This window comes from Lygodium microphyllum, chromosome 13 (genome assembly GCF_053477565.2).
Source record: "Lygodium microphyllum isolate KBCC chromosome 13, Lygodium_microphyllum_v1.1.10, whole genome shotgun sequence".
In the NCBI taxonomy this organism is placed as follows: domain Eukaryota; kingdom Viridiplantae; phylum Streptophyta; class Polypodiopsida; order Schizaeales; family Lygodiaceae; genus Lygodium; species Lygodium microphyllum.
The window spans coordinates 2,239,360-2,383,538 of record NC_141147.1 but is presented as its reverse complement, the minus strand read 5'-3'; positions in this window follow the sequence as shown (position 1 = coordinate 2,383,538).

The window sequence follows — 144,179 nt, the reverse complement described above, 5'->3', positions numbered from 1 at the left end:
GCAACTGCTGTTGAAATTGCAGCTGTTGTTGTTGGCTCTCTTGCATTAGATGAACCAACTGTTGCAAAGCATCTCCTTTCGAGCTTGATGATTCTCCCATTGGACTTCTTCTTCTGCTGCGGACCTTCACGTCGGGTTCACCGCTGTTGTCGCATTAAGAGTTGAAGGTCTACCACCAGGGCTTTTAGTGCAGAAGAAGAGTTTCGGATTCAAGATTCAGAAAGGAAAAATGGATTGGGTTTTAATAAGATTCGGGGTTTAGAAATGATTTAGGTACGGAAGGGAAATTCAAGTCTTCTCACTTTGTGCTTAGCATACATGAACAGAAGGATTAAGACTAACTTGAATACATCAAATGCTTCAGGATACATACATCATTTCATAAAGGATATTTTCAGATTTCCAATTCATTTATGAATGTCAAATGCAAGCTCTAATGGCATTTATTACATGTACAAAGATGGATTTCAGTCCTTTGGGTCAAGTATATTGATGCTAGAATCAAATACATCCAAGATTTGGGCCAAAGATGCATGAAATGGATTGAAAAAGAAAATTTTTAGCTTCAGCCCTGTTTTAAAATAGAAAATTCCAGCCCATAAACAAATTCAAAATGAGGGCATAAAATCAAGAAGAAGCACTTTTGATCATCTATGAACAATGTCTTGAAGAAAAGAGGTCATTTTCCTCTATTACAACCATGAAAAACCCATGTTTGCTCATAAAAATAGATCAAAATAGTGGGCTGCCCTGTTTAGGACTGGTTATTCCATCCCATAACAGTCCATAAGTCTTCAATATCCTCACCCTTTGCTTGCCCCAAAGTCACTCAAGTACTTGGGCACAAGTCGGGCTTCATTGGACCAAGAATAAGATAGAGAAGATGAGAGAAGTCGTGCATAAGAGCAGGCTGAATACTCTTCTCTCAGATTTCCCCTCTTTTATAGACAGTTTCAGCATGCATTTTTGTCAGACCAAAGAGGCAGAGAAGTGGAGCTCTCACCAAGTTATCATCTTCAATTGTTGGCGTGTTAATCTTCAGTTTGCATGCTCCATTCCATGCATCTCAGCTCTAGCTTTCTCCCAGTTTCCCTCAGGCAGAGCAGCCCGCATTTTGCGCCGAAAAATGTGGGCTGCTCTCTGCTCTAACCCTGGTCACTTTTTGACCAGCCTAGGTCACTTGCTGGTCACCTTAGTCAGTTACTTTGGGTCCCATGTGGACCTAGTGGACTTTTGACAGTTTTTTTGGCAACATTTTTGGGTTTTGTCAAAATTTTTGTACCTGAATTAATGTGATTTATCTAGGAGACTGTCAATTACTTCCAGATGTCCAAGTTTTAGGTTCCCATAGACTTATTTTTCATAAATGTACATGGTATATCTGCAAATTATATGCTAAATACAAAAGAACTTGTATAACTAAGGTAGATATTGGATAATAATGCCTGAATTTTGTATGCAAATATCTCATACAATCTTCCAGTGAAACTCTTCTGTGTTTATAAAAATCCCATGATTTATATCATGGACAGTAAACTCTTTGACACCGCAAGAATGTCATCTTCTTCCTCCTCATTCATCATCCCATCTTTGTTCTCATAGAGTGCCTGAGATAACATGTCTGCCACTGGGTTATCTCTTCCTGCAATATGTTGAAATTCAGGGTAAAAAGATTTGATGTATGCAGTCCACCGGAGCATAGCAATATCCGAGGTAGCACAACTAGAGCATTTTCAGTCACTTTCTTCTCTTTTCCACATGCTATCCATTGATTAGTAGCATCCTACATAGATAGTCGAGTACTTAATTTGTACTCATATTTAGCCTGAATAACTAACAAACCAATTTCCTCTTCCAATTGTAGCAATGCACTAGTGGTATCACTAAGAAACTGACGCTTCCTCTTAATTATGTCAATGATCTCATCATAAAATTCTCACTTGGCGATGCCAAGCACCTCTCCCAAGGTGAATTCCACCCGACTGTTTAGGATCCATTCTTCAAGAGCCTTCTTAAGATCTGTGGATATCTCAATGTTAGACTGCAACTGCTATTGTTATGAAAGATAACCCCAGTGACTCGTTTATTATCCTGTTTTTGCTCCTGACTAACCTCTTCCATAAGATGCTTAGGAGGTGGCTGATTTGTAGCTTTAGGTTAATCCACACTTCTTTTTGTCACTCTTTTAGATGTCCCTACCTTATCTTCATCTCTCTTTTTCTTCTCTTCCACAAGTGCATCCATGTTTTATACCTTTGCTAAATATGCATACACTGAATGTGTATCTAAGGTGATTTCCAACCAATTATGTCACAAATGTCTTGCCCTGCATGAGACATTTCACTATCATTAACTTTTTTTTTTCAGCTACATCCAAAGCATGTGTCCATATTGTAGCCTTTGGACCAACCATCACTTGGCCATGCATTCTATCCAACTGTAGACCAAAAGTAGAAGCATGTACCGCCGCATAAGCATTTCGGACAGCCAAGACTTCCAACAACTTCTGCATACCTCCCTTTCCAAAATTCAAAGCAAGAGGAAATCCTGTTTCTTGTGCATGGATCTTGCCATCTTTCCAAAAGATGAGTTGTCATGCCAAGGCCTCTTGATAGGCAGCACAAGCCTTTCTCTCATGTTGCAAAATATCACACCACATACATATTTTTCTTGGCTAAGGGGCTGCTACTTGTGCCATTTCCTCTTGTCCTTTTTCATCCAATTTTGCAATCTTCAATTGAAGATCCCGCATGTCTTTGACCAATTCATCTAATACATCTTTTCTAATAGCCGGAATAGTAGATATAGCCATAGGTTTAGCCACAGAAGTGGGTGGCTTACTAGATACATCAACTTTTTTCCCATTGTCATAGTGGGCAAGCTAGAGAAATGCAATCTTTCTCTTCTTCTATGCTTTTTCACAAGTGCAGTAACAGCTTCCTTGACATGTCTCCATTCTGTTTTAAGACTTGTCTTTGTAGTCTTATCCTCTAGAAAATCATCAAGCTTCTCTTGAAGCTTAGGATCTGTTGCTTGTAGAAACAATTCAATTTTCTAACTTACAAGAGCTTGTTGTTATGCAAGATCCAATTTCTCAAATCGACTTTCAAATTCTCTTAACAATTCTGTAGCCACAATACCCTTATTGGGTTGTAAAACCCATTCCTGAAAAGTCTTATGCGTAATCAAACTAGTATCTTCAATGTAAAATTATTCCTTGAGTGTCTTCTTAAAAGCTGCCCAATCAACATCCTGCATGTATAATTCAGTAATTCACGCTTTCAATTCATGTACAGTAATACGTGCAAAATACCAGCTCCATTCAAGTTGAGCAACCTTAAAGAATTCCATATTTTGAGCATAGGTATGTACATATGTAGATACATTCCTGCCATTGAATAACTTTATCCACGCTCAACTGCTTGCAGAGGATTCATCACAACACTTTCTGTTTGAGCAAAACCCTGCATCACCTATTGTTGTTGTTGAACCTGCATAAGCATATTCATATTTTGCACCAACTGTTGCAAAACATCATTGGAAATTATACTCAAAGGTTTTCCCATCACATCTTTCCTTGTGACGACCTTTCACTTCAGGTTCACCAATGTCAGAGGGGTTTTTGTTGAAAGGTCATATCCACCAGGGATCAAAGATAGAAGAAAGTAGAGATAGGAGATGGAAGAGAAGAAAAAGAATAGACAAGAGGTAAACAAAATAAAGACAAAGCATAATGAATTGAACCAATATGTATTGATAGAACCTAGAATCCCTTTTTTGGCTCTACTCAAAAGTAGTCTCTAAGCATTAGATATCCTGGAGCTCCCTCGTAGACCAAAAACATGGATCAAAACAACGGCTTCCTCTCTGCTGCTTGGAACCCAAATCTGATGGCTTCGTTGGCTTTGAAAGGGGGGTAAAACCCTAGGACACCTGCTCTAGGATCTCCTAGTTTACTCCTCCTTCTTCCAATTCAAAGTGCTGTTTTATGGCTATCAACTATGATCGTGACGTGGCAATTTTGCCAATCTTTTCTTTTTTATGAAAAATCCCAAAACTGGATGAAAAATCAACTTGCTTTTTGCATGCCATCCTAATGTAGAAGCTTTGTTAACTTTTTAAAATATTTACAATGAATAATTTAAAAAATAGGCTAAAATTGTCCAAAAATCTAGTATTTTTGGACTATCCATGCCACATGGACACTAGTACTAATGACTCAGATCACATTGACTTTCTACATCAATAAGAAAGCCGGATGATGATGCACTCAAATTTTTCACACTGTGGTCGCGTAGTGCCACGAAAACATGCATATACAAAAAAGAGGTGGAATAATTGACATAAGAAGCAGCCTCGGGATAGGAAGAGCAACAGAAACTAAGAGGAGAAATGGAAGATCAAGAATAGAGGATGACAATGCTAGCTCAAAGGCAGGGGGAAAGCCTCGAGGACATGAAGAGAAGAGTGAAAGAATGGGCCAATCAGAATGAAAGAAGAGTTAAAACTTTAGCACACCGTCTAGCTTAGGTGGAGAAAGACAAAGAATTGGCTGAAAGTAGAGTGATAGTTTTCCACATGAGGTTTGAGGCTCAGCAATGTGTCTTCCTCAATACACTACTCGATGTCACTCAGACAGAGGAAAGGGAGGCCGTTAAGACAATTAAGAAGAAGTTTGGAATTGCATGCAGTGCCTTGAAGGCAGGGCCTGTAGATGCCAGCACAACCAGTGGGAGTTTGCCTAAGCTTCGAAGAACGAAGAAAGTATCTATTGCAAGCAGGTTTGACCCCATAAGAGGTGGATGCATTAGGGTTTGCTGAAGGGGTGCATCAGGAAGCCCAACAAGAGAAAGAGGCTGGAGTGAACTTCAAGATGGAGGAATTATTCTCACCACCTCCTTCACCCTTAGAAGACTAGCAACCAATGGACATCTCTGCCGAGAGGAGAGCAGCACTGAAAGAAAAAAGGAAACAGATGGTGGAGAAAGCCATGAGAATATTGAATGCTAGACCAATAATAGGGCCGACTGCACCCATTTCAACAACCTCAAATGAACTCCCAACCAGCTTCCACTTAGATCTCATTGTTTGGAAGCAACAGGAAAGTGCACGGAAGCCTTTTGATCTTAACTTCCACTTCCCCACCAACTTGCACTGAGTCCTCCCCATTATGGTGACGGAAGAGGTGATTGCCATTGGAAGCAGGCTAGGAGATAGATGGTTGAAGGAGAGAATGGAACCCCACCCTCTGGGGCATGGAGGGTGTAGAATTTTGATAGGACAAGGCTTTTGAGGTCCTGAGATCAGTGCCAGGCTACAAGTGCCAGCCTACATGGAGAAGGCACCTTTGTGACATAAACATGGATATTTGGGTGGCGTTCTACAACACCCTCCCATTTGAATGCAATAACCCGATATTCATTCCATACCCTCGAAGAATGGGAGTGGATTTTGACCCCAATCTCCACAGCCAGGTACGACTTCCCCGTAATCTACAATGAAAATTGCACCACTCCGGAGGAAGCCCTTATCTTTACCCCAAAAAATCTGGGTGACTATCGTTCATTTTGTGGATGATTTCTCCTCGTGCCCCGACCATGCATTCATTACTACCTGTAATTACCTTAGGCTACTTAGGATACTACTTAGGCAAAATCCCACCCCACAGTAATGCAATCTTCTACTCCTTTTCTTTGAAGCCATGGATAGCTATGCCATGGCTCGATTAATGATGTGCACCACTTTTCTCCCCTCGTTTTGTTTATCCCTTCTAGAGGATATGAATGATAGCTGCTTTACGCGTTGCAATCATCCATTCCTCTCTACTACCACTCTACAAGTTTGGTTGAACCTCAAAGGGTAATTGTAGAGTTGGCAATTCCTCAATAAATCTCTTAGACTCCCTTCTCCACCTCATCATGGCTCTGAGGTCAAAGCTTAGCTTTTGTCATAACTATGAAAATCTAGAACAAAAAAATCCAAAAAAAAGAGTAAAGAAGAGAAAACAAAGGAAAAGAAAAGAGAAAGAGAGAGAAAGAAAAGGAAAAAACAAATATGAATGAAAGAGAAGAAAATTCAAGAAAAGCACGTAACTCTACATCGGCCATAGCCATTGCACCTAGGGGTTCTCAAGTTGGGTGCTCTCGTGGCTTCGGTTTGCTAGCTTTGTTCCTAACTCCCTAGCCTCCTTTTTGATTCCCCACTTCTTGCTTAGGGCACATCAAGGGCAGGACATACCTAGGGAGGTAACACTCACCTATGGTTACACCTTTCACCCCAAGCTACACGCATCGCACCTCCCTTATTCTCAAATTAGGTCCTCAAGTGTGGGGCAATGCCTAGGCTTTGACCCACCTTCTAGTTTCACTATCCCAAGCACAATGCACCACACGGCAAAGCAGACACATCCCAAAGTAGTGCATCTTCTTTCCTTTTAGGTACAAACAAGGCTCCAACCACCAACATCGGAGGCCCCATCATCCATGCAATGCACTCGTGGCCTCCACCACCTTAGCAGGTTGATCAGCTTCTTCCCCGAACCAATAGTCTTGAGACCCCATCATCATCGACTCACACAACCGCCCTTTTAATTCAATGAACCTTCATCAACTCCAAAATGCGTGTCTTGGCACTAGCACCCATCTAAGAGGGGGGTCCTCTTACACGACATGTAATCATGCAAACAAAACACAGAAAATGCAGACCAAGGAAGCCCCAGTCAAAAAGTGAATGAAGAAGCTCATTTGGAAGAGCACAAGACAAGGCAAATTCAAAAAAAGAGGGAGCTCCATCTACTGGAGATGAGGTCCTCTCAAAGATGATGGAGGCCCTGTCTAGGATGAAGCATGCTCTCTTAAGGATGATGGTAAGCACCAAATATTCTAGCAAGGTTCTCTCAAGAATGAAGGAGAGCCTCTTGAGGCCCTCACAAGGAAAGTGTGAGGCGCAATGTAATTCATTTTATGAGGAATATAGGTTTCCTCCTATGTGAATGGTAAACTCTGAACAGACATAGGTGAAGAGATAAGGAAACTTGAAGGGGATCAGGAAAAGCCAAGTTCCACTTGTGCCTCAGCTCTGTTGTGGCGAGAGGGAGATCTGCCATCCAATGCCATATTCAAGGGACATATCCACTCCATCTTAGCGGCAGGGAAGGACCCACATCAACTATATCTTAAATTTCAAGGCCAGTCCCATACAAGACCATTCCCCTGAAGGTCTTGTATACAAGCTCAAAAAATCCATCTGGCTACATCCCCCCCACCTTCCAACTACTACCCGTTAGTGCCATGGGACTGGCACTTAGCTAGGAGGAGGGTAATGTTAACCTCAGCACAAAAAGAAAGTGGAAAAGTGCAAGCTAAGTCAAAGTTAGAAACACATTCTTAAACACAATGCACCCCTAATTTTTTTTGTAAAAATGCACCACACTCCCTCCTGTGCAAATTGTAAAGGTAGATGGGTAGTAGAAAGGAAGGAAAATACAAGGCACATAGGAGGAGATGGAAAAATGACCTTCCCATAACGGCGGGTCATGTAAAAAAGGGGAGAAGGGGATGACTACCCAAAAGGGATTTAGGGTTTTGTAAATAAAGTTGAAAAGTGAATGAAGAGCTCATTCTTTGGTGTGTGGCAAAGTGGACTTTTCTCCTTCTCACCTTCTCTTATCTTGCTTGATTGCTTGTGAGTGCTTGAGGGAGGGAGTGTGAGTAAGTGAGGGAGTGAGAGTGTGAGAGTGTGAGGGTGAGGGATCTTGGAGGTGAAGCCCTCCACCATATCCTATCTTCTTCTTCTCTTGTCTTGTCTTCTCTTCTCTCATCTCATGCATGGCTATGGAGGATGGAGCTTGGAGGAAGAGGTTTGAGCTTGCATCATAAATCATGGAGCTATCAGAGTGCTTGAGAGAGGAAGTAACTCAATTGGACATCAAGGTAATCTCACTACACTTGTAGAGAGGGATAGCGTGTCGGCTATGTGAGAGATAGCCATTAGTGCTCCCTTGAAACATTTGAAGGAATAAGTGGTCCATGGGTCTTGGTGGTTGAGTGAGAGCTCCCTTTACAACCAAATCAATAGATAATATGCTCAAGCAGGAAGCTAGAAATCTCCTTTACATCATCCTTCTTCTTTGCTCATTCTTTTGACCACTTCATAAAATAGTCAGTTGTGCCACTATGATATATCTCTTCTGTGTAGAAGACGACAGGGTAATACGACCCAAAAAATTGATGCCCCACTTCTCGAATGGTAGTATAGCCATAATAGGAGTCAGTGGATGCTTCCTATTCTCTCTACTATCATGCCTTTGACATATATCACATCTCTTGATATACTCAAATGAATCTTAGAAAATGGATGGCCACCAATATCTAGCTCTTAAAGATTTTTGTGCAGTCAACCACCCATCAAAGTGCCCTCCACAAGTTGAGTCATGGCACTCTTCCAAGATAAACGGAACCTCATCAGGCATAATACATCGGCGGTAAACATCATCAACCCCCTACTCCAATATAATGTTCCTGTTATCAAGGAAAAATTCAAATCATTCTGTCCAATTTTTCTCTTCTCTAATTTTGATAAAGTGGCTCCAGTCTCTCTTGTGGATAAATAATGCATTATAGTAGCATACCAAGATGGAATGGAGGCCGTATCAATTTTAAACAGTCCCTCAATATCACTAACTTCAGCCAAGATTTTCTTTGGTTTCCCAAAATCCATAAGACATTCAATGATGCCTTGCAACTTCGGTGGCTTACTCCTAATTTCATAATCAAACTCTTGTAAAGTAATTAGCCATTTTGCTAGATGATCAGGCAACTGTAACTTGTTTAGCAATAATCTAAGTCCTTCTGCCTTCGTATAAAATACTACCTTTTCATAGAGAATCTAGTACTTTAATGTTTTGGTCGCAAACACTATCCTAAGGCACAATTTCTCCATTGTAGGTGTAATTAAGTTCAGATATCCCCAATTTATGACTATCAAATGCTATTGGATGATACCATTTCTCCTCCTAGATTTGGGCTAAACAATATGTTGAGATATCGAGCTCCACTCGTGATACGCCAGGGTGACCGTTGTATATTTATGTCACCGACTTGTCAGTTGCAGACGCCGTTGGTACACCGCCCATGAATAATAGCTACATGATAGCTATCCTTATCTACTCTAGTTCGTGGCTCAGTTAGTATGCCACCTTAGTTAGTTGAGTTTGGTTTAAGACCCATATATAGGGTTCTTCTATTTCTTTGTATGAGAGTTCTTTTGGCTTACACAACTAAGAAGAGGAAAACTGTTTTCAGCCTCCACCCTTGTGTGTCTTCCCCCATTGTGCAAGCAAGAAAGCTTCAAGCGAGACTCCTTCCTTCTCTCCCACAATCTTGACATGGTATCAGAGCCTTGTTCGTGGTAAGGAGCTCAAGAAAGCAAGCCAAGCTCGCGGTGGTCTGGTTGAGACGCCCTTTGCGGTGAAGCAAGAGAGCAGTATATGCTGCGGGAAAGGGCTTTAGCCCTTGGCGTCCTTGTTTTTTTGATTTGAGGCCATTTCGGGGCCTGTTTTGCAGACGGAAGTTTTCTGCACGCACTTAAGAAAAGGCTCAGTTTTATGCTGTGCGACCACTGTTCTACAGGTCGGTGAAAAGTTACTATAGAAATTGCATCGTATGCTTGTGCGCAGAGACATTGGGAGTTTCAGAATCATCCTTGGTTCCTGTTTATGCAAAATCGTCACTAGGAAGTGACTGTGTGGTCAAATACCACTTTCGCCAGTTTTGCAGATTTGCCCTTGTGAGGGTGAAGCTGTGTTTTTTGCAGTGACAGAATTTCTTGCAGTATTCTGTAATGGCGTCTGATTCTCTTTCACAGATTGTCACTGAAAAGCTTGACAAGAACAACTTCCAGGCATGGAAGTTTAGAATGACGAATTTCCTTATGGGAAAAGGATATTGGGAATTTGTTGCAGGAAATGAAGAAGAACCAGTTCTTCCTGATGTTCCCAATCAACAACAAATGCAGGCATTTAAAACATGGCATGAGAGAGCCAGGAAAGTTATGTATTGGCTGTCTATCAGTATTTCAGACTCTATGATTGTGCATATTTAGGATGCAAGTACGCCAAAGGAGGCATGGGATACTTTGTCAAAAATGTACAGTACAAATACGCAAGCCAGGAAAATGCAGCTCAAGCAAGAGTTGCATAATGTGCAAAGAGAAAGTATGAGCATCAACGACTACCACATGAAGGTGAAGAAGTTTGCAGATGCACTTGCTTCCATTGGGTCGCCAGTGGAAGATGATGATTTAGTTTCCGTGACCTTGAATGGTCTAGGAAAGGATTATGCACAGTTTCGGACATCCATTTCAGTTCGTGAAAGATTTCCTGATTTTGAGGAGTTGATTGCTCTTCTAATTTCTGAGGAACAGAGAAATGGTGGTGCATCTTCTTCAGGAGGAACTTCAAAAGAAGCTGTCTTCTACTCAAATGCTGGAAGAGGTAGAGGCAGAGGTAGAGGAGGCCGATTTGGAGGCCGTGGTAGAAATCAGAATATGCAGCAAACTCAAGAAAACCAGTCCTATGGAGGAGGACGTGGTAACTCTAGAGGCAGGGGGAGCCAAAGAGGTCGTGGTGGATGGCAAAGAGGTCAAAATGCAAACAGTAATGTTGAATGCTACTATTGTGGTAAAATGGGTCATATGGCTAAAGACTGCTACAAAAAGCAGAATGACATCATGAATGGAAAACTGCAACAAGGAAATTATACATCTTCTAGTAGACAGGGTGATGACAGAAATGAGCATCTGTTTATGGTGCAGCACATGAACAATTCTGTGACAAGTGCAGAAGAAAGCAACGATGTATGGTATGTTGACTCAGGTGCATCAAACCACATGACAGGTCATGCAGAATGGATGGAGGATGCAAGGGAAATGGAAAAACCAGGATTTGTGGAGACTGGTGATGATACTGCACATCCTATTGTGCAGATTGGAAAAATTCCCTTGTCTATGCAGGATGGGAAAAAGAAATACCTGTCTGATGTATTTCATGTCCCGAATATCACCAAGAATCTGGTTTCTGTTGGTCAAATGGTTGAACAGGGCTTGCAGGTCAGATTTAATCCTCATGGATGCTTTGTTGAGGATATGAAAAATAAAGGTCGCTTGATAGCAAAAGGAAAGAAGAAGGGCAGAATGTTTACATTGGATGCAGACATGTCTGAATTGAGTGCAGCAATGTTTGCACATGGGACCGGTGTAGTTGCAGATATTGATATCTGGCATAAACGCATTGGTCATGTTAATGTACAGCGACTTAAATCAATGCAGGCCCAAAATATTGTTGCAGGATTGCCCAAATTCAAGGTTGCAGAAATGCATAAGGTATGTGAAGCCTGTCAGTTTGGAAAACAGGCAAGGAAACCATTTCCTAGACATGTTCAAGAGAGTGAGAAGCCATTGGAATTAATTCACTCTGATGTGTGGACAACTAAAGCTGCATCTCTTGGAGGCTGTCATTATTTTGTCAGTTTTATTGATGACTATAGCAGAAAAGTTTGGGTGTATTTTATGAAAAAGAAAAGTGAAGTTTTTGGGCATTTCAAAACTCTTAAAGCTATGGTTGAAAAAGAAACAGGCTTGCAGATAAAATGCCTAAGGTCAGATGGAGGGGGAGAGTACCTCTCAAATGAGTTTGCAAAGTTCTTGCAGGATCATGGCATAAAGCAGCAATATTCATGCAGTTATACCCCACAACAAAATGGAATTGCAGAAAGGAAAAACAGGCATATTGGAGAGGTATCTCGTGCCATGCTCAATGAAAAAGACTTGCCAGATTTTTATTGGGCTGAAGCAGTTGCTACAGCAGTCTACATAATGAACAGGACGCCCACTGCAGCAATACATGGAATGACTCCAGAGGAGAGGTATACTGGTAGGAAACCAGATATTTCTCATTTGAAAATTTTTGGTTGCATTGCCTATGTACATGTGCCAGATGAGCTGAGATCCAAGTTGGATCCAAAAGCTGAGAAGTGCATCTTTATTGGTTACTCTCTGCAGCAAAAAGGGTATAGATGCTATAACCCTTCTACTCGTAAGTTTACAGTGAGCAGAGATGTTGTTTTTGATGAGATGAGTAGCTGGTATAAACCAGTAAATGTGATTGATGATGAAGATGCACAAAATGGTAATGCTACACAGAATTCACAGCAGCAGTCACAAAATATTAGTGGACCTGGAGCGTCCTCTAGCAGTGGTTCACATTCTTCGCCATGGACAGGCAGATTGAGATCAGGAGAATCTTCTCAAAGCAATGCAGATAGTGGTATGCAGGTATCACGAAAAGGAAAAGAGAAGGTTGATCAGCCCATGTTTGATGTGAATGCAGGTCACTCTTATGTGGATGGTGAATCCAGTGGCTCAGAACAGAGCATTGATGATGAGTTGGGTATTCCTTCTATTGTTACACCTGGAGTAAGGAAGACCAGGGATGTTTTGAGAGCACCTGGGAGTGAACCTACTTTGCGCAGGTCTACAAGAGCTAGGTATCCTGTGGATAGGCTGAAATATGATGGATTTACAGCCATTCACTATGCATATATGGTCAAAGTGATACAGGAACCAGAACCCACATCTTTTGAGCAAGCCATGGGAAAAGAAAAATGGGAGAAAGCCATGGATGAAGAAATGGATGCCTTGGAAGCAAATGCTACATGGGAGTTAGTACCTTTGCCTAAAGGTAAGAATGCAATTGGCTGTAAGTGGGTTTATAAGGTGAAGCACAATGCTGATGGTTCTGTGAACAGATACAAGGCAAGATTAGTAGTCAAGGGGTATGCACAAACATATGGCATTGACTATGAAGAAACATTTAGTCCGGTTGCAAGGATGGCAACCGTAAGAGCAGTCATTGCTATGGCTGCATCAAAGGGATGGTCTTTACATCAGATGGATGTAAAGAATGCCTTCTTGCATGGTGATTTGCAAGAAGAGGTCTATATGGAGCAGCCACCAGGTTATGTGCATGCTGTTCATCCTGAGTTTGTTTGCAGGTTGAAGAAAGCCTTGTATGGCTTGAAGCAAGCACCTAGAGCATGGTCTGACAAGATAGGACAGTATCTTGTCACTATTGGCTTTCAGATTTCCAAGGCAGATTTCTCACTTTATGTGAGAAAAACAGAGAAAGGTATTATGCTGCTTGTCATTTATGTTGATGATTTGATTATGACAGGTGACAGTGATGAAGATATCCTTCATGTGAAAATGCTATTGAAGCAGAAGTTTGAGATGAAGGATTTGGGAGAGCTGCGTTATTTCTTGGGCATTGAGGTGATTAGATCACCAAGTGGGATACAGCTCTTGCAGAGGCAGTATGGATTGGACATGCTGTCCAAATATGGGATGACAGGTTGTAAGCCTATTTCAGTTCCTTTGGAGCAAAATGTGAAGCTGAGCACAGATGCAGGTGAGCTTCTAGAAGACCCTACTATGTATAGACGCATAGTAGGAAGTTTGATTTATATGACTATTACCAGGCCAGATTTGAGCTATGCTGTTGGATTGGTAAGTCAGTTTATGCAGGCTCCAAGGAAACCACATTTGGATGCGGCTAGACGCATACTTAGGTATGTGAAGTCCACATTGCAGTATGGACTATTTTATGAGACTGGGGTTCAGATACAGTTGCATGGATACACTGATGCTGATTGGGCTGGTAGTATTTCTGATAGACGATCTACCAGTGGATATGTATTCTCTTTTGGGAGTGCTGCAGTCACTTGGAGCAGCAAGAAACAGCCTACAGTTGCCTTGTCGAGCACAGAGGCTGAGTACAGGGGTGCAGCAATGGCTGCATGTGAGGTAGCTTGGTTGCATAAGCTACTTTATGATATGCATCAGTCTACAGATGGGCCAGTTGTCATTTATTGTGACAACATGAGTAGTATACACTTGGCAAATAACCCAGTCTATCATGCTAGAACAAAGCACATTGAGGTGCATTATCACTATGTGCGAGAGAGGGTTTTACTAGGTCTTATTGATCTAGTTTATGTCAGCACAGAGGATCAGGTAGCTGACATATTCACGAAGGCATTGGGCGCAGAGAAGCTGCGCAAGTTCAGAGACCTGCTTGGTGTGCAGGAATTGGGATTGAGCTCGAGGGGGAGTGTTGAGATATCGAGCTCCACTCGTGATACGCCAGGGTGACCGTTGTATATTTATGTCACCGACTTGTCAGTTGCAGACGCGGTTGGTACACCGCCCATGAATAATAGCTACATGATAGCTATCCTTATCTACTCTAGTTCGTGGCTCAGTTAGTATGCCACCTTAGTTAGTTGAGTTTGGTTTAAGACCCATATATAGGGTTCTTCTATTTCTTTGTATGAGAGTTCTTTTGGCTTACACAACTAAGAAGAGGAAAACTGTTTTCAGCCTCCACCCTTGTGTGTCTTCCCCCATTGTGCAAGCAAGAAAGCTTCAAGCGAGACTCCTTCCTTCTCTCCCACAATCTTGACACAATAGTTAATGCTATTCATTGTGGCTGCTGTTGAAAATATATAAAAAACCTCACTCCTTTTGGGTGCTTTCAAGACTAGTGCTTTTGCCAATTCCTGCTTCACATCCTTGAAGGATACTTAACAAGGATCACTCCAAACAAACAAATAGTTAAAAGATAATAGATTCGTCAATGGCAATGTTCTTTTTACTAGTGCATTAATAAATTGTCGATAATATCCCACTCATGATAGAAATCCATGCACTTCTTTAGGAGTACATGGTGAACTCATTGCGGCAATAACCTTTATCTTTTTAGAATCAGTTGCAATACCAATTGAACTAACCACGTGACCCAATAGCAGTTGCTCTACAATCATGTTATCTAAGAGTGGCTTCGTGAGAAGCTCACTCAGCGTAAGTCAGCTTCTAGTGCTCTCTCCCTCTCCGCATTGGGTCCTATTCTATTTTAGATAGCAAGCGCTAACAGATGTTGGCGCTAGACCTCTTACATTTCTTTTTCTTGTCTTAGCCTTTGAGCTTTCTGTTCTTGATTGTAAGTGGCTATGCCTTGCAATGCTTTCCTTGCCAAATTTTCCTCTTCCTCAAGGTCAGCTATGATGTCCTAAGCTAGCCCACCATGATGCTCCATCTTGGTTTGCAAGTTGTATTGATTGATCATCTATTGGATATTGTCTAGGAAATCTTCCACCTCAAGCTCATCATTTTCATGATTGGTGCTAGGGACAAACATATCAGTTGTTTCCTAAGCCACTAAGGTGCCAATCAAGTTAATCAAGTCACACAACATTGAGTCCCTAATGGTGATATTCCTCTTTTTCTCCAAGTCTTTTGGCTCATCGAGTTTTCTTCCTGAAAGTCTAGGGTCTTCTCCCAATGGTGGGTGTCAAAACAAGGATCTAGGACATGGCAATGCGGAAGTTATGGAGGTTGAAAGATGAAGACTAAACTCATGAAGACATAGACACAGACAAGACTAACTGTCACACAAGTGAATTAGGTTCCAAGATTGAGACTTGGACTCATAAACACAATCTTGTGTGTGGACAATGACTTAGAAACTTTACTGAAAAGAAAAGAGTACTTTCATATCATTGAAAAAATCAAGCAAGTACAATGCTTTATAGGAAATTCTAGGCAGCACATCCTGCTATTGTGATTATGGGATTCTTGTCCTAAGCCCTCACAGCTCCATCTAAAGAGACGGAAGTAGGTGTGATTGCAAACATCTCAACACCCCTCCTCAATCACAACTAGAAGTACAAAGTGTGTAGAGGCTTTAGTGAGAGCACTACTTGCAAAGCGAGGGCACATCATAAACATGGAAAACACTAGAGGCTATTGCAGAAAAGCCTAACTCTGGGTACCAAAGACATGGTAGACATCCACAGGCTGTAATAGGGGCCTCAGAAAGTGTATAGAGCTACAGCAAGGTTTACATGAGGAGTTTACAAGCTTATGTCAGAAGCATTAGGGCTAGGCAATTCAAGGCTAAAAAAGTCTATTAGAATAGAAGGATTGATGAGGTTTGTCCTTCTCCTGGTGGTCTTCTTATTCTTCTTCTTCTTTTGCTTCATGGTCTTGTTCTTCTTTAAGAGCAACTAGATAGGCCTTTTGGGACCTCTTCATGGCATGACAAAACTTTTCAGTATGTCTGGTGCTTTTGTAGAAGTCACAAAATAGCTGGTCCTTTCTTCCTTTGTTCCCGTTACTGACATATACAACATTTGTTCATCTTTAGAGGTGCTTTGTTCTTCCTTTGAGTTTATCTTATTTTCCCCCTCTAACAAAGAAGCTTTAATGTCCACCAATTTAGGGTTTGGCATGTTGATTAAGGTGGTTGAAACATTATCATGTTCAGAAAGCAATTTTTTTTAGCAAAACACCCATACAAATATTTTCATCCGTTTTGAGATTTATCCCTACAAGTTGGGTTAGGAGACTTTCCATGTAGTTTAGATGAGATGCTAGGGATGTATTAGACTTCATATCAAATCGAAAGAATTCAATCAGTATACCATACTTTGAGGACTTGGAATGTGCACCAAACAATGTATCTAATCTATCCCAAGTGTCATGGGACATGTCACAAGCATCTACATGATGGATGTAGCTATTATCCAACTCCAATTTTATGATGGCATGTGCTTTGTCATCATTCTTCTACCAAGTAACTGCAAGGCTTACATCCCGAGGCTTCTTTTCTGTAGTGGTAATGGCCCATAGACCCTTCTTCATCAAGATGATTTTGATGCAGGTTTGCTAGGTGTGAAACTCGATTCCTTTGAGGCGAGCTATTGGAGAGTCTTATCCCATGTTCAATGGCTAGAGGAGCAACAAATCAACACAAAAATCCTCAGATCAGAATAGCAGATGAGCTGACTATGTCAAAGGACACAAGTGGCAAAAGTCACTGAATTAGTGTCAATAGACACTATGCTTGCATCTTCTTGGATCTTCCAAAAAATTCAAGATCTTCCAAATCCAAATCTTCCCCTCCTTGATTTGATGCTGGGAACTTCAGATTTAGTAAGCTGGAACTTAAGTTGACTGGAACAGTGAGAAACTTAAGTGAATAAAGGAGCTTGAAATGAAATGGCTATGGAGTCTTCATTAGGGTTTTTATGTTGGCTTGGTTTTCTGTTCACTGTGTATTGAAGACTTGATCATTTCCCAAACTTTTCATATGGATAGAAATCCTATGTCATCGGCTTTCAAAACCCCATGGTGGCAGCCCAGTTTGCAGTGTGTAGGAGGTGCAAGGCCCATTTCTGTACCAAGGGTTAGTTGGTAACCCACAATGAGAGGGCATTCTACCTGGTATGAATAGCCTGCACCTGTTTAGAGAATGCAACAGTGAATTCCTAAAATGTTGGAGCTATAGTTGGCTAATGTTGGGCTGTGACACGACAGGAAGCTACGCTAGGAGTAGACAAACATTTTCTTAGAAGAGAGCTTTGAAAATATTTCTTGGATGGAGAGATCCAACTCCTCCAAGTGAGCAAGGTCCTGTTTGGCTATGGGAGCCATTGAAGCTTCACTAAGGTAGAGAGAACATTGGAACCATGAGTTGACCTGAGGTTAGGAGAAGATAGAGGAGCAGAGATAAGAGCTGGGCTGAGCTAGGCCATGCCCAACTGGGTTTTGATACCATGTTGAAACATGGATCTAAGACATGGCAATGTGGAAGCTATGGAGGTTGAAAGATAAAGACCAAACTCATGAAGATATGGACACAGGCAAGACTAACTGTTACACAAGTGAATTAGGTTTCAAGATTGAGACTTGGACTCATAAACACAATCTTGTGTGTGGACAATGACTTAGACACTTTACTGAAAAGAAAAGAGTACTTTCATATCATTGAAAAAAGGAAGCAAGTACAATGCTTTAATAGGAAAGTCTAGGCAGCACATCCTCCTACTATGCTTATGGGATTCTTGTCCTGAGCCCTCATTACTCCATCCAAAGAGACGGAAGTAGGTGTCATTGCAAACATCTCAATAGTGGGTTCCTTCAGTTTATGTTATTTTGTATGAGTTCCTTGTTATTCCAAACAGTCCTCTAATTAAAGCAGCTACCTTGTGAATAGGGCTCTTGACTGTGCACCGTGTGAAATCAGGCTTTCAACTTTTCATGTGCATTTCAAGCGATTAAATATTATGATATGAAAATGAAAAAAATTCAATGCAAGTCTCACTCCCTCCCTTTGTTTGGTTTTAGCCCATTTCAGCCCAATGTGGCACTAAGGCATGGATTGTGGCCGCCCTCTTGGTCTGCTCAGGATCTCTATTGGGTACAATTAGCAGTTGCAGTCATCACTCCTAGACTATCGAGTGCCAAGTCTTTAGGATAATCCACTCTTTGTCCTATCTACTTGCATGGGAGCACATCACGGTATCCTACAGCTAGACTTTGGCCGCTATCTGGGTTTGGTCAAGTTAGAGCAGGTCAAAATTTGTGTTCTGTTCATTTGTCCAATTTTGACAGTTTCTGTCCGATTCCCAGAATCGAGTGTCCATTTCAGATTTTCAATTTCTGATTTTTGACTTTGATTGCAATTTTCAATTTTGGAGTGTCTGATCCAATTCTAACTGTCAATTTTTAATTTTTGATTTTGGTGTGGATGTCTGATCGAACAAATGGCCTAGTCTAATTCCGATTTTGAAAATTAGATGTTCCTAACCGGATCGGGCTGTTCGATTTTGGGAATAGGACCATATGATCTCGTCTACACAAATACGTAATGTTTTATAAATCAACGTGTTTGGTTTTGATTCTCAACACCAGGGTCCTGAAAACTCCAGACACAATCTTTGACATATAAGCAATTGAGGAAGCTCACTTGTAGGTGTTGTATGCACTCGAATCATGCAAATCCATGCGATCTCCACTCCCTTGGTCTCCTATAGCAACCTATTAGCTCTCTCTCTCTCTCAAACCCTGCAAGTGGAAATGAGCTCTCTCTCCCTTTCTTAGGGCCTTAACCCCCTTTCCAACACTCTTTCGATGCCCCTTTCTCTTTCTTCTCAAATTCCAATCCTGTTTTCCTCTTTTGCACCCTGATTTAGGCCTACTCTTACAAGGAAATCCTGTTTTGTTTTTCTTTTTTCTTCCCTTATTTTTTCTACCTAAATGCCTACAAATCACAAGAAAATACCAATCCTTATCAAACCAACCTATCTAAACTTCAATTTACTTGCAATGAAGATCAAATTCCCTTTCTTCCTACCTATGTACCTCAAGTATCTGTTCGGGGAAAACCCTACTCCAATGCTCGATTTGGGTATGCAAGTACTCAAGACTCAAATCCGTTGGTCTTGGCACAACAGAACCAAAATGTGGGAGCTTTTGCTTGATCGCCAAGACCCATGGACCACTTATTGCTCAAGCGTCTCGAGTCAAATGCTAATGGCCACCTTTTACATAGCCGTGCGTACCCTCTACCCTATGATTGTAGTAAGCTTACCTCCATGCCTGATCGAGTACCCTTGTCTCTTGAATGCTCTAGTAACTCCATGATATGATATGCGACCTCAAGCAGCCTCAATCCTCCACCTTCAAGTCCATGCTCCATAGCCGCGCGAGGCAAGAGATGAGAAGAAGAAGGGACAAAGAAGAAGAGAGGAGAAGATGGAGAGCTTCTCCACCACCATCCCTCACCCTCACGCACTCACTCCCTCACTCTCTCACACTCCCTCACTCACTCTCTCAAAAAGCACATGCAAGAACAAGAAGAAGAGAATAAGAGAAGAAAAAGAAGAGAGCCACTTTTTGCCACACACTAAGAACAAGCTTCTCTATTCACTTTTTTGGCTTTTATACATTACTTAGTCCCTTTTTAGCACCTATCCCATTTTTTACATGACCGACCATCTTGCCTAGATCCTGTTTTCCTATTCCCTTTTATTTACATTATCCCTTCACCTATGCCCATCTACATGTTACAAATTGCACAAGAGGGAGCCTCGTGATATTTTACAAAAATTTAGGGCACTTTTGCATTTTAAAATGCACATTTTCCCTTTTGCATTTGCCTTGAACTTTTAAGGTTGTCCTTGTGTTTTTGGCCTTTTCTCCTCTTATTCCTTCTGTCACGTCACATTTTTTTGTTTTTTTATAAAAAAAATTCTTTTGCTTATTTTTTCTCAGTCTTGCATTGGGGTTAATATACTTCCAAAATTAGATTATCTTGTTCCATAGAGTGGCTGAGAGGATAGCTAAGAATTTTGTTGATATCTTCCTGCATGCAAAAGACCTCATGTTACTTAAGGATTGAGCCCATGTGCTTGTGGATTACCACAATTCATACTAGTCATGTAGTCATCATTCCTTTATGAAGTCTTTTCTATTAAAATATATGGGATCTAGAGCATGACAGATGTGGAAGCTATGGAGGTTGAAAGAGGAAGAGGAAACTCATGAAGACATTGACCCTGACAAAGACAAATTGTCACACAAGTGAGTTAGGTTCCAAGATTGAGACTTGGACTCATAAACACAATCTTGTGTGTAGACAGTGACATGGACACTTTACTGGAAAGAAAAGAGTACTATCATTGCATTAGAAAAAGAGTGCAAGTACAATGATTTATAGGAATTGAGTGGTGGCACTTTCTCCTACTATGCATATGGAATTCAGATCATGACTCCTCACAGGTCCTTACAAAGAGACTGAAGTAGGTGTGATTGCAAATACCTCAACACCCCTCCTCAATCACAAACCAAAAGTGCAAAGCATATAGAGGCTTTAGTGAAAGCAACACCTACAAAGTGTGGGCACACCATAAACATGGAAAAACACCTGAGGCTGTCATAGAAAAGGCTAAGTGTGGGTACCACAAACATGATGGTCATCGAGAGGTTGTAGCAGGGGCCTCACAAAGTGTACAGAGGCTGTAGTACAAGGGTACTTGAGGAGTTTATAAGTTTATATCTTAAGCATTAGGGCTAGGAAATACAATGCTAAAAAAGTCTATCTGAATAGAAGTACCAATGAGGTTTGTCCTTCTCCTGGTGGTCTTCTTCTTCTTCTTCTTCTTCCTTTGCTCCGTTTTCTTCTTCTTCTTTGATTGAAACTAGATAGGCCTTTTGGGACCTTTTTCTGGCATGGCAGAACTTCTCGATGTGTCTGATCCTTTTGCAGAAGTCACAAAAGGGCTGATCCCTCTTGCTTTTGTACCTGTTGCCAACATATAATGCATGTTCATCTCTAGAGGTGCTTTGTTCTTCCTTAGTTTTTAGCTTCTTTTCCTCCTCTAATAGTGATGCTTGGATATCAATAAGTTTAGGGTTTGGCATGATGATTAGAGTTGTTGATACATTATTATATTCAGGAGGCAAACTTTTAAGTAGAACACTAATGCAAACATATTCTTCCATTTTAATGTTGATTCCTGTAAGTTGGGTTAGAAGTCCTTCCATGTAATTTAGATGTGTGGCAAGTGACGAGTTGGACTTCATTTCAAGCCTGAAAAACTCAATCAAGAGACCATACTTTGATTATTTAGATTATGCACCAAACAAAGTGTCAAGTCTCTTCCATGTATCCTATGAATTATCACAGTTATCCACATGGTGGATATAGCTGTCGTCTAGCTCCGGTTTGATAATGGCATGAGCCTTATCATTGCAACAATGTGTACAGAAAGCATGGCGCATGGTGGGTGTTGCATTTTCTAGTGCTTGAGGCCGCTCTTGTGTCATATAGTGCTTGTGGGCTGCTAATCAGATCCAAACGGCTCCTCCCCTACATTTTTTTGTAGTTTTGAAGGCTACAATTTTGCAATGTTTCCATTCCTAGATGATACTGCTTGTTGCCCTCAGTTATAGTTTAAATTGAAGGCATGCCTTGTGGGTGCTATAGTTGCGTAAGTACCTGAAGGCATGACTGGGGATGCTCCTGAGTGGGTTGATTTGAGCCTTCACTCCACTTATATTTTACTTCCTTACTGCTAGGATACTGTTTCTTAAAAGTTCTTCCTGTTAGTTGAGTTCCGACTTGTGCTTCGACTTGTGCTCGGGACCTGATTTGGCTGCTCCAGGTGGAAGCTCTTCATGCTAAAGCACTTGTGTTTTGCTCTGCTGTTGTTACTCCTTATTCATGGATGTTGTTTCCAATCATCACTTACCATTGAACCCACATTGGAGGTCTAAGAGGCTAAATCCTATGTTGAAAGCTGTTCAAATACTTGTACTTTTTCCAAGCACAATACAATTAGCATAGATGTACAACACACTTATTTTTCTTACTTTGTAGTCTTAAATTGATCCTCTGACTACTGCGCTTCCTCCAAATTCCCTATCAACATGTCTATGTATCTTAGGCTTGTCATCAATAATCCTAAGTGCAACTTGAAGATTCTATTTCTCCAATGCTTTCCAGCCAAGCAAAAGAAGCAAATGACCCATCATTATTGCCAAACCTCCAAGAGCAATAAGATTTGTGGTATCCTGAGATGCAGTCCATTACTCTCCATCTTTAACTTTAACTAGGCATCTTCTTCTCAACTCTTGTTTTGGGAACCAAGGAGAATTGAAGCTACCTTATTTGCTTATGCTTCAAGGCGGGGGACTTGGGGGCTCCTCTAAACCAATGCTTAAACATGATATGAATTGTATCACTTTGAATGATATGATGAGAGTAAGGGTTTACATGTTAGCTTTTGGGAACTGCCTTCTCACCTATTCAATGATGCATAGAGAGACATACACAACAACAACCTCATGCATTGTAGTTGCAAGATATTTCTTGTGACATGTTGAAATTCATGTTCTTACACATGGATATCCATCAAGCTCAAAAGTTGAACTAAAGAAGCTCAAAGACATAGAATCTGTCAGTAAAGTGTTTGAAATAGTTAGTTTCAACTGAGTTGAAATAGTTAGTTTCAACTGAGTTGAAATCTTAAAGAAAAGCAACAACCATAAATTAGACATTTGAAGAAGAGGACTCACTACTTGCATTCTTCTCCTTTTCTCCTCTGTTGAGAAAGTTTCTTCTGATGTTGTCACGAAGCCTTATTCTCCTTCCTTTGGCCTCACGAACACAATCTCATCTTGGGCAACTTTTCTCAAACCTATCATTCCTATGATCTTTCAAGTCCACCTAATTTTTGCAAACAAGTAGAATATCTAAGGAGAAAACATCTCAAACATGCATAAACCCTTCACATTTCTCATGAGAGTACCCAACTGCAACAACAAAAACCAATTCATATAGAGACATCTAGATATCACCTATTAATCCAACAACAACATAACAAGTCCATTATAACTCTCATAAATGCTCTCTCACCCACTCTTGGTCTTCTTAACAACTCCATAGAACAAAACTATCCATGTTAATGTTTATAATAGAGATAAAAGAAATTAAGGAACTAGTTGAAATCTAGCTTTCACAAGGATGACGTTAGAGCACAAAATTCCAAGAAAACTGGTTACCCTACTACTATCATTGACATGTTAAAGCTCTTTTTAATTTCTTCTCCATCAAAAATTAGATATGAGGCTCAAATATGAGTGCATTTCACAGCTTGATATTATTGTTTTGAGGAGCTCCACTGATCCTTGAAACCATAATCTAACACATTTTGTAGAAATGAAGAAAAGAAATGTAGAAACATTGTTTTAGCAAGTTGTTTAGATAGGTGGATGAAACATATAGATCCATCAAGCTCAAACTTCAACCAATCTAACCTTTTATTGGGCTTGCTACAACCAAAGTGGCAAGAGGTGCATCTAATGTAAGAACACAAAAGTAGCAAAAGTTGTACCTTCTATGGATTTCCTTCATAATAATACATACTTTGTGGTGGCCGTCCAGGGTTTGATATGCTTCCCTTCCTCCAAGCACCTTGCTGGCATTTCGCGTGTCTCGAAGAGCTACTACCATGACCACTCTAACTCCATAGGAAAAAGCTGTTAGATAGAACAAGCCTCTTAGTAGCAAGGTTTCAAATGTGCATATGCTTCATCTAAAATATTAAAGAAAGATTCACAAGAAAGAAGCCTTGATTTTTCTCAAATACTAGCATAGATGGTCTCAAGAGAACTCAAGAAGCCACTCCTTTAAATCAAATATGCCCAATGATTCTTATTAATTCATTAAGCTTTGAGAAGTCGATACACGAGGGATAATTTTTGAGTTTGCTTCTATTGATTCTGTGCATCATGGAATTCAACATGATCTCTATTGAATACATCTCCTACTTCTTCCACATGTCACCTTGAGCTTGCAGTCCTTAGCTTACCCATTGCTGCTAGCGATGTTTGCACTGATGATTCTACTCCCAAACATGTCTATCCACATGCTTTTTGACAGGGCCTATGATAGGGGGTGCTTCAAAGGAGAAAGGCATGCACTGTGTTGTTAATTGTTGTCCTAGACACAATTTTGATAGTGATTGTGCATCAAAATTAAGATTTTTGTTGGTGAAAGTTGGTACCTAGCAATGTAGAGATCAATAATTTCAAATGATGTGTTTATTTACTTTTTTGACTTGTGTCTAGTGCAGGTGGATCCTAATTAGGCATTACATTGGTATTGGAGCTTCTTCCTAGTCTCCAACATGTGCCATGACAACATGCAAAAACCACTAGAACTCATGGAAGTGCCATGGTCCAACCTAACAACGTCTCTCACTCCTACATAGGAGGGTGGTATGAGAGCTACTAGCAAGAGAAGAGGGAAAGAGGGGCTCATGCAATTTGGTAGTGGGAGTCAGATAATTTATTTCTATTTTTCTTTATTCACCAAGACTCTCACAAGTGAAAATGGTGTTTATGGCACAAAGGCTGGTTGCTCTCAAGGAAGATTGTCTAATACAAGGACTTATAAAAATGCTAGTGTAGTGTTTTGTAATGTTAAACCATGTGATCCCTATGTGAAAGAAGGTGATGAAATCCCAATGTCCAAGAAGGCACTTTGTCTCCTCATATGCTTTGAGTCTCATTCTAATCTCTCCCATTTAACTCTAAGAGCATGTATAGTCTCTACCATATGCAGGTTAGAATCTTTGAGATGGAAGCCTATTTCTGATTTGTAGTCCCATTGCATCTTGTTGCCTAGCTCTACCATGTAAATAATATGGAAATGAGTTCCCACTAGTTAATTGACACAGAATGTCTTACTTACATCCATCATCATTTACAAATTTACAAGAAGCAACTTCTATAGCACAATACTAATGGTATTCCAATAGAGCTTGCACATCACTTTGCCACCATAGAAGCATGACATTTCACAAGTTGTGTCTTCTGCAACTTGCAAGCATAATTTTACTGTTCCAAAGATGCACCTGTAACCAAATATAACTTTGTTTCTGACAATGTATTGCTAGTAGAGTTCATATAACACATTACCATAGTATAGAAGCATAATATTACTCAATTGCATATTCCTGGAAGCATGCATCTCAACAAAACATTTGTAGAGTAATATTTTCTACAAAAATCTACAATAGAAAATTGTCCATTCCTTCCATGGACACTATTAATGTCAATAAATATCATATTTTCATCTCTTCATAATATTACTCAATTGCATATTCCTGGAAGCATGCATCTCAACAAAACATTTGTAGAGTAATATTTTCTACAAAAATCTACAATAGAAAATTGTCCATTCCTTCCATGGACACTATTAATGTCAATAAATATCATATTTTCATCTCTTCAAAACAAGCTCTTCATTCTTGGACCAATGAGGATCATGAATAATTCTCCAGTTATTATGGACCATCTACTTTTTAAACGTTAGGGTCCAACCAAATCTCTATGTCCTATTCAACCAAATCTCTATGACATTTCATACTACCCCAACATAACTAATTACTATTGATGCTAACTTCTTCATTAAAATAAAATAAGCACTACCCCAATGCAACTAATTGCTATTGATGCTAACCTTCACTAAAGCAAAATGAAACAATGAAGCTATTAATGCTAACAAAATGAAATAATTAAGAATTTTGTACCTCTCATAATGGAGAATGCTTCTACACAACAAAACTTCATATGTGTATTTCCAAGTTCCCTCTTGATAGCATAGCAGTCAATTAGTCCAAACAATTTAGACCTCACAAAGACCAAGCTTGCACTTAGGCATAGTTCTATGGCTACATTTTCGGGTAAGGTTGGATTGGCAAGGGTCCATGGAATGCTTGCCATAGTCTCCATCAAAGAAAGGTTGCACTTACCCTACCTAACTTTATGCCCTCCTTGTGTTTATGTATTATGCTTCCTGACTTTGTGTCATATTTTCCCTAGGCACAGCTTCTTGCACTAGCATAAATCAATATGTGTCTTAATTTCTTAACATTAGCCTCTATTATGAGAATTTCTCTTTCACATTATGTGACCTTGGCATTGCACCATGGAAGGAATGGTAATAAATGGAGTGCATAAGGTCATCTCTAATAGTAGAAAACTCTCAAAAATGTTTCAGGAGGAGAAGCTTCTACCAGTGAGATTGTAGCATCAATGATGACCATGGTTAATGCACTTGCAACATAAATATGTCTATTGTGTCATGCGTGTCGAGCTTTTTGAGCTCTTTCTAGGAATTAGTAATAGAAGACATCTTTCAAGTGTCTTTCCTTTCTTCCCTTGTGTCTTTTACATATAGATGTCTTCCAAATGATACTTCTCTACACTAGCATCGATGTATTTCAATAAATCAGCATCGTCATCCCTAAGGACATTTGGTGGCTCTCCTTCCAACATCTAAGCTCCTCTTTATCCTGTTATTTCCTTGTTGCTATTGCTATTTCTTTCTACTTTACCAATATAATCCCTATCATACTTACTGTCAACATCATTGAATTACTGTGGCTCAAATACGTCTTATTTGCATGACCACTGAATTTATAAAACTCAAGAATGGAAAAGAGCAAGCTTTAGCATTGAACCCATCCTACTTGTCATACCGATCTACCATTTGTACCTTTCAAGAATCCTACAAGAAAACATGAAAACGTTGTTGTTGATGGAGAAAGCAACTTACAAAATGATGATATTAGCAACCCACACCACTACCATCTCTCTGCAAGCTAGGCAACACTGCAACATAAAGGGGTAGTCGTAGCAATAAAGAATCCAGAGTGAGAGCAACCATTGTTGAAGGCACATAAGCACAAGACAGTAAGTTCACAAATGTTTGGACACCCAATGATGTAGGAGTCAATTTGGGCAGCTTGTAAAAGACATTGATTGAGAAAGAAGTATACCTTTGAAAGAACTTTATGATTCATTTGATGTCCAACATCAAATGACTCATTTGAAAAAACCTTATGAGTGATTTGATGTTGGACATTAAAAAAATCTAAACTATAGAGGAATCAAGAGAGAGAAAGAGGACTTGTAATCATCATCGCACCATTGAAAAGTATAAATGGTCTTTAATGTCACATACTAGTAGGGTGGTAACATGTCACACCTACCAAGGTAAAGCTCAGGGTATAGGGAAATGGTAGGTTCGAAATGGAAAGAATCAATCTACACAAGCGAGCAAGCCAAGGAAACCTTGCCTACTATCTCATTGCCCCTTGACCCAAGCAATGCATTAGCTAATCAACAAGTGAGTCCATGCCACTATAGTCAATGTAAATGTATGCTTAAAAACTACTCTTTTTGGAGATAGAGTTCACATATCTTATGGTTTGGGATTTTTTTTTTTGGGATGAGACCTAATCCCAGCACACTTCTCATAATAAGAACTATGATGAACACCCTACATTTTTATTTTTAAATACCAGGTGCAGCTTCTCTCGAGAATAGAAACTGTAGGTGATGTGTGGTACCTAAGTTTCTGACCTACTCTAGGATATCAGGCATCCTATTTTGCACCGATCCTATATTTTGTCTAAACGATATTATGCAAGGTTACACCAAGTTCTTCTTTTTCATTTTGATGACAAATTTTTTGGTAGCATACCTAGATTGTTTTGAAAACATAGAGAAAGGAATTGCACTTCCTAAGTAGGGCTTCCCTCCAAAAGAAAGCTCTAAGAAGCTCCCAGTTATTGAGTCCATACTTTTCAAAGTTAAGAGATGCAGGGTGGCTTCTTGATTTGTCAAATGGCATAGATAACTCTTGTTGAACATGGTGATCCACATGATAAGAGTTGAAAGCATCTAATAACTCTTTCGTAGTGATGAACATGTAAGGCTTAGCTTTGTTAGTCCAATATTGTTCTTGATCCTTCATAGATGTAACCTGTAAGGCGCAGAATCTATGGTGAGTTCTTTGAGCTTGTCATCCCACACTAACAAGTACACATAAATAGTAAAACTACAAAGAAAATGTAATCTATAATTGAGTTATGAAGGAAAGTAACAAAGACGTTACCTCTTGTAGAAAATCAAGAGTGCTTTTTCTTTCAGGACACTTGAAACCCATACCCTCAAAGAAGTTCAAAACTGAGTCTCGAGGTCCTTGGTAGACAATGTAACCTTTTGAAAGTAGAACCACATAATAAAAGAGTTCATAGGTCTCTAGGGCAAGTTGCAAAAGTGATACCATCATTGTGCCATCAAGCAAGTGCAAAAGTGATACCATCATTGTGCCATCAAAAAAATACAAAAGTGATACCATCATTATGCCATCAAGTTTGGTAGACTGGCATGTAATGGATCCTTATGATCAACCTGCATTAACATTGCATCATTTCTCAGAACCAAGGGTGTTCAATTAAGAAACATTAAAAATCTCTGCAAAATGTGTCAGTCTTATAAGCTTTAGTATCCATGAATTAAATTAGTTCACACATCACTAGTAGTTGTGTTGAGTAACAAAGTATTTAAATTTTTTCTACCAATGCACTAGCTTGTAAGGTACTAACTATTTTTTTTAACCATGACAATCTGTCCTCTATTTCTATTCACTATGCTTTGCAAGTATAACTATCCGAAGTAAGTGATTTTGGCTTTATATTGTTCCATACCAAAATTTTGGAGTAAGTGATTTTGGCTTTATATTACTCCATACCAGATTTTCCTCTCAGCTTGCCTTCTAATACCCATCAACTAGTTTGTCAACAACCTACGAATCTTAGAAAACATTACCTAATGGGGTAACTAGTTCTCCTCTAGGTTTTAATAGTTCATGCAATGACTCCCATATCTCTAGTGTTGTTGCACCTTCAAGTATAGCATTACGCGAGATTGCAATTGGCCAACCAAGTCTTTATCATTTTCCACATGAAAAGAAAGGCTTCCTGAATCAAATAAATTTCTAGCCTTGTTTGCAGTAGCCTCTTACGTGATTAGTGATCTATCTACTACTACAGACCCCAGGTCACATTCGTCTTTGATGGATTATCAAAAATGACATCTTAATTCCATCTCTAATTGACACCCCCCAAAGCACCTTGTACAAAGCTTAATAGTTGGCATTTTTTGTCTCATGAATCCGAATCAAAGTAACTCTCCAAGAATAGCAAAATAGAAGCCATCACAACCCATTTTGTGCTCAATCTGCCCTCCTTCATACTTGGTGATATCTTGGAATAATGGTAGGCTTGTTGTTGCCTCATTGTCCTCTAATAGGCTATAGCTTGCCATCCATCATCATCTTCTGTGTGGACTCCTCTTCCTCCCATTTGTATTCTTGTCCCGTTCCCTTTGATCATGCATGTTTACTCTTCATATTTCCCAATAACTAATGCTAGTGCATATCAATGTTCTCTTCTCACACCTGAAGCAACAAATGACATCATGATATCAAACAAAAAAGTGAGCAATTTTCACTAAATTGATTGCTTATTACACATTCTCTATTTAATAAATTCATGTCATAAATTAACGACTCAATTTTCTTTAAGCGTTGATTATGATCTAGCATGGCCATGAGACCATTTAGAGACCAATATTCCTAGTGCATCACTTAATGGGGTGATCAGAGCATTGTGACGGGGATATCTAGTACAGGCAGTACAAGTTATGAAGGGGGAAAGAAGTGTCTGCCAAGTGTAAGAGTGTACACAAGAACGAAGTAGTTACACAAAAATGAAGATGGATTAAGTTCTAAGAAGAGGAAGTGCATTAGCATTGTGTACATGTATTTATGTGTGCATCCGGGGCTGCCTGGGAACATTTACTTGTGTGTAATGAGCATTGCATTCATTTGGGATCATCCTCTCCCTTACAAGTCAAGGTTTAAGGTCTTTTCTTTCATTAAGAAAGACTAGAGAGGTAATTCTCTCATTAAGAAAGACAAGAGACATGATCCTCTAGAAGTGAGGAGAGAAGTGATTTTCTCTTTCTAAGGTCTAAAAAGACAATCTTTTGTGTGAAATTCAATCTTAAGATTGAGGCCTAAGGCAATTCAATGAACTTTCCTTAAGGTGGTTGCATGGACCACAAGTGTAATGAAAGAGACCTAACTATCCTAACTAAGGGAGAGAATAGAGAGAAGGGCTACAGGAGAAGAGGGAGAGGAGAGAGAAAGACAGGGAGAAGAGAGAGAAAGAGGGGAAAGGGAAGAAGAAGAAGAAGAGGAAGAAGAAGCCATGGAAGCTTGAGAAGGTGAAAAGAGAGTTTCTTGATAATTTCTACCTCAAAATACCCTCTTACACCTTATATATCGTCAGTGTGACTGGTATGTTCCCATGCCATGTTCCGGTGATCCCCGCTCATTACAAACCATCCCGTCTCATAAAGTTTTTGTCCTAAAAAACAAGGGATGTGGTCATGTCCTGTAAGGGTGTGCTGTAGGAAATCAACCATAACTTTGTGTGGGAAACTCCGAATGGGACAATTGAGGTGTCCTTACGGAGCCCATGAGATTTACTTTCAGCCCATGTGGGTGGGATGGGGCTGCAATGAGGTCAGGACCAAAACTGTTGCAAAATAGAGGGCTGTCCAGAAGTTACTAGTGTGCTGTCCCAGATGGTATGGCTGGAGAAAAACAGCCATAACTTCCTCTAGGAAACTCCGATCAGGGAAAGTGAGGTGTTGGCGCGGAGCCCTCGAGAGGTGTACTTTAGTCCATGTATGGGGGATGGGGCTGAAAATGGACCAGGACCAAAACTGGTGCAAAACAAGTGGCTGTCCAGATGCAGACTGCAGCCCAAAATAGGTGTCATGGTTAAGTTCCAGCCAATACGGCCTCCTTGAGGTGTGGAAATTCATCCAAGATAGATGCTGGGCGCCAAGAGGCTTCCTTTGTTGGTAGGCCTTGCCATTTGATCAGGTATTCATGTATGGAACGGGTGCAAAGTTGCTTTTCACGTTGCCCAATGACCGCTTCAGGAATATACTGGATAAGGCCCTTCTCATCTATGGGGGGGGTAGCTCCTCTACATGATCTTTGGGAGTGCCAATGAAAGGTTTCAATTGGCTCACATGGAATACATTATGGATCTTAGTAGTGGGAGGGAGTTGGAGATGGTAAGCCAAGTTCCCGACCTTCTTAATGATTGTGTAGGGCCCATAGTAATGGTGTGTCAACTTGTTGCAAGAACCGTCCTTTAGTGTAGCATAACGGGACTTGGGGACCTTGAGGAGTACCAATTCACCCTCTTGAAAGTCAAGGGGTCTTCTTTTTGCATCAGCATGGAGCTTCATGTGCTCTTGAGCCCTTTTGAGGTTTACCTTGCATTCGAGGTTTACCTTGCATTGAAGATCACGGTAGGAAGGGGCACCTGATAACCATACAACGCTTCGAAGGGAGAGACTCCAATGCTCGAATGAGTGGAGTTTTTGTTAGAAAACTCAGCCAAGTGGAGCCATACATCCCAAGAATTCTGCACATCATGAAAAAAATGTCGCAAATAAGTTTCAAGCCACTTATTGACTCGCTCAGTCTGCCCATCTATTTGGGGATGATAGGATGTAGACGGAGCCAAATTGGTCCCCATGGAGCTGAAAATTGTCTGCCAAAACTGACTCATAAATTTGGTGTCCCAGTCATGTACTATGACATGGGGTAAGCCATGCAACTTAAAAACATGCTCCATAAACTGAGTGGCAACTTGAGATGCTGTAAACTAAGATTTTGTAGGGATAAAATGGGCTGCTTTAGTGAGTTAATTAACTACCACATAGATGCTATCCCAACCCTTCTTGGTTGTAGCTAAACCAGTGATGAAATCCATGGTAATGTGGGTCCATTTTCCTTCGGGGATAGGTAAGGGTTGCAACAATCCACCTGGTTTAAGAGTGCTATCTTTATTTTGTTGACAAGGCACACATCTAGACACAAAGTCTTTAACATCCCACCATAGGCCTTTCCAATGGAAGCCTTTTGAGACTCGATCATATGTTTTGAAGACCCCTAAGTGGCCAGCAATCGGTGAAGAATGCATCTCTTCAAGGATCCTTTGGGTGAAAGGAGAGGCATGGGGAATCACAATACGACCATGGATCCAAATGAGGCCATTGTGGAGCTGATATTGAGAATTGTCATCCATGACACCTTGCTGTAATTTCTAGAAAAGAGGGTTGAATTCAGCATCAAGCAAGTATGCCTCTTGGAGCTCTTCAATCCAATCATGGTGGAGTTTATGTTAGAATATCAAGCTCATTTATGTGTGTTGACCGACATGAGCTGGACACAGCTAGTCTAGCCATAGTAGTTAGGTACATTAAATAAGTCGGTGCCACTACTGGTGTGAATGGTCTTATGACCTTAGCTTGTACTTTCAATATATAGTGTTGAATGAATAATGATGTGAGTGAGAGAAAGCATGCTGCTTCACTCTGTCTGACATCTATCTGCCTCTATGAATTTGAACATGGTATCAAAGCCATGAATCGACAAAGGCTGGGTGCCTGGGAGTGTGGCATTGGACTTCAGGAGCTGAAGTCAGAGGAAAGGTCATTCTTCTTTAAACAGGCTGAAGCCATTGAACAATGGAAGGTATGCAGTGTATGGTTGAATGCTCAATGATCAAAGGCATTATCAAAGGCTTGTTTGTAGCCTTGAGAGGGATGTGTTGAGCATGTTGGAGTGCTTCATTGTCATGATTAACAAGATCGCGAGCTGTGCTGCCCCCCTGCCAGTCTGCGTTGTTGCGCCAGGTCCAGATTCAGGTCCTCCAGCTTCAAAACGAGGCATTAAGCATCTTATACATGCTCTATGAAGTGTATGCTGACCCTGGGGTGTGACCTTGAAGGTCTGACATGTCGATGGAAGCTTTGGTGATGAGGCATGGACTGTTATATAGGTATACAGGTCTGAAACTGAATGTACACTGCTGAATACAGTGATTTACATCACTGTTTTGATCCTGAAGAGCATTTGAAGCTCCCTAATATGCTGGGAAGATTGCACTGCAGACAACACAAGTCAAGAATTCATATGTACTTGATGTGAAGTACTTGAGCTGAATTTTCTCATTAAAATATTCAGATCTGAGAACTGTTTCACTGCTGAAAACTGTCATATACTGTCAGTGACAAGCATTGGATACTACTGATGCAATACAGGTCATTTTTAGAGCTCTATCACCTATGAGAGCTGTCATATACATGCTGGATGTATGGAGGCTTGAAACATGCAATGAGCATCATTGAAAACTGAAGTCTGGAGCTGAAGTAAATGCAGACATATTGTCTTGGTCAAGTATAAATGGTTCATGAAGTTTTATGCTTTGGTCAGTGAAAACAGGTTGCCTATGTATACCCAGATGCTCATGTATTGACCTTGTCATTACAAAGTAAATATATGACATGATTCGAAGACAGTTTGGGGCTGATTGGAACTTGATATGCTAAACTTTGGTTGACTACAACCTGCAACTGAATTTGTTGACACTTGTATGTGCTGGTTATGCACTGTTCTGTGACTCTATGCTCATGTCATGACTGCCAAGTGTACTAGCAGCTATCTGGGAGGTTTTGGGACATGTGTGACATGATTACCACTCAGTTTTGGACTTGAAAGTGCTGCTGATTATTTACAGTTTATAGTTTTCAGACTGCATGTATTTACCCTGGCAGTGAGTTTACCAAAGCTCAAGCTGAAGCAAACACATAGCTTATGTATTGACAGTGATATCTACAGTTGAGACCACTTGTTTGTGGGTTGTTTTGGGGTGCCAGTAGGCTGAAATACCCTGGTTTTTTTCTGCAATTTAGTGCATAAAACTTTCATAAACAGTTCCGGGCTGAAGTCGCGGACAAGCTGTCTTATTGGCTTGTAGGTAGTCAGGCAGTGTCTATAAAATGGCAAATGCTGATAGAACGGACAACATAATCCAGATTGTGGGGGAGAAGCTTGATAGCAATAATTATGCCATCTGGAAGTTTCAAATGGAGAACCTCCTAATTGGGAAAGGATATTGGGATTTAGTGACAGGTGTTGAGGCTAAACCTGAACTTCCAGAAAGGAATCGTACAGCTAATCAAAGACGAGCGCATCGAGCTTGGACGGAAAGAGCTCGCAGAGTTTTACATTGGCTATCATTATGTATCTCGGATGCTATGGTGATGCAGATCATGAACTGTAAGAGCCTAGCAGATGCATGGAACATATTGGTCAAATACTATGGCACAACCACAAGTGCCAGGAAGGTACAGTTGAAGTAAAAATTCAACAACATGGACCGAAAGAGCAGATCCATACAGGATTATGTCACAGAGGTTAAGACCATAGCAGATCAGTTGGCATCTGTTGGTTCACAGGTTGAAGATGAAGATATGGTTGCAGTGACCTTAAATGGATTGGGTCCTGAATACAAGTCTTTTGACACTTCAGTGTCTGTGTGGGCTGAAATGCCTGACTTTAATGAGCTGGTTGCATTATTGATTCATGAAGAAGTGAAGCTTGGCTTAGCTATAGGGTCAAGCGGTTCAAAGAATAAGGATGCAGTTTTTTACTCGAATCAGTGCGGCCGTGGCAGGGGTTATGGATCTGGCAGAGGAGGCCAGCAGAATGCATCCTATGGCACTCAAAATCAGCAGTCATCAAATGCAAGAGGTCGTGGAAATTTTCGAGGCAGGGGGAGATCTAACTCCCGTGGTAGAGGCTCATGGCAGCAGCAGCGTCAGTCAGACAATCCAAACAAAGACAAGGATTGTCATTACTGTGGCAAGTATGGGCATATTGCAAACAAGTGCTGGAAGAAGTAGGGGAATCAGAAGGGTAAACAGCATGGACACTATGCTACGTCCAGTCAGGCAGATGACTCTGGTGATAGACTATTTGCCATGCAATATGTCAAAGATAAGGCTGCTGAAAAATCATCTGATGATGCAGTGTGGTACATTGACTCAGGGGCATCGAATCACATGACCCCTCACGGTGATTGGTTCACTGATATGGTGACTGAAAAGCATGGCTATGTATGCACAGGTGATGACACGCAGCATAACATTGAGCATAAAGGCAAAGTGCCTCTGGTGGTTCATGATGGCAGGAAGAAAAATCTGCATGATGTCTTGCATGTCCCTTCAATTACAAATAACTTATTGTTTGTTGGTCAGATGACGGAGCAGAACTTGCCGGTTAGATTCAATAAGCATGGTTGCTTTATTGAAGAGTTTGGCAATGCCTGCAAGTTGATAGCTCGTGGTCACAGGAATGGCAGAATGTTTACTCTTGATGCTTCTTTGCCAGATCTGAATTCAGCTATGTTTGCTCATGGTTTTGGCACTGTTAGGGATTTGCAAATCTGGCACAAGAGAGTGGGGCATGTCAATTTGCAAAGGCTGCAAACTATGTAGAAGAAACAGCTGGTTACAAGTTTACCCAAATTTTGATATTCAGATATTGGTCATGTATGCGAGGCTTGCAAGTTTGGTAAGCAATCTTGATTGCCGTTTGTCCGGCATGTAAGGCAGAGTACACATCCTTTGCAGTTAGTGCACTCTGATGTTTGGGGGCCAGCTCATAATGCCTCTATGGGAGGTTCTAGATATTATGTATCTTTCATTGACGACTACAGTCGCTATACCTGGCTTTTCATATTGAAAACAAAAGATGAGGTCTTTGTTGTTTTTCAGCAGTTCAAAGCACAGGTTGAGAATGAATTTGAATGCTACATCTCTTGCTTGAGATCCGAGAGTGGTGGGGAGTATGTATCAAATGAATTTGCTGATTTCTTGGCTAAAAATGGCATTTCTAGGCAGCTAACTTGCAGCTACACTCCGCAGCAGAACGGAGTAACTGAAAGAAAGAATAGGGTTCTGATGGAGGCTGGTAGGGCCATGATGAATGAAAAACATATGCCACTTTATTATTGGGCAGAGGCTGTTACGACAGCTGTATACATTCTGAACAGGACTCCCACTGCAGGTATTCATGATATGACACCGTTTGAGAGGCTGTATGGCTACAAGCCTGATATAGGTCATATGAAAGTCTTTGGCTGTCTTGCTTATGTGCATATTCCAGATGAGAAAAGGAAAAAGCTGGATCCAAAAGCGCATAAGTGTGTTTTCATTGGGTATTCGCAGGAGAAGAAGGCATATAAATGCTATGACCCCTCTACCAGGGAGACTTTGGTGAGCAGGGATGTCATCTTTGATGAGATGGGCTCTTGGTATGTCTCACCAGTTGCAGTGCCATCCGATATGCCTTGCACTCATGTCTCTACAGTTGATTTGCAGCAGAGCACTGCTATGACAGGACCTAGCAGTCAGACAGTATCCCCATGGACAGGGAGATTGAGAAGCTCACTATCCACTGACACTAGTATGTCAGTGAGGGGGAGACATGATATCTTGGACAGCAAAGGAAAAGAAAAAGCTACTGAGGATGCATCTGGTATGATGACACCTGGCAGAATGACTTCTGGCTATGAGTCTGCTGATACTCTCGACAGCGAACTTGGTATTCTGACTGTCTATACGCCTGGCACAAGGCAGAGCAGATGAGGGCTGAAATGATGAACGGGTTGCCTCTTACCCATCCAACCTCCAATCCTCACTAAGAGAACTAAAGAGGGGCACCACCTAGCCAAAGGGAGGATGGGCTAGGACATCCATTTTCTCAAAGAGAATCAAGAGAGCCAAGACACAAATTTACAAGAGAGAATATATGTGCTAGACACCATATTGGAATATAAGAGAGAGAGATGAGAGGAGAGGGAGACAAGAGGAGAAGAGGTAGTAGAAGCTTGCCATTATGCTACATGGAATGAGAAGATGAGAAGAGATGGAGATAATAGGAGAAGAGGTAGAGGAAGCTTGCCATTATGCTACATAATAAAAGAACTCACTCATAGCTTACCTCAAAGAGATGAGGATATTCTAGAATGCTCTCATGGACTTGTCATTCTCCTTCTTCCTCTCCCCCTTCATTCTCCATGGGCTCTTTATATAGCCTCCATGAGGGATTATATTAAGCTAATCTTCTTGATTAACATAATCCTAGATGATGTATGGCATCTTTGAAAATATGGAGCATAGTGAATGGGACAAGTCCCCACCTTGGTCATCATGCAAGAAGCCAAGGGTGGTGGTAGACAACATAGAAAAATGGAGCTAGATTACAAGAGGTGGATGCCCAAAGCACATTATTATAATATATTTACAAGAAGCATAGAGTGGAAAGTTGGTGTGGTGAAAGAGAGAAGAAAATTGCATGTAGCCAGCAGTCTGCGCCTTCGTAACTTCAAATCCGTGAGGAATTTGAAAAAAGTTTCTTCTGCAACTTTGTAGACCAGGTCAAAACCGATCGGGCTACGCGAGAATTTTCTTGAAATTCGCTTTTTCTTGGGAGTTATTGAGATTATAAAAAAGGGCTTCCAAAAGCTGCTTTGACTTTAGTATCCCATATGTATATAAATACATATAAGCATGTGACAAAAGGGGTCCATGCTTGTAAGCTTTTGTGCAAGATCCAAATGACACCATGATGTGGATATTGACTTGTGTGCTAGGGTGAGGTGTCCTCTAATGATGGTGATAGATTCCAAATCTTAGTGATGCAGACGGAGCCCATGTGTAGTTGGAGGCTAGTCCTTTGAAAAATCTATGCATTCACTCAACCCCTAGGTGTAATCCATTTTCATCTTCACTAAGATAACCATCCCTTTTACCCTTTACATTGACATGCCTTCTAAGAACTTGTTCCCCCCATTTGCTAGAGTTATCGTAATTGAGAAGCAATGTAGCATACCTAGTGCTTGAAGAGTAAACCCAAAGTGATATGGTAAGCTCTTGATAGGGGCTTTGGCCAAAATTTTGTGGTAATAATCCGGGTTGTAAAAAACCCGGATCATTAGCCCTCCCCTTAGGCTAGAGGTATTCATGCCTCTAGCTTGAGAATGAAGGTCCAATAGAGCAAGGAGGACTGCGCCCCCTCATTGGTGGCTCTTCATTGAATGATTGCTCCAAAGTGTTCATATTTCTTTGAAAATAAGGCTTCAGTCGCCATCCATTTACCCTTGTCTTGTGAACCTTCCCATCCATGTCACCGAGCTTATAGCTACCATTTGAATATCTCCTTATGACCATGAATGGCCCTTCCCACTTGAACACAAGTTTAGCATCCTTTCTGTTATCAAAGAGATTATCATAACGTAGCACAAGTGATCCTTCCCTTATGTGTTTGCTAGCCAACTTCTTGTTAAAGGTCTTCCTCCTCTCTTCAGCCTGCATGGAATAGTGTTGGACTGCTGCTTCTCTATCTAACTCTAGCCTCTCCAGATCCAAGATCCTTTCCTCTAACTTCTTATCTTGATTCTTCTCTTGATTGGCTACTAAAACACGCAAACTGGCCAGTTCCACCTCTATAGGAAGCAAAGCTTCTTGGCCATAGACGAGGTGAAATGGAGTATAGCCAAGTGAGGTTCTAAATGAAGTTCTATAAGCCCAAAGAGCTGCATTCAATTTTTTATCCCAGTGCTTAAGGTGCATGTGTACCTGCTTGGTAATTATCTTACAAATCAGCCCATTCACTTTTTCGACCAAACCATTACATTGTGGATAATAGGGAGTAGAATGCCTGTGCTTGATTTTTAGCCTTTCCATTAGCTCCCCTACTAGGTTCGCCCTAAAACCAGGACCCCGATCAGAGATAATTTCCAAAGGTGTGCCAAACCTCGTCATGTAGTCTACTCCCATTATGATGCATTCCTTGCCAGATTGAGTTCGTGGGAGTGGCCCTATTGCATCAATCCCCCATTTCTCAAATGGGCCATATGTAGTTATGGGATTTTGTTCCTCATGCACTAGCTTCCTTGGTCCGGCCTTTTGGCAATTGTCACAAGTGCGGCACCAATGTTGCACATCTTGATGTAGACTAGGCCACACAAAACCGGCTTGGAGAATCTTCATGCTGGTTATTTCTTGAGCAAAATGTCCGCCACAAACCCCCTCATGGCAGCTCTTAATCACATCTATAATCTCCTTTGCTGTTGGCACCCTTCTAAGCACTGCATCATTTCCTTTGCAATACAACACATCATTTATCAAGCGGTATTTAGTGGCCTTAGTAGCCAGCCACCTTTTCTCACTTTTACTCATATGTGTAGGTGTCTCACCATGCTCAAGAAAATAAAGCACATCTCGTAGTTGAAACTTACCCTGAAACAAGGGAAGATTTACTGTAATGATGCCCACCATTACCTCTTTCAATTTTTCAGCTGCTAGAGCATCTGCGTCGCCATTTGTGTGCCTTGGCATAAAATAGATTTGGGCTTTCTGTAGCTTTCTCATGAGAGTTTTAGCTTCCCTCATTTTCACTGCTAAGTTATCATTTTTACAAGCCCAGATTCCTTTCATTTGCTTAATAATTAGCATAGAATCCCCAAAAACATTAAGTCGAGTGACACCATGTGAAAGACACCACCTCAAACCTAAAAGCAAGGCTTGATATTCTGCCTCATTATTAGAATGGACATCCTTCAAGCTAATACCTTCTCCATAAAGTTTGTCACCTTGGGGACTGAACACCACTATTCCTGCTACCGCTTTGTCTTTAATACGCTTGTAGGCTCCATCAAAGTAGAGGCCATGGGCATTCTCCACCCGCAGCGGCTCCTCAAGAGGAGGTGTCTCCTCTTTTACCTTTCCCTTCTCCTTTTCCTTCTTTTGATGGCATCTATGGGTCAACAAATAAGCTATGCAAGCTCGAGTAGAATCCTCCACCTTGAAGGTGTAGTCAAACTCTTGGAGTTGTATGACCCACTTAGTGATTCTGGCTGAAACATCCATATGCTGTAAGGCATAGGGAAAATGCTCTTCTGTCGTGATCACTGTGAATGGCCTAGGGAGAAGATAAGGACGAAACTTTCTTACAGCAAACATTAGAGACAAAACCATCAGCTCGACCATCTTGTACCCTCGTTCTGATGCTGTCATTACTCTACTAGAAAAGTAAACCGGTCTCATTAGGCCAGTTTTAGCATCCTTTTGTATTAGTACTGCCCCTAGAGCATCTTCCCCAAAACTCGGATTGACAAAAAACTCCTGATCCCAACACGGCTGTAAAATTATAGGAAGGGTGCTAAGAGCCTTCTTCACCTCGTGAAAGCACCTTTCGCTTTCGTCACTCCACAGGAGCTCCTCAGAGTGGGTTAACTGTTGCAGTGGAAATATTAATTGGGAGAGGAGATGAATGAACCGCCCCATATATCGCACCTTCTGAATGAAAGAGGTTAGTTGCTTCACAGAAGATGGTGATGGCACCGCCAATAGGGCCTTAACTTTGTTTGGATCTGCTTCAATGCCCCTCTCACTTATGACATGCCCTAACAAAGTTACACTGCTTTCGCCAATGCGACACTTCTCATGGTTTAATTGCCCCCCCATTTGTGCAAGGCGGTTGAAAGCTTCATCCACCTTTCCTAGATGTAAAGCCTTAGAACTATAAATACAAAAATCATCAATAAAGACCCTGATGGATTTTCCAAAATATGGTTGGAAGACATAATTCATGAAGCGCTGGAAGGTAGCTGGGGCATTTGTTAATCCAAATGGCATTACTTTGTAAGCAAAACAACCCCAAGGTGTAATGAAGGTGGTCTTTTGTTGATCCTCCTCAGCTATTCGGATCTGGAAATAACCTGAATACCCATCACAAACAGTGTATCTCTCATGCCCGGCCACCTCGTTGAGTATTTCATTCTGAAAGGGAAGAGGAAAGTGATCTCTCTTAGTTGCAGCATTTAGCGGCTTGTAATCCACACAAATCCTCCATTTTCCATTCTTCTTGGGTATCACCACCACAGGTGAAACCCACTCTGAGTCCCCTATTGGATAGATGAAGTCTGCCTTTAAAAGTCGTTGCACCTCAGTGAGTAGAGCGTTTTGTTGAACTACTCCCAATCGTTGTAGTCGCTGCACCACCGGCCTTGCTCCCTCTTTTAGATTAATTTGATGTTGTACTACTGTCACACCTGTGATGTGTTCATAATCAGAAATAAAAAGTGCAGAGTGTTTTATCACCACTTCCATGTAGGCTGCCTTCTCCTCAACTGATAGATCCTTAGCCAACATTTTTTCTAACCCCTCCTTCTCGACCTTTGGAAGCTGCTGCGGAATTACACTACTAGAAGGCCCTTTTAATGTAATCCCCATCAATTCTAGAGAGCTTTCTTCCTCCTCATTAGAAGACTCTCCCTCTGTCATAGATGACCAACCCTTGCTGGAACTCCATTCATCAGCGGTGGTCTCTAACACAAGATCCTCCTGTCGGCCCTCCTTCATGTTGTAGATAGTGCTCTTCCATTTTTTATGCAGCCCCTTTTGTGGCCTTAGCTCTAAAGCCCCTGTCTCCCAATCTTGTCTGGCTTTCATTCCCATTAGCCATGGTCGCCCAAGAATGAGCGGATAGCCGTCCCCCTTCACTGGCATCACATACATGTCAAGCTCCAATTGCACTCCACACACCTTTACCTTGACTTTCTTTATAACTCCCAAACAATTTACTACTACATTGTTGGCCATTTTGGCCCCAAATTTAGTAGTTTCATTTACCTCTAATCCCAAACGATGCATCAACTTTTCTGTCATGACACAAATCTCTGCACCTCCATCCACATATGTCTTTGACACTCTCTATCCATTGATTTCGGCTTCCACTAGAGGCACAATATCTTTCATCTTTTTAGCCTGGATTGCATTCACATGTCTATTCTTCATGGGTCTAATGCTTACCATCTTTGACCATTGTCGCCGCACTATTGGAGATAGATGTAGTAATTGTGGCCATGAAATTTTTGGCCCTTGATTCTTCACATCAACAAGCAAATCATAAGCTTTAATACCTTTACCCAGGGAAAAATCATCTGGCTCAATGTGTCGGCGTGAGCGAGTCCTCCTCTTTTTACTGTTGTGTGTCTTTGCAGCCATTGATGACTCTGCCTCCTCTTCCATATTTTTAACCTCCTTTGGTGGTGTAGGTTCCATTCTCTCAATTCTCCGGGCTTTCTTCACCGGCATTGCTTCAACCTCTACTACTTTGGCCTTCCCTTTGACATCACTCTCATCTAAACTAATTATCCTAACATCATGATTCTCTGGCGGTTGAACAGGCAAGGGCGGCACCTCTGCAAGTGGTCGAGGATGCTGGAGAACTTGAACTGGTGGTGGAGGCCTTGGATTCGGTGGAACAAACCTTTCCTTAGGTGGTGTCACTTGTTGTCCCCTCCTTCTTGGTTGGAACCCATTTCCTGGAAAACGCCTAGGATGAGGGCAAAAGTACATACCATGGCCAGTCTCCCCACAATTATAGCAAACATACTCTCTTTCTTGTCTCCTTGGACCTCGATTGCCTTCATTTATGAGGGGAGGGGGTCGTACTCCTTGCACCAAATTTAACGAAAGGCTTTCAAGTTGATTAGTAATGCATTGTAGGAGCTCTTGCTGTCGTATCTCCGATTCAGGTGGGGCCTCTGCTATTTCTCTAGGCCTTGGCATGGTTGGTAAAACCTGCATGGGCTCAACTCCCCCCTTCAACTGGGCTTGATACTTCAATTTTCTATCTTTCTCCCTCGCATAAGTGACTGATTCTTCATAGGATGTGGGAAACTTTCCTTTGACCTTCTCCCTTAGTAGAGGATGGAGTCCGGCTAGAAAACAATCTTTCTTAAGGCAATCAGGTACTCTTTCTCCCTCAGCTAAAGAGGCTGTCCATTTATCCCACAATTTTATAAACATGCCTTCATATGCTTGGTACTCCCCTGGTAAGGTTTGGCGAAGATCTAAGAGTTGTCTCCAAATATCTTCAGGTGGCTCTGTATCTTGGTACTTGTGCATGAATGCGGTCTTGAGATCCTCCCAATTACCCCTTGTAGCCTCCGGGAGAGCTTGATACCACACTCGAGCATCACCCTTTAGAACTAAACGAAAGGCCCGTACTTTGGTTGCTTCATCATCCCGGCCTATGACTAGGAATGCCATTTCTAAGTCATCCAAAAAGTCTAGAGCTTTCTCCCCTTTGTGCCCAAAAAAACTTGGAAATGCCATGTTGCCTTAGTAGAGTATGAAGATGAAAACGTCTAGACTTAAGTTGTATTTTATAAGGGGAAGGATAAATGGGTTCACAGATGCATTGATTTCAGCAAGACGTCTAGGCCCCAGTATGCTCCTAATAATGCCTTGAAATCTAAGTTTTGTGCTAGCTACAATATGCACAGTTTGCATAGCAAGTGGACGGATAGGTCCATACAACTTGTTCTGATTCATGAGAAACTATTATAATAGGATAAATACATGTACATTGAAGGATGCATTGTAGTCTAGCATTGGGACGATTATAGGTTCTGGTGATACAAGAATCTCCCTTAATCTTTCAGCCCCAAAGTACATGACAAGACGCTGCTGGAAGAAAATCTTCCTACTGATGCATACATTAACTCGGGTGTTTTGTACAGAGTGGAAGGTGTAGAAATTTGGGCCATTATTATTATTCATGAGTAGAGACTACTTAAGGGAGTAGAGGGAATGCACTTTCTTGAATTATGAAGGATTTTTCCCAGAGTGTTTCTTTTTGTAACCCACCAACTTTGCTATACGGAGAATTTGCTCACCAGTGATTGTTCTTGCCTTGGTGTGTCCATCCTCGGTGACATATATTTCATAAGGTGTGATGGCCACCTTTTCAACCACACCCAACCTTCAAGCTAACAACAGTTGAAGGTAGTCTCCATACTTTGCACTTCTACAAAACTCCACACCGTTCATGCATAGTTGTCCTCCTTTGATGTGGATTAGGCCAAAGAGAGAGAGGGATTTGATGATTTGGAGACGAGGACCTCTCGGAAGGGCTTTCACTTTGTTTGCAAAACACTTACCACAATTATGAGAACCTAGCAATTGATGGCAACATATTTTTTTTCCTTGTGAGATAATGGAATTTCTAAAGTGAACATCTTTTACCCGCATGCGTGCCGTCATCCGATAGGCATACTTTCTTTCTTGAGCTTCTTTAGGAGACAATTTTGGGAGTCGTGGACTTGGACCAGCTTCAAAAATATTTGGTGAAGGCGTTGAGGAAGAGCCACTTGGGAAACTTGTTGTAGAGGATGCACCACCATGTTTTGTATCATTCCACATAAGGAGGTAGAGAATTGTGGTTGAGAATGTCCTCAGTGGGGGTACCAAAAATGAGGGCTGAAATGATGAACGGGTTGCCTCTTACCCATCCAACCTCCAATCCTCACTAAGAGAACTAAAGAGGGGCACCACCTAGCCAAAGGGAGGATGGGCTAGGACATCCATTTTCTCAAAGAGAATCAAGAGAGCCAAGACACAAATTTACAAGAGAGAATATATGTGCTAGACACCATATTGGAATATAAGAGAGAGAGATGAGAGGAGAGGGAGACAAGAGGAGAAGAGGTAGAAGAAGCTTGCCATTATGCTACATGGAATGAGAAGATGAGAAGAGATGGAGATAATAGGAGAAGAGGTGGAGGAAGCTTGCCATTATGCTACATAATAAAAGAACTCACTCATAGCTTACCTCAAAGAGATGAGGATATTCTAGAATGCTCTCATGGACTTGTCATTCTCCTTCTTCCTCTCCCCCTTCATTCTCCATGGGCTCTTTATATAGCCTCCATGAGGGATTATATTAAGCTAATCTTCTTGATTAACATAATCCTAGATGATGTATGGCATCTTTGAAAATATGGAGCATAGTGAATGGGACAAGTCCCCACCTTGGTCATCATGCAAGAAGCCAAGGGTGGTGGTAGACAACATAGAAAATTGGAGCTAGATTACAAGAGGTGAGTGCCCAAAGCACATTATTATAATATATTTACAAGAAGGATAGAGTGGAAAGTTGGTGTGGTGAAAGAGAGAAGAAAATTGCATGTAGCCAGCAGTCTGCGCCTTCGTAACTTCAAATCCGTGAGGAATTTGAAAAAAGTTTCTTCTGCAACTTTGTAGACCAGGTCGAAACCGATCGGGCCAAGCGAGAATTTTCTTGAAATTCGCTTTTTTTTGGGAGTTATTGAGATTATAAAAAAGGGCTTCCAAAAGCTGCTTTGACTTTAGTATCCCATATGTATATAAATACATATAAGCATGTGACAAAAGGGGTCCATGCTTGTAAGCTTTTGTACAAGATCCAAATGACACCATGATGTGGATATTGACTTGTGTGCTAGGGTGAGGTGTCCTCTAATGATGGTGATAGATTCCAAATCTTAGTGATGCAGACGGAGCCCATGTGTAGTTGGAGGCTAGTCCTTTGAAAAATCTATGCATTCACTCAACCCCTAGGTGTAATCCATTTTCATCTTCACTAAGATAACCATCCCTTTTACCCTTTACATTGACATGCCTTCTAAGAACTTGTTCCCCCCATTTGCTAGAGTTATCGTAATCGAGAAGCAATGTAGCATACCTAGTGCTTGAAGAGTAAACCCAAAGTGATATGGTAAGCTCTTGATAGGGGCTTTGGCCAAAATTTTGTGGTAATAATCCGGGTTGTAAAAAACCCGGATCACAGGTATATTCCGCCTCATGAAGGGGAATTGAGTAGTGCACCACAACTTAGACGATCACAGAGGGTCAGATACCCTGTTGATAGGTTGACATATAGTGGCTACTCTGCAAAGCATTATGCTTACATGACAAAAGTAATGGAGATTAAAGAACCAGGTACATATGTTGAAGCTGTGAAAGATGAGAACTGGTGCACAGCCATGGATACAAAAATGCATGCTTTGGATGAAAATAAGACATGGGATTTGGTACCTTTGCCTGAAGGAAAAAAGACCATTGGCTGTAAATGGATCTATAAGATCAAATGCAAATCTGACGGCAGTGTGGAAAGGTATAAGGCAAGGCTGGTCGCAAAGGGATATGCCCAATAGTATGGGCTTGACTATGATGAAACATTCAGCCCTGTTGCCAAGATGGAAACTATCCATACTGTGATTGCTTTGGCTGCTGCTAAAGGCTGGAAATTGTAGCAGATGGATGTGAAAAATGCCTTCCTCAATGGTGACTTAACAGAGGATGTTTACATGGATCAGTTGGAAGGGTATGCTCACCCTGATTTTCAGCATTATGTGTGCAGGCTGAAAAAGGCACTGTATGGGCTGAAGCAAGCTCCGAGAGCCTGGCATGCTAGGATCAGCAGCTACTTGCAGAGTCTTGGTTTTGTTGTTGGCAGGGCTGATCACAGCCTCTTTACAAAGAAGACTGACAGTGGCTTGGTAGTGCTGGTCATATATGTTGATGACTTGATAATTACTAGAGATGATGACATGGGAATTCAGCATGCAATGAAGATGCTGAAATCTGAATTTGACATGAAAGATCTAGGAGATCTGAGCTATTTCTTAGGTATTGAGGTTGTACCAACTGAAAATGGTTTATGGCTGATGCAGAAGCACTATGCCATGGAAATGCTTAATAAGTATGGCATGGATGAATGCAAACCGTTGGATACACCTCTTGATCAGAATGTCAAGCTGGATATGAACACTGGGGCTGAAGTAGAGGATGTGACTATGTACAGGCAGTTGGTTGGCAGCTTGATTTACTTGACCATAACTAGGCCTGACTTGAGCTATGCTGTAGGGCTGATAAGCCAGTTTTTGCAGAAGCCAAGGAAGCCACACTTGGATGCAGTTAGACGCATCATGAGGTATGTTAAGTCTACTATAGACTATGGGCTGTTCTATGTCAGAGATAAGCCCTTGACATTGATTGGATACACAGATGCGGATTGGGCAGGTTGCTCATATGACTGCAGATCTACAAGTGGATATGCATTTGGATTTGGTAGAGGCATGATTAGTTGGAGCAGCAAGAAGCGACCTAAAGTTGCTTTATCGAGTACTGAGGCAGAGTACAAGGGTGCTGCATTGGCAGCATGCGAGATTTCATGGCTGCTCAAGCTTATGGCTGATTTGGACATACAGGTAGATGCTCCAGTGAAGCTACTATGTGATAATCTGAGTAGTGTACACCTGGCTATGAATCTAGTTTATCATGCCAGGATGAAACATATAGAGGTAAACTATCATTTCATCAGAGAGATGGTTCTCGCAAGACGCGTTGATCTTATGCATGTAAAGACAAATAAACAGGTGGCGGATATCTTTACCAAGTCCTTGGGTAAAGATAAGTTCTGTGGTTTTAGACAGTTGCTTGGATTTCAGATGTTGTCTTGAGCTTGAGGGGGAGTGTTAGAATATCAAGCTCATTTATGTGTGTTGACCGACATGAGCTGGACATAGCTAGTCTAGCCATAGTAGTTAGGTACATTAAATAAGTCGGTGCCACTACTGGTGTGAATGGTCTTATGACCTTAGGTTGTACTTTCAATATACAGTGTTGAATGAATAATGATGTGAGTGAGAGGAAGCATGCTGCTTCACTCTGTCTGACATCTATCTGCCTCTATGAATTTGAACAGCTTAGTGATGGATGAAACCTTGCATGCCCACATGCGAGCGAGTGCATCAGCCACTACATTGTCCTTGCCACCAGTGTGGGTAATCTCAAAGTCATAGTTTTGCAGGGTAGCCACCCATCTACGTTGTTTGGGAGTGAGGTTAGGCTGAGTCAAGAAGTATTTGAGCACATGGTGGTCACTTTTCACCTTAAATCTATTGCCATACAAGTAGTGATGCCACTTTTTGATAGCATGAATGACTGCCAACATCTCCTGATCATAGACATGCAACTCTCTCTTTATCGTCCAATTTTTGGCTGTCAAATGCTATTACCCCGTGTTCTTGCAGCAAGACTCCACCAATACCCTGTCCACTAGCATCACACTGGATGGTAAAATTCTTTAAAAAGTCGGGGCATACAAGGATGGGGGCTGAAGTGAGCAAGTCTTTCAGCTGCTGAAAACTGCGGTCAGCCAAATCATTCAATAGGAAAGCCTCTTTTTTCAGTTTGTCTGTTAACGGGGCTGCAATTGTGGCATAATGACTGTGGGAGCTTTCGCTCAACCGCCAAGACCCACAGACTGCTTATTGTTCAAGTGTTCCAAGCCGAGCACTAATGGCTACCTCTCACATAGCTGACGCGCCATCCATATCTATGGGTGTAGTGAGCTTACCTCCATGCCAATCAAGTTACCTCCTCTCCTGCGCACTCCGGTAGCTCCATGATCCAAGTGCAAGCTTCAAGCACGCTCCATCCTCAAGCTCCACGCTCCAAGCTCCATTTCCGTGAGCAAGACAAGAGAAGAGAAGAGAAGAGAAGAAGAGAGGAGAAGATGGAGAGCTTCTCCTCCCCGGGTCCCTCACCCTCACACACTCACTCCCTCACACTCTCACACTCACACTCTCACACTCCCTCTCTCAAGCACAAGCTTCAAGCAAGCAAGAAGAAGAAGAAGAAGAAGAAGAAGAGGAGAGCCACTTTTGGCCACACACAAGAATGAGCTTCTCATTCACTTTCCAACTTTATATACAAAACTCTAAATCCCTTTTGGGCGGTCATCCCCTTTTCCCCTTTTTTTACATGGCCGGCCGTAGCCTAGGCCCTTTTTCCCATTGTCCTTCTATCTTCCTAGCTTCCTTTCCACTGCCTGTCTACATTTACAAATTCCACGGGTGAGAGCCCGACACTCCTTGAATTAAACCATGATGCGCTTGCGCTCTTTTACTAAAGTATTGACTTGCGCTTTTCCTTGCGTGCCTTTCTCCCTTATTTAGGACTTTTCTCCTTGTGCGTCTTTGTCATCCGTTTCTCTTTGCCTTGGCCTTTGTCTTTGTCTTCTACTTTAGCTTTTCCAGATTTTCCACCTTCATTCGTTTGAGGGTTAACAATGACGAATAAATCTCCGATAAAAATAGGAGAGGCCAATAAAACCACGCAAGGAGGTAGTGGTAGTGGGGGTGGGCCACTCCCGGACACATTGCACTTTCTTAGGATCAGCTTGGATGCCTTTTTCACTAACAATGTGTCCCAAATACTCAACCTCTATTTGCATGAAGACACACTTGCTTTCTTTGGCAAATAGCTGGTACTCTCTTAGTACATCAAAAATTTGTCTGACATGCTTCAAATGCTCATGCAGTGACTTGTTGTAAATGAGTATATCATCAAAGAATACCAACACAAATTGGAAAAGCCATGGTTGCAATATTTTGTTCATTAAGCTCTGAAATGTGGCGGGTGCATTAGTGAGCCCAAATAGCATGACAAGGAAATGGTACAAGCCACGGTCTGTCCGAAAAGCTGTTTTGACTTTATCACCCCACCCTCATTCTGATTTGGTAGTAACTGGATCGCAAATCAATCTTGGTGAAGTAGCGTGCTCCCTTGAGTTCATCAAGCAAGTCATCAATTAGAGGGATGGGGTATCTATTTTTGACAGTGATCTTATTGAGATCACGGTAGTCAATGCACAACCAGAAGGATCCGTCCTTTTTTCTTAACCAATAGAACCGGGGAGGCATAAGGGGAAGAGCTAGGCTCTATGAATCCCATTTCAGTGAGCTCTCTTCTCTCTCACATTTAGAGAGTCGATATGGGGGTTTATTGATGGGCTTGGCATGGGGCTCTAAGTCAATTAGGTGATCCATTGATCTCTGAGGAGGGAGGGTGGTGGGGGGCTAAAATAAGTCCTCATATTCATCCAAAAGTGCTTTTAGTGCTGCATTTTTCTTCCCCAAGGTGTGTTGGTCATCATTATCCTTATGCAAATGCAAGACAAAGATCTGGGAGCATTTCTTGAATTCCTTTTTGAGTTGTCTTGCTATTATAAGTTGAAAATCTGCAAATTTTTTGATTCCCTCCAAATGTACAAGCTGCCCATGCATTACAAACTCCATATACAGCTGAGAGAAGTCCATAGAGATTTTTCCCAACTGCTGAAGCCAATCACATCCCAAAACAACATCCACGGGGCCCATATCAAGGGTGATTAAGTCCACCTCTACTGTATAATTTTCAGCCAGCATAAGAGACACTTGTGTGCATACATGGGAGCTCACTTCCTCATTTCCATTGGCCACCTGAACCCTAAGAGGTTGCTGTAATTTAGTAGGAACACATGTCAAACGGCCAAGAGTCGATTTATTCACAAAACTGTATGTGCTGCCACTATCTATGAGAATGTATACACTCTTGCCATCAATGTTACCATGTACTCGTAGGGTGTTCGGGCTCCTAGAGCCGGTCCATGCATCCATGGAGATCAAGCAAGCTGATATATTGGTGAATGAGGGGTGCCAAGGGTCATTCCCAAGCATGTCATCTATGGGGTAGCCACCGGGGTCAAAAGGGAACCCGTCCAGTGAGTCATAAAACTGATCGGTATCAAGATCCTCTTCATATTCAGCATTTTCAGCAAGTGTCATCATGGGAGAGTTGTCATGCAAGTCCTCTTCCAACTTGTCACTATCTTCTAGCACATACATGCTATTAAACTTGACAATTGTGTTCTTAAAGGGGCATTTCGATGCATGATCGGTCATGTACTTATCCCCGCATTTAAAACATAAGCCTTTAGCCTTTCGATCCTTGACAATTTTAGGAGGAATGAATTTTTGACCGTTAGGACTGAAGCCATTCTGTGTCTTATTTTCAACATACTTTGGGTCACTTTTGGAGGGGGGTGCTATCCCAAAACTGCCATATTTCCTTTCAGCATTAAAAGTGGGGTAAGTGGGGATTTTGGGGCTGCCATACTTACATCCATGGGAATCAATGCATCGATCATTGCCTCCATCTCAGGCTCCAAGATTGTAGGTAGGTTTGGAAGGTTGCCTGTCTCCTCTGGCATTGACGGTATAGATTGGCCTTGCGAGTGGTGGATTGGCTCCTGCACTCCATCCATCGCATGCCCACATACTCTTCTAATTGGCCGCAAAGGGTGCACTCCCCCTTGGGATGAGACATCACCTCCCTGGATAGAAAATTTGCCAGCAAGACCCAATCTTATTGTATATGGTATTCAATTAGCTTGCGAGTACAATGCATGATTGATATTAACTTCAAATTACCGTTTGCTGAAAATCCACAATCGCCTAATCAATAATCTCAGATTGAAACTCGCCAAATCGTCGTACGTGTTCTATAGACGATCGGCGTTTTCGTCTAATTGCCAACTTGCATTGAGAGCAAGGACATGGGACACGCTGATTAAGATACGCCTCGCAATCTTGAACAACAGGACCTTCTTCATTTTCCATCTTGTCTACGTTACAAAAAACAATTTAATGACTTGTAATACAATTTGGGAAAACCCTTCACTCATTGTTTATTGGAGGTTCTAGAATGCACTTGGATTGAGATTGAAGCTTAGTCTCATTGAGTTTGACTATCACTTCTCACATCAAGCATTAATTTAAGACACTTCATGCCTCTTATCATTGGATGATACATGAGCCATTTGTTAGATATATTATAGTGAGACAATAGGACTAATTGTGACATGTACATGCTCTTTTGATACTCATTGGATGCAGTACCCCTATCGTTGGATGATTTGATGTTTTGTCTTGATGTTTTGTTTGGATCTATTAGCACCTTCCCCATCAAGTAGAAAAAAAATTCAATAGTGCATAAAGCTTCCATTGACATAGAATGCTTGCTTTAGATTACCTAAAAATTTTATGTCTTTCTTCTTGGTTCCTATCAAAGAAGAGGGCCTTACAAATAGTTTCGACATCAATACTCTTTTCCTTTACCTATGTGGCATATGACTATGCTTTGATTTCCCACCATCCTAAGTGACTTGGAATTTGAAGTGTTGAGGGAGGTCACCTCCTACCCTTTTCCCCTACATGCATCCATAAGGAGAGGACAAATGCAACGATGGAGGAGTAGTCTTTCTTGTCAACACTCATCTGATGCCATTTTTTGTGGACAAACTCAAAAACTCATTCAGTGCCCTTGAAATTTTTAGTGACAAAGGTACTTGCCATTATATAAACATAAGAATGGGTATACGTATATGATACAAACACACTAGATGATCTCCTAGTAGCACTTATTGGGGCTACGCGTATTATTGTGAAGTTGTGAGTCTACATCTTGCTCATGCATTATCTTGCATCTACTTCTCTTTGTTCATAAAAGAAGAACATACAATAATTTTTGTTTGGTACAAATGATGCACTAAGTTATTATGTGCAAAACCCCAACATTCTCAAGAGGTAGAATGCTATACTTTTACCAAATTAAAAATATTATTACAAAGAAAACACATTGATAGAAGAGCAAAACTTTCTTTTCACAAGAATTATATATAGAATAACATAATTGAATTGTAATTAGTTATAGTAAAATGTCAAAAGTAAATCATTACAATCGGTTAGTGTGCCTAAGTAGAAATATGAGCTTAGAACATGGGCAAAGAGAGATGAGAATAGAGCATGGGGCATGTAGGCTCGGGGGGACCAATTAGCAGGCATATTGATATCCATTTTATTGTATGCAAATGATGGGGTATTGATTGCAGACTCTCTTGAGGGCTTTTAAAGACACATGGATGCATTGCAAACATTTTATATGCATAGAGGATCAATAGTGAACCTTTGGAAGACAAAGATGGTGGTGGTTAATAGTACATTCAAGTCATAAAAATAGACCTTTCTCAATTAGATGTCAAGACATGGATAGCACTGATATAGAAAGTAGAGACAAAGATGGCCTTTTATTGAGAGCATCTCCTTCATACCACAAAGGTTTTGCCCACAACCTCTTCCATTTCCTCCCTCTCCCTCCCTCTCCCTCTCCCTCCCTCCCCCTCTCTCTCCCTCTCCCTCTCTTTCTCTCTCATTTCCTCTCCCTCTCACAATATATCCTAACACTCTCCAGAAGCAAAAGGGAGAGGGAGAGAGAGAATGCACTCTCCCTCCCTCTCCCTCTCCCTCTCCCTCTCTTTCTCTTTCTCTCCATCTCTCATTTCCTCCCCCTCCCTCTCCCTCTCCCTCTCTTTCTCTCTCATTTCCTCTCCCTCTCACAATATATCCTAACACTCTCCAAAAGCAAAAGGGAGAGGGAGAGAGAGAATGCACTCTCCCTCCCTCTCCCTCTCCCTCTCCCTCTCCCTCTCCCTCTCTTTCTCTTTCTCTCCCTCTCTCATTTCCTCCCCCTCCCTCTCCCTCTCTTTCTCTTTCTCTTTCTCTTTCTCTTCTCTCTCTTTCTCTTTCTCTCCATCCCTCTCCGTCTCCCTCTCTTTCTCTCTCATTTCCTCCCCTAAAAAAGCAAAGAGAAAGTGATTTAAACCCTAAACAAGCAAAAGAAGGAGAGAATAGACTCACCGATGAGATATGGCGATTGTGGGGCGGCTCCTCTTTGTGATGAAGACTCCTCCTCTCCTTCCCGAACAACGGCGGTGGCGGTGCCGGCGCCGGTAAGCCTTCTTCCTCTCCCTCTCTCACGATGGTCGCTCTCTCTCTCTCTCTCTCTCTCTCTCTCTCTCTCTCTCTCTCTCTCTCTCTCTCTCTCTCTCTCTCTCTCTCTCTCTCTCGCTCTCAAAACACAAGACACAAAAACACAAAATAAACCCGTGCTCGATTTCGGCTTGTTTTTTTTCTGTGTGGAGCGTCGCTATTTGCATCGCTATTTGCGTCGCAAAAGTGACGCAAATAGCGACCCCGGTAATGGCGTTGCTACCCGCCGTCCCTATAGGCTTAAATCCTTGTAGTGAGAGTGGCACCTTAGATCCCAAGTGGCTAGACGTAGAGGATTGGCACAGACTCAAGGAGGAGGTCACAAATTCTCCAAGACGATGGTGGCAGCAACGAGAGGCAGTGAGGCCATGATTGGAGGTAGGGGTCGTGCATCATCTGGGATGTGGCAACAAGCACAAGACTTACTTGGAGGACTTTGTAAGTTTTCTTTTGGTTCTTCCTACTTTTTTATTTGGAATATCACTTGTACTAACAATCGTGTTTCTAACAATTGTATTTTGTTTTCTTTGCAGCACTTCATCACAAAGTGCGATCCCACGGGTATAGAGACTTGATATGCAAAGAGACATGATCGCATTGCACTTATCAATAGATTATACACACGTGGCAATCTAGCTCAGGGGGCTCACTATATATATATATATTCTTTATATAATGTGTGTTCATGGCCTATTTATAAATATCCTAATCTGTGATTTTTTTCTTGAATAAAACACAACCCTTTTCTATTCAATCTGTAAGTAATCCCTTTATATGACACCCTTCTATATGTAAATAATGTATAAAAATGGTATTTTAAAAATCCATTATTTTGAACTCACGTTATATATACATATATTCATGAGTGACCACCCCCCCCCCCCCCCCCCCCCCGAGCAATCTAATAAGTCAATCATCTTTCTTGTTTATAGTCTCATAGTTTTTTTTTAATGCATTATGTATGATGGACTAATGTCTAGTTGTTCATTTTATAGAGTTCGTTTGATGCTCCTTTGTGTCAGGATGAGCTTTTAGATGGAGAGGATCTATAGGACGTGCTTGGGTTCATGGAGCACACATCATCTTCTTTTTTGGTCTTGTGATCTATGGAGGCCTCTTCCATGTAGTATTCCTTAGATGTACTTATCATCCTTTATAAAAAATTACACTTTGTGATATTTACAAATATATTTTCATGTTTGATTTGGATCTCCTCTCCATGGTTCCATGTAATGTCATGAGTTGTCATCACTAGTCTTGTACTTATTCTATGAGTTATCAATCTTATGGATTTAAGTAGGTTTTTTTGGTGCGCAGATCGGTCGCAGTATGCTCACGTAGTGAATCTCGGAAGGTCCCCAAGAACAATGAACTCTACCTTTTTGCACAAAAAACAATGTAAAAGCATGAACGACAAGAAGCAAGAGACCAATTGGGTTCAATCTCCCCCATGCCTTGTGTGAGCGCTTCACAAAGCATGTATTTTTTTGTATATTTCCATCTTCATGCTCAATAATAGCCCAATTTACAAAAATATGACAAGCTTTTAGCTTTTGAGTTTGCTTTCTACAAAAATAGGAAATAAAACTAATGGACGGTGCCCATGGAATCTGGGACGCCCAACACAATGTCCAAATAGAAATAACATATCCGTGCGCATAGGCGCATACAAAATAATAATCAATAATCAATGCCTCAATAGACATAACAAAATATAGGCGTGGCACCTATCAAAATATAATCCAAAGGTCGAATACTCACTAGACTCCAATGCTTTCCTCCGCCACTGCTGCTATCTCTACAATCAACTGAAGCATTCACAATCGTTAGTAAAATAATACAATTAAACCGACAAAAGTGAATACCTAGCAGTCTTCAGCTACACAAATAAATCAACTGGTTAGAAATAAATCCTAACCTTAATTTATTACGAGTGCGCACTCTAAACTCATAAACGTTTATTAATTTAATATGCATTTTGCGGAATCACCCGCCATGGAATCACCCATGTACACACTAAATTAATGAAACGCTCGAAAAGGACAAGCGTCCCCATCAACTTCTCGCACAAAGAATCCACTTTGTGTATGAGCCCCGGTCATCTAAGTTTACGGAATCCACCGTAAAACCTCATGAAATCCACCGTGAAATAGTAAGTAAATGTCTAATGCTTTGCTGGTCGGTCTTTATCATGAATTCTGAACCCATTAAGTAGTGTTTCCACTGTCTTAATGCTTGTACAACTACTAATAATCCTTTGTCATAAGTGGAATATTTCAGCACAGAGGGTTTCAGCTTAGAACTAGAATATGCTATTGGATGATTGTCTTGCATTAGTACGGCTCCTATTCCTGATCCGCTAGCATCAGTCACAACTAGAAAGAATGGTCTATTAAAGTTAGGCAACTGTAGAACAGGGGCATTGGTTAATGCATGTTTCAGTAAGTCAAAGGATTTCTGCTGATTTTCAGTCCATTGATAAACAATTCCTTTCTTAAGAAGTTTTGTTAATGGTAAAGCAAGTAATGAAAAATTGCGTACAAACTTCCTATAGAAACTAGCAAGACCAAGGAATGAGCGTAACTCATGCACGTTTTTAGGAACAGGCCAATGCAATATTGCATCAATTTTCTTAGGATCAACTTTAATTCCTTCAGATGATACAATATGACCTAAGTACTCAATTTCTGTCTTAAAGAATTCACTCTTTTCAAGATTTGCAAACAATTGATTTTCTTTCAATAATTGAAAAACTAATGATAAATGCTCATAATGCTCTTTCTCATTGTGACTAAACACCAAAATATCATCAAAGAAAACAATCACACAGTACTGATATTTCAAAAAGATACGGTTCATCATTCTTCTGAAGGTGGCAGGTGCATTAGTCAATCCGAATGGCATGACTAAGAATTCGTAATGGCCAAACTGTGTTCTGAATGCAGTCTTAAATATGTCAGATTTATCTAGCTTCACGTGATGATATCCAGACTTAAGGTCAATTTTACTAAATATAGAAGATCCTTGCAGTTTGTCCATAAGGTCATCAACTCTAGGTATAGGATACCTATTCTTTACAGTGATCTTATTTAAAGCTCGGTAGTCAATACACATACGATAAGTATTATTCTTTTTCTTAACTAAGAGTACAGGTGCACCGAATGGAGAACTGCTAGGTCAAATTAAACCTCTATTTAGTAATTCTTCAATTTGACTCTGGATTTCTTTTTGCTCTATTTGATTGTGCCTATATGGTGCTTTGCAAGGTGGTTGTGTGCCAGGGATTAAATAAATCTTATGGTCTTCTGGACGTGAAGGAGGTAAACCTGGTGGTAAGTCTTCTGCAAAACAGTCCTTAAAATATGCAAGAAATTCCTTATGCCTAGGATGCATATGATTTTCCTTTGCTTGCAATTCATTCACCCAAATGAGATATGATTTAGTACTCTTGCGTAATGCACGTTTTGCTTGAGTATGCGAAAGCAGTGGAAAAATATTAGATGCATGCATACCATATAATGTAATAGATTTTCCTTGAAAATTAATATTCATTGTGTGTGTGGAATAATCTATATTTGGATTATGCTGGTGTCGCAAAGGCATTCCTAAAATAATGTCACTTGACTGTAATGGAACAACTAAGAAATTTCTTCTTTCAGTGTATGAACCAATTTGAATCTCTAAATCTTGTACTTCTTGTGTATCATTATACCTAGTACCTAAAAATGCAGCTTTTATGCGATAATGCGTAGGTACAGTCTGTAATTTCAATTCCTTTACTAATTTTGCTGAAATAAAATCATGAGTACTACCGTCATCATGGAAGATAGTCTTTTCCTTTCCATGCACCAAACATTTCATAGTCAATAATGAATGTGGAGTAGGCATACCTGGTAAAGTATCGGAAGTAGTAGTAGTATCATCATCATCTTCAGTGAAATCAGGCATATCCTCATGCTCCTCTTCGTCCATGACTCCAAGATAGTTGATATGTGCTGGTGGCTTCTTTGAATGACAATTGGCTGCGAGATGTCCCGGCTGGTGACATTTATAGCATACTATTGGCTTGGGTTTGGTTACATTATTTGCAATGGCTGGAAGTCTGGGTACATTTGGATTTACTTGTGGAATAGGCTTAGGATCTGGATTGACATTGGATGGTAATGCAGGTGGTTTAGCCCAATTCTTGCGGAAAGATGGTGAAGAGAAACGACCTGGATTAAACCTTCTAAAATTGGAATTGAATTGTTTAGATCCATAATTACCATTGGCTTGGAATTGCTGTGGTCGTCTGTCTCTACCGCGTAACTTATCTTCAGTGTCGTGAGCTAGTGAGATGGCGTCTTCAAGGGTAGCAGGCTTGAACATGTTCACTTCAGTGTAGTAATGCCCAAGGAGTCCAGACATATACTTCCGCTTATGTGTCGTCTCTGGTACATCTTCAAGCATGCGTAGCTGTAGGAGTGCATTCCAAAAACGCTCTGTATCTGATACTGTGGAATAGGCTCACGATCCCGTTGTTGAAGTAGATCCCATTGCTTGATAGACTTCTCATGAAATTGCGGTGGAAGGAAATTCTGCATGAACTTCTTCTTGAAATCTTCCCAAGTAGCAGGACATTCTATGCTCTTGCATACTACAGTCCACCAAAGTGATGCTCTGTCTACCAAATGATTAGTAACACACTTGATTTTATCTTTTTCTAGATAAGTTTCCTCATGGAAATAGTCATCAAACTGGCTAATGAATGATAAAACAGTCTTTCCTTCTCGTATGCCATTGAAAGTGCGAAATTTGAAACTTCGTTTACTTATCTTTAATTCCTTGCAAATGGTTTGAGCTTCAAGAGTGGCGTCGATGGTACGTCGAATCAAATCTTCAGCTTGAGGTTCTTCTTTGTCGGTAGACGCTCTTTGTAATTTTGTCAATTGCGCTTGCAATGCTTGTCTAGCCCTTCGTTCTTCTTCCAATTGCATCATGATTAGATCCAGCTTTTGTTCCATAGTAGGCTCAGGTAAGTCATCTTCAGCCATAGGATCATCCATATGTGGTATCGACATCCTGTAAAACTCAATAAACCTTTCTTACTCAAAATCAGGTTAGCGGGATGAGCGTAGCTCAAATTCGGGGTTACAAGGCTATGTGTTTTTGGGTATTTCTTTCTCAATTTTCAGAAAATCTACAATATTTCCTTCTTCGTATGCTGAAAATACTTCAGCGGACCTGTGGATAGGTAGAATACTTTGCCATGAACAACTTTGTAGTTCAGAGTTTTTGCACAGGAAGAGCCATTCTAGGAGTTTTGAGCACTAGTCAGTTCTGACTCCAGTTGACTAGTCTGACTTGCAGAGTTGCAGACTTAGCCGACTTGCAGAGTTGCAGACTTGCAGAACTTAATGAACTTGCAGAACTTGATTCAAGTCGACTTGTAGGACTTGACTTCGGAGGTGCAGGACCTGAAGTTTATGAACTTGATTGTCTTGTGTGACTTGCAGAAGCTTAGAGTCTTAAGCTTAATAGCTTAAGCTTAAGCTTAATAGTGGCAGCACGGCGCAATTCGTGGGGGGAGCCGTTTTTTTCCGCCACGCGGAAAAATCAGAGGTCCTCTGAGACCTCACGATTGAGAATTTGAAGCTATAAGCTTCTTTTAAGCTTATAAGCTTAACAATTAAGCTTTGAAAAAGTTGATTTATGGAGTTTGCTCACTGGTTTTTTGACGACTTGATGAAGGAGATGAATGCGTGGTCCTCCGCCTGTATAGCTTGGTCCTTCGCGATCTGAGATTAGAAACAGGGGTTCTTGATCGCCAGAAGTCTGCCTGTATCGACGGTTGGCGACGAGATTGACTGTAGAGCCCGATCGTTCTAGGAGCTCCGCCTTCGCACAAGATGGGTAGCGATTGGAAGCTCTTGATCTCAGCTCTGCTCTAATACCACTGGTGCGCAGATCGGTCGCAGTATGCTCACGTAGTGAATCCCGGAAGGTCCCCAAGAACAATGAACTCTACCTTTTTGCACAAAAAAACAATGTAAAAGCATGAACGACAAGAAGGAAGAGACCAATTGGGTTCAATCTCCCCCCATGCCTTGTGTGAGTGCTTCACAAAGCATGTATTTTTTTGTATATTTCCATCTTCATGCTCAATAATAGCCCAATTTACAAAAATATGACAAGCTTTTAGCTTTTGAGTTTGCTTTCTACAAAAATAGGAAATAAAGCTAATGGACGGTGCCCATGGAATCTGGCACGCCCAACACAATGTCCAAATAGAAATAACATATCCGTGCGCATAGGCGCATAAAAAATAATAATCAATAATCAATGCCTCAATAGACATAACAAAATATAGGCGTGGCGCCTATCAAAATATAATCCAAAGGTCGAATACTCGCTAGACTCCAATGCTTTCCTCCGCCTGCTGCTATCTCTACATATCAACTGAAGCATTCACAATCGTTAGTAAAATAATACAATTAAACCGACAAAAGTGAATACCTAGCAGTCTTCAGCTACACAAATAAATCAACTGGTTAGAAATAAATCCTAACCTTAATTTATTACGAGTGTGCACTCTAAACTCATAAACATTTATTAATTTAATATACATTTTGTGGAATCACCCGCTATGGAATCACCCATGTACACACTAAATTAATGAAACGCCCGAAAAGGACAGGCGTCCCCATCAACTTCTCGCACAAAGAATCCACTTTGTGTATGAGCCCCGGTCATCTAAGTTTACAGAATCCACCGTAAAACCTCACGGAATCCACCGTGAAATATGCCTCCTGGCATCATTTTTGCTCGTCTTGATGGCCATTGTGTAACCAACATGTAATTGCTTTGTAGAATATTATACAGCACATGATGTTATATGTGTGCAGCCCCTGCCACAATGTTTTTTCCTTTGTAACTGTCACTATTTGTGTCACTAATTTCTTTGCACCATCTCTATTACTATCATTATTTACATTGCAACGCATTGCTATCTACATCGCTATATTAGTATCACTTTTTGATGGACCTAAAAACGGGCCGGCACTGGCTCATGCACTAGCCGGGCCTCGTCACTACGCACAAGACAACCCCTCGGCCTCGCGGCCAGGAGTGTCTATCAAAATCTCTGCCTTCCTAAACATTGCGTTTGTAATACGTTGTAGTCCAACTAATCCTAACCCAATATTACTCCTCAGAGGGAGTCCCTTTCACATAGCCAAAAGGCTCGAATCACATACACATGGGGTTCCTCCTACGGCTGAATGCCGTCAACCCTCTGCGACTCTCCTACACCTTGGGGATTGACCCCTCAGTGCGTCGCTCAACAAATAGACACATCGTACGAAAGTCGCTCAAGGTACCAAATAAGCGTGTCCAGGAATGTACCATTGTCCTTACTTCTCTTTCCCCTAGACCCCACGACTAGCCTACAGCATGGGTACCTCACTGCCTCTCAACGTAGGTCATGTTCTAATAAACCAATTGCAATGCATGTCCAGGAGCTGGTCACTGATACTTCTTAAATTCTTTTCATGCTCTATGCATTTGGTGGATGCCTAGTGCTCAAACATTTAGCAAACAGTATTGTGCACAAGTGCAAAACCATTCTTTTAATGGTTTCCAACTACCGTTCGTGCTTCGTTGCATGGGCCTAGCACCGAGGTGATCCTCGTGCTACTAAGCTCTTAATTCTAATTATCATCTGTCCTAAATGCTATGCATAGAAATCAACAACTTTACCATCATCTCACACGGCATTTAGACATATTTCAACTCCTCTACCCTTCCCCGTTTAAATATTGCATCGTTGGATTGGTTTATAGGGTATTTTGACATCATTTTATGTGAAAAAACGAAAAAAGACACACTAGAACAAGAAGGTGGGGTTGAACTGAGGTAAATCCTCATGCTTCAGTCCCCACAAACATTCACAAACATTGCTCTTATTTATCCTTATTTTTCGGAACCCAAAATATATTTTTCCCCTATTTTTAAGGGTTTTTCCACCCTTTTCTTGTATTTTCCCTTATTTTTCTGCAATTTTTAATTACTGAAAATTCAAAACAGGTTATGGGCTGTGGCCCTTAGTTCCTCCTTGTAGAAAAATGAAAGTTTAGTTGATGTTCCTATTTACTTTCCCATTTTTATGCCAAAAACCCATCATTTTCCCTTGTTTTTCATGTTTTACGTGTTTTAGCATATTATTTTGAACCACAAAATGCATATTTTTCTGATTTTTTTATTATGACCAGCAAGAACTCATAGAAAACAGCAACATGAACAATTTTTAGCCCACATGAACAGCATTTCATCAATCAAAAGCCATAAAAGCTCAAATTTCCTTTGAAAATTTTAAATTACCGCTTATTTGCGTGTTTCGGGTTTCATGTCCATGGCTGCAAATTTGTAAATCAGCAGCACTTCATGTCTAGCACAATCACCAATCACCATTTCCAGCCCGTGGAGCAATCCGATCCATGCCGGACAAGTCTCCATCATTCTTTCTTCTTCCTTCTTCTTCCCACATGAACTTGCCTTTAGAAGAGAGAGAGGGAGGAGAGAGAAAGACTGAAATCAGAGATCTTCAAAGAGGGCATCATTGCGCGAGCGAAGGGCGGCGATAGAGTCAGCATCCAGAGGGGAATGAATGCCCATGATCATTGGGGGGGGTTGTTTGCAGGCTGGGAGAGGCATGATCAACAAGAGGGCGAAAAAATCGGCGCCCTCTTGCTCACGCCTTCTCCACGATTTCATGCATCTCATTTCATGTGAAATGTCATGCTACATTTAAATTTTGGGCTCCCAAGGGTCACTTGCCCATTTTGGCCAAATTTTGTCCACCCCTTCGCATCTTGACCGGTTTCTTGGCCATTTCCCCGTCCGGCCTCGGAATTGAGCTCTGAAAAATCATGGGCGTCCGGCTTAGCATCCCGCATTGGCCAGTAGCTCGTGTCAACCCGCACGACTGTCTGAAAAATTATGAAAAATCAACAAGCGTCACTCGCGCGCCTTTAAAGCACTTTAGCGCTTAAAATCGTCCTAGATCGAGCCGCCGCCTTTGACGGTGAATATTTTTCCCTTGATATTCATCATTTTTAGCTATTTTTAAGCACGTCCCGACACCTAAATTCCGCTCAAAATTCCACTCTCACTTTTGCAATGCAAATAGCAGATAGCAACGCTTTCTGCAACAATTTTCTAGAAATGCTTATACTAACAATTTTAGTGACAACGAGGGCAAATTTTTTTATGAACATTTGCATCACTTTGAATGTCGATATGAGGCCTGTGTATCTTGCAGTGAGACTAGAGATTCCATCTTATCTTCGTGAATTAGCTTAAAAATAAATTTTCCTATTTTTTGTTGCCATATTTTTGTTTTTATTGAAATGCTATGTTTGGTTAACATGCATGCACAGTACAAGATTTAGGTGAACCATGTAATTATTGATCCACTTTGTTGCAGAGTTCTCTTGTGCTAAATGGATTAGGTGTTTTGGAGGTGGAGGATTCAAAAATTCTTTGAACTATAAACTCCTCGCACATTTTGGATCTGAATTGCATTTGGTTGCTACCTATGTCTACTATGACATATTACTTATATATCACACAATATATTGAGTCATAGAACATCTGAGCTATCAATCAAAAGTTTCCATTCGAATGTACATGCCATTTGTTGTATTCTTATAGCCACTATTGTGTATTACCCATGTATTCATACAATGTGTTGAGTAAAAATAGACTCTATCGAATATAATGAATTATTTTTTTGTGGAATTATCATTTTGAGTATTTATGCAATACTTTGTATAAACATGATGATCCATATGATGATTCCAAATTCAATCTGCATTTAGGTCAATGTATATATGTACATGTGTTTTGGTTTTCAATGTTTGGGTATGATTACAAAAGGGCGAATACCTCTTTAATCCCATGATTGATTTACATGGCATAATTGTGATTATTGGTTAGTAATAAAATGATTATGATTTAGGATTTCATATATAATTTTTTACATGCACTATTACCTAGGCCATAATGCTAAAGAGAAGAACAAAGATTTTCTCAATAGAAGTACATAATAGGAAAGATGAGGAAGGGAAGTGGATCATTGATATATATAATTGTTTATCTCAGGTAGACATGTATCCAAGTATAAAAGGAGCTTTCAAGGTAAAAGCATTTGCAATTGGAGATATATTGAACCACTCTAAGGTTAGAATTTCAATTATGAGACAAAGGAAGGTTGATTCCCACCTTGTGTTGATAGAGGCATTGGTACAACATGTATTCATGTACACAAACAAATATACGTCATACACCCATAGTAAGCATTCAATGAAATATTATAGACAATTACTATTTACACTACATGGAGGATGAGCAAATTGATTATATATATGTGACTAATTTTCTTTGGTGCAAAAGTATACCCTTAAAATTGTTGTGAATGGTAAAGTTCTAAGAGTTTTACAAGTTCTTTCAAGTCCTACCACATTAAGATTGGCCAAATACTTTTCTTTTAGGGGTACACACCCAAGAAACTTGTATAGGATCTTGTTATTTCCTACAATTTCAAGCACATACTAGCCAAATGTGGTCAAGAATGTTGAACCCTTGAATGTATGCATGTACCAGATCTGAATAGCATGGAATGGCCATTATGAAATCCTAAGATACATCAAGCAAGTAAAATCCAAGGAGCATTATTTTATCCATGATTTTGTTCCTTCTTCTCAAGCACTCAAAGATCTAAGATTTGGACCATTGTAATTAGTAGCAAAGTTATGTATGAAATAGCATGCACTTCTCTTCTTTTTGCATGGGTACTTGAATAAGGGAAGCTAAATATAGTCATTTGCATATCTAGATGTAATGTGTTTTTCGATTGAGGATCCCTCAATGACATGATTTAGTGGCCCATTAAGATATTATCCTAAACAATGCTACCCAGTACTCACTAGAATAATATAGGGTATGTCACCTAGGATCTCTTGAGATACATATTATTCTAGCAGCATAAGACAATACCCCATAGTCTTAATGTTTTTAAGGATTTTTATAGCCTTAATTCCCTTGTGTTAGTTCATGTAGAGAGATAGAAATTGATGAAGACAATGAGAATGATGGTGACATCATGTGTATGGACTTGAAATGATCATGGTAAAAAGAAGAGGATAGGGGAAAGGTCATTGATATCATGTGGTGAGTTGAGTCTTGTAGATTTCATGTCAGGCTAGAAAGTTGACATGTATGGTGGAGAAGAATGTGGCAATCCTACATTGAGAGCTAGGTAAAGATTCTAATGAGGGTGGTGGTGGTAAAGTGCTAGATGAATGGACTTCATGGTAGTAGTATGGAGTAGGATGGTAGTGTGATTGATGGCATGGGGACAAATTGGATGGTGACAAGTGTTAATGTAAAGGTATTAAAGGTTGTTGATTTTTTAAAATAATAATATTTTTAAGGTTAGTAAACCTTTACCCTCCCCATCGTCTGCCCCTATTAAGCCCCCTTTACATGCGAGGAAGGGCCGAGACATTACATCCTCATCCCCTTTACGTGTGAGGAAGGGCCGAGACATTACATCCTCACCCCCTCAGAGGAATTGAAATGTCCTCATCTTGAGAGAAACCTAGGGAGTAAGTTAGATTTTAAGACTTGTGGATTAGGTGGTTTTATTTGCTCCAAGAGGAACTTCTTTTCTTGGAGATGTGCATCCTTTCGGTTAGAATGTGCTTGATAATCAAGATTAGATCATCCAGGGTATTTCTTTTAAGATAGTTGCAACTCTTTTACTCTTGATTTATCAGTCAAAATGTTAAGGCAACACATGCACACATTGTTATTAACTTATTTGTTCTTATTTCTCTTCAATACTACATGTAAACATGTCCAAATGAGGACCCCTTATGTAATATTTCCACACAATTAAAAATTAGTTGGTTAGTTAAAAAGTTAATTAGTCAATTAATAAGTTAGTAAGATTACTAACTAAAGACTAACTTAAGTAAAAACTAACTAACGTTAATAATTAAAGATTTTTATTTAATAAAAAATATGTGTTTTTTTAATTGAGAGTCATAATTCGACATTTTTCTTGGATTGACAAGGACCATAGCAACCCTTCACGGAAGTTACAATGTGAATGAGAGTTATGAGCTGTATTAATCACTAGTGTTAATGTGTATAGTATGGATGGTCCAAAAATATTAGATTTTGGCCAAAACTAGCATATTCTAGATATTATCCAAAAAAGATACGGAGATTTCTAGAATTGGATGTCATTTTTTTTAAAGAAAAAGGCAAGTGATTTTTTTTGCTAGTTTTGGAGATTTAATACAAAAAAAAGGATTAGCAAAATTTTGTGTGCCACAATCGTAGTTTACAAGCACTGAGCAACACTTTGAACAAGGAGAAAAAAAAGGAGTGATCTAAAAGATTTCTAATCAAGTGTCTTGAATTTTTACCCCCCTTTCGGAGACAATGGAACCATCATATTTATGATTTGAGCATTAGATCACTAATTTTTCCAATATTCTCTCCACAAAGAGCTCTTCTTTTCACCCACAACCCATGTTCTTTTGTTTAGCTATAAATATGAGGCATGGGGAGCAATTAGAGAGGTACAAGGAAGCACAAGGAGACCCCGAGAGGCTGAGAGAGAGAGAGAGAGAGAGAGAGAGAGAGAGAGAGAGAGAGAGAGAGAGAGGAGTTATCCCGAGAGGCAGCGAGGGAGAGAGTTAGTTCAATTCCCCTTATCTCAATCTTTGACTTAGACATCTTCTCTTATGCTCTCCTATCTCGAATCTAATCCGCCTTCTTTATCTCTCAAATTTACTTGTGGATGATGGCCCCCAAGCGAAGAATGTCACGTGCAGATAGCAATCCCACAACCAGCAAAACATAGCTTCGGGCAAGGGTATCACTGCAAATACAACTACATTACTGGATATAAATAATACATTTCTAAGTTGTTAAGCTACTTGCTTTAGATTCGCTTGAGACACATCAGGCCCATACTATGCCGCATAGGAATGGGTTATTGAAAAGGATAAATTCATCATAAATATTTAAAAGATGGAGTTTGTGAAGTGATGTATCAAGGGAAGTTAATTGCACCTAGTTGCATATAGCTTATTCATTGATAGAGAAATTACAAGGAAGAGTCGGTCAGGGGTTGTGAATGGCATAATCGTAAAAAAGAATGACATTAAGAATTGTGCATACAAGTGTTAAGTAAATTTTGCATAGAATTGCTCTTTGATCCCAAGGGGGAGAGCGAATATGCAATGGAATTGTTATCGTGTCTATTCTTGTATTATTTGGGAAAAATGCGATTGGTTTTTTTGGTTGATCAAACAACACCCTAAATGCTTTTACATTCAACTAATTGTTGGATTGTGATGACAAATTTCCATAAGAATAAAGGAATGTTTTCTCGGAAGATGATATTAAGGCTGATTTTCTTGACTGTGCTTGATTATTAAATGAATTAATTAAGGAAATGATATTTTGCACGGGTGGATCATCTCCAAGATCGCACCACGGATTCACCCAAGAAGGGCACTGCTCGATTCGCGGGCCGAAGTCGAGTGGTTGGTAAAAAGGCCAACCACGGAAATGGTGTTTCACTTCAAGCAATTGGACTATGTCATCTTCCCTCTCCATCACTTTGTTATTCACTCTTTGTCTAATAGTTCTGACCACAACTGGCCTTGAAATTATGCAATTGTGTACCTATCCTTATGTCATATTCAATTGTAAAATCTAGAAAAGTTGCATATAAGCATATCGACCAATACCAATACTGTTTAGTGTCTTCTGCACTAACTCAGTATCCAAAGAATGATCCTTTATAAATGACTGCAAGCATTGTTTCTTTGTCTTTTTAAAATTTTTATTCTCCAAAATATATTTTGAAACTATTTTTTAAAACAAGAACTTATTGTATTTGATATATCTGAGTTAGGATTACAAGAGAAAATTTATTGTAGTTACATCTCATGAATATCTTCTAGGTTTTTTTCTAAGTATATGATAATTTCTTGGTAGGTTTTGGATCAATATCAATCTAGATGCAAAGCTTGTACAACTTCATTTTTTGTAAGTTCAAGTTCTCTTTGAGTCTCGTTGGGACAATGGACGTGGATATGTCCAATGTTGTGGCACTGGGAGCATCAATGTTTAGGGTGCTTTGGACATTCCATTTTGAAATGACCTAACTCCTTACAATAGAAACAACATGGAGCTTTATCACTTGGGGTCACAAGATTCTTGGTTGTCCTTGGCAGGATTTTCTTCTTTAGACCAAATTTCCCTAGGATCCTTTTATCGGATCAAAGTGGTCCTTTATCTCAAAAACTTTGTTCCTAGATTGTCCTCTTCGTAGTTCAGGAGGACTGAGCTCCATGGATAATCGGCTTTCCTTGTAATACTAAAGAATTCTCCCAAGCTTTGACATTATGGTAAGACCCAATCTATATTAGTTGAGAAGAAACAACTTAGGAGAAATTCATTGTAAGTTATAACTATGATTCCTTGCTAAAGTGTCTTTGATCACTTGTAAGTTCAAGGCTCAAAATTGATGCAACTCATATTACTCGGGTTAAATGTAGTTACAAGACTAAAGTTTATTCCAATACAAGTTGTATTCCATCTCGATAAAATTTCCACAATTTCTAGTCATCCTAAAGAGGTGTCGTGGGTTCTATGTCTTCGTCTTCATCAAATTCCTCTATATATCTGAAGACTGCATTTGTGTAGCTTTGTTTCCTTGGAGGTTCCATATATTTTGGACTTAAGTCAGGGCAATCTACTTGGACGTGCCCTAGCTCATTGCAGTGAAAACATCGGTAGTTGGGACATCTCCTACGGATGTGCCCTATCTCTCTGCACATGTGGAACATAATATTAGTGAGTTTGGGAATCTCCCAATTCCCATTTTTTGAATACTAAAAAGGTGGCACCTGGATAACATACCCATAAGTTTCTCAAAAACCATATGATGTGACCTATCATTGGAAAGCGCTTGAAAAATGGAATCTATTGAGCTATAGAGCGCTCGATTTGGAGTTATAGTGTTCAAGTTATGACAAATCCAAAGATTTGACCACATGTCCCAAACTTATGGAAAATTCCCATATTCCCCAATATGGTGTTGTGGCATCTCTTATCCTGGTTTCGGGAATCATCTTTGCTACAACTACCCTATTTAAGTTCTTGGATGATTGGAGTTGCTTGAAGTAATTTATCTTCCAAATCTGTTGGACGCATTGCTTCAAGACGGTGGTTTAGAGGAGTGTTCAGGACATGGCAAAACTTGGATACTTGCTACACAATATCCATAAGTGGTGCTATTTTAGTAGGGTTACAAACTTTGAGTAGTAGGCTTCCAAGGTTAATTCCAGCTGCTCGAGCTTGAAAAAATTCAAAGTCTGGTAGGTTGGTGGAAAAAAGCATCCACATACAACATCTTTTAGGCTGAACCCAAGTGACAACAGCTTTAGAAATACCTTCATCTTTGCACCATTGCTTCCACCATATCCTAGCCTAGCCAACTAACTTAAGTTTGCCTATCATTGCTTGATTGGAAGAAGTAGTTCCCATAGTAGAGAAGTAGTCATTTATCGACTCAATCCATATCTCCGCCTCTGTTGCAACGTCTATTCTTTCTCCACCAAACTCGGGTGCCTTAATTTTCTTGAGAAGGAATTTCTTCTCTTGCATGTCACTATACGTGGGTGTAGAAGGTGCCTGACAATGAAGCCATACCACTTAGGTTATTCTGTTTGGGATATGTCTACGAACCATAAATTAATCAATCACAAATCAATATGAATTTTTACTCTGATACCAACTATAATGTGTCCACCTGTCGGCTCTCCATGCACGTTTTTAGCAATCCATCAAGAGACGAGTCTAAGCGATGCCACCCGGCACTCCCATGGAATGTTATGAGGTATGTCACCTAGGGTTTCTCGAGTCCACCTTGCAATGGAATGTTTGTGGACAAAAACCCACTAGGATCGACCTGAAACTTGAGTTCCTAGTGGTCAAGGTCTCCTGACAGCATTCTAGCATTGACTTTTGGATATCTTACCTTACGCAGAGATACCCAAGTTGAAGCATATCCATGCCGCACTTGGTTCAAAGAAAATGGGAAATGAGAGGGATGTGCCGATCAACCCCTCTGCCCGTAGGGCATAGTCCCATTCCGGTCCCCTAAAAAAATATGAATCGGGTTTTAATCTAATAATTTCTAGGGATTGATGTTGGCAAAACCTTGTGAAAAGCCTCCCAGTTCTCTGGGACCACTTTGTCGTAGGGGGATCTTCCAATGCCACATATGTTGGGCTCACAGTAGTCTTCAACTCCGTTCCTGGCTAAGAAAGGGGTGTTGAGAGCTCCACCTAACCCGAAGCTACCACGAACTACCCAAAAGACCCATACAAAATGCTTGACTTAGGCGACTCATCCTCAAGATGCAACCCTATCAGTTGATAGCAGGAAAACTCTATAGATTAGGGTAGGATGGCTTGCTACGTAGGTGCATGTGTGAGAAGGAAATGCATGGCGTACTTGTAGAAGCACACAACGAAATTACTAGAGGACACTTCAGTGGAGACACGACAGCCCGCAAGGTACTACAATCTCAATTATGGTGGCCTACACTTTTTCGAGATGCAACACGATTTGTAAAGTATTGTGATGAGTGCCAACAAACCAAGGGACCTGTTCGCAAGGACAAGATGGAGCTAACCCTAATCATTGCAAGACATCATTTCAAAAAGTGGAAAATGGACTTCATTGGGCCAATTAGTCTCACAGCAAAATATTCGCAGGCCAAGTACATCATAGTTGCCATAGACTACCTCGCAAAGTGGGCACAGGCATAAGCCACTAGAAAGAACAATGCTAGAACCACAGCTAAGCTCCTATGGGAGCAAGTGATCTCACGGTTTGGTTGCCCCATCGAACTAGTTAGTGACCAAGGCACACATTTCGTCAATGAAATAATTGTTCATCTCCTATCTACCTTTTTGATCGTACACATCAAAAGTCCTTGACCTACTACCCTCAAGTAAATGGCTAAGAAAAATCTACCAATAAGATCTTAGTGAATGTCCTAACCAAGGTATTCTCTACTTCGGGTAGTGACTGGGACAACAAGCTAATGGCAGCCTTATGGGCCTATCGAACAGCCTATAAAACGGCTATAGAGGACAGACTCCCTTTAGGTTGACCTATGGAACTGATATCATTTTACCAGCAGAATTCTTTATTCCTGGACTAACAAAAGTCATTCAAGAGAGATGGGATGGAAAGGAGGCATGGATAGAATGCCTATCAAAGACTCAACTTCTAGCTACCCATGCACTAATTTGCAAGAAGGCGTGACATAAGAGCTGGTTTGACAAGCATGTCAAGCAGCGAGACTTCGATCAAGGTGACCTTGTGTTGTTATACTCAGTGAAAGGCCACAACCAGAAGGTGAAATTTAGGGGATTGGGGCCTTTTCAAATTCGCACCATTAGCCAGAACTGGCAATGTAGAGCTCTAGACCCTAGATGGAGAGGGCAAAATCTTCTTCAATGGCAACTGCATTAAGAAGTACTATCCTCCCACACATCCACTACATGAGCCTCCCATGCTAGAGTCCCCTTGGAAGTCCAAATTGCCACAACATTAGCATCCTCATCCTCATCCTCATCCTCATCCTCATCCTCATCCCCATCCCCTGTGTAACAACTCACCAAGCCTCAACATTAGCAAATCGTAGAGACGAAAGCCAAAGCCCATGAACCCAAGTTCAAATGGGTACCTAAACATCAAGGACCACCATCAAGAAGCAACCAACCACAACCTCACAAGGCTAGGAACTCATACTCAAAACTTAGGAGGCAGAGAAGAAGCTATAGGCATCGACAAACGATTAAGTCGCGATGGGTCCCAAGGACCTTATTGTAAGCACAAGGCTATTACGAGGAAAATACTTGGATATGGGTGCCTAAAGTCAAGACTGTCAGGATTGTGGGAGAGAAGGAAGGAGTCTCGCTTGAAGCTTTCTTGCTTGCACAATGGGGGAAGACACACAAGGGTGGAGGCTGAAAACAGTTTTCCTCTTCTTAGTTGTGTAAGCCAAAAGAACTCAAGTACAAAGAAATAGAAGAACCCTATATATGGGTCTCAAACCAAACTCAACTAACTAAGGTGGCATACTAACTGAGCCACGAACTAGAGTAGATAAGGATAGCTATCATGTAGCTATTATTCATGGGCGGTGTACCAACCGCGTCTGCAACTGACAAGTCGGTGACATAAATATACAACGGTCACCCTGGCGTATCACGAGTGGAGCTCGATATCTCAACACTCCCCCTCGAGCTCAATCCCAATTCCTGCACACCAAGCAGGTCTCTGAACTTGCGCAGCTTCTCTGCGCCCAATGCCTTCGTGAATATGTTAGCTACCTGATCCTCTGTGCTGACATAAACTAGATCAATAAGACCTAGTAAAACCCTCTCTCGCACATAGTGATAATGCACCTCAATGTGCTTTGTTCTAGCATGATAGACTGGGTTATTTGCCAAGTGTATACTACTCATGTTGTCACAATAAATGACAACTGGCCCATCTGTAGACTGATGCATATCATAAAGTAGCTTATGCAACCAAGCTACCTCACATGCAGCCATTGCTGCACCCCTGTACTCAGCCTCTGTGCTCGACAAGGCAACTGTAGGCTGTTTCTTGCTGCTCCAAGTGACTGCAGCACTCCCAAAAGAGAATACATATCCACTGGTAGATCGTCTATCAGAAATACTACCAGCCCAATCAGCATCAGTGTATCCATGCAACTGTATCTGAACCCTAGTCTCTTAAAATAGTCCATACTACAATGTGGACTTCACATACCTAAGTATGCGTCTAGCCGCATCCAAATGTGGTTTCCTTGGAGCCTGCATAAACTGACTTACCAATCCAACAGCATAGCTCAAATCTGGCCTGGTAATAGTCATATAAATCAAACTTCCTACTATGCGTCTGTACATAGTAGGGTCTTCTAGAAGCTCACCTGCATCTGTGCTCAGCTTCACATTTTGCTCCAAAGGAACTGAAATAGGCTTACAGCCTGTCATCCCATATTTGGACAGCATGTCCAATCCATACTGCCTCTGCAAGAGTTGTATCCCACTTGGTGATCTAATCACCTCAATGCCCAAGAAATAACGCAGCTCTCCCAAATCCTTCATCTCAAACTTCTGCTTCAATAGCATTTTCACATGAAGGATATCTTCATCACTGTCACCTGTCATAATCAAATCATCAACATAAATGACAAGCAGCATAATACCTTTCTCTGTTTTTCTCACATAAAGTGAGAAATCTGCCTTGGAAATCTGAAAGCCAATAGTGACAAGATACTGTCCTATCTTGTCAGACCATGCTCTAGGTGCTTGCTTCAAGCCATACAAGGCTTTCTTCAACCTGCAAACAAACTCAGGATGAACAGCATGCACATAACCTGGTGGCTGCTCCATATAGACCTCTTCTTGCAAATCACCATGCAAGAAGGCATTCTTTACATCCATCTGATGTAAAGACCATCCTTTTGATGCAGCCATAGCAATGACTGCTCTTACGGTTGCCATCCTTGCAACCGGACTAAATGTTTCTTCATAGTCAATGCCATATGTTTGTGCATACCCCTTGACTACTAATCTTGCCTTGTATCTGTTCACAGAACCATCAGCATTGTGCTTCACCTTATAAACCCACTTACAGCCAATTGCATTCTTACCTTTAGGCAAAGGTACTAACTCCCATGTAGCATTTGCTTCCAAGGCATCCATTTCTTCATCCATGGCTTTCTCCCATTTTTCTTTTCCCATGGCTTGCTCAAAAGAAGTAGGTTCTGGTTCCTGTATCACCTTGACCATATATGCATAGTGAATGGCTGTAAATCCATCATATTTCAGCCTATCCACAGGATACCTAACTCTGGTAGACCTGCGCAAAGTGGGTTCACTCCCAGGTGCTCTCAAAACATCCCTGGTCTTCCTTACTCCAAGTGTAACAATAGAAGGAATACCCAACTCATCATCAATGCTCTGTTCTGAGCCACTGGATTCACCATCCACATAAGAGTGACATGCATTCACATCAAACATGGGCTGATCAACCTTCTCTTTTCCTTTTCGTGATACCTGCATACCACTATCTGTATTACTTTGAGAAGATTCTCCTGATCTCAATCTGCCTGTCCATGGCGAAGAATGTGAACCACTGCTAGAGGACGCTCCAGGTCCACTAATATTTTGTGACTGCTGCTGTGAATTCTGTGCAGCATTACCATTTTGTGCATCTACATCATCAATCACATTTACAGGTTTATACCAGCTACTCATCTCATCAAAAACAACATCTCTGCTCACTGTAAACTTACGAGTAGAAGGGTTATAGCATCTATACCCTTTTTGCTGCAGAGAGTAACCAATAAAGATGCACTTCTCAGCTTTTGGATCCAACTTGGATCTCACCTCATCTGGCACATGTACATAGGCAATGCAACCAAAAATTTTCAAATGAGAAATATCTGGTTTCCTACCAGTATACCTCTCCTCTGGAGTCATTCCATGTATTGCTGCAGTGGGAGTCCTGTTCATTATGTAGACTGCTGTAGCAACTGCTTCAGCCCAATAAAAATCTAGCAAGTCTTTTTCATTGAGCATGGCACGAGATACCTCTCCAATATGCCTGTTTTTCCTTTCTGCAATTCCATTTTGTTGTGGGGTATAACTGCATGAATATTGCTGCTTTATGCCATGCTCCTGCAAGAACTTTGCAAACTCATTTGAGAGGTACTCTCCCCCTCCATCTGACCTTAGGCATTTTATCTGCAAGCCTGTTTCTTTTTCAACCATAGCTTTAAGAGTTTTGAAATGCCCAAAAACTTCACTTTTCTTTTTCATAAAATACACCCAAACTTTTCTGCTATAGTCATCAATAAAACTGACAAAATAATGACAGCCTCCAAGAGATGCAACTTTAGTTGTCCACACATCAGAGTGAATTAATTCCAATGGCTTCTCACTCTCTTGAACATGTCTAGGAAATGGTTTCCTTGCCTGTTTTCCAAACTGACAGGCTTCACATACCTTATGCATTTCTGCAACCTTGAATTTTGGCAAACCTGCAACAATATTTTGGGCCTGCATTGATTTAAGTCGCTGTACATTAACATGACCAATGCGTTTATGCCAGATATCAATATCTGCAACTACACCGGTCCCATGTGCAAACATTGCTGCACTCAATTCAGGCATGTCTGCATCCAACGTAAACATTCTGCCCTTCTTCTTTCCTTTTGCTATCAAGCGACCTTTATTTTTCATATCCTCAACAAAGCATCCATGAGGATTAAATCTGACCTGCAAGCCCTGCTCAACCATTTGACCAACAGAAACCAGATTCTTGGTGATATTCGGGACATGAAATACATCGGACAGGTATTTCTTTTTCCCATCCTGCATAGACAAGGGAATTTTTCCAATCTGCACAATAGGATGTGCAGTATCATCACCAGTCTCCACAAATCCTAGTTTTTCCATTTTCCTTGCATCCTCCATCCATTCTGCATGACCTGTCATGTGGTTTGATGCACCTGAGTCAACATACCATACATCATTGCTTTCTTCTGCACTTGTCATAGAATTGTTCATGTGCTGCACCATGAACAAATGCTCATTTCTGTCATCACCCTGTCTGCTAGAAGATGCATAATTCCCTTGTTGCAGTTTTCCATTCATGATGTCATTCTGATTTTTATAGCAGTCTTTAGCCATATGACCCATTTTACCACAGTAGTAGCATTCAACATTACTGTTTGCATTTTGACCTCTTTGCCATCCACCACGACCTCTTTGGCTCCCCCTGCCTCTAGAGTTACCACGTCCTCCTCCATAGGACTGGTTTTCTTGAGTTTGCTGCATATTCTGATTTCTGCCACGGCCTCCAAATCGGCCTCCTCTACCTCTGCCTCTACCTCTTCCAGCATTTGAGTAGAAGACAGCTTCTTTTGAAGTTCCTCCTGAAGAAGATGCACCACCATTTCTCTGTTCCTCAGAAATTAGAAGAGCAATCAACTCCTCAAAATCAGGAAATCTTTCACGAACTGAAATGGATGTCCGAAACTGTGCATAATCCTTTCCTAGACCATTCAAGGTCACGGAAACTAAATCATCATCTTCCACTGGCGACCCAATGGAAGCAAGTGCATCTGCAATCTTCTTCACCTTCATGTGGTAGTCGTTGATGCTCATACTTTCTCTTTGCACATTATGCAACTCTTGCTTGAGCTGCATTTTCCTCGCTTGCGTATTTGTGCTATACATTTTTGACAGAGTATCCCATGCCTCCTTTGGCGTACTTGCATCCTGAATATGCACAATCATAGAGTCTGAAATGCTGATAGACAGCCAATACATAACTTTCCTGGCTCTCTCATGCCATGCTTTAAATGCCTGCATTTGCTGTTGATTGGGAACATCAGGAAGAACCGGTTCTTCTTCATTTCCTGCAACAAATTCCCAATATCCTTTTCCCATAAGGAAATTTGTCATTCTAAACTTCCATGCTTGGAAGTTGTTCTTGTCAAGCTTTTCAGTGACAATCTGTGAAAGAGAATCAGATGCCATTACAGAAGACCGCAAAAAATTCTGTCACTGCAAAAACCACAGCTTCACCCTCACAAGGGAAAATCTGCAAAACTGGCAAAAGTGGTATTTGACCACACAGTCACTTCCTAGTGACGATTTTGCATCAACAGGCAACAGGGATGATTCTGTAACTCCCAATGTCTCTGCGCACAAGCATACGATGCAATTTCTACAGAAACTTTTCACCGACCTGTAGAACAGTGGCTGCACAGCATAAAACTGGGCCTTTTCCTGAGTGCGTGCAGAAAACTTCCGCCTCCAGAACAGGCCCCGAAAGGGCCTCAAATCAAAAAAACAGGGTCGCTTGCTTCACCGCGAAGGGCGTCTCAACCTGAGACAATGCACTCCTGCAATTTTCGGCTGTGCTACCTGCAGAGATCTGCTCCCAAAACAGAAAATGAAAGCAACACTGCTCCTCTTACCAGAACACCACGAGCTTGGCTTGCTTTCTTGAGCTCCTTACCACGAACAAGGCTCTGATACCATGTCAGGATTGTGGGAGAGAAGGAAGGAGTCTCGCTTGAAGCTTTCTTGCTTGCACAATGGGGGAAGACAAACAAGGGTGGAGGCTGAAAACAGTTTTCCTCTTCTTAGTTGTGTAAGCCAAAAGAACTCAAGTACAAAGAAATAGAAGAACCCTATATATGGGTCTCAAACCAAACTCAACTAACTAAGGTGGCATACTAACTGAGCCACGAACTAGAGTAGATAAGGATAGCTATCATGTAGCTATTATTCATGGGCGGTGTACCAACCGCGTCTGCAACTGACAAGTCAGTGACATAAATATACAACGGTCACCCTGGCGTATCACGAGTGGAGCTCAATATCTCAACAAAGACTACCACATGCACTGATCAAGTGCAAAGAAGGTTGGCCAAGCCATGGATTATGAAAAATGCACGAAGTTTCTCTATACCTTCAATAGGAATCACGACACCATGACTGTGCGCCAAGGAGAGGCTACTCGCCAATTAGAAATGGAGCTGACCCTGGAGCTGGTGGAGGGAGCATTGGGCCTGGCCAACAAAGTTGAAAGACGACCAAAAAGAGACGTGTATGGACAAAGTGCTAGTCCACACTAATGATGGCATCAACTTAGCTGATATCCCCAACCCCGAAGTCCAGCTACAAGACAAAGGAAGAAGTCGTCCTCCAAGGCCTCAACCATTGGATTTGGTGGTGTCTTGACTGCCATCATCAGGGAGGCATTGGGGGAAGCATAAGGTGACAAAAGAGCTGGCGAGACACTAGACAAGTCCCCTCTCCACCAAGAGCAGGAACAATCCATTGAGAGAACCGTTGTTACATGAGTGGTGATCGAGAGAAAGCCTCACTCACAACCCGATAACGAGACGTTAAGGAGCATCGATGAGAATAATTGAATTTTCCATATGCACAACACAACATGGAAAAATAAAATGTTTTGACAGAGCCACACACGAAACCAAACAACACGCAATGCCTCTTGTAGCTTAGAAACAACAAAAAAACTTTATTCTGGGTAGAGCATCACACAAACCCAACAAAGCTTGAAAACACAAATTCCAAAGACAAAACCAATTGAATTAAAATTTAATACCTTGACAAGAACCTTGAGCTAACACTTGGCACTTCAATGTTGAAATTCTCCAACTTCACAAAAAAGCACGTCAAGACTCCACTTGTGCATGTGCATCTAAGATTTACTGCATATAGCTGCAACGGGCCTCATGTCGTGCTACTGCTCAACAATGGTGCAAAATGTGCATAGACCCAACCCATGGCATGGAAGTATTTCATAAGAATAGGAGACGACCCCCAAGTGTAGTGTAGCAATAAGTGCTAGGTGAAGTGCTCGTGAACCCATAATCCCCGTGATGAGTCTCGGCAAGGAAACATACCCGTTCCACAATGTTTGGCAGCTATAATGGCAATCTCTAGCTCTAGCCTATCCAAAAAAATACCAAACTCAACCAAGTCCATCAAGTTTCCACACTCAACATATCAAATAGAATGACAAAAACAAATCCTATACTAGACAAACACAAGAAATCCAATTACAAAACAACAAAATGAGCATTCATGTAAACATCTAAACTAGTAGAAATCAAGCCTATGACTAGGGATTTTCAGTCTTCAAAAAAATACTTGACATATTTAGCCCTCCCCCTAGTTTACAAACATTCATGTGCAGTAGTTGTTTTCGTAAAACGACACTCACTTCCACCCAGCATGGAAGAACCCAAGGCCCAACGTGATAATCAATTTGGAGTCTGCAAAGTTCAAACAAATTTGGCATAAAGAACAACAAACCCACAATAGGAGAAAAACAAACAAGTTGTATGGAAGTCTCACAACCTAGTGGCGAGAAGAATCTAGATGTTAGCATTGAAGATAAAAAAGGAAAACTAGCAGAAGCTCATCCTAGCAAGCAGAAAAGTTAGATTCTAGATATCCACTTGTGCAAAGCCCACAAGAAGAATCTAGAGGATCATCCCTAACAAAGGTAGAGTACAATCGTGAAGATATTGGAAGCTAGAAGGAGGTTGAATCCATAGCAATAGAAGGGAACATGCCATGGATTTTGGCTATTCTGGACTCATCTAAAGCATCAATCGGATAGGAACCTATCAATATCACTATTCCATTAGGAGATTTACTAAACCTAGTCCTTGATTTTAAAGATCATCTCCTAAAGATGATTCAATCCAAGTGCCCAATATTGCTAGAACTGAAATTAGTGGCCATGATGGCCCATTCTTTGAAGGAAAGAGTCCACAATATCTAGCAACAGCCAGTTCTAGTAGGTTCTCTATCTAATTCAACCATTTTGGTGATTCCTATTTGGTGCAAGGACTAGATCATCTATAACCTCTTGCTCAATAGCGGATCAGGGGTGAATATCATCATATTGGTAGCTTGCAAGCAATTGGGATTGATGGAATGGGAACTAGCCCTTTCTAGTGAGGATGATCAATCAACAGTGAGTACAAACTTTGGGCATTATCATGTTGGTACTTCTAGAAATTTCCATAGTCTAATTTCTAGTTTTCTTAGTAATCTTAAAGATGGAGCATACTGATGAAGATTACTACTTGCTATTGTGTGAGGGCCTTGGCTACATGCAAGAGTCAATCATAATTGGGATAAGGATAAACTGACTATCCAAAGAAATCAACACAAGCTAACAATCTTCATGACCAATGTTTCCCCACCCATCCCATACTATCAAGCATATGTTGTAGCTAAAATAGTCAACATGGTCAAGGGCCTAAGTGATGATGAAGAAGAGTTCTTAAAGGCTAATGATAACCTATAACCCTTGTGTCTCATCAATATTCTCCAAATTAGTGAATAGTACATGCAACCCTAGAGTTTGCAACCTCAAGCCTTGGAAGAGTAGAAATAGGATAACATTGTAGATAGTTCTTGTACTCAAAGCTCAAACTACACATAAAGCAATGCCAATATTGACTAGATTGCTATGCTGACATCAGTGAGATCCTCAATCAAGAAAGTGAGTTTGAGCTGTAGATACACAAAGTAACTAGAGTAAAAAAAGATGAGTTGGACACAATCCATTTGGGTCCAAAAAATTCAAACTTGTCAATATCTAGATATGAAAGGGCTAGATCCTTCTTAACACCATATTGGGGAATATGGGAATTTCCCATAAGTTTGGGACACATGGTCAAATATTTGGATTTGTCATAACTTGAACACTATAACTCCAAATCGAGCGAATATTTGACTTGTCATAACTTGAACACTATAACTCCAAATTGAGTGCTGTAAAGCTCAATAGATTCTATTTTTCAAGTGCTTTCCAATAATAGGTCACATCATATGGTTTTGAGAAACTTATGGGCATGTTATTCGGGTGCCACCTTTTTAGTATTCAAAAATGGGAATTGGGAGATTCCCAAACTCACTAATATTTGTTTCTTTCTATTAGTAGTGGATTCCTCTTAAATCAAATGTTGTTCTAGTTCAAATGCAATGCTACAAAATGAATCCTCACATGGCTAAACATGTCAACTAACTGAGAGTAGGTTTCATTGCTCCCTTAGATCATGCAAATTGGATATCCCCAATTGTCATTGTTCCAAAGAAGTACAAGAAGCTCTGGATATGCCAATGGATTACTAGAAGATTAACACAGCCACAATCATAGATCCTTTCCCTACTATCCCTTACTTGGATACCATATCAAATGAAGTAACTAGCCATGAGATGTAATCCTTTCTTCATGGTTTAATGGGATACAATCAAGTGTGTCTTACTTTCGAAGACCAAGCTAAAACCAATTTCATCATTACATGGGGAGTTTACATGTGCATAGTGATATGGTTTGGTCTCAAGAATGCTCCAACTTCCTTTTAGAGAGATGTGCAAGAGATCTTTTGGCCCTACCTCTCATGAGGGTATTCTTGGATGATTTTAGTGCCTTTGGAAAGGCAATGCTTGACCTGACGCACCTCTAGCTTTACCTCACTAGATGTTGAGAAGTAAGTTTAAGTTTAAATCCACTCAAATGTGTATTTTCTATTAAAGGTGGTATTTGGCTAGGCCACATCATTTTGCAAAATGACATCACTGTGCCGACCCCACTAAAGTGGTAATAATTATGTAAGCTTTCGTACTAGACTTTCCATCTATATTACTCCATTTCTAGGCCAAATTTGGTAGTATGGTCACCACCTATGTCTTTTGATACATCTGGCTGTTCCACTCAACAAATTGGCACAAGTGGCCAAATCAACATATCAATGGAATGAAGAAGACGACTTGGCATTTTGACACCTTTGGCTCTTACTCCTAAAAGCTCCTATTGTGACTTCGAAAGATCGGGTGAAGACCTTCCATGTATGACAGTGTGTTTCTCAACACTTGCAATCTTCTCTTTTCAATGTGTAACCAAACATAATCATTAACATTAAAACTCATGGCTTTTCTTTTTTTATATTATCTTGTGTAGTGTATGATTGCTAGGCTTTCGCAATCATGTCTTCAACTTGAGCAAAAATAGTAGTATGTGTATTGGCAATATCATCATCAGCTTCAACTTTGTTCGACAATGATGTAACAGGTGTAGGCAATCTATGTCCATAAATGATTTCAAAATGTGCTTTATGAGTATCTGTGTGTTGTGTATTATTGTATGCAAATTGAAGTAGATGTAAATGTGTATCCTATGTTTATGGTTTTGAAATTGTGTATGCACACAAGAGATCTAGAATTGTACTGTTAGTAGCTTCTATTTGCCCATTGGTTTCAAGATGGAATGCAGATGAGAAATCAATCTTAGTACCCAAATTAGCAAACAAAGTAGTCCAAAATTTATTACAAAATCTAGAATCATGATCAGAAATAATAAATTTTGACAAACCATGGTTAGTGAAATAGTTTTCAAAACAATTGTGCAACTTGAGATGTAGTTAATATTTTCTTGTATTGTAGAAAATATGCTTGTTTGCTAAATCGATCTACTATAGTCCAAATCATATCATGATTAGCTTGCATGTTAGGAAAACCAGTTATAAAATCCATTGAAATATGTTCCCATGGACATTCAGGAATTGGTAAGGGCATTAACAAACCATATTGCTTACCATGGTGTCACTTGACTCTCTTTGACAAATTAAACACTCAAAAACAAAGTTAGAAATATCAAAATCCATTTGTGGCTAGTAAAAATCTTCAACCAATGTTCTTAAAGTGGAAATAATACCTCTATGGCCTTGATATGGAGGGCAATGAATTCTGTGCAACACAAATTATCTAAATTGAACAGTGACACACAATCTTTTCTCATAAAATAGAAATCTATCAAATAAGACAAAGAATCAATTGAAATCCAATTATTAGCCAACTAATTTGTTCCAATCAGCTTGAGAACTGGGGTCATGGTCATAGATATCCTTCATAGGAATAAGGGAATCAAAAGATAGAACAGAAATATTATGGATACTTGGTCTTCTACTCAATGCATCGGCCACAACATTCTCTCTTCTAGGTTGATATTGGATAAGTGGATAGAAACTTTAAATGAAAGCAACCCATTTAATATGATAGTCAAAAATTTGTAGCTGACTAAGGAGATGTTTGATACTTTGCTGGGTCAGTATTGATCATAAATTTGGATCCCAATCAAATAGTGGTTCCATTGACATAAGGCTTGAACTACATCTAATAATTATTTATCACAGGTGGAATACTTTAGTTCAGAGGGTTTAAGTTTGCACTAGAATAGGCTATAGGATGTGAATCTTGCATGAGGACAGCTCCTATTACTGATCTGCCAGCATCAGTGACTACTAGAAAGAATGAGTGATTAAAATCAGGTAATTGCAAAACAGGTGTATGTGTTAAAGCATGTTTCAATAAATCAAAAGAATTTTGCTAATTATCAAACCAGTGATACACAACACCTTTCTTTATAATTTTGTCAAAGGCAATGTAAGCAATGAAAAGTTTTTTACAAATTTTCTATAAAAGCTGACAAGTCCTAAGAAAGAATGTAACTCACGCACATTTTTAGGGATTGGCCAATTCAAAATCGCATCTATCTTTTTAGGATCAACACGAATACCATCAAAAGAAACAATGTGACCTAAGTATTCAATTTGGGTTTGGAAAAATTCACTCTTGTCAAGGTTAGCATATAATTGATTCTCTTTCAACAATTTGAAAACCAAAGATAGATGTTCATGATGCTCATTCTCATCCTTACTAAAAACCAATATATTATCAAAGAAAACAGTCACACAATTCTGATACTTAAAAAATATACGATTCATCATACAACTGAATGTAGCTGGTGCATTGGTCAAACCAAAAGGCATAACAAGAAATTCATAATGACCAAACTAAGTTCTAAACGTAGTCTTGAATATGTCAGGTGTATCCAATCGTACTTGATGATATCCATATTTGAGATCTATCTTGCTAAAAATAGTGGCCCCTTATAGTTTATCCATGAGGTCGTCTACCCTAGGGATCGGATATATATTCTTAACAGTGATCTTGTTTAGGGCACGATAGTCAATGCACATCCTATAGGTATTATTTTTCTTCTTAACTAATAGGATAGGTGCATCAAAAGGAGAACTACTAGACCTAATGAGTCCTTGGTTCAACAGTTCTTCAACTTATGCTTGGATTTCTTTTTGTTCAATCTGATTGTGTCTATAAGGTGCTTTACATGGTGGTTGAGAACCTGGGATTAAATCTATTTTATGATCTTCGAGACGTGTAGATGGTAGAGCAGGTGGTAAATCAACAGCAAAACAAGCTTTAAATTGCGAAAGAAATTGTGCATGCCTAGGATGCATCTGATTTTTCTTAGCTTCAATTTCATTCACCCATACTAAGTATGATTTTCTACCTTTTCTCAATGCAGTACAGTTAGCATGTGTATGACTAAGCAATGGAAAATTGTTAAAGGTATGCAATCCATGTTATGTGTTTTTGTTTCCATTAAGATGAATTTTTATGGAGTTTGTGGAATAATCTACGTCGGGATTATATTTATGACGCCAAGGCATTCTTAAAATAATATCACTAGCTTACAAAGGCACAACCAATAAAATTTTGCACTCAACATAATCACCGATTTTAATCTCTAAGTCATGAACTTCTTGTGTACCATTGTATCTAGTGCCTAAGAATCCTGGGGGGTCCACTAGGGTTTATCGTATGGTACCACGTGAGTGTAAGGGAGGGGGGTTATTTAAGGGAATGAAGGTATATTTTATAAGGTAAGGTCCCATAAATAGGGGGTAGATAAGGGGTATTTTCATATATTTCTTGCATGTAGGTGACGTCTCCTTATTACTACTAGTGAATCCCTCGTGCTAAGAATGCAACCTTTATGTGATAATGAGTTGGAATAGTAGGTAAATTCAATTCTTTTACCAACTTTGCAAAAATAAAATCATGCGTGCTTCCATCATCATGCAAAACAATCTTTTCTTGACCATGCACAAAACATTTCATTGTTAATAATGAATGAGGATTTGGTATACCTGGTAAAGTATCTGAAGCATCGCCAATATCATCATCATCTTCAGTGAAGTCTGGCATATCTTCATGGTCTTCGTCTTTAGTCACTCCCAAGTGATTGATTTGAACAACTTACTTCTTGGATTTACAGTTCATTGAGTGTCCTGGTTGATGACACTTGTAGCAAACTATAGACTTTGCTTTGGAGACATTATTAGTAAGGGCTTGAAATTTGGGTATGTTGGGATTTGGCTGGAGAGAAGGCTTAGGGTTTGAATTTGTGTTTGATGGTAAAGCAGGAGGTCAAGTCCAGGGTTTACAGAGAGAAGAAGGAACAAAGTGATTTTGATTGAATCTTCAAAAGTTAGAATTGAATCGCCTTGTACCAAAGTTACCATTAGTCAAAATTTGTTGCAGTTGCTTTTCTCATCCACGAATTTTATCTTCCACATCATGTACTAAAGAAATCACATCCTCCAAAGTCATTGGTTTGAACATATTCACTTCCGCATAGAAGTGACCAAGCAAACCAGACATATACTTGCGCTTGTGGATCGCCTCAAGAACATCTTCAAGCATTCGAAGTTGAAGTAAGGCACTCCAGAAACACATCAATGTATTGCGGGATGGATTCACGATCTCTTCGTTGTAGGAGATCCCACTGTTTAATAGCTTTTTCATGGAATTGAGGTGGAAGAAAATTCTACAAAACTTTCTTTTGAAAGGCCTCCCAAGTAGAGGGACAATCAACACTCTTGCGGACAACAGTCCACCATAATGATGCTCTATCTGCTAGATGGATAGTGACACATTTAAGTTTATCTTTTTCAGCATATTGCTCTTCATGAAAATAAACGTCAAACTGACTAATGAAAGTAAGAATAATTTTGTCATCACATTGCCCATTAAAAGTATGGAATTTGAAATTTCTTTTACTTATCTTGGCCTCTTTCTTGAGAGAATGTGCATTGAGTGTCACGTCAATCGTACGTTAAATAACATCTTTAGATTGCACTCCATCTTGATCGATTGTGAATCTTGAAGTGTAGCCAGTTATGATTGCAAATTTTGACGTGCTCTTTGCTCTTCTTGAAGTTGCATCATGATTAGATCCAATTTTTTCTCTATAGTTAGCTCTGGCAAATTACCTTCGCCCATAAAATCTTCCATGTTTTGATCAAACATCCTACAAAAATCTCAAACAACCTCACACACTCAAAATCTCATTAAAAGGATGAGTGTAGGTCAAATTTGGGTTTACAAGGCTTGCTTTTTTTTAAAGATGGATTTTTCTTTTACGATTTTTCTTTTCTCGAGTACGGAAATTGATAACAATCTTCTTCTGAGCGAAAAAGTCTTCCGCATAGACTGCACGTGACAGTCTGCTTGCTGTGAATCAACTCTACCAAGTTGCAGGTGGAAATAGAGGCTTGCTGAGGCTTGAAGACCGGTTCGAGAATATCACGGTGTGAACACCCACTATGGAGGATTTTGAAGAATGAATTTGAAACCTTAGTAAAGCTTAAGAACTTTAAGCTTTAAAGAAAAAGCTTAATAATTGTAAGTAATCATTGCAGGATGGTGGGAGATTGATGACAGATTTGGTGCTGTTGAGTACATACTCCTGCAGCAGTTCGTGAAATTTGTGGGACTTAAGCTCTTTTTAAGCTTTCTATGCTTATAAGCTCCGAACTAAATGAAATTTCTTCTCTACTTCTCTGTCACAAAAACTACTTACAAAGGATCTTGATGAGAAGTGGTCCTCCACCTCTCCTAGGAGAGGTTCTTTGCGATCTGAGAGTGCAGCAAGGGGTTCTTCACCGCCGCCTGGCTATATTGACGGTTCGTCACGAGACAAACTCTAGAGCCCATTCATTCCAGGAGCTTTGCCTTTGCGCCATGAGATGGTAAGCGATTGGAAGTTCTTGATCTCAACTTTGCTCTGATACCACTGGTGCATGATGCCAGGAGGCATATTCCACGGTGGATTTCGTGAGGTTTTTATTCCATGGTGGAATATGCCTCTTGGGATCACCAACAAAAACAACTAACTCTTTGGAGTCAACATTTTGAAATTGTCATGGGACAGTTATACTCCTACATGCTCTCTGGAGTGCTGTAAAGAATGGTTCTTCCTATGGGGTAGCTTGCTATCTTAGAGGAAGCCCATCAAGGAATAACTCATAGAATCCAATAGTAAGATGGATTATGGTAGTTGACGATGAATGGCAATGTCCACAATTGGGTCAAGCATTATGATTCTTGGCAAAGACTAAGCAAGCTCTTGCGAATAATCTTGCCTCTAAAACCTTTCCAGAAGTGGGGATTGGACTTCATCGGTCTCATCTCTCCAATTTTGCCATACACAAGAAACAATTATATCCTAATAGCAATGGATTATTATACCAAATGGATCAAAGCATGGGCGCCTTGCTAGACAACATGCCAAAGCTAGTCGCCAAATGTCACTTTAAGGATATCTTTACAAGATATGACATTCCACTTAAACTTGTTAACGAGAACAAAGGTACGCATTTCATAAATAAGGTAATCAAGGAGCTCATATCATTCTTTTTTATTGTACATAAGAAATCCTTTCCTTATTACCCACAAGATAATGGCTTACACCTGAGTCCACCATTAAAGTCTTATGTAAAATCCTAATCAAGTTGGTAGATTAGAATAGAAAAGATTTGAACACTAAGCTTTCCGCAACACTATGGGCTTTTTGGATATCCTTCAAAATCACCACCTACATGAGTCCCTACAAACTAGCATTTGATTTAGAAGCCATTACCCCCCGGAATTCGAAGTGCCGAGTTTCTAACTTGTACCGCCTCATTCTGGAGGAGTCATTTTCATTCCAGATGGAGCCATAGCCCAATTAGAAGAAGATCGAATTCATAGCACATATATCCAAGCTCGCCAGAAATACCAAGTTGATTGGTTGTCTAAGAAAGGGTTATTCTAGAAGAGCCAATGTCTTTAAGATTCATATGGGAAAACTTCTCGATAATCTCAAATTCTAGTGGAGTGGTCCTTTCTGGGTCTTTCATGATTCCAACACTAACTCATTCTATTTAATAGATTTACAAGGCAAGCTGCTACTAAAGCCTATCAATGAATTTTGGCTATGCCACTATCATGTTGATGACCTTCAATGTCCATTTTCAATCACATTGGATTCACCTATTTTACTTCACCATTAGATTTTGGCATTTTTGCCCATCGGTTACCTACCTTCAAATCAAATGGCTCTCAGAATTCCCCACCTATGCTGACATGGTGCTCATTTATGGTGCTCACTCATTTGATGATATCCCCAATGGTGGCATGGTTTCTCAGAAATCTCATCCTTATCATACTCAATTATGGCCCGTTCTATTGATGTGACACATATGCATTGGCCACAAGTCTTTCACATTAACTCCATAGCCTTAAGGAAGATATTTTCTATCAACATCCTTATTTATCATCTCCCATTTGCATTCATCGCCTTAGCTTCACCATCTACTCTTTGTGTTGGTTGTGCATCACTCTTCTTAGGTGTTGCTTTCATGGCAGACTTCTAGCTCACCACTAAGGAGGTATATTAGTCTACCACTAAGGCCATCAATAATGTATGGCCATGGCTTGATACCCTGTAGCTTACTCACCTTGTCACCCTCCCATGGGACTCTATCCTAGTTTACCTCGAAACAATATCCATCCTAGAGCAGCTTGACAAAAGCACTATCATTTATCTCCAGGGCTATAAGTATAATCTCTCCACCTATTACATGTAGGAGAAGATGGCCCTACTAAGACCATGACCCAGTAACACTTTCCACCCAAGCGATGAAAGAGATCTTTGATCTAGTAACACTTTCCACCCAAGTGATGAAAGGGATCTTTGATCCCATCACCAACAAAGAGTAGTAGTTAAGAAACCTCCTTGCACCACACAAATTGAAGTAGGAGGCCCTCAAGTTCCTGGTCGAGATGCTCTACCTGCAAGTAAAGGCATTCATCATCTCAAAGAAGATAGCTTCTATGTACTTCTTGCATTCTTTTATTACTATTTCTTGGCCTCATATCCTCCAATACTGCATCTTTGTTGAGGCCAAACAGGTTGCCTACCAATACTCCACCATCAAGGCCATGAAGGTGATATGTGGGCAACCCTTCACTCTCCTCTTTCTACCCTGTGCTCAGATCCACCCCCCACCTATTTGCCTCATATCCTCCAATACTGCATCTTTGTTGAGGCCAAACAGGTTGCCTACCAATACTCCACCATCAAGGCCATGAAGGTGATATGTGGGCAACCCTTCACTCTCCTCTTTCTACCCCGTGCTCAGATCCACCCCCCACCTATTTGCCTCATCAATGGCTAGTAGACATCCCCCAGTCTCGTCTTGACACACAAACCACTTGAGAGCACCCATACCCAACTTTGTTAAGAACCCATGGAGAATGTTGAAGGACAAGGACCCAGAAAGGAGGTCCCAATGAGAGCTAGATTTTAGGAGCTGATTGCGAGCTGGGCTTGAAGCATTTGAAGCCGTTTTTGGAGCAAAAAGTGCCCGGGAAGTGCCAAAGGCCAAATTTTCATGAAAAATAAAATAGTGGCAAATGGCCGAGCTGGAGTTATCCTAGATGCATTTCGACGTCAGGAATCCAATGCAAGTCTCGGTTCGTGATTGGAGGTCGTTTGACCTCCCATTTTATCCCCGTAAATTTTGCCACAAAGTGCGCAATGAAGGCTAGATTTATAGATTTTGATGCTGCAAAGCAGCCTGTCCAGACGGATCTCGAATCCGAGTCCCTTTGCCCACTTAAAATTGAAATATCCACTTGCAAGATAGTGTGAACACCAAAAAATTGAACCAGTTATTTTAATTTTTTAAACCTTAGGCTTAAGAAGAAGCCTAAAAATAACAAAAAATTGATGAACATGAGAGAGGGAGGGAGATTCTCAATCAAAACAAAGAGAGGATAAAGATAATTGTGAGTTTTCTGATTTTAATGGAGTATTCAAAATTTTGATTTTATAGTATTTCTCTCTCCTCTCTCCTCTCTCCTCTCTCCTCTCTCCTCTCTCCTCTCTCCTCTCTCCTCTTAGCGGTTGTTCATATGCATCAATTCAAGAGAGAAGGGGGAGGGTTGTGATGACGAATCCAGACCAAATGATGATGCTAGAGCAATGGAGGATATAGATAAGGTTGGGAGAGCACATCAACGGAAAAGAAGAAGCATCAGCGGCCTCCGTCTACAAGATATGAGCCTTGGAATCGCGGTTTCTATGCGTAAGTGAGTGGTTCTTTTATTTTACGAAAAATGGTTGGAGAAAGTGTTTGATTTTATTTGTTCTTGATTTTTCATGTTGCATTCTCTCTTAAATATGAAAGAAATTTAGAAAATACAATGATATAATAATTTCTCACAAAACATACAAAACTCGCAAGTTTGCGGTTTTTATGAAAATAATGGAATTTGGGATTTTTGTTGAGTGTTTTGGGGTCATATGGGATTAAAAAGGAATATGAAAATGATGTTGAGTGTCATTGATCAGTAAGAACTCATAATTATGAAATATCACATTATCAACAACAAGCCTCAGTCAAGCCTTGTTTCTATGTTATAGTGTGTTTTTATCAATTTTTATATAGAAAATTACATGAAAATGAACCCTACACCTACCTGATGAAAACAAAACCTAAATGATCGAGGGAAGATGGTTTGTGGAAGTGGCTAGTTGTTGAAAATGATTTCAATTCTGATTTTTTAATCTATGCATAACATATAGGACGAATTAGCATTTGAGTTAAGGAGGCTAATAGCACGAGGAAACTTGGTGCTAGTCTCTAGCAATGCCGCAATTACGAGTTGCTTAGAAATCATTAAAGGATTGGTTTTGCACCTCACATGGCTGGTTTTCTTTTATCATAAAATTCTTGAGCACAATGATCATCCACATTTGCATTGAGTATGGCATGGTAACTCTTAGATGCATAGCAATTGATTGCCAATTACATGGCCTACACCAAGTTGTGAGGAAACCCAAGCTGTAGGCTAGACGATTGAATCTTTGGAAAATTATCAAGTGAAGAAATATTATGTCCTGGATGGTTCAAAACATATAAGAGTGGAAATTGTTTGTATGTTCTTTATGTCAAATCAACGTATCAAGGGGCCAATCCTTTCGGTGTAGGAGAGCTGCACTAGGGCCACAACACTTAGCTAGAGGGGTGCCTCCTTTATTTTTGTGTTACATGATATATTATACCAAGATGTGTGGGATCTCCCTCTGAGGAGTAAGGAAGGGAAATCGTTGGACTACGTTCTCCTACAAACGTAATATCTATAGTAGTGATTAGGGCATTGTGTCCCTTAGACGCTCCTGGCCGCGAGGCTGTGTGGGGTTGTGTTGTGAGAGTTAGAGAGGCTCGACTAGTGCCTATAGCCAGTGTCTGCCCATTTTAGGTCCCGACAGGTGGTGTGTTTGCCGAGAGCTACCTACAAGTGGCAATTTCTGTGCCTTGGTCGATTGGGACCTATTTTCTAGTGTATGCCAGAAATTAGTGAGCTAGACTCACCAGACCATCAAGCGAAGCTCCAAAAGCAAGAAAGAGCTAAACAAGCTAGACGACATGCTGAGATAAATAGAAGATACTCTCCGCAAAGGAGTGGCCCAATATCTTTGCAAGGGTAGGTTTTTAATAACCCTAGCTCGACACACAGTCCATTAGGGAAAGGAAGCTCTAGTTCTCCCCCCTTCCAATTAGTCACTCCACTTCGAGTGGAGCTATAGTTATGGTTGTTCATACTCAGCACCGAATCCAATTGTTACCATGGCAACACAACCTATTGCTATACCTACTGGAACGGCGTATTTTCCAGCTTTAGGTTCCCCCCTACCCATCTTTAATGGGTTAGTGGAAGAAGATTCGGAATTGCACATTAACGAATTCCACAAGTTGATGTTCAAGTGTCAAATTCAAGATGAAGGACATTTAATGATGTTCTTTAATGACTCTCAAAGGAAGAGATGTCATATGGTATCACAGCCTAGAGCTCGAAACCATAACCACTACTAATTTATTTTTCGAAGCCTTTCGAAAGGAGTTTTCCCTTGAAAGGGGTGGCCAATATTGGCTATGTGTACTAAATTTGACATGTCAAGAGCCACATGAGGATATCCGAGCATATGCGAAGATGTTAAAAGAGGTCTTTTGCAAATTGCGAGCCTCTTTCCCTATCCCAGCAGTGCCCAACTGCAATATTTCTTACATGATCTGGATTTTAACATTCAGGTGCATTTGAGTAGTGTCACTTTTTCGGATATAGACACTATTATTAGACAAGCACAAGAACTAGAATCCCGACTACAAGCGGCCTATGCCTCTCGAACCAATCTTAATATGGGTCTTGTTTCGAAAAATAATCTAGCATTGACCAATGGAAATGGAAGTCAAGGAATAGCTTTGACTAACCCTAATGTGAGAGGAAGCATGGTCCAAAATGTGCCTTTATTGCCAACTCCTCCAATTGTGACGATGCCTATGGCTAGTCAAATGGCTCCACAAAATGTTGGAGGCCAAGCATCAAACCCTAATGTTGTTCCTATGAGTCAGCAACAACTAATGCCTAATCAAATTGTTAGGCCAATGGAATGACGGATAGAGGATCATGGTGGCTATGAGTCAAGTGCATCGAATGTCCTTAACAAAGTCAAGGATATGATGAATCATTACACTGATATGATTTCTGAAAATTATAGACAAATAGCCATTGACATCATTTTCCTTAAAAACAATAGAATCGGATAAGAAGTAGACGCCCTCCTGAAGAGGGTGCACCATCAAGCTTTAGTTGTAAATGGTGTGGCGGTCAGCACTACCCTAGAAATTGTCCAAATGTCAAATGCGATATTTGTGGGAAGTCCACTTGGCCATTTGGCTACCACCTATTGGAATAAGATTAGCTCTCTCCAACAAGGTAGTAGACAACCAGATCCTGTTAACCATCATGCACAAGGGAACAATCTTCAGCGAGATGATGGGCCAAAAGAAATTCTTCAAAGAGGTAAGGCTACTGTAGAGGAGCTACCTAGTGGCAGTGGAGTTAGCCTCATCGAGGCTGTATGGGTTAATGTCACTGAAGCTTCTAACTTGCGGGCCATTATGAGAGGTTCAAAGGGTAGAGAAGGCGACAAGGGTAATGCAAAATCTGTGATGGAAACCCTAAATAAGACGACAAAGGGATGCAAGTCCTTAATCTCGACATGGAAGGGGGACCTTAAAAACTCGTAGAGAGTAAAGCTAACTCCAAGAAGAATAAAGAATTACCAAGGAGGAAGGCAAAAGCTAAGAAGAAAGCCACCAAAACTAGTTCAACGACCAAAAGAGAGAATGGTCTAGCGAGAGAAGAGAGCCCTAGAAAATTATCATAAATTTGATTTGGCAAGATCTCTTTCTAAAGTTAAACCAAAAGTGAATCTCTCGCAGATGATTAAGTTGTCTCCAGGAGTGCACAAGGAATTTAAAAAGATCTTGCGTGTTAGGTATATCGTAGAACCTCTGAGCATAGTAGGAGTAGGAGATGATTGGTAGGAGCATGCTGAAAAACATTGCCCAAGGGTTGCATCCTATGTTAATGGGATACTAGTGGATCACGCTATCGTAGATATAAGATCCTCGATTAACATCATGAGTTTAAAATTGATGGAGAGGCTAGGCTTAGCAATCCAAAAAGATGCCTCCATAATTTTGCAAATGGCTAATGATAGTTTAAGGCAACCTAAAGGTTGTATTACCAAAGTCCTTTTGATCATTGCTAGTGTGGAATGCATTGTGGACTTTAGGGTTATTAGGTTCGTAGGATGGCCAAGCCATCAAGCATTATTAGGAAGGCCATGGATCTTTTGATCCGATTGTCAAGTTGATATACCTACTCGTCGATTGATATTTGGTAGAGGTGCCAATTGTGTGGTAGTAGATGCATATCTTGAGTCTCCTGAAAGCGAGAGAGCTCCTCTATCCTCTACACAATTAGAGACATTAGAAGATGTATTTGCTAGTGAGTGTCATGGAGTGATGAATCCAAAGAGGGGTCCACTACAGAGGACATCTATCAAGTAACTCTGAATGAGCCAATAGAAGCTCAAGATCAAATAAGAGACGTGGATGTGATTGAGTTGGATCTTGGTACACCAAATGATCCACGGCTAATTAAATTAGGGTCCATGCTCAGTGTGGAAGAAAGGGAGGACTATGTGTCCCTTATCCAAGAGTTTCGTGACATCTTTGCCTGGAGTTATGATGAGTTGAATGGTATTCCTCCCAACCTAGCTATTCATACCATTCCTCTAAAGGAAGGTAGTCATCTTGTGCACCAGAAAGTAAGGCGTATGCTTTTCAAACTGAGGGACGGGTTGTTCGAGGATTTATAGAAATTGCGACAAGCTAGTTTGGTTTTCCCTATTCAGCATACTGAATGGTGTTCACCTGTTGTTATCATGAAGAAGAAAAATAATCAAATTCGTCTTTGTATAGACTTTAGAGAGCTCAATAAGAAGATAGTTAAGGACTACTACCCGTTGCCCTTTATTGACTATATTTTGGACCAATTAGTGGGGGTAGGGAGATATATTAGTTTATGGATTGCTTTGCGGGATACAACCAAATGGAAATCACAGAAGAGGATAAGTTGAAAACAACATTCATTACTATCTTCCGTACCTTTGCATACCATGTGATGTCCTTTTCTTTATGTAATGCACTTGGTTCATGGCAAAGAACAATAGACATGACCTTTGGTGGCATCTCCCCAGAGGAGTTGAAAGCATTCATTGATGATTTGGGGGAAGCCACCATAAGAGAAAGGTAGTTGATTATTTTAAGAAAGTGTTTTGAGTGCTGTAGACAATTTTGCATAGCTCTTAACCCACGGAAGTGCATCTTTGGGGTGCCTTATGGGGTATTACTAGACCATCTGGTCAATTCGGTAGGGATCGCGACGACTGACCCTAAAAAAAGATCAAGGCCATAGTCGCAATGAGTTCGCCGCACACTCTGAAAGAAGTATACATCTTTATGTCATCTCTTTAGGGTACTATGGGAGGTTCATAAATGCCTTGGTAGAAAGAATATTGCCAATAATGAATCTATTATCCTTTAGTTGTCTATTTGAATGGAGTGACCCTTGTAAGGTAGCTTTTGATTATGTGAAACAAGAGCTAGTAAAAGCACCAATTTTAAAAGCACCTAAAAGGGCCAAAATATTCTACATATTTTCAACAGCCACCATGCATAGTATCAGATGTTGTTGTTGGGGGTAAAGGCGCCTCTGCCTAGCCGCCTGTGTGTTACTACACTGATAGTCACCGCCACTGCACACTGCAGGTGGCGAGCGCCCGTCACCGTCACTTTATTCTTTATTCTTTTAGTGACAGTTTGAATAAATGAAGGCCCGGTCACACATTGTGACTGTTGTAGTTCCCATTTCTAGTCTTTCTCTTTCTTACTCTTGCTTTCCTACCATAGCTCTCGAGTCCAACCTTCGATCCGTCGCTTTCTTTCAACTGGTATGAGAGCTTTGCTTTTCGACTCTTGAGCTTGGTTCGTGGCATTCTCAGCTTCCCATCGACTCCCCACTCGCATTGGTTCTCCTTCTCGGCAGCCATATCCGACTCCTTCGAGCTCCCGTCACTCCCCGGCTTCTCGAGCACCTTTTCGGCATTGTTGGGCACCTTTAGGGCATTACGTCAGAGATATTTGATCATTTTCTTCAGGGTTTACTTCAGTTCTCAGGTCTCACAAGCTGTAAACAAGTTGTGGGCAGCCATAGCTCACACCTCTTGGAGCTTCCTTTACCTGGATCTTGCTTTTAACCTATCAAGGCTTGCTGAGGCTTGGTGTAGGCCTTCTTTGGCCCTCATTTGTGCCCCCTTTGGGCCCCATTGTTGACATGTGGGATAGCAGACCCCCTAGGCAGCTCACGTTTTTTTTGCGCTTGTTTCAAAATCTGGCCCAAAAATCACTCTTTTTGTCATATCTCGGGCATTCGGAACCCAATTCAGGCAAGGTAAGAGTCTAAGTTGGGGTTTTGGCACGCTTCGGATGCGATGGTCATGTCAGATTTGCCAAATTATGATGACAAAATCTTCTGCAATAGATTTCAGGTCTGAGACAGCATGTATTTGTATGGCTATGCTTGTTTGGGCATGACTACATAACCAGTTTGATGCCTATTGCATCTCGATTGATTGAGGGATTGAAGCTACATGTAATGCTATGATTTTGGCCTGATTTTGGGGCTGAAAATACATAGTTTATAACAATAAATGCATGCTGAATACTCTTGGGCTGAAGCTATCTTTCATGCTTTAACATATGCCTATTGGTTCCGGATGTATATCTTGGGTTATGCTATGATGTATTGATCATCGAGGGATGACCTTGTCATTGAATCTGGATGCTTTTGGAAGATCTTTGACATTACACACTCATTGACATGGTTTGTGCTTGACAATGGTATATGCTTTGACAGTGATGCTTCTTGGGTTTATGCATACTCGTTGCCTACGGCTTGATGCTCATGTCACAGTTGATTACCCTATGCATATGTTGAGCTTGAGTGCTCATTGAAGCTCCACCTTGGATGCATTTTGGATTATCTGGAGTAGCCTTGGATGTTACTTGGCTTGTCAAAGTTTGGATTGGGATGTATTTGATGTCTTACATGCTTACGGATGCTACATATGGATGCTCTACCGCCAATAAGTTCAGGATGTATTATTGATGTATTGTCTTGGACTTATGTCATTGGCACTATGTCTTACCTTGGCTTGAGCTCTTGAGCTCATACATACGACTTTTGTGCCAGTGGGAGCATTCTTGAATGCTTATCAGACATTGAGCAAGCGGTACTTTTATGCATTGAGCCGTTACATGCTATTGAGCAGTTACAGACACTTGAGACTTTGGGACTTCTTACCTTTTGGGATGATATATCATATGTCTTGGTTCACTGTATGCTTATTAGCTAAGTCTCAGTTTTGGATCCGTATCTTTGTGAGCTGACACCTACTTGTGTCAAGTTTTGGTAGTGGTAGGAACACTTTGCCCCATTAACTAGGGGGTGTGCCTACTCACTGGTAGATGTTTGTATGACAACTTGGGTATTGGATTCATGCTTATCGACCATCATATGCTTGTGCTATGCCTACATGATGCCAGCTTTGGTCTTGGTAGCATATGATTACCTTGGGATCCGATTTTGGCACTGTTAGCTCTCTTTTACTGAAATCTGAAATTTATTACAACAAGCATATATGTATGGACTGACATGGATTTTTCATGCTAAAACACTTTGAAATGATGTATTTCACTAGTACTTGGTGGGCAGCAGCTTTGGTTCCACTTTCCTTGCCATTTTCCCTTGATTTTGGTGATTTTTTTGTCATTTTCTACAATAAACAGCAAGTTGTTTTGAACTGTCTATAGTCTTCCAGCCTGCATTATGGTGAGTTTGTCCACTGATCATGCTATTTTCAACATCACTAAGCTTGATGGTACGAATTACTCTTATTGGAAGAGTCAGATTTGGCAGGTGTTGGTGCAGAAATCACAGATCAAACCTTTGAGGTTAAGCGGGCATCCGCTTGCAACTATGCCAGATGATGAGGAATGGCTTGAGCTTGATGAGTTATGCAAGTCCACTATTGTATTGTCTCTCACAGAACAGGTTCACTATAATGTCTTTGATGAAGAACATAGTGCATGGCAGTTGTGGGAAAAGATAAAAAATCTCTATGACAAGAAAAGTCCAGTGAGTCAGATGTATTGGCTGAAGTAGCTTATGGATCTGCGCATGAAGGAGAATGTGACTATGTCTGCTCACTTGAGCCAAGTCCATGCTATACTCAAGAACTTGACTTCACAGGAGGACATCACTTTTGTAGAGGATGTCACTCCTCTTTTCTTGCTTGGTACTCTTAATGAGTCATGGGATGTATTCCGCACTACATTATGTGCCTCTACTGCTACCTTGAAATTATCTAATGTTGAGAGTGCTCTTCTGCAAGAAGAGGTTAACCGTAAGAATTTGGATGCCTCTCGTGTGTCGCATACTATGACAGTTAGAGGCAGGAATGATGGATATGGAAAGCATGGCAGTGGTAGTGGCCGTGGATGGGATTCTCAGAAATCTCAGTCCAAGTCTCGTGGGAAGTCACATAGCAAATCCCATGGCAGGAATGCAGATGTTACTTGTCACCATTGTGGGAAAAAGGGCCATATTAGGCCACAATGCCATGAATTGCGCAATGAAAGGCGCAAAGATAAGGGGAAAGACCAAGTGTAGGATAAGTCTTGTGATCGCAGCATAGTACCTACGAAGTCCAGTGTCAAAATTAAAGAGATCAATGTTATGCAGCCTGAGAATGTTGATGATGATGATTATATCCTAGCAGCTTCTTCTAATGCTTCGCAGATGACAGAGATACACTCTATGTATGCACAGTGTTGGCTCTTGGACTCAGGTGCATCTTTTCATGTGACACCTTGCCAAGAGTGGTTTCGTTCATACCGTACTATTTCGGGTTCTGTGCGCTTGGGTGATGACAACTCTCTTGATATTGTGGGCATTGGTGATGTTAGACTGCAGTTTCCTTCTGGCAGCAGTTTTGTTATGCAGGATGTATGTCATGTACCTGCTTTGACATGCAGTCTCATGTTAGCTAGACAACTTGATGACGCAGTATATCATGTATGTTTTGGAGACTCTGCATGGAAGATCACTCGTGGCAGACTTGTGATTGTGAGAGGTGCCAAGGCTGGCAGTCTCTACCCCTTGATTGTATCAGCTTCTTCCCTTGATCATGTTTTTTCTATGAGCTCTATCCCACATGTATCTATTTGGTATGCCTGTTTGGGCCATATGTCTTTGAAGGGAATGAAAATGCTTTCTGGTTTGCAGTACTTACCGCCCCTTGATTATGCGTGTTTTGATTCATGTGAGCATTGTCTTTATGGCAGGCAGACTAGGTCTACGCATAAGAAGTCTGGTAGGCTATGCATGAGTGAGCCCTTGGCATTGGTACATTTGGATGTCTGTGGGCCCATGCCTTGTCAGTCTATAGGTGGTACAAAGTATTTTGTTATGTTCATAGATGATTTTTCACAGAAAGCTTGGGCTTATCCCATTAAGCTAAAATCCGATGTCTTGGATGTGTTTCAGAGATGGCTTGCATTGGTTGAGAACCAGTCTGAGTATAGGCTAACATGCCTAAGAAAAGATAATGGGGGTGAGTATGTCTCACGTTGTTGTATTGCTGCGCATTCGAGGTGTGAAAACCACCCAAAAGTTGTGTGTGTGATTTGATACTTTGTACATACTTAGTTGTTATGTTTGCTCTTTCATTCTATGCCAAAGATGGAGAAAAACAGGGAATTTTTGATAGATTGGTAACTCGAGATGCAATCTCATGGGCTACACTTATTTCAAGATATGCCGATTATGGGCTTTGTGAGGATGTTTCCAACATCTACAACTGGATGTACTATGTGTGAAATGGCAGTAGTATGGGCATAGAACCAACTGATCACTGATGAGTCTGGAGAGCTTATCAAAGCGTATCTTAGCAAGATGTGCGAATGCCTTCCGAATCCGAATGGAGAGAGTGTTGTGGAGTGTGACCAAGTTTCTTCCATGCCCACAGTGACCTTTACGATAGGAGGGAAACATTTTGATCTTACGCTTGAGTAGTATATCTTGAAAGTTGGAGAGGGTAATGAAATGCAATGTGTTAGTGGGTTTATGGGTCTGGATGTTCCTTCAGGGCCTCTATGGATTCTTGGAGATGTTTTCATGGGCGTTTACCACATGGTTTTCGATTATGGAAATACACGTGTAGGCTTTGCTAAGGCCGCCTAATTGTCGTGAGGGCCATGGGAAAATATCTTTAATCATATTGACAATGAAATGATTTGCAGGCTTGGTCGATATTAAAAGGTGTGATTAATGCTAAAATTGCCCCGCTTTCCTGGGGGGGAAAAAGGAAGCTTTTCTGGAAAAAGGTGAGAGCTTTTTGAATCGGAGAGGTGGAGGGGGAATCTGGTACTCTGCTGCTCCATGAGGAAGAAAATATGCTCGTAAACACAGAATTTTTCTGGAATGAATGAGAGGGATCGATTAAGGAAGCATTGAAGGAGTACGAAGGACATTAGGGCCAAAAACGCTTCAAAAAATGCACTTTTGTTAATCACGGGATTAAGAAAAGAGCCAAAGAGAGTTCGCCACGTGTGCAAGAATATGGTATTCTTGTCTCCTCTTTTTTAGAGATAGTGGAGCCCATTTCGTGATTCTCTCTTCTTTTTTAGCCAAAACCCCTAAAGTCTGACATGTTTTGGAGTCCCAAAGACGTTATTTACTTACAAATCTGACAAAATACGTGACAGAGATGTGATGAAATTAATAATGAGTTTTTTGAAAGTCGGGAGATCTTTCAATATTGTTTTTGGCGCCCAATACATACTCATTTGTATTCTTGGCGCTACTTTTTAGTTCATTCACCCCTCTTTGAGCTTCTTTCTTTGCGCTTTCATTCTTTTCATGGCTTCCTCCAGGCGCCCTTCTCATTTGATACACTCTTGCACGGTCTATAGCCAGGGAGCAGATGGAAATTTTGAGCCCAAAACCTTTGCTGTAAACGATTGGGTTACCATGCTGCCATCTTGCAAGGGCTCTCATAAGGTGAAAAGAAGAAAATGAGATGATATAAAACATCACTGGAAGGGGCGTATCATTGCCTTCAAAATTATGCCCGAAGGCTGGTTTGTCAAGGTGCAACGTGTTTACATGGCCAAGGATATGCATTTGCCTCCAAACGAATGTGTTCCCCAACAAACACATTGTAAGTTATTAGTTGAATAACGTATATAATTCTTTTCCATTTATGCAAGTTCTAACAAACGGTTCGTCATTGTAGATATCTTTCCGTCAACAAGTATTGAATGGCAACCTGTGGAAAGCCTAAGTGGGACTTTCCATGCCATTCATAAGGTATTGGCAGACATTATTTATGCCGATCAAACTGTGTCTTTTTTTAGTGAATGCAAGGTTTTTATATATTATGCATAGTATGTGGTTCCCTCTAAAGCGGATAGGTATGGGAATATCGAAGATTTGCCATTGCCAAGTCTTTCATCTCTAAACTGGGAGATTCCTGACAAGGTAACGGTGCAGAGTTTCAAATTCAAAATATCTCAGGATATTAAAAAGTCCATGACAGCTGGAAGGATCTCAAGAAGAATACGTTTATCATGGTTTGTACCCCTCCATATCTTCGTGGCTTGCTTCAAAACAGCAAATTTACAAAGAACGAAGGTATCTTGGCTAAGTAGAAACTTTTCGGAAGAGGAGCCTGCCAGCACTGTGAGAAAAAATGTAACAAGTTGGTAAAAAGGGGTCCCTAAAAAAACCAACAATATGAAAGAGACTTACATTCACTCCATCTATCTTGAGTATCTTTGAATCTATTGTCCTGCAGACATTTGAAAAGCACTCTTTTTCCATAAGTATATGTATGACTTTGTGACTTTGCAATGGTACTTCTTGCTAGAGAGAGTTATATGGTTTTCTAGGATCAACAATATCCTCATATGTGGTGTACAAGAAGGTAGTCAGGAGCCTGCCAGCACTACAAATGGAAACATGTAACTAAAATAGATAATCAAATAAAATAAATAATTAACCAAAAAGCAAGCAGTATTCCATTCAACCCACATTCTTCCTTGGCCATGGATACCACTTAGAGAGTTCATGAGGATAATTTCTCTGGTGAGTGTATCCGATGTAATAAAAAAATTTATGGTAGTTGTGATGGAATCAAAAGCTTTGAAAGACATTGTTATATTTGAACTAAATCTCAAAAAAAATACATTGTTATATTTGAACAAAATCTCAAAAAAAATTCCATTGATAACAGTGGATCAACAATACACATAATCTTAGAGATTTATTGGCTAAGAGATGCAATCAATGTCCTAAAGCTAATAGCAAAAATAAAGGAGTGTTATTTGCAATCAATAGCATAATTATTCTATATACTAAAATTTTTTAGAGTCAAAATGCCTTACCTTATGCAATAATAAACTACAGAATCTAACAATTAAATATCCTTTTTACAACTAGCATGGACTTGTCCTCATGAGATATGCTAAGATAGTCCTCTTCCTCAGAAGTGCAAGAAACATTAATAACCATTTGCCCATACACCTCACCCATTCTCTTATAATTAACAGGTCCAATTACATCGATTTTTCTCTTGCAAACATCATCCTCGGTACCTTATTCTGCTAATCATATTAAAATCTTTATTCATTAGGGTGATCTTATGAGCATGAGCAGCAACAATGTAAGGATAATTCATAAATTCATAAAGTCAACCATGTGAGGATAAGTTGATATGACGCGAGAGTAGCAAAGCCAAATTTTCGCAGGGTCATATTCGCACCGTATTGTGGAGCAGTTCATACGACGCGAGCGTGGCAAAAAGCATAATGTTTGGTACTATACTTTTCGCTGCATATCATGGATGACTTGATATGGTGCAAGAGTGGCACAACAAAATCTCCGTAGGGGTCCTCCTCCCTCAGTATCGTGAAGGAGTAAACATGCGCGTGCAAAGTACATCCCCCTTGTAATGACTTATTTTTTGTGAGATCTTAAACCTATCAAAAAAATTCAAAAAAATTTCCATGAGTTTATTAGTCTTTGAAAAAATTTTAGGAATTTTTTCAGATTTTTTTGAGCTCATTTGCTATTTTTAAAAATATTTTTATGCAAAAAAGGCCTAAAAAAGACCTTAAAAATCACAAAAAAAACCACCAAAAAATAGCATTGCCGATACGGCGCGAATATGGGTATCCGAGGCGCTCGGATACCCATATTCGCGCCGTATCGGCAATGCTATTTTTTGGTGGTTTTTTTTGTGATTTTTAAGGTCTTTTTTAGGCCTTTTTTTCTTAAAAATATTTTTAAAAATAGCAAATGAGCTCAAAAAAATCTGAAAAAATTCCTAAAAATTTTTCAAAGCCTAATAAACTCATGGAAATTTTTTTGAATTTTTTAAAGCTCTTTTTCTATTTTAAAAATATTTCTAAGCAAAAAATACCTAAAAGAGACCCAAAAAATCACAAAAAAACCACCCAAAAATAGCATTGCCGATACAACGCGAATATGGTACCCCCTCGGATTCATCAAATTTTAACTTTCTTCTACCCCCACTGTCCTTCCCATATACACTCTTCTTGCAGTTTGCTTTGTCCTTGCCATCCAGAAAAAGCAATAATAACAACCAGAAGGACAATAACTGAAAGAGAAATTGGCGAGGAAAGTGACGAAATAAGCAAACCCAATACGGCGCGATATGAACAAAGCCAACACAATGGAACAGCGCCTTCGCTCCGTATTGGAGATCACATGCCGATACGGCGCGATATGGAGGAGACGAGCAGACCGTTTGGACGCTATCGCTCCGTATTGGAGATCACATGCCGATAGGGCGCGATATGGAGGAGACGAGCAGACCGGTTGGACGCTATCGCTCCGTATTGGAGATCACATGCCGATACGGCGCGATATGGAGGAGACGAGCAGACCGTTTGGACGCTATCGCTCCGTATTGGAGATCACATGCCGATACGGCGCGATATGGAGGAGACGAGCAGACCGGTTGGACGCTATCGCTCCGTATTGGAGGTCAGATGCCGATACAGCGCGAAAAGGAGGAAACGAGCACACCGTTTTGAAGCTATCGCTCCATATTGGAGATCAGCTGCCGATACGGCGCGATATGGGAAAAACCAACACTGCGTAAGGACGCCCTCGCTCCGTATTGGTACGATATGGAGGAAACTGCTGATACGGCGCGATATGGAGGAAACGAGCACACCGTTTGGACGCCCTCGCTCCGTATCGGCACACCTCTTTATGGTCTGTATGCCACGTGTCAAGTAATGACCGGTCCACTTGTTCACCACGTGGTCATCCGCCACGTGTTGCCCAACGGCTACTGCTACGTGTATGAGAGTAACGGATACTGCCAAGTGGCATAATCCGCGCCTACATAAGGGTGTGTTTCTTATCTGTACGGTTTTTTTTTTGTTTCCGACCTCTGTTTGTATTGCTGATACGGTGCGAGAGCGACTGTTGGTTTTCTTCGCTTTCCTCTCTTCGCTTCGTTTTGGAGGTTCTGCACAGTCTTCTTTCAGCACTCCTCAAGCTCGTGTGACCACCTTTGTTGTGGCTCTAGCGCTTCTTACTGGGAACACCGATACAGCGCGAGGGGGCCTATCCGTCTGAATCGTTTCTCTCTTATCGCGCCGTATCATCAGAAGTTGTAAACATATCTGAACCCATAGAATTCCTAGGGTCCAAGGTTTCTTCTCCAGGAACTGGTAAAAGAAGAAGGCTTTCAAAACGCTCAAGTGCATCAACATCTGATTAGCCTGTGCATTCTTTTTCCTCTCCATCCTCTGCCACCAGTGTGAGAAAGCCAAGTACATCTCCAGGGAAGCGAACGTCGGTAGTGAGAGGTCAAGGAGTATCAGAGCTCATTTATATCACTCCATCAGAGAGGCTACTTGATTTTATGCTTCAGAATGGAATGGATCTCTCATTCTATGGAGTTGTGAAAAATATTTTTAATCCTGATTGGGAACTTGACAAAGTTCTGAAATCTTGTGAAAAATATATTGAGGAGGCTTTTTTGGAGTTTGAAACTCTTGCAGGTCCTTCTGTTGAAGTTGGCACAATTGAATATGTCCATGTTCCCATTGGGTCAACAGGAAATGAAAAGGCAGTATTTTCTAGAAAGTGCAGGGCCCACTCTCTGAGAGGTTTCATTCAACAGACATATTTTGCTGCACTCATTCCAAAAACTGAAAGATGATGAGAAAATCTTATGCTTTTATTGTTAAAGAATTTCCAATTTTGGAAGAGAGGAGTTTGAATATGTTAAAGAATTGACTAACACCAATGAGACAGCATCATCAATTAATTTATGGAATCCGTTTAAATTGGAGTACGATGAAAATCAAGTGGTAAGATAATTTTGAATTTGCTTTTATACATTGGTAGGTTTACATTTCATGCTCATTCAGTATGGGTTTTATTTGCAGTTGGAGATTGCTGATACAGATAACTTCTTGGGGCGTGGCAAAGGATCGAGAGCTGCTAGTAACACCACCAAAGACATTGCACTCGGCCACTACTTGGCTAGGATTGACCCTGAATCCTTTTTTGTACTTCATAGTAGTTTCTCAGAGGATGCAGCATGGCCGATACTTTGTATTAAAGCTCTTACAAGGCTTCTAGGTTTCTCAGGATTACAATATAATGCCAACAAAGTAATGTTTTTGGAAAAGACTGCAGCAATTAGGATTTTTGGCTACGGTCCAGGTTACTCTGCTTCTAGAGCAGGATACTTTTTGGCGTTTTCATCCTACGCCTTAGCTGCAGACAGAACTGATGTAAAATCTATAGCTGGCTACAAGAGAAAAAAATTTCTACGTTATAGAGGAAAGATTCCTGAGGAGGAAGAGAATGTGAGAGTTTTGGAAAACTAGCTTTGTATATATTCTTTCTTATATATAAAAGTGTGATTGCTCATGTGTCATTGCCGTCTTTTATTTGCATTCTTTGAAGTTGTCGTCGAAAAAACCAGTTGAATAGCTCCTCCAAAGCATTGCTTTTTGTAACTCCTCCCCCATGCCTTGTGCTTCGAAAATAACTTGTGCGTGCTTGATAGTGGGATTTTTCCATGCCTTGGTTGCTATAAGTTGCTAAGGGGCCATGCTCCTCCACAAAGAAAGGTCCATGAATATGAAGAATATGCTGCAATACAAAGTAACACAAATTTTATACCAATTGAAAAACCTATCAAAATAAGCCGATATTAAATAATTATTACTTTACCAGATAAAAAGTGATATCTTTTTCTCCCCATGCCTCTTTAATCGCCTGAACAAGCTTTGTGATTGATCTTTTGAACTCTTCCGCATATGTATATGTTGTCTTATGTTGCCTGAGGAGTTTCAGAAAAACATCAAGGTGTATCTAAAATTTTTGTTTGTGTAGTTTCTAGTGCTTTTTTCATTTCGTGCACTTGAGCTATATATGTGTAAGATGCAGAGTATAACCTCATACAGTAGCCACGCATTCCATTGTAACCTTCTCCAGCATATCTTATATAGTCATGGACATTCAAAAAAGGAGGTGGTTTACCTGTAGAAGGATCCCTGGGATAGATATTTCCATCCACCCACAAATCTATATGCTTCATTCCTTGTGTTCACAACCTGTTGGCTTCAATCTCATCTATCAATACTCGATGATGTATACTTCTCCAAGATGTGTAAGTCGGATCTAGCTGAATAGATAGCTTGTATTTATGTGTGCTTGCGCCTGTGTTATTTGAAGTAGTATTGCTAGACATTCTAGCAAATGAACCGAGCAAGAATCTCACAGTGATAGAAAGCAAGTGCAGCAAAAGGAATGGTAAAAGAGAATAGTGTATAGAAAGAAAACGCGGGAGCAAACAAATGCGAAGTTCGTACAAAAATCTCGAAAATACAAAATCTCTCGAGTTCCAAGACAATAAACGGCCGAAAAGGTGACCCCTGACCTGGATTAAAAGATGAGGGCAATTAATGGCCGACCTCTTCAATGAACCAAATATTCTCTCATTAATCACATCTGGACAACCAAATTTAGAGGTTTTATTCTTCCTAAACCTCAACTAATTAGCAACTTAATCACTTTCTTACAAGTGCCATTTTTGAAGCGTTTTTGGCCCTAATGTATCTTGGAAAATCGAGGAGCTCTGCGGGAAATTTGGAGATTAGGGAGCTCTGAAGGGGATCGATGAGAGATGAGCGACGAAGGAAGAAAAGCATCATGGAAAGCCTGCTTCAGAAAACGATTCATCGGTCTGTATAAGGAATGAGGAGAACAGGGGAGACGGAAGGTTACGCAATTGAAGATGATGGACAAGAAGACGGGACTGAGGAGAGGAGCGACAAAGCTGTTGTAGTACAAAGAGAGATCGAAGGAAAATAGAGAAATCGAATGAAGTTGCAATGACGGAATGCAGCAGAAGAGAAGGAAGGTGATGAAGTCGAAGATGAGAGCCGGAGTTGACGACGATCGACAAGAGTTGCAGAAGACGACCGAGGAGGAATGTTAAAGCTGCGGACGTGTTCCTAAAGACAAGGATGCTACTGTGACAGAGAGGTCGAAGGTGAAAAAGGACGAGGATGAAGAGGGGACGACTGATGAAGACGACACGCTGATGGTGACGAAATCAATGCTGCATTCGAAGAGGCCACTCTAATCACAAAGGAGGCCCAGGAACCAACATGTAGTCCAGGTTGTGAGCAAAAAGTCACCAATCCTTTGTCGAGTCATGCCTCAGGAGGTGAGACAAGGCAGCATGTGCAATTGGAACAACGCTATCCGGCTCCATTAGCGACACATGATTCAGTCTTGGCTGATAAAAGGCTGTTCTGGGAAACACTCAATAGGTTGCAGGAAGCTCTCAGCTTGAAATTTGAAGTTCCAAAGATTGGTGAAAATGATGTAGACCTTCACAGACTGTACAAAGAGGTCACTCATCGAGGAAGTTCTGAAGCAGAAGTATGTGAAGGAAGAGGAAGAGTGGCAATTTTCTATGGATGGCAACAAGCAGCTTAACAAAAAGCCTTTGAGACACATAATTCCCTGATTTCCAACGAAGGGACTTCACTTTCTTCTTTACAATCCCTATCACAAAGTATCAGATTGATCAGGATTCACAGATCGAAGTGAAGGAGACAATATGATGCAGATCTGTGTTCATGGAATTCGCACCTGCAACTGGTCTAAAGCAATATGATTGGAATCATAAACAAATAAACGCTCTTTCAGTCTCTGAATTGAGAACTCTTATGCAGCTTCTGTGATCAAGGGAACTGGTAGTGCATATGGAGGATTTTCTGATCTAGACAACAGTGTATACAGCAATCGTGTACCTGCAAAACAGATCGGCCATAGTGATATTTCTACTACAGGAGACTACAGAGAAGGTTAAGGACATGTCATGTTTATTACATTTGAAGGACTGAATACAAATGTTCTTCTGGACATAAAGATTGAGTTTAAAAATCTCAAAACTACATGAGCCTTCTGTAGAGTTATTGGAATGCAAAAATGATCCTTTGTGGAAGCCCAACTATTTCCTGCATTCACATGTATGTTGGAATTTGAGATGTCTAGCATTAATCAGCTTTATGAAGCTTACAAGTGCCAAGTGTAGATGCCATAATCCATTCATATTGTAATGTTGTCATGAAATCAGAAGAATTAACTGACTTTTTCCATGAAAGCTGCTTTCTCTAAGCATATACTTGAGCATATATTCACAAAAAAAAAAAAACCTGTCTGGAACTTGTTGCTGTGTGGAAAATTGGACAATAGGATTATTTACATGTTGAATCTTCTACCCTGAAATTTGTCAAGGTCCTCCGTGGTTGTGACATTGCTTTCACAAACCCTTCGACATCTTTGGTGAACCCGACGTGAAAGCGTCGCAGAAATTTCAGGATGGGAGATACTTCAGCCTCTATTTCAGCTTCTTCTACAATTCCAGCTGCGTCTACTTCAGCTCCATCAATGACTGTTGCGTCAAGTACTTCAATAGAGGATCTAAAGTAGATTTTGCAGAATATGTCCATGTATATGCAACTCCAAAATCAGCAGACACAATTGTATATGCAGCAGCAGCAACAATTGCATCAACAGCAGTTGTCTCAGCAAAGGCAACTCTATTCGGAGCAGGAGAATGCAAACAACGCAACTAAAGCTATTGAAGCAGTTGAGAATGAGAAGAAGCTATTTGACGGGCGTAATGTTTCAGCATATTTAAAGACATATGAGATCAAGATGGGGTTTTTTGGAGTTCCTGTTGGACTTATGAGTAAGTACTTCCTTCGTCTTGTCACACCCGCTTTGAGGACAAAAGTGACTGATCTTTTCATTCAAAATACACATTGGCAAGATTTTAAGAAGGCCTTGAAAGAAGAATACTTCCTTGAGGACTTTGGTATGGCGACTTGGCGGTCATTCCGAGAGTGGGTCTACATGCCAAACAAAGGTCTAGCTGCTTCGGAGTTGATTCGAGAATTTGAGGAGAGGTATAGTCAGCTTGATGCCATTGAACAAAGAGCATTGGATGTTGAAAAAGTTGAGCTTTTCTTGCAAGCTGCAGATCCTGCTCTTCAGGAAGAATTGGGTGAGCTTCTTGAGGATCGCACGAAGCCTATGGGTCTTAAAACGGATTGGCGGGATGCTCAGGATGCAGTCTCGACTTTGATCAAGAGAAGGATATGGAAGACTCGCCTACAGAATGGTTCCATGACACCTACACCATCATCTGCTCCTATGCCTACTTCTATCCCTGTTATTTCTTCTCCTCCTCAGCCAGTTTCTTGGCCTATGCCAGTGCCTACTGTTTCCACTCCACCTATTCCTCCTGTTCCACGGCCGATGCCTACACCTTCTGCTCCAAAACCATCCGCTCTATCGGTGCCTACCTCTCTTGATGACATAATCAAAGGCATAACAGATTTGACACTGGAGTCAGTCAAAGCAGAGTTGGTGGGAAATTTGAAGGAGCAGTTTGCTTCGACTGCGCCTACTACTTCTTCTAGTGCTCCTACTGCACCTAGGAGTGCTCCTAGTGCACCTAGGAGAGATCGGAGATGTATTTGGTGCGATAGTACGGACCATCAGCATTGCAAGGATTGTGAATCTTTTCAGGATGCAAGGAGGAAGAATGTGGTATATTGGGGGCAAGATGGTAAGATTTGGTTGACTGAGACAAGAGCTCCACTTGCTACCAACTTTGGTAAAGGTGGAATGAAGAAGTTAGTGGATGACATGGCTGCGCATACTTCTTATGTGACAGCTAGAGGTGATGCTTCTGCATATGGAGTCCAGATTGAGAAGGGATCAGAGACTCAGTCAGCGCTATGGACTTATGCTATGGAGACTGCAAACAAGGGGAAAATTCAGCAAACTGTTTTGACTAGTGCAGGCTCTAGCATCAGATCAGAGACAGGTTGGGACTCGCCTGCTGACAGGTACTCTATTTATGCTTATTTGGCTAAGTCTCATGGTGCAGATGTACTTGTTGAGGAGAAGCGTAAGAGGGATGAAGAAACTCCAAGTGCAGCTAAGAAGACTAGAGGGGGTGAGTTTGTTACTCCACCTACTGCAGGACCGTCTTCAAGACCAGGGCTAGATCGACAGATGGAAGATGCTCAAAAGAGAGAAAAGAGGCAAGAGCCTAGAGAGAGAAAGCAGTCAGGGATCAGATTGATGTCTGATATTGAGACATCTACAGACATGAAGAAAATCTTTAATGATAAGATACTTGGCAGTGAGGTGACTTTCACTATTTCTGAGATTTTGGGCATCTCAAAAAGAGAGTTTCAGGATCAGTTTCAGGAGGTTTTGAAGAGGAAAAGACATGCTTTGTCTACCACTGATACACAGGGAGTTTTGATTGGGGAGTTGGATGAGGATGAGGATGAGGTTATGGTTGATAATGCTTCTGTTTTTCTGCAGGTAGAGAAGAGGGTTCAGCCTATGCATTATGCTGAAATTGATGAGCCTGTTTTGATACCGCGTAGTCACTTTTCGCGGAGCCATTGGTCTAGGGCAACTACAGAGACGATGGTAAAGATTGGAGAGAAACAGGTGCCTTATGTTGCATTGGTGGATCATGGTTCAGAGATTAATCTCATAGTTTGTGGAGTTTATGAGAGTAACAGATGGCCTATGGATGTAGAGCATGGGTGGCATATGAGAGCCGCCAATAACACTGCAGGTGATTTGTATGCTGCCTGTCCTAGTGTCAGGGTTTCTATTGGTGATATATAGGAGGATTTTTTTTGTGTAGGATTCATGCTCTTATCCCATAATTCTTGGTCAGCCATTCATTACAGAGATGCGTATGGAAACAAAGGTCATGAATGATGGATCTGCTTATGCACGGATTCGCAGTAAAGATGGCATGAGAGCAGTTCAGTTTATGACTGTATGTGTGAATCATGTTAGAAACAGGGATACTCTCAGAGATGCACCTTTGCCCACTGTGAGGGATTCGGGTTTTCATTAGGTACCGCCATTTCGCGAGACGATGGTGGTACAGCGGAGAGGAGATTGGAGTTCTCGCCTCCTGGCAGCGGTGTTTTCTCCTCCGGTTTTGTTGGGATTTCAGCAAACAGTTCGATGAGCTATCAGAAGACTTCTAGGTTGCCTAGAGCTGCCAGGCAATATATATGCAGGAAGGAGAAAAATTTGAAAAATGCAGGAATTTTGGAGGATGATGAGCATATAGATGGGATGTATGACAGTGTGATTTGTGCAGATACGATGACAGAGATGGGAGATATGCTGAAAACTGATATGCAAAATTGTCACAGTAATGTATTAGTGCAGTCCCTGGACATGTTTCATGAAATTGCAGATTTTGTGTCACAGATTGAGTCAGAGGCTGAGGTAACTCAGCAAAGAGTGTTGAGTGCTGAAGAAATTCAGCAAACAGAGTTTCCAGCTGGTTATGATCAGCTTTCAAAGAGACAAAGGGCTGAAAACTTTCAGCCAACAGAGTTTACTGCTGAAATATTTCAGCATTCAGAGTTTGGGGCTGTTCCTATGCAGTCCATAGAGCAGAGGGCTGAGGATATTCAGCCATTGGTGTGCAGAATTGCTGATTTACAGCAAGATTTATGTAATGCAGAAGAGCATAATGAAGCCAGGGTTGACACGAAATACAAAACTGTGGATAAGAAGGTGAAGCCGGTTGCTGTACCGCTTCCACCTGACAGTGATCAGCAAATAGAGAGGGCTGCTAAACAGTAAATTTTGAGGAATCGGGAGCATATTGGTCATAAATTTTCAGCAGAGACTCTTGCTGAATTGAAAATTGGAAATGGTGATTTCTTGCTACCCATAGAGAAGCAATGCTTTCAGGATATGCTTGAGCGACATGGAAGGGGATTTGCTTTTTTCCCACATGAGATTGGATGTGTGAATCCTGATATTGTTGCTCCTATGGTCATTTTTACTATTCCTCATATCCCATGGAATCTCCCGACCTATTCCAGTGCCTAAAGCACACTTGCCAAAGCTGATTGATTTATTGAATGAGAAAATCAGGATGGGCATCCTTGAGCCTTCATCTGCACCATACTCAAACAGGTGGTTTACAGTTCCAAAGAAGAATGGTACTCTCCGATTTATTCAGGACATGCAGCCAGTGAACAGAGTTACTATCAGGAATGTTAGTATAGGACCAGTTGTGGATGAGTTTGCAGAGGCATTTGCTGGACGTGCCATCTATTCTTTAGGTGATTTGTATTCAGGATATGATCAGTTTCAGCTGGCTTTGGAAAGCAGGGACATAACCACCATGAGAACTCCTATTGGGCTTGTCAGGATGTGTACCTTGCCTCAAGGTGCCACTAATTCTGTTGCGCATATGATGAATGCCATACATAAGGTCCTTCGTGATTACATACCTCAGCTTACTATGCCTTTCTTGGATGATGTGCCCATTAAGGGGTGTGCAGAAGAAGAGAAGAATGAGAGCCTAAATGAGTAGGGATGCAGATACTTTGTGGCTGATCATATTTCAGCATGTGAAAAGATTTTGGCCAGGTTAGAAGAAGTGAACTTGACACTTTCAGGGCAAAAGTCTGTTTTTGGAGTGAATGAGGTTGTCATTGTTGGGCATATGTGTGGATATTATGGTAGGAAACCCTCACCTGATAAGGTGAATGCTATAGGCAAGATTGCGGAGTATTGTTCTACCACTTCAGAGGTACGGAGATTCATTGGAGCTTGTGTGTTTTATATGATTTGGATACCTCATTTTGCACACATAGCAGATTGTTTGTATCAACTGCTTCGAAAAGGGCAGAAATTTTATTGGGATGAGAGCCACACTAGAGCCATGCGGAAATTGAAGAAGTTATTGCAGAATGCTCCTACTCTCAGGAAAGCGGATTATAATTGTGAAAGGCCTATTGTATTGACAGTTGACACTAGTCCAATTGGCATAGGTTGGGCTGTGGGTCAAGATGATGCAAATGGAAATAGGTATGCTATTCGGTTTGGGGCGAAAGTCCTAAACGAGAGACAGAGGAGATATCCGCAAATCAAGAGGGAGCTACTGGGGATTGTTACGGCTCTCAAATGTGACAAGGAGTACTTTATTGGAGCTTCAGTTGTGGTAGAGACAGATTACTTGCCATTGATTGGTATGATCACGAGTTGCTCTACTCCGGATATAGCCATGCTGAGATGGATTGCATACATCAAGTCATTAAATCCGGAATTTAAACACATAGCAGGGAAGGATAATCCAGTGGCAGATATGTTGTCTAGAGCTAGATATGATGATGAGGAGACTCTACTTGCAGAAGAGGATGATGCAGAAATTTCAGCCACTATGGTTGATCATGTTTGTCATGTCTATGATATTGTGGCTTTCATAGAAGAACTCTATGTGGGAGATTGGTTGCAGATTGGAAGGTACCTTAGTACACTAAGCAAAAGAGATGAATGGACAGATGAAGAGTTTAAGAAGATCAGAAGGAAAGCCTATGGTTATTTTCTCAAGGACGGATTTCTTTGGAAGCATCCGAAGAAAAGAGGCGGATTACCTTTGCAGGTTGTCTGCGATAGAGAGACACAGTTACAGGTGATGAGGGAGTTTCATGAGAGTCCTTGGGCTGGTCATAGAGGAGTGTGGGCTACTTATGAGAAAATCAAGGAGAAATATTGGTGGAAAGGTATGTACAGAGATGTTTCTCACTTTGTTGAGACTTGCAGAGATTGCCAGATGTATTCAGTAATGCGTCATCGAGATGAGCTTCATCCGACCTATCCGCTATGCATTCATTATAAGTGGGTAGTTGATTTGGTTACCATGCCTATGGGTCTATGGCAGATGAGGTACATTGTTTTGGCTAGAGAGGATCTTACAAATCATGTTGAGGGCAGATCTTTGAGAACGAAGACCACTAGTGCAGTGTGTAAGTTCTTATTGGAGGAAATTTTCTGTAGGTATGGTTGTGTGGGTAAGATCACTGCGGATCGTGGTGAATTGGATGCAGATGAAGCTAGGGAATTTTTCTCTCAGTTAGGAATCAAGTTGGCTCTAACCATAGCATATAATCCAGAGGGAAATGGGAAGAGTGAAAGAGGGCATCCGTCGATAGTGAAAGCATTAGCCAAAGCATGCAGAGGACGGATTGGAGAATGGCCGAGACTTCTACCATTTGCTTTGTGGGTTGATCGTACGACTCATAGTGTTACCACAGGATATATGCCTGCAGAGTTGATGTATGGTCAGAAACCTGTTATGCCGATTGAGACTTGTGCTTTGACTTGGTCAGTTTTACCTTGGCAGGAGGATTTGACAAGAGAAGAGCTCTTGGCTCTTCGGATTCGACAGTTGGAGAGGAGACCAGAGGATATTCAGCTAGCTATTGACAGGTTGAAGGTTGCTAGACTAAGGAATAAGGACAAGTTTGATAGCAGGCATCGCTTGCGGCCTAGAGCAATAGAAGAGGGAGATTGGGTATTGGTCTTTGATAGCAGCCTTGAAAATCAGCATACTACACTTCGGAAGATGGTGAAAAGATGGTTTGGGCCGTACATAGTTAGACATGTCTTTGATAATGCAACATATGAGCTGACTGAATTGGATGGGATAGTGCTTAGAGTGCCTATTGCTGGAAAAAGAATCAAGATTTTCAAGAAAAGATATGATGAGAATTATGCATTGAAAGAATTTGCAAGAGAAGAGCAACGAGAAGAAATTCCAATGGAAGAGACAGATGATATGATAGATAAAGTTGTTGATCTACTGGAAATGCATAACGAAGAGATTGATCTGTTTGTGGATCTTGATGATAACGATCATGGGTAGTTGGCCCATCCGGAGGATGCGCAGGATTAGAGGGGGTGGATGTTGTATTGCTGTGCATTCGAGGTGTGAAAACCACCCAAAAGTTGTGTGTGTGATTTGATACTTTGTACATACTTAGTTGTTATGTTTGCTCTTTCATTCTATGCCGAAGATGGAGAAAAACAGGGAATTTTTGATAGATTGGTAACTCGAGATGCAATCTCATGGGCTACACTTATTTCAAGATATGCCAATTATGGGCTTTGTGAGGATGTTTCCAACATCTACAACTGGATGTACTATGTGTGAAATGGCAGTAGTATGGGGACAGAACCAACTGACCACTGATGAGTCTGGAGAGCTTATCAAAGCATATCTTAGCAAGATGTGCAAATGCCTTCCGAATCCGAATGGAGAGAGTGTTGTGGAGTGTGACCAAGTTTCTTCCATGCCCACAGTGACCTTTACGATAGGAGGGAAACATTTTGATCTTACGCTTGAGTAGTATATCTTGAAAGTTGGAGAGGGTAATGAAATGCAATGTGTTAGTGGGTTTATGGGTCTGGATGTTCCTTCAGGGCCTCTATGGATTCTTGGAGATGTTTTCATGGGCATTTACCACACGGTTTTCGATTATGGAAATACACGTGTAGGCTTTGCTAAGGCCGCCTAATTGTCGTGAGGGCCATGGGAAAATATCTTTAATCATATTGACAATGATATGATTTGCAGGCTTGGTCGATATTAAAAGGTGTGATTAATGCTAAAATTGCCCCGCTTTCCTAGGGGGGAAAAAAGGAAGCTTTTCTAGAAAAAGGTGAGAGCTTTTTGAATCGGAGAGGTGGGGGGGGAATCTGGTACTCTGCTGCTCCAAGAGGAAGAAAATATGCTCGTAAACACAGAATTTTTCTGGAATGAATGAGAGGGATCGATTAAGGAAGCATTGAAGGAGTACGAAGGATATCTTGGGAAATCGAGGAGCTCTGCGGGGGAAATTTGGAGATCAGGGAGCTCTGAAGGGGATCCATGAGAGATGAGCGACGAAGGAAGAAAAGCATAATGGAAAGCCTGCTTAAGAAAATGATTCATCGGTCTGTATAAGGAATGAGGAGAACAGGGGAGACGGAAGGTTACGCAGTTGAAGATGATGGACAAGAAGACGGGACTGAGGAGAGGAGCGACAAAGCTGTTGCAGTACAAAGAGAGATCGAAGGAAAACAAAGAAATCGAATGAAGTTGCAATGACGGAATGCAGTAGAAGAGAAGAAAGGTGATGAAGTCGAAGATGAGAGCCGAAGTTGACGACGATCGACAAGAGTTGCAGAAGACGACCGAGGAGGAATGTTAAAGCTGCGGATGTGTTCCTAAAGACAAGGATGCTACTGTGACAGAGAGGTCGAAGGTGAAAAAGGACGAGGATGAAGAGGGGACGACTGATGAAGACGACACGCTGATGGTGACAAAATCAATGCTGCATTCGAAGAGGCCACTCTAATCACAAAGGAGGCCCAGGAACCAACATGTAGTCCAGGTTGTGAGCAAAAAGTCACCAATCCTTTGTCGAGTCATGCCTTAGGAGGTGAGACAAGGCAGCATGTGCAATTGGTACAACGCTATCCGGCTCCATTAGCGACACATGATTCAGTCTTGGCTGATAAAAGGCTGTTCTGGGAAACACTCAGTAGGTTGCAGGAAGCTCTCAGCTTGAAATTTGAAGTTCCAAAGATTGGTGAAAATGATGTAGACCTTCACAGACTGTACAAAGAGGTCACTCATCGAGGAAGTTCTGAAGCAGAAGTATGTGAAGGAAGAGGAAGAGTGGCGATTTTCTGTGGATGGCAACAAGCAGCTTAACAAAAAGCCTTTGAGACACATAATTCCCTGATTTCCAACGAAGGGACTTCACTTTCTTCTTTACAATCCCTATCACAAAGTATCAGATTGATCAGGATTCACAGATCGAAGTGAAGGAGACAATATGATGCAGATCTGTGTTCATGGAATTCGCACCTGCAACTGGTCTAAAGCAGTATGATTGGAATCGTAAACAGATAAACGCTCTTTCAGTCTCTGAATTGAGAACTCTTATGCAGCTTCTGTGATCAAGGGAACTGGTAGTGCATATGGAGGATTTTCTGATCTAGACAACAGTGTATACAGCAATCGTGTACCTACAGAACATATCGGCCATAGTGATATTTCTACTACAGGAGACTACAGAGAAGGTTAAGGACATGTCATGTTTATGACATTTGAAGGACTGAATACAAATGTTCTTCTGGACATAAAGATTGAGTTCAAAAATCTCAAAACTACATGAGCCTTCTGTAGAGTTATTGGAATGCAAAAATGATCCTTTGTGGAAGCCCAACTATTTCCTGCATTCACATGTATGTTGGAATTTGAGATGTCTAGCATTAATCAGCTTTATGAAGCTTACAAGTGCCAAGTGTAGATGCCATAATCCATTCATATTGTAATGCTGTCATGAAATCAGAAGAATTAACTGACTTTTTCCATGAAAGCTGCTTTCTCTAAGCATATACTTGAGCATATATTCACAAAAAAAAAAAACAAACACGTCTGGAACTTGTTGCTGTGTGGATAATTGGACAATAGGATTATTTACATGTTGAATCTTCTATCCTGAAATTTGTCAAGGTCCTCCGTGGTTGCGACATTGCTTTCACAAACCCTTCGACAACGTGCTTTTGAGTAGTTATGTGATTAGAGGGGTATTAAGCGTTAGTTGACTGCCCCCTACACCCCCCGCAGAATGGTTTGGCTGAGTAGATGAATAGAACCATCCAAGAGCGTGTACGGAGTATTCTTAGTCATGCAGGCCTGCCATAGAGCTTTTGGGCTGAGGCAGTTAGTACAGTTGTGCATGTCATAAACAGATCACCTTCTAGTGGTTTGGATTTCAAGGTTGCAGAGGAGGTATGGACTGGAAAACCCCCCTCTTATGCAGATCTCCATGTCTTTGGATGTGAGGCATTTTGCCATGTGCCCAGGGACAAGAGAACTAAGTTGGATCCCAAGAGTGCCAAATGCATTTTCATTGGTTATGGGGATGCAGGTGAAATGGGTTACTATCTCTGGGATCCGCAGGTGCGGAAAGTCATCCGTAGTCATGATGTAGTCTTCCATGAAGACAAAATGCATAGGCAGTCTGAGAGAGTTGTTGAGATCTGCAAGGTCATATTTCAGGAGGAGCCGAGAGCTCCCGCACAGCCAGTTGGACAGCCTACAGCTGCAGTAGATGCTCATGGTCAGGGTGTTGGACAAGCAGCTTGGCAGGTAGTAGAGCCTGCCGTGAGACAATCTACTAGAGATAGACGTTCACCTGATAGATTTCAGCCCTCGATGCATTATGTCTTGGTTACAGATGCAGGAGAGCTTTTCACCTATGATGAGGCTATGCACAGGGGTGACAGTCACTCCTAGGAGAGGGCTATACAGTCTGAGATAGACTCCCTGCATAAGAATTACACTTGGGATTTGGTTTCCTTGCCTACAGGTAAGAAGGCTTTGCCATGCAAGTGGCTATACAAGCTAAAAAGTACCCCTAGACACCGCAAGCCAGCATACAAGGCTAGATTGGTAGCAAGGGTTTTAAGCAGGAGCATGGTGTGGACTTCGACAATGTCTTTTCTCCTGTGGTTAAGATGACCACCCTGCACTTAGTCTTGGCTTTGGTTGCTCAACTTGACTTGGATTTATACCAGATGGATGTCAAGAGGGAGTGGAATTTAAAAATAATATTAATCTTAATTAGATTAAATCTTATTATCTCTAAATACATTAATGAAATAAATTCCTACAAGTAGTTGATTATTGCCTTTGCGGAGGCCTGATAGGTTCCTAGGAACGAGTCAAGACCCGGGGCCAGACCCAGGGCCGATGCCTTGTCTTCCTAGGGGTAGCAAAACTAGCTGAAAAGAAAAGAAAGGAAGGTTGAAGCGAAATAAAAGTGATCACTAAAAAGGATTCAGTGTCGCCTGGCGAGAGCTTGGTAGGTTCTTGGGTACCGAGTCAAGACCTAAGGCCAATGCCTTGTTCTCCTTGGGTCACTCTATGCTTAGCTCCATTCTTTTTACACACCCGAGTATGGAAAGCTTGGGAAGAAAATATGTTATAATAAGAAACTATGATGACGAGGCTATAGGAGTCCTCGCCTAGTAGGGAGTCCTGGACCAATTCTCCTAAGTTAGGTAGGTAGTTCAGACCACCACTAGGATGATCTTTTTGGCAGGCTTTTTAGCCAATCCGTGTTCGAGCAGTTGGTTAGAGACTTGCTCTAGATTTCTGTAAGATTATGCTGGGCTTATTCCTTATGGATTTTCATGCCTTGATTTTGTTAAGGGGTAGGATGAGAGGTGTTCTTGTGCTTTGTTGATCATATGTTTTGTATCAACTTGATGCTCTTTATGATTATGCATGTGCGTATCTATTCATGGGATTCAACGGGCTGAGTTTCCTTATCCCATGGTCGCCAATGAGAGATGGATTTTAGGAGTCAATCTTGAAGCATTTAAAGCCTTTTTTGGAGCAAAAAGTGCCCGAGAAGCACCAAGGACCAAATTTTCATGAAAAATAAAATGGTGGGCAGATGGACAAACTGTAGTTTTCTTAGATACATTTTGATGTCACAAATCTAACGCAAGACTCAGTTCATCGATCAGAGGTCATTTAACTCCTCATTTAATCCTCGCAAGGTTTGGCGTTTTGAAGCAGCTAGTAGATGCGAGAGCCAAAAAAGTACGTGATGAAGGCAAGGTTTATAGATTTTGATGCTGCGAGGCTGCCTACTGTCTAGATGGATCTCAAATCCGAGTTCTTTTGCCCATTCAAAATTGAAATATCCACTCGTGAGACAGTGTGAACATAAAAAAATTGAACCACTTATTTTAAATGTTTTAAACCTTAAGCTTTTTAAGAAGCCTAAAGCTAACAAAAATTTAACGAACAGGAAGGGGAGGGAGATTCTCGATCAGGACAGAGAGAGGAAGAAGATTTCTATGAGTTTTCTGATTTAAATGGAGTATTCAGAATTCTAAGTTTATAGTCTTTCTCTATCCTCTCTCCTCTCTCCTCTTAGCGGCGGTTCATATGCATCAATTCAAGAGAGAAGGGGGAGGGTTGTGATGATGAATTCGGACCAAATGATGATGTTGAAGCGATGGAGGATGTAGATTGGGTTGAGAGAGCGCGTCAGCGGCAAAGAAGAAGCATCAACGGCCTCCCGTCTACGAGATATGAGTCTCGAAATCATGGTTTTTATGAGTAAGTGAGTGGTTCTTTTATTTTACGAAAAATGGTTGGAGAAAATATTTGATTTAGTTTGTTCTTAATTTTCCATGTTGCATTCTCTTCAAAATATGAAAGAAAATCAGAAAATACAATGATATAATAATTTCTCGCAAAACACACAAAACCCGCAAGTTGCAGTTTTTATGAAAATAATGGAATTTGGGATTTTTGTTGATTGTTTTACGGTCATATGGGATTAAAAATGAATATGAAAATGATGCTAAGTGTCTTTGATTAGTAAGAACACAAAATGATGAAATATCGCATTTTAATGAAGAAATAAATGGAGAAAAATAAGACAAATTAGAAAAAAAAATACATTTTATATCCATGAGTGTATAACAAGGCTGGAGTATGAGGATCAAGCCTCAGTCAAGCCTTATTTCAATGTTATAGTGTGTTTTTATCAATTTTCATATAGAAATTTACATGAAAATGAATCGTACACCTACCTAACAAAAGCAAAACCGAAACGGTAGAGGGATGAGGGTTTGTGGAAGTGGTTAGTTGTTGAAAATGATCTGAATTGTGATTTTCTTGTCTATGCATAACATATAGGACGGATTATTGTTTAAACAAAGGAGACTAGTAGCACGAGGAAACTCAGTGCTAGTCTCTAGCAATGCCGCAATTACGAGTAGCTTGGAAATCATTGGTTTTGCACCTCACGTGGCTGGTTTTATTTTATCATAAAATGCATGAGCACAATGATCATCCACATTTGCATTGAGCATGACATGGTAAATCCTGGATGCATAGCAATTGAATGCCAATTACATGACCTACGCCAAGTTGTGAGGAAACCCAAGCTATAGGTGCTAGACGATTGAATCTTTGGGAAATTGTCAAGTGAGAAAAGTTTCTCTCCTGGATTGTTTGAAATATATAAGAGTGGAGACTGTTTGTATGTTCTTTATGTCAAAGCAGTGCATCAAGGGGCCAATCCTCTCAGTGTAGGAGAGCTGTAGTGGGGCCATGACATTTAGCCGAAGGGGTGCCTCCTTTATGTTTGTGTTACGTGGTATATTATACCAAGATTTGTGGGATCTCCCTCTGAGGAGTAAGGAAGGGCAATCGTTGGACTACGTTCTACTACACTTCATTGCCCCTTCATGTTTGCATACACAAACAAGTGAGAGAAATTTAAGTTTGAAAAAGAAAATGTATAATTTTTTTCTCTAAACTATATATGATTAAATTTCAAGTGGATTATATGAAGAAATAGTATATATAACCACAAAGCTAGCCATTATGATAAGCTCTGCATAGTGTGTGTTTAATAGCATGTGTAATGACATGCCTTTGTATATTTTTATAGTTTACATATGATGTTATACACATTGTTATGGACTACTACTTTGTGAAGAATGCTCTATAGAGAACCCTTTTATTATTATCTAAATTTAATTTTTTAAAGAAAAACATACTATTAACATAGAAAAATAAAAGGAACTTACCTCAGATGTGCAAGATGGTGGATGAGGAAGAAAATCTAGTCCCTCCAACCATGATAGCCCTCGTGTAGACCTTGATGATGATAGGGTTGGAGAAATTGATGACCTTGCTACTACTATAGCCATGGTGATGCCTACTTTGGTGTCCACATTGCCTATTCTCTTTGTGATTGTCTACTATGCTAGGGCTTGCTACTACTATAGGCATGGTGGTGCCTACTTTGATGTCTACATTGTCTATTCTCCTTGTGATGGTCTCTAGTCTAAACTATGCATTCATTAAGTTGCATATCTCTTCATGTGCGATATTTATTCCTATATCCACCTTCCAAACAAGAGGGATACTTAGTGTGTACATTATTTACATAAATATGAGTAACATCATCTAGACAAAACCACATCATCTACACCTTTTGGTCACCCTTCCTTAATTTTGCTCTTCTTGGAGAAAGGCAAAATTCTTCGAGCACTACATTTGAAGGGTGCGGTGCTTTTTCCCTTAAAAATCAATATATTTTATTATAAATATCTTGATTCTTATTGCTTAGTGAGTCGTGAGTAATACTATAGTCTATCATTGATCAAGCTTGAAAATTAAAACCCTCCCGAGTTTCCTCATCTTCTTGAAAGTGATAGGTCATGACTCACGACTTCACATTGCACAACACCGTTGTAGCCGCCTCAGGAGTCAGGAGAGATAGGTCCGTTATAGCCTCCTCACCATTGACCACTGAGTCGATTCACTGACTCCTGAGTCCAACTTCCAAGGCACATTGCACTTGCAGACAGGTCACACCGTCACAAACTCACGAGTCACAGCACCCGCAGCCCTACAAGCCAGCTGCCACTGTCTGCTACTGTTGCAACTTGCCATTCGGCCCTTGCTTCAAGATTTGGGTCCCAAGATTTAGCTTTCAAGAGTCGACTCGGGAGTCAGGAGTCAATCAGGACTCATGACTCACACAATATGCCAATATACGTGTGACGCAAGGCAAAAGAACTGGTGCGCAAATCGGATATTGTATGCGCACGTAGTGAACGCCGGAAGGTCCCCAAGAACAAAGAACTATACAAAAGCTTCATTAAAGCAAGAAAAGAGTTTGCACAACATGAGACAAAAAGACAAATTGGGTACAATCTCTCCCCATGCCTTGTGTGAGCACTTCACAAGACATGTATTTATAAATTTATTAATCCCCAAGCTAAAAAATAACCCACTTTACAATTAGCATACTTTTGGCTTTTGTGTTTGTTTTAGCCCAAATAAAGAGTAAAGCATTTGGGTATCCAATAATCGAGCTGTGCTCAAATACAATGTCAAATAATTGAATATTTAAATTGAACGCCTATACACATACAAAATAATAAATGTTTGCCAAGCACTTTAATAAATAAACGCATCGAAATAAATATTGATACCACGCCTTTAGTGATAAGACGCGCACCCATCAAAATAATAATTCTTCTGGGTAATCTGAATACATGCCATCGCCCAGTGCTTCCCAACGCCATCGTTGCCTGATATACACATCAACTAAAGCATTCACAATTATTAGAAAATAATAAGATAAAACCCACAAAAGTGAATATCTAGCAGTCTTTAGCTCTACAAAATAATTAAATAGGTTGGAACTCTATCCTAACCTTAATTTAATACGAGTGCACTCTAAACTCATAAATGTCCATTAATTTAATATGTATTTTGTAAAATCACCCATATGCACATTAAATTAACCTGACGCCCGAAAAGGACAGACGTCCCCGTCAACTTCTCGCATAAGGAATTCACCTTGTATACGAGCACCAATAAATAAATATAGTTTTACGAAATCCACCAAAAAACTTCACGGAATCCACCGTGGAATAAAAACCTCACAGAATCCACCGTGAAATATGCATCCTGGCATCATACCCCCAGGGTGGGATAGCAATTGCTCTCAATTGCTATTAGCTCAATGTGAAGTAAGCAGTGAGGGATAAGCACTTAGATCGTGGGCGTGCATCCATTGGGCCTCTTCGATAAGATGATTTTTAACCTTAACCAAATATCTAGAATATCTATGGCCAGTTATAATGGTCATAAAGTCAGTGTTTAAAATAGTTTCAGGTCCAAGTATTTCAATTTCTTCTTCTAACAAAGGAGGGTTTTCATAAACAAGGTGGACATGTAATTGGCTTCTAAAATGTCATACCAAACTGATATGAAAAGAATTATGTATCTTCCAGTGTTGGGGTAGTTCTAATTTAAATGCATTGTCATTGATCTTGTGAATTATTTTGAAAGGTCCATAAAATCTAGGTGCTAATTTAACAACTGGGTGTTTCTCAACACTTTGCAATCTTCGCTTTTCAATGAGTAACCAAACATAATCATCAACATTGAAACTCATAGCTTTTCTTTTAGTTTTAGCTTGTTTAGTGTATGATTACTAGGCTTTTGCAATCATATCTTTAACTTGAGAAAAAATAGTAGCATGTGTATTGGCAATATCATCAACAGCTTTAACTTTGTTCGATAATGATGTGATAGGTGTGGGCAATCTATGTCCATAAATGATTTCAAAATGTGCTTTTTGTGTAGATGTGTGTGGTGTATTATTGTATGCAAATTAAAGTAGATGCAAGTGTGTGATCCATGTTTGTGGTTTTGAAATTGTGTATGCACGCAAAAGATCTAGAATTGTACTGTTAGTAGCTTTTGTTTGCCCATTGGTTTCAGGATGGAATGCAGATGAGAAATCAATATTAGTACCCAAATTAGCAAACAAAGTAGTCCAAAAATTGTTATAGAATCTAGAATCATGATAAAAAATAATAACTTTTGGCAAACCATAGTTAGTGAAAACAGTCTTCAAAAATAATTTTGCAGCTTAAGATGCGGTTAATGTTTTCTTGCATGGTAGAAAATATGCTTGTTTGCTAAATTGATCTACTATAGTCCAAATCATATCATGCTTAGCTTGTGTGTTAGGCAAACCAGTTATAAAATCCATTGAAATATGTTCCCATGGACGTTCAAGATTTGGTAAAGGCATTAACAAACCATATTGCTTACGATGGTGTCGCTTGACTCTTTGACAAGTTAAACACTCAAAACAAAGTTAGAAATGTGAGATTCCATTTATGGCCATTAAAAATCTTCAACCAATGTTCTTAAAGTGAAAATAATACCTTTATAGCCTTGATATGGAGGACAATGAATTTCATACAATACAAATGATCTAAATTGAACAATGACACACAATCTTTTCTCATAAAACATAAATCCATCAGAATAAGACAAAGAATCAATTGGAATCCAGTTATTAGCAACCAATTTGTTCCAATTAGCTTAAAAACTGGGGTCATGGTCATAGGTATCCTTCATAGGAATAAGGGAATCAAAAGATAGAGTGGAAATATTATGGATACTTGGTCTTCTACTCAATGCGTCGACAACAGCATTCTCTCTGCCGAGTTGATATTGGATAAGTGAATGAAAACTTTGAATGAAAGCATCCCATTTAATATGACGATCAAAAATTTGTGGCTAACTAAGAAGATATTTGATACTTTGTCGGTATGTTTTGATCATAAAATTTTCTCACAAAATTTCTATAAAAGCTGGCAAGACCTAAGAAAAAAACGTAGCTCGTGCACATTTTTAGGAGATTGGCCAATTCAAATTTGCCTCTATTTTTTTACGATCAATGCGAATACCATAAGAAGAAACAATGTGACCTAAGTATTCAATTTAAGTTTGAAAATTTTCACTTTTGTCAGGATTAGCATATAATTGATTCTCTTTCAACAATTTGAAAACCAACGATAGATGTTCACAATGCTCATTCTCATTCTTACTGAAAACCAAAATATCATCAAAGAAAACAATCACATAGTTCTGATACTTCAAAAATATATGATTTATCATATGATTGAATGTAGCTGGTGCATTAATTAGTCAAACCGAAAGGCATAATGAGAAATTCATAATGACCAAATTGAGTTCTAAATGTAGTCTTGAAAATGTCAGGAGTATCCAATCATACTTGATGATATCTAGATTTGAGATCTATCTTGCTAAAAATAGTGGCCCCTTGTAGTTTATCCATGAGGTTGTCTGCCCTAGGGATCGGATATATATTCTTAGCAGTGATCTTGTTTAGGGCACGATAGTCAATGCACATCCTATAGGTATTATTTTTCTTCTTAACCAATAGGACAATGCACCAAAAGGATAACTATTGGACCTAATGAGTCCTCGATTTAATAATTCTTCAACTTGTTCTTGGATTTCTTTTTGTTCAATCTAATTATGTCTATAAGATGCTTTACATGGTGGTTGAGAACCAGGGATTAAGTCTATTTTATGGTCTTCAAGACGTGTAGGTGGTAAACTAGGTGGTAAATCAGCAGCAAAATAATCTTTAAATTGTGAAAGAAACTGTGCATGCCTAGGATGCATCTGATTTTCCTTAGCTTCAATTTCATTCACCCATACTAAGTATGATTTACTACCTTTTCTCAATGCACATTTAGCTTGTGTATGACTAAGCAGGAGAAAATTATCAAAGGTGTGTGTTCCCTGTAATGTGATTTGTTTTTCGTTAGAATGAATTTTCATAGAATGTGTGGAATAATCTATGTCAGGATTATATTTGTGACACCAAGGCATTCCTAAAATAATATCACTAGCTTTGTGAAGGCACAACCAAGAAATTTCTGCCCTCAACATAATCACCACTTTTAATTTCTAAATCGTGAACTTCTTGTATATCATTGTATCTAGTGCCTAAGAATGCAGCCTTTATTGAGTTATTTATTTATTATTGACTAACACATAGATAGCCATTGTAGCTCATCCCTATCACATGGTCCTACTTTGTAGGAGACTTGATCAAAGTTCAAACATCATGGATGATGGAAATGTAGAAAACCGTAGGGCCTATGATCTACATCACCATGTCATGAAGAATATAGTCCTTCCAAAAAAAATGTTGTGCTAGACTAGACTAGCATGAACAAATTATATAACATGAATATCAAATAACATGAATATAACAAATGGTCTAATGATCTCTAACTTGTAGTGTAGGCAGCTTGTAGGTGAGACTCTAATGTGAGTGATTGAGTCATAGTAAGCACTAGGTGGGCTGTTGGAGCTACAGTTTGCAAAGAACCAATAATTGTATCACCCTCGAGAAAATTCAAGTGCAATTGCAAATAAGTCTCTTAAGGGAAACAAGTTTGTTATTTTCTTATGGCATGTAAGACATTAGACACCTTTTGAATGCCCTGGCCAGTCACTCATGTCTCCAGCCTCCAAGCCGCCTCCTCCAGGCTTGCCGCTCCTCCACATTCCAACTCTCAAGCTCCACGTTTCTCTAGAGCGTTGCTCACTGCCCAGGTTTTTTTCTCTGAGACGCGCTACAGCCTGCGATTTTTCTTGATGCTAGAAGACATATTCCACGGTGGATTCCATGAGGTTTTTATTCAATGGTGGATTCCATGAGGTTTTTTGGTCGATTCTGTAAAACTATATTTATTTGCTGGGGCTCGTACACAAGGTGGATTCTTTGTGTGAGAAGTTGATGGGGACACCTGTTCTTTTCAGGCGTCAGGTTAATTTAATGTGCACGTGGGTGATTCCACAATGGGTGATTTCACAAAATACATATTAAATTAATGGACGTTTATGAGTTTAGAGTGCACTCGTATTAAATTAAGGTTAGGATAGAGTTCCAATCTATTTAATTATTTTGTAGTTGAAGACTGCTAGGTATTCACTTTTGTGGGTTTTATCTTATTATTTTCTAACAATTGTGAATGTTTCAGTGGATTTGTAGACCAAGCAGCGGTGGCATTGGGAAGCACCGAGCGATGGCGTGTATTCAGATTACTTAGAAGGATTATTATTTTGATGGGCGCACATCTTATCACTAAAGGCATGGTGTCAATATTTATTTAGGTGCATTTATTTATTAAAGCACTTGACAAACATTTATTATTTTGTATACATATAGGTGCTCGGTTTAAATATTTCATTATTTGACATTGTATTTGGGCACATCCTGATTTTTGGATGCCCAAACTCTTTACTATTTATTTGGGCAAAAGCAAACACAAAAGCCAAAAGCACGCTAATTGTAAAGTGGGCTATTTTTGAGCTTGAGGAGTAATAAATTTATAAATATATGCCTTGTGAAGTGCTCACACAAGGCATGGGGGGAGATTGTACCCAATTGGTCTTTTTGTCTCATGTCGTGCAAACTCTTTTCTTGCTTTAATGAAGCTTTTGTAGAGTTATTTATTTTTGGGGACCTTCCGACGTTCACTACGTGCGCATAATATAGCATCCGATTTGCGCACCAGTGGTATTAGAGCGAAGCTGAGATAAAGGGCTTCCAATTGCTTACCATCTCGCGCGAAGGCAAAGTTCCTAGAACAAACGGGCTCTACAGGCTGTCTCGTGACGAATCGTTAATACATGCGTGTTCCTAGCGGTGAAGAACCCCCTAGTGTGCTCTCAGATCGCGAAGGACCTCTCCCAAGAGAGGTGGAGGACCACTTGGGAAGTTCCTTTGTGAGGACTTTTTTTTTTTCCTCTTTGAGACAGAAACTATTAAGTTTTATATCAATTGTCAAGCTTATTTTTTAAGCTTATAAAGCTTAAGCTTTACAATTCTTCAATTTCGTAACTTGGCACGAACTAATCAGTGTCGACTTCATCCACAACATACCGCCGTCCTGTGCACTATCAAACGACTCATTAAAGATTTTATTTACAAAGCCTAAAAATTCTAAAGCTTCAATTCAATATTTAATCTCCTATCTAGTGGGTGTTTACACCGTATTACTCTCGAATCAGTTTCGAAACTCCAGCAAGCCTCTGTTCACATCTGCACTTTGGCAGAGTTGATTTTCAGAGCAGGCTGTCACATGCAGTCTATACGGAAGAATTTTTCGCTTAGAAGAAGACCATCATCAATTGTCGTACCTGCGAACAAAGTAAGATTGTAAAAGCAAAAGCCTTTTATTTATAAAAAAAGCAAGCCTTGTAAACCCAAATTTGAGCTATGCTCATCCTTCGAATGAGGCCTTTCAAAAGAAAATTTTGCAAATTTCCTTCCACCTCAATTCCATGAAAAAGCTATCAAACAATGGAATCTTCTACAACAAAGAGATCATGAATCCATTCCACAATACACTAAGCATTTTTGGAGTGTCTTACTTCAACTTTGAATTCTTGAAGATGTTCCTAAGGTGATCCACAAGCACAAGTATATGTCCAGTTTGCTTGGTCACTTCTATGCAGTGTCGGAGGGGCTTTTGTCGAAAGGTCGAATCCACCGGGGATTAGAGGTAGAAGGAAGTAGAGATAGGAGATGAAAGAGAAGAAAAAGAATAGACAAGAGGTAAATACGACAAAGACAAAGTACAATGAATTGAATCAATATGTATTGACAAAACCTGAAATCCTTCATCTAGCACTACTCAGAAGCAATCTCCAAGCATTAGATCTCTTGGAACTCCCTTGTAGACAAAAAATGTGGATCAAATAATAGCTCATTCTCTGCTGCTCGAAACCCAAATCCGATGGCTGCGTTGGCTTTGGAAGGGGGGTTAAAACTCCGAGACACCTGTTCCAGGATTTCCCAGTTCACTCCTTCTTCTTCTTCTTTCAGTTCAAAGTGTAGTTTTTAGCCTGTTAACAGTGATCGCGACGCGCGCAATTTTGCCAATCTTTTTTTTAAAATGAAAAATCTCATAACTGGTTGAAAAAGTAACTTGCTTTTTGCATGCCATCCTAATCTAGAAGCTTTTGTAACTTTTTTGCTTTTTTACAATAAATAATATCAAAAATAGGCTAAAAGTGTCCAAAAATCTAGTATTTTTGGACCATTCATGCCACTCACACTAGTACTAATGACTCAGATCACATTAACTCTCTTGATCAATAAGAAAGTTGGATGACGATGCATTCCATGCTTTTTCACACTGTGTCCACATAGCATCACGACATCCACCCCCTTTGAACCTGCATATCCTTTAGTATGTGCCAAAATCCTAGTTGTCACCGGATTTTGAGTCCTCCTCATCCTCTGTAACCATATCCTTCGCTTCTTCATCTTCCATATCTTCCTGGCTACCCCCTGTATCATGGCCACTATTTTCTTCCAATTCTGGCAACTCATAGGCATTAGATTTCCACCTCTTGAATAATTTGATTATTTTCCTTGCTACCGAAAGTTTTATGGTTGTGTCCAATCCAGCTCATTCAATGCATAAGTAGCATGATCAAATACATGTCTTACCACATAGGGTCCAAACCATCTTTTGGAAACTTTATGCATGGCACTATACTGGTTGTCTAAACTGCTATCATAAACCAATACCCAATCCCCATCTTGTATGGTTCTTGGTCTCAGTCTATGTCTTTTGTCAAACCGTTTCTTGTTTTGTATCCTTGCTGCCTTTAATTTTGCAATTGATGCCTCTATGTCTTCTGACTTCTAGTTGTCTAATGTGCAGGGCCAACAACTCTTCTCGATTCAACTCCTCTTCTCAAGGTAGCACACTCCATATGACTGTCATCTCTTCTATCGACATGATAGGTTTTTGACCATACATCAATTCTACATGCATATATCATGTAGCATCACTATGAGTTGTTCTGTCAGCCCACAAGGCATAAGGGAGCAATCATGGCCACCCTTTTACTTTCTCTCCACATGCTTTTGCCAATGCCTTCACAATAGGTAGATGACCTCTTTCATTTTTTCCATTTCCTTCAGAGTTATAGGCTGAAGTTAAAGCAAGCTTTATCCCCAACCATGCAAAGAAATCATGAGCTTCATTTGCATCCAGCTCACCCCTATTTGTTGTAATTTTGCCCACACAGCCATACCTACAAAAGTTCTCTTCTAAGAGAAAAGTACACATATCATTTGTTGTCTTAATACATAGAGCTCTCCCTTCCACTTGATTAGTCAAGTCTTCACGGGCAAGCATAATGCATCTCATTTGCCAAAGACCTGTAGGCATCGTGACCAAATCCATCGAAAGGTCGAATCCACCAGGGATCAGAGGTAGAAGGAAGTAGAGATAGGAGACAGAAGAGAAGAAAAAGAATAGACAAGAGGTAAACATGAGAAAGATAAAGCACAATGAATTGAATCAATATATATTGATAGAACCTTGGCACTACTCTGAAGCAATCTCCAGGCATTAGATCTCTTGGAGCTCCCTCATAGAAAAAAAACGTGGATAAAGAATAACAGCTCCTTCTATGCTACTCGGAACCCAAATCTGATGGCTCGGTTGGCTTCGAAAGGGGGGTAAAACCCCAAGACACCTGGTCAGGGATCTCCCAAATCACTTCTTCTTATTCTTCCAGTTCAAAGTGCAGTTTTCAGCCTGTCAACGATCGCGATGCACACGATTTCACCCATCTTTCTTTTTTGTGAAAAATCTCGTAACTAACTGAAAAGGCAAGTTTTTTGTTTGAGCAGAAGCCTGCATCACCTGTTGTTGTTGTTGTACCTGCATAAGCATATTCATATTTTGCACCAACTATTGCAAAACATCACTGGAGATTGTGTTTTAAGGTTCTCCCATCTTTTCTTTCCTTCTCCTGAGGACCTTTCACGTCGAGTTCACCAACGTCGGAGGGGTTTTTGTCAAAAGCTCGAATCTACCGGGGATCAGAGATAGAAGGAAGTAGAGATAGAAGATGGAAGAGAAGAAAAAGAATAGATAAGAGGTTAACACGACAAAGACAAAGCATAATGAATTGAATCAAGTTGTATTGATAGAACCTGAAATCCTTTGTCTGGCACTACTCTAAAGCAATCTCCAGGCATTAGATCTCCTGGAGCTCCTTTGTAGACCAAAAACGTGCTTTAAAATAATAGCTCATTCTTTGTTGCTCGGAACCCAAATCTGATGGCTTCGTTGGCTTCGGAAGGGGGAAAAAACCGCAGGACACCTACTCCAAGATCTCCCAGTTCACTCCTTCTTCTTCCAGTTCAAAGTGCACTTTCAGCCTGTCAACAGCGATCGCAACGCCCGTGATTTCGCCAATCTATTTTTTTAAATGAAAAATCTCATAGCTAGCTGAAAAAGTAACTTGCTTTTTGCATGCCATCCTAATCTAGAAGCTTTTCTAACTTTTTCGGATTTTTACAATAAATAATATCAAAAATAGGCTAAAATTATCCAAAAAGCTAGTATTTTTGGACCATTCATGCCACTCACACTAGTACTAATGACTCAGATCACATTAACTCTCTTGATCACTAAGAAAGTCGGATGATGATGCATTCCATGCTTTTTCACATTGTGTTTGCATAGCATCATGACAAGGGAAGTGAATATGTTCAAGCCAAAGACTTGGAGGATGCGATTTCTTTAGCACATGATGCTAAGGATAAAATTCGTGGATGAGAAAAGTGATCGCAACAATTTTCAACTAATGGTAACTTTGGTACAAAGCAATTCAATTCTAACTTCCGAAGATTCAATCAAAATCACTTTGTTCCCTCTTCTTTCCGTAAACCTTGGACTCGACCTCTTGCTTTACCATCAAACACACATTCAAACTCTAAGACTTCTCTCGAGCCAAATCCCAATATACTCAAATTTCCAGCCCTTACCAATAATGTTTTCAAAGCAAAGTCTATAGTTTGCTATAAGTTTCATCAACATGGACACTTAGCAGTGAACTGTCAATCCAAGAAGCAAGCTATTCAAATCAATCACTTGGGAGCTACTGAAGACGAAGACCATGAAGATATGCCAGATTTCACTAAAGATGATGATGATATCGGCGATGCTTCAAATACTTTACTAGGTATGCCAAATCCTCATTCATTATTAATAATGAAACGTTTTGTGCATGGTCAAGAAAAGATTGTTTTGCATGATGATGGAAGCACACATGATTTTATTTCTGCAAAGTTGGTAACCACATGGCACTCTAAGATCTAACCATGTTTATGCTCTAGGCTCTAGCCTCTACATCATCCCCCATCTTACACATAATATCACATTATGCCATGGATGATGCGAATCCTCCTAAAGCCTTGGCTTTATTTAACAATATACTATGTAGACTTCAAGCATAAATGGAGATTCACTTTTTGGTATATTTTTGCCTTGCAAAGTAGATTGATCTTAGAGTATACCATCTACCTTTAAATCAAGTCCTATTTATCAAAACTTTGAGTAGGTATGAGTTCAACATTCTACCATTTTTAATGCTCAAGTTTTGAAGATTGCTAATATTTGCCCTACCATTTGGAGCATCTAAGTTGAGCATACCTTAACTTTTTGCATGCATATTAGAAGTATGGGTCGTCCTAAGAGGGATTTGAGTCAATTGACTCTATCTCTAGGACTTGCTTGAAAAAAATGGGTTGCTCAAGGAAATTCCATTCTTGTAAGTGACTCATCGATTGCACCTCCATCCACATTAAACACACCTATTGCATCTACTCATGTAAATGTGAGTTTGGATCTTAACATGCCTATAGGGGATTCAAGTCAAAGTGTAGATTCTTTTGATGACAATATGAGAAGTCTTGATGGGGTAAGAGAGCAATATGTTGCTCATGCAGATGCTACCCTGGATTATGAGGGTAGTGCACCTCAAAAAGTGAAAGGTCAACACTCTTACAAAGAGCATTGGAAAATATATCATCCATGGAGTTATTCATTGCATGATGTTAATGGTAAAGAAAGGATTTTTTGTAGCTATTGCATACAATTTCAAATGAGCAATGCTTTTGCTATTGTTGGGAGTATAGTACTTCAAAGGCCATCATTATAGACTCATGAGAAAATCGAAGGAGCATGAGAAGGCTACATTTCTATGGGTTGAAAAAGAAAGGAAATCTATGGTGCCTATGAGATGGCACCTTGAAAAGATGGACTCTATTGCAATAGATAAAAAGGTATCTCATGTAAAAGTGCTTTTGAAAGTTTTGTATTTCATTGCTATTAGGGATAAGCCGGTGTGATTTTCAAAAGAATGTAGAGGAATTGGCATTCCTTAGAACTCCAAATGTTCCTATTAAGAATTGCTATGCATCCTACCTTTCATACACATCTTCTTTGCTTTTCTTAGAGGTATGTTATACACACTTTTATGAGATGGTTTTAAAAGTGAAATTATTGAGAGTCCTTTCTTCTCCTTGATGATAGATGAAAGTACAGATGTCTCTAATGGCCATCATATGATTGTGTGTATAACATATTTGACAAAAACTGGTGATGTATGTAATCATTTCATTAGGTTGCTTCATACAAGTAATGGAACTGCGGCTGCTTTATATGATGCACTTTCAGAGTTCTTATGCATGTATGGTTTATCAAATTCAAAATTAGTGGGTTTGCCATTGATGGATGTAGTATTATGATGGGCATCGAGAATGGATTGGTTGCACGTTTTGCCACTAATGTACCTCATTTGGTTGGAATTCATTGCATTGCACATAGAGATGCTCTAGCAGTAAAAGATGCATTGGGCACATTTCCTATTTTTGATGTTGTGGAAAATGTAGTAAAGAAGGCTTACAAATGGGTGAATAGCTCTTATAAGAGACATGAAGAGGTTAAGGACCTTGATTTAGAGTTTCGTCTTTTAGCCCATGAGATTTTGAGAATGCATGACTGTGGAAGCTCTCGCTCAACTACCAAGACCCACGGACCGTTTATTGCGTCAAGCATTCCAAGAGAGCTCTAATGGCTACCTCTCACATAGCCGACGCACATTCGAACCTACGAATGTAGTGAGCTTACCTTGATGCCGAAATGAGTTGCCTCCTCCTTTGCACATACTAGTAGCTCCACGATCCTTGATGCTAGCTCAAGCACCCTCAAGCCTCCTCCATCAAGCTCCATCCACCATAGCCATGCACACGCGAGCAAAGAGAAGAGAAGAGAAGAAGAGAAGTGGAGAAGGAGAAGAGCTTCACCCTCTTTATCCCTAACTCCCAGACACTCACTCGCTCACACTCCCTCTCTCAAGAGCACACACACAAGCAAAGAGAAGGGAAGAAGGGAAGAAGAGAGGTCTCTTGTTAGCCACACACCAAAGAATGAGCTTCCATTCACTTTTTGAACTTTATATACAAGCCCTAAAATTCCATGGGTGCCCATCCTTTTTACATGATCGGCCTTTGTGGCAAGGTCCTTTCTCCTATTTCCCTTTTCTTGCCTCATGCCTTAAACCTACACCCATCTATTCCTTTACAAATGGCACGGGAGGGAGCCTGGCGCTCTTTTACAAGAGTTTTTAGAGTTTTTTGAGGTGCCTTCTCTTTAAAATTGTGCTTTTGCCTCAACTTAGTCTTTTAGGGGCCACCTTTGTGCCTTTGCTCTTTTTCTATTATTTTTTCACTTTTTGCTTCATTTTTTCGTCATCTTGAATTGAGGTTAACATTACCCTCCTCCGAGATAGGTGCTAGTCCCATGGCACTTCGAGGTCTCTCTTGTGGAAGGGTGGATTCTGGGCCAGGGCTAGGGGACTCGTGCGATTGGGAAGCTTTGAGAACGATTTGGGTGAAGAATTAAAGGTATGTCGAGTGGATGATGGGGGGCCTCCAAAGTTGGTGGTTTGCAGCATCTTGTTGTACCTCGAAGAAGAAAGTGCTCGACCTAAGGGGAGTGTCTACCTCGTCATGCAGTGCTTGGTGCTCATGTTGGTGGAACAGGGAGTTGGGTCTAACCCTAGGTAATCCTGGGTGATGTCCCACACTTGAGAACCCTGCTCATGTAAGGGGAGGTGTGGTGTGTGTAGCTTAGGGTGACAGGTCTAACCATAGGTGAGTATTATCTCCTTAGGTGTGTCTTGCCCTTGGGGGTGCCCTAAGCATGAAGTGGGGAGGCAAAAAGGGCTAGGGGATTAGGAACGGGACTGGCCGACTGATGTCACCAGACGTGCTTAACTTGAGGACCCCTAGGTGTAGTGACTGTGAGCTTAAGTGCCGCGACTTGCATGCGAATACTTTTTTTTTTTTGAAAAGGCCTTGCTGAGATACAGGGCTCGATAGTAGGTAAATGTTAGTCCTCATCCTCAGAAGGTGGTGGTGAAGGAGATTTAATGCAGTGACTAAAACATTTCCAGCTCTACATGAAATTCTTAAGGTTCAAGCAGACCTGGAGAGGGGTGGTGGAGAGGAATGGATGGCTGCATCAGGTGAACTGGCTATCACTCATATATTCAAGAACAGCGAGGCAGAAGGAAGGGAGGAGGCTGGCTTGCATCACTAGGCAGGTCATCGCGCAACTATCAATGGCATTAGAATCAAAAAAGAGTGGGGGGAGACCATGTTCTGTCGGGATGGGGTCCTGCCTAAGTAGGATTTTTAATAGCCTAAGATAGTTGCAAGTGGTAATGAAGGCGGGATCCAGACAGGAGGAGAAGTCAGCAATAAAGCGTGTCATGGTGGCATTTAAGATGTCGGAGGTGAAGGTGTGGGCATGGGCTAAGGTGGTAGTACAAGGGTTATATATGACAGGGAAGTCGTAACGACCATGGGTGTTTTCATCAAAGTCTACTCCTACTCTATGAGGGTACGCCATGTAGGTAGGGTTGTTCCTCTCAGAAGGGAGAGTGTTACAGAAGGCCATCCATGTGAACACGTTGTCGTCTGCCACAGTGGCTGGCACTTGTATCTGAGCACGGACCGAGGCACTTCAAAAACTTTATTTTGCCAGTATTTTGCATCCTCAGTGCCCCAGAGAGAGTGGAATTCTTCTCTCTTTCTTTCAGCCACACTGTTGGCTTAGCCAGCTTTCGACGTTGATCACCTCGTCCACTATTTTAGGGGGAAGGACTCTGTGCAGGGCATTGGGGATGAGGAAGCTGAAGTTGAAGGGATGCTTATCTTTTTCTTGTCTCTACCAGATTATGAGCTCCGCATGAAAATTGGCCGGTAGGTCATTTGGGCATGGTGGGGAGGGGTACAAACGGTTGTGCCATAGGGTTAGCCCTCAATCTTTGTCTAGCTTCTTCCACCAATTTCCTCCTCTTCTCCCTTAAGGTGGTTTTTCTTTCTGCAGACATGTCTGTTGGTTGCCCTTGCCCTTCAAAATGGGGTGAAGGGGGTTGTGGGACCACTTCTTCTTCAAATCCACCTAGGTTGATTTGCAGTTCAGCCTCACTCCCTGGGTGCTCTTGCTATTGTACCTCTTCTACAAACCCCCAAGCATTAATCTCTTGGGGGGTTAGGCCGGCCAATAGCAGGTATCTACATTGTTCATCAAGGCTTAGCCCAACTGCAATGGGTTGGGAGGGCATGTGTAGCCCTGCTCGCAGAGCTTTGCGCACTATGCTCAGCTTCTTCTTTACTGCCTCCAAGGACTCCCCTTCCTCCACATGAGTGGCATCCATCAGGGTATTCAGGAAGATTCATTGTTGAGTATTGAAAGCCACTTGGGCTGCCTCTGCTCTGCCTTCTGCTAGAACTTTCTCTTTTTCCATGAGAGCTAGGCGACGCGCCAAGGTCTTCACTCTTCGTTCATTTTGGCCTACCCACTCTTCGGCTCTCTTTTTCATTTCCTCCATACCTTCTCCCTGTCTTTGCACCATGGCCATAAGCCTTCGCTCCTGGTCTTCCAATTCCCTGCTCATTCTCTCCTGTTCCTCTCTTTCAAGGCTTAGATTTTTTGTCATTGTTTCCATTTCTCGGTGGTGTTGTTCCTCTTCTCGCTTCCTTCCTTCTTCCCATGCAGTAAACTCTTTCATGCCCCGTTCGATCTGACCTATTTTTGCTACTAGATCCTCGTGTTGCATGATTAGAAGCTTATACTCTCTCTGCATTTTCTCTAACTCTTGAATTTCATCCATGAGCTGTCACCGCCAGCTTTGCTCCTTTTCTTCTTTGGTTTTTAGTTCTCATTTCAAGTCAAGGATTTCCTTTTGTTGCGTAGCCATTTGCCTCATCTTTTCGAGCTGAAAGGCTGCTATCGCCTCCTTTTCCACTTCCAACTTGGCCACAACTATGCTTCTTTCCTCCCTTGCCCTCTCTAACTGAGAGAGCAATTCATCAACGTATTCGTCATGGTTTGTGGGTGGCATCATAGTGGTAGGGATTGGGGTGGTCGAAGCTTCCATCTTTTAGCATTTCGGATCTTGCCTAGACTCGGCATCTATAGTTGGCCTTTTTTGCCCGGTGGCCTCGTCTCCCTGCTCTTTCATTGTGCTACTTCCTTATTGATAAACTACTACATCTAGGCCACAAAACTGTTCACATCGGTGCCGGCCGAGATGCTTGGGGTGACACTGGTTGCTTCGCTAGTGGGCACCAAGAGGGACAGGATGGGATGGATGGGAGCCTTACCCTTGCCTTTGATGACCATCGGCATGGCTTCGGTGGGTACTTGAGTGCTTGAGCCGAGTCTATCTTCCCTAGGCGGACTTAAAGCCCCTAAGCCATCGAGTCGGCTCTGATGTTCTATGGACCGGTGAGTTGCTTCGACCATGTCTTCCTCCTCCTGTCTCCTCAACTCCACCTCCTTTTCCATAGCTCTTCTTTCTCTCTCTTCTTTTGTTTTCCTTGATTCCTTTGCCAACTTTTCAACTTTTTCCTTCTCCTTCTTTTTCCTCTCCGCTGCCTCTCTTAGGGATTCTCTTTTGGATCTCTCTAAATCTTCTTTTTCCTTTTTCTTGCCCCCCTTCTATTTCTTCTTCTAAGCTGCCTTTCTAGTGGACTTCGTTGTTTTTTTCCTTCCGGGTTGAGCCTCCTTCTCTCCTTCTCTGTCTCGGTTTTTGTCCTATCACTCAATTGCTCTTCCCCTTGATAGGTTAGCAACCTATCTAGGGTCTCATCTGTTCCTTCGTTTCCTTGTTGGGCTTCTTTTACAACCTCCTGGATAATGGCAGTCAGCACACTTCCATACCTGATAAAGGAGGCTTTCGAGGAAGGTTTCTTCCTCTCCATATTTTTAGCTACTTGGTCTATTGTCTTGCGTACGTAGCCATTCCAATCCACCTCATCTAGGGTGCGGCTTGCCACATTCTCCAGCACAGGTACACTGATCCGGTGCATGAGGGAATTATAGCATTGGCTAGAGAAAAGCGAGTGCACCAACTTTGCCTGCACGTGGATCTCAGCATCGGGGATATCCTATATGCTGATGCCATCATTTGTCAAAACATCTTCCCTCTTCATCTTCAGCATAGCATACATGTCTCTCTTACGTCTTTTCTCCACCTTAGGTTCCAGCCCCAGTGCCTTCTCCACCAAGGCCTGGTTTAATGGCACATGTACATGTCAGGCATTGTCCCCTCTTCCCACAGTCATCGTTCCGCATTCTTGGTCGGGGTTGTACATTCTAAAAAATTCTACACACTTCATGTGGTCAGGTTCCTGCGCAAACTTCTCTAGGTACTTGTAGAGGTTACACTGTTCCACTATTCTCCTTGCGGCATGCTTCTTGGCTACCATCGTCTCAAGGTTGTGAATGTTGCGGAATTTTAGCTAAATATAAGCTCGATTTTCTAGGCTGATGCCGTATTGTGTTCTCTCCTCCTCCGTGAAAGGGAGTCGGTGAGCGCGATCTTGCTGCGACATCTTTTGTTCCTGTCATGAACCATCATTCCCATTAGTGCTTGCGAAAGAGTTATTTGCTGAAAAGAAAGGCTTCATGTTTGTTGAATGAAAACATTTAAGCTCCAACATAAACTTTCATTTCAGAATTTTCCACCCTTTAATTCAACTTTTTTGTGACATTTTTCCTCACTCGCAAACTAATATGTTTCTTTTCTTCTTGCATTTAAATGTCGACTAAGGTTTTCACAGCGGTGTGCCTTTTCCTCACGTGTTTATGCATCTACTTGATTTTGATTGGTTCCAATTTGACTCACCCACCTTATCTTATCCCCTCCAATTCCTGATTTGGGGACAATCCTTCCTAGGATTGAAAGCTAGCAGGCCCAGGGCTGTCAGCTTACAGTCGAGTGTTTACCTTTGCATGAGCCAAGCATAGAAGTCTGGATTTTACTCCAACTGAGCATTGTGGTCCAAATCAAAGGGTCGAGCACCTACGTGTGTGTAGGTAAGGACATCTGTCAGGACGTCACCGGAATCAATGTGACTAGCAATATGTAACTCTTCCTCTGTCAAGAGGCGGTCAAGGTAAGGGTGTCCTTTGATGTGCTATTCTAGGGGTCGATCACGAATAGTGGTTAACACCCTATACGAGGTTGGAGCGACATAAGTTGGGTCATATTCTGATGTCTTGATGGCTTGTTGGTGCTCAACGTTGGTCATTATTTGGCATCCCTTGAGTTCCCATTGCAATCGAAGGGCATACTAGCTCCATAAGAATGGGGATTCAGTTTCAGTAAGCCTTTTTAACTCCTCTAATTCTCGATCAGTGATAGTAGAAGAGGCTCACTTATCATATGATGTGATGAGTTGCTATTCGATGGCTTGCTCTGTAGATATCTCAATGCAGAGCAACTTTGCAACTGAGTGGGGTACTTTGATAAATGCAAATTCCAGTGTGTCCCATGAACAAGGCATTGTACGAATTTCTGTTGCAAAGGGCTCTTGCAAGAGGTCCAAGTCCAAGCAGTCGTAGCTCAGAGCTAGTGACATGAATGTGGCATCTAAGCATCTAAGGCAAGAAATGACATCATCCCCCATGTCTTTGGCTAGATATGCGGCCAATGATAAGAATGACTTCCGCTCATAGAAGGGTTTAAGGCCTGCGCGGGTGGTTGAGGTTTGACAGAACTAGAGAGTTGGGTAGCATATAGTTGCAGGCTTGGTTGTTCTTGAGATTGCGGTTGGGTCACTTGCCTGGCAGGCTCAGATGATTGGACTATGATTGGGACATCCCTACTTGGAGGTGCGGCCTTCTGAGTCTTGATTAAGTTGCGTGAGACTGGTTCAGGAACAACATGCTAAAGTTTGGTCCTCGATAGACTTGGTCGGTCTACATATGCATAATCAGTTGCGAGTCAATGTGCTTGGTGACTTGAGTCTTTTGCGGCATTAGACCTTGACCCGTTGCATGGTGGGGTATGGTTACACGTGGGGGTGGTGCTTGATTAGTGCTCTTGGCTGCTTTAGACTTAGGGATCCATATCCAGGCATTACCCTCATAATAACCTTGTGCTTGTAATAGGGTCTTAGGAACCCATCACAGCTTGACCACCTGTCACTGTTTGTAGCTTCGTTTTGGCCTTCTAGGTTTTGAGGTTGTGTTGTTAGCCTTGTGAAGGCATGGCTGATTGCTTTTGGGTGGTAGGTTTTGATGTTCAAGTACCCACCTTAAGTGATGTTCATGGGCATTGACCTTGGTTTCAGTCGGTTGTTTGCTAGCATAGAGGCTTGGGAGGGTATAACAAATCACAACCCTCCTCCTTCGACTTGGCTGAATACATGTTTACCAGTGGCGTTGTAGGTTTGGTGGGAGTCACACAGCCCTTGCTGAAAGCCACCACTATGCGGACATTGCCAATGGCTAAGTGGATACATTGTGACTCATAATCGACATTGTAGTGAGCTTGCTTTTTAAAGGTTTGACCCAATAGAGATTCGGTGCCTAGATTTTCAGTGTTCGGCAACACATAAAATGTCATTGGTATGCTCGCAAACTTGATAGAAACAGTGACCTTGCATTTCCCTAGGAGTGCATACGAGGGCCCCCCATATGGGCTCAGTTTGGCGGTAGTGGGTTGTAGTTGTGGTTTGCCAATATGGGTCCAATGATCATGGGTTAAGACATTAAAGTCTGCTCCCTCATCGACTAAGGCGTTGACAGTGCATGTTTACTTGGTAGTGATTGTGATGTAAAGGTAGGCAGGTTCTACGGTTTTCTCATTTTCCTCATCAATCTCCGTGATTGTGGCTACCCGTACTCTAATCGGTGGTTCTAACATATGTGGTTTGTGCAAGGGGTGCATGGGGGGATAATACTTCTTGATGCGACTGCCATTGAAGAAGCCTACACCTTCGCCTTCCAAAGTTTCGAGTTTGACATTACCGGCTCCAGCTGATGACACGAACCTTGAAGGGCCCTAGATCTTTAAACTTCATTTTTTGTTTATGCCCCTTAACAGAGTACAGGAGCACTAAGTCACCTTGTTCGAAGTCGCGCTGCTTGACATGCTTGTCAAACCAGCCTTTGCATCATGGTTTCTTGCATATGAGCACATGGGTAGCTAGGAGGCAAGTTTTCGAGAGGCGTTCAAGTTCAATTAGACATTTTGTCCATGCTTCCTTCCCTTCCCATCTTTTGTGAAGTGCGATCCTCAGGCTAGGAACGAAGAACTCTACAGGGTTGGCACAACACTACCCCTACAACGAATTTCGAAGCATCAATATGCACGTGGAAGGTAATGGTCCAATTTGGGGCTTGTAGAATCGGTGCTGTGGTCAATGCCTTTTTTAGTTCCTCATACGCGTGTTGGCACTCTTCAGTCGATTCGAATATAATCAATAGCTTGTACAAAGGTCTAGCAATCAATGCATAATTCAGCACAAACCGTCGATAATACCCTGTATGGCCTAAGAAGCATTGTACTCCCTTATAGTTGGTCAATAATGACCTTGACTTTCGAAAAGTCTGTGGTGGCGATGCCATTTTTCGACACTACGTGCCCTAGGATACATTCGTGCTTTACCCATAACTGGCACTTTAAGGGGTTTAGAGAGAGGTGACATAGGCGACACCGTTCAAAGACCACTCTGTCTAAATGTTCTCTCTAGGTCGAGTGAACACACAAGTTGTCTATGAAGACCTCCAACTCTTTCTTGAGTATGTCTTTAAATATAGTGCACATAAGGCGTTGAAAGGTGGCTAGAGCATTTGTCAACCCAAAGGGCATGACTATGTAGGCGAAGACACCCCACTTAGTAGCAAATGTGGTCTTATGCCTATCGTCAGGATGCACCTGCACTTGATTGTATCTAGAGAACTCGTCGAAAAAACTTGATGTTTACCACCCAGTAGGATCACTACCCTATTGCCCTTTTTGAATCCCGTAAATCTCTTGGGGAGGTCATGTGGTTTTCATTGTTCATCCACTCTTGTGTCCTTAGACTGGTCTTCCCTTTCTTCTTTTAAACATCTGTGCCTCAGGTGGACGGGCAGGTCCCCCTTGGTACGTCTAGTCTTAGGATGCCTCGGTATTTTTGGGTCACTTTCTGAGCTCATTTCCAACTTGGAATCGAATTCTCCGTCTTCGCTAGGTGAGGTAGTCTCCCATGGTGGTCGTAGCTCGGAGGGTGACTTTGTTCTAAGCATTGGTGTGTTACCTAGTTGGGTTAGGCCTGCTTGTTCCAAATCTATGGCTCTTACATGTTCCAACCAAGTGTAGTCACAATCCATGTGCATGACCCCTTGCTCTATCTTGAAGGTGTTCTTTCTCTTCGGCCTGGAGTCTGCCCATATATGTTTTATCACTCGTCCTTCGATGTCGTATTCTATGGTATCTACCTCGTCCTCACCCTCATTCACTGAAGCAGTAGCGGTCCTTGCATTCATTATTGGAAGCATCTTCATCTGACCGCTCGTCGTCTCCTAGGTGTTGGTATGTCTCGTGTGTTTGATTGGGAACTAAAGCCCAATTTTACCTGAGGTTTAGGTCATGCACCTTAGCCCATTGCCACCTTGGTTCATTTAAGAGATCTTGGAGTGGCTTGAAGCTTGCTACTGGATTGCATGCTGGCTTGCCGATCAAATACTCTAAAACCCCCTGGAGCTCCCTCTAGTTGGTTGGCACTTGGAAGGTGATAGGGTTGGGTCTTCCGCCAAGGTTTCCTGCCATCATGCAGATTGGTACTGAGGATGCACTCTTGGGCTCATCGATCATCTTAAGGGCCTATTCGTACTCCTTATCATTCGAGAACGACAGGTCAATGGTAGCAAGGACATGCATCCAGTCTCACTTGTCTTCAGGACATGGGATATACTTAGTTAGGGGTCCATAGGATTTCTTGATCTGGGTATCACCCTTGAGCACCGCCAAGATGGCATCGAGGTCAATTGGTGCAGTTTTCCAGGAGTCCAATTCTACCCTCACGACTTTTGTTCTATTGCCTAGGAAGATGAGACCATTCCCCCAATCTCCTGAGACTGGCAAGACTGCGTCTTCTCAGTGCCTTCCCAAAAAGCATTAATGTGCAAGGATTTAGGCATGGAGTGTAACGTAAACTTGGTATTTGCATCTCTACATCATGTTCTTGTAGGTTTGTAGCAGCTTGCTCTTGTGACCCTTCAGCCCAGTGCTTCAAGTCTTGCCATAGACTCAGATGCTGCCTAAGTAGATCTCCCAGGTTTATCGTCACCAGGGTGGTCACCAGACTGGTAAGGAGATCATTGGTTACTCGTCTTTCTCATGTTTCGGATTGTCCTGGCTAGCGCCCCTAGCTGGGTTGCTAGCCTATAGAGTTAAGGCCCTGCCTAAGCAGTACTGCTTGTGGCACAGCCGCATCTCTCGGTTTCGATGGAAGGGATGAGAGTGGCGTGCTAATGCTAGAGAGATCCTCGATCTCGTCCTCAAGATGGGCTCCGCATCTTTCAGGTGTTCCTGAGCCTCCTTGACCCACTCCTTCACCTTCTCAATGGCCCCTCTAATTGGCGCTTCGGGTCAGGGTACTCCCCCACCTTAGCACTTCCCTTTTTAGTAGTCTTAGGGGTCGATGCCTCTGCTTCAGCATTAGTGACTTTCTTTCCAGCAGATAGCATTGTGGCACTCTTAGTTTTCAGCATGATTTTAGCTTCGGGTCTCTTCTTCCTCCGCTTATGGCTCTTCTTTCCTATCGAGGCTGCATCAAGATTGCTAGGACCTAGCAGTGATATGCCGGCCTGGTTCGTTTGTGCACGGGTCATGACATGCAATGGTATAGGTGTAGCTTCCCCATCCAAATTCTTGACACCAAATAGCCCCAATGGGATGGATGGCACGTTAGCTAAGTTTGAGGGTGTTTTTCGCTTTGGACAATCAACGAAGAGATGA